Source organism: Euleptes europaea, chromosome 4, assembly GCF_029931775.1.
Source record: "Euleptes europaea isolate rEulEur1 chromosome 4, rEulEur1.hap1, whole genome shotgun sequence".
NCBI lineage: Eukaryota > Metazoa > Chordata > Lepidosauria > Squamata > Sphaerodactylidae > Euleptes > Euleptes europaea.
In genome coordinates, this window is record NC_079315.1 from 83,829,579 (window position 1) to 83,973,757 (window position 144,179).

The window sequence follows — 144,179 nt, forward strand, 5'->3', positions numbered from 1 at the left end:
AGATAAGCAACAAAATTTAGGAACTACAAAGTTAGTGTCGCTGACTGTATACATTCTTCACATTTATTGATATTAATTGTAGTACATTGTTTAAGCTGCCGGCAATGAGATGCAAAGCCTCATTTAGTTCTTGCCCAGAAAGAAAATATCATTGAAAGTAATTCATGCAAAAACTGAAGACAAACATATTAGTCAGCAAAATATTCAGAAACTCATCAGAACCAATTACAGAAATTGTAATGCTTTCTGTCTTGCTAACTAAACAAACTGCATAGGTCAGTGGTTTTTAGATGGCATACATTTTTTTCAGACATTGATAATTGGTGATATTATTGGATGCCCCAGCTCCCACTACAGTAGGAAGAAGGTTAGTACATGCAGCTGCTATTTCTTCTTGTCAGTTTCAACAATGAAGAATAAACTAGTCCATGACAAAGACACCACATATGTCTGTATTTGCATCAACAATATCTTCTTGTAGCATTGAGGGTCCAACTAATTTAGAAGACTACAATGGAAGCTTATGGTATAGAAGATGAGAGGAGCTTCTAAGCAAGGACAGTTTCTTCCTCCTCTACCATGTCCAGCTTTTTTGCCCATTAAATTGGAGGTGGCATGCCAGCAAGGCAGGTATGCTGCATTGTAATGCTGGCACAACACCATTAGAACATTGACATAAACTCTACGTCAGTGTATTTTTTTCTGTTCTCTGGCTCAAGGAGATTGAGGAGTACCTTGTCCATCCAGTTTGACACATGGGAGAAACGCACTGATGACTTTTTAGTTGTAATTGCCTGCTTACATCCCACCAATATGGATGGAGAAACCAGTGTGACTGAAGAGAGCATTTTCCTATAATGGAAAAATGTTACACAGGATCTATGGACAACTGTTAGTCAGCCTTATGATTTCATCTAATCTCAATCATTATCTAGTTTTTTCTAGAGGAGACTGAGCTCAGGTTTTGTTATATAGCTGAACCTTTTATTATAAAACTTGGAAACAAATATCGCTCAATAAATACAGGTATTCTTTTTTAACAGTCTTTTTCTTCTTAATGGCTATAGAATCATAGAGTTGGAAGGGACCACCAGGGTCATCTAGTCCAACCCTGTGCACAATGCAGGAAATTCACATCTATCTCCCACACACACACACACCAGTGACCCCTACTCCATGTCCAGAAGATGGCCAAGATGGCCTCCCTCTCATGAGCTGCCTAAAGTCATAAAATCATGAACGCCCTCTCATGAACTGCCTAAGGTCATAGAAGCAGCATTGCTGACAGATGGCTATCTAGCCTCTGCTTAAAAGCCTCCAGGGAAGGAGCACTAACTACCTTCCAAGGAAGCCTTTTCCACTGAGGAACTGCTCTGTTAGAAAAATGCTTTCCATGAAAATATGTCCTTGAGGTCTTCTGACCATTCCATCTTGCTCCGAGGGTCACAATCCTGTTCTAGATTTGCAATCAACTGATCACAAACATATAACTCCACAGGCTGTGCCTGGCAATGTGTAAGTAGGTAGTCCGGCTCCGGCTAGTAAGAAGGGCATTCTTCTTGCCATTGTAATATATTCCATTGTGACTATTGATCATGCTTTAGAAAACCTTGCATTTCTCATTCTTTCAGTGTGACTTTTACTCATCGTATTTTACACACTGTTATTAGAATTTAGAATGCTTTAATAAATTGTGTGATGAATATATGATTTTGATGCTTGCCATTAATTGAAATAACTGCACCATTGCAATGGGTGAGTAGGAGAACAAGCGCTTTCACACTGCCTGACAAGCCTGCAATACCATGTTGTACAGTCACAACTCATTACATCTCCATATTGGCAGAGGTGTTGCACATCAATGCCCATGTTTGGTACAGAAGATTAAGGGACGGATTAAACCTAGTCAGGAAAAAGTAGTGCCTCCATAAATCCAGTGCTCGGCCTGCTAGGAAGATTTACACTCAGTAATGTTTGGCCAGTGCAATTCTTTACACATTTTTTCAGAAGGAAGCGCCACTGTGTTACATGGGGCTTATTCCCAAATAAACATGGATGGGATTGCAATCTGGAAGAAGGCATTCATTCCATCACACTCTGCTTTTCATCATTTCAGCTCTGCTCTTCAGCTAAGTTCACAAAGAGAACTGAATCCAGTTTCTCCCTATAGTTGTTGAATCTGAAGGGAGGGGAAGCAGCCAGCTTCACAACGGGTACACAGCAAACACTTGTAGCCTTGAGTAGGTAGAAGCATGCCTAGAACAATTTATTTTAAAAGATTCAATAACAGGAAATCAAGCCTACGTAATCATGCCTCTTTTCTTGTAGCAAATTTGATGGTAATTTGAACAATGCAAGTAAATATTTAAATTAATAAACTGAAATTAATATATTCTTCAAATGGTCAAGGCCACATAATGTTGTTTTATGCATGGTTGTTCTGATTAGCATGAATGCTGACAAATAGAGGCTGATCAGGGACCTAACAAAGGGGTTTTAGTGGTCCTTAGAATCTCCTTCCAGCTTTGCGAATGTGACATTCATCTTTGTGTGTGTGTGTGGGGGGGGGGGTGTGTGTCACGTCATATGGTGACCCTGTAGGGTTTTCAAGGAAAGAGACGTTCGGAGGCGGTTTGCCATTGCCTGTCTCTGTGTGGGCTGAGAGAACTGACTGGTCCAAGATCACCCAGCAGGCTTCAGGTAGAGGAGTGAGGAATCGAATCCGGTCCTCCTGATTAGAGTCTGCCACTCTTTACCACTACATAATGCTGTCTCTCTCCAACAGAGAATGGGAAGGGGCAAAGAGAAAACTAGAAGGAGTGGCAATTTTAATTTGGACACCGAAATAGATGGAGATTAGAGTTTTTACCTGGAGATAGATGGACTAGAAGTAGCTGTTGGGTCTCGGGGTAGGAAGGGTTCCTACTGATGCCACCTGGGATTTCAATGCAGGATCTGCAATTTTGCAGCCTGAATTTAGGAATCTGCTTACTTCCTTATAAGCTATTATTAATATTTGTAACAATAGACACCATAAGTCTCCCCTGCGCAGGCATCCAAAGGAACGTAAACCTTGTGGCATTGACCCTGGGCTTCTCACCACTCTCAGGGAAGTGAGGAACACTTAACAGTATCTTCCATCCTGTTATTCCTCTTCTTTGTCCACAATCTCTTGAACAAAAACAATCTTATGTGTAGTTATACATTACGCAGGCGAGCGCAGGGGGAGAATCCTGTTGAGAAAACAAGTTGAGGACATAACCATGGCAACAACAACGGCACCAGCAAGGGCACCGTTACATGTGAATCTCATTGCAACGAAGGCTGGGGGGAAATGAACAGAGCTCTTTTCAGGAGAGCAAGGTTCTTCAGAATGGAGGAGTGGGGAAACGGTTATTGATAAGACAGCCAGTCTGGTTCTTGCTGAAGTGTTTTATACTAAATCTGGAAAAAAAGGGTGATTTGTTCATTCCTAATACGCACTAGGGGAATACTTTCATGCTAGTGACAGAATATTAAAGTGAAAACTTTAATTTGAAAAAGAAAAATACTGCTTATTGTGAAGCCTTTGCCTTCTAATGCATAGAGGTAAATGGGGGGAGGGCTAGCACAAATGTTGGCCTTATGTCAAGAGAGATAATTGGCAGCCCAGGGATTCAATCTAGCTTTCCACCTAGCCCCTCATTGTAGCCCCCCCCCCGTTTTAGAACAGCCCCATTTTCTAATGCACCCCTCAGCTACATTTTCTCTCTTTCACTTCTTCCCATCCCTAGTTGTGAAAAACACCAGAAGCTCTGAGAGAGGGATCCATCTGCATTTGTACCTCTCCATCAGATTTCATTTTAAGATATGTTGTGAAGGATGCTTTAGCCATATACATTGCCATTCCTGTGATTTGTGTTATTCAGGGCATGCACAAAATCCAAGTGGCATGAGCAATTTGCAGAGTTCTGACATGACTGCTGCGTCTTTTTTGTTCTTGTTTGTGAATCAAAACACCGGCAGTTGTTAGTGGGCAGCTCTGCTAGATGTGGGAAGAACGTTACTGACGCTACCGTTCATACTATGGAGGAGGGTGTTGAGCTCTTTTCCAGTGGTATGGCCTCACTGGCTGATTTGTATTACAAAGGGAGTTTTCTACCAAAGTCTCTAGCTGTATTTTCATGACTTTAGACTCTCCCCGTTTGCATTCTCAATTTTATTATTTTATCCACGTAGGGTATCTGTAGGCTGACCTTCAAAACTACATTTCCCATGAGGCTGCTGGGGTGGTAGTGGTAATGATAGGAGGAAAAGAGAAAAGGAGAAAAGAAAAGGCCTGGACTTTGACAAAAAGAAGCAACATAATGAAGCTTCCAGTTTATTTGTTATATGTTACCTAACGCAAGCACCTTGCAAAGTTGAAGACACTTAAGCTCCATTGTAATTACAGAGCAGTGGCAAAGCTAAAGAGTCCTTTGCTTCCGTGGGACGCTCAGGCATATAAAACAAGTAATCTGCCAAAACCTTTCACTACTGTTCACAGTGGGGAGAAGGTAGTGTTGACAACCTCCAGGTAGCACCTAGAGAGCGCCTGCTATTATAATGGGTCTCCAGATGACCAAGATCAGTTGACCTGGAGAAAACGGCTGCTTTCAATGGCGGACTCTATGGCATTATACCCGCTGAGGCTCCTCCCTCCTCAAACCCCACCCTCCCCAGGTCCCAGCCCCTCAATCTTCAGCTATTTCCCAATCAAGAGCTGGCAATCCTAGGAAACTGTGATTTCAAGGTGCCTTTGCCCATATCTCATTAGCTCTTGTCAGAGTTAGTCAATGGTCACAGTCATGGTGGTGCTCCTTCAGATTTTCTTCCATTCGCAACACCAGACCCTGTTGAAGCTTGTTGCTGGCATATAATGCAACATAGTCAAGTACAGCTTTTTTTTAAGCAACGCAAATATTTAAGATATTTATTGCCTTGCAATTTCATCACTAATACTCCCCTAGGTGATCAATGATCACTCAGTTAAAATAAATGATCGATAAAAACAGTGACGCCAACTTTAAGAGCTGTATTCAAGTCATACCATAACCAACAGCATCAATCTAAGACAAAAGCTGAAGCAGTGAAATAATAAACAGTGCAGAGGAGGGCAGAACAAGCAAATCCAGCAACACAATACTTCAGTGACAAAAAAATATGAGTGATTTTACCTGGCACCTAAACCTCATCAAGCTTGGCACCTCAGGTTGTCAACAGTCCTGGATAAAAATGACCCGTCCCTTTACTAAAGGCTGCATATGTAGAAAAGCTGAGGCTTTTAATGAGATGAAGATAAATTATGCCACCTGCTAAATAACATCCTATTAAGCCTCTATTAAAGGGAAATTACTTTTTTTCTCTAGGCACTTGGTACTCCTGTTGGCACCAAGCAAATTGCTGGAAGGCATGAGTTCCAAAATGGAGGTGCCACAACAGAAAAGACCCGATGTCTGGTAGTCATCCACATTTCCTCTGTGGTAGAGGCTAAGGGAGCAGGCCTTTAAAAGATCTAAACTGATTTTTCAAAAGTCTGTTAAGGAAATATTCTGGTCCCAGAGTGTTTAGGGCTTTAAAGATAAGAAATAGTATTTTGCATTGTGCCTGGAAACAAACAAACAAACAAAAACTCTTTCAGGTTTTGCAAGATACACTCTCCATAACTAGGGTTGCCAACCTCCAGGTACTAGCTGGAGATCTCCTGCTATTACAACTGATCTCCGGGCGATAGAGATCAGTTCTCCTGGAGAAAATGGCCGCTTTGTCAATTGGAATTTATGGCATCGAAGTCCCTCCCCTCTCCAAACTCCACCTTCCTCAGGCCCTGCCCCAAAATTCTCCAGGTATTTCCCAACCCAAAGCTGGCAACCCTATCCATACCTCAGGCCAGAAATTTTGTGCTTCTGCACAAACCTATCTTATGAAAACGAACCCTTGGAATTTTATGTATAGTGAGGACCTAGAGTGATATTTGATCACAATAGGACCTTGTATCTCCAGTATAAGATCAGTAATACCTAGATCTCCGTGCATTCTTGCAATTCTGACTAGGGTTGCCTGCTCCTAGTTGGGAAATACCTGGAGATTTTGGGGGTGGAGCCTGAGGAGGGCAGGGTTTGGAGAGGGGAGGGACTTCAATGCCATAGAGTCCAATTGCCAAAGCGGCCATTTTCTCCAGGGGAACTGATCTCTGTTGCCTGGGGATCAGTTGTAACAGTGGGAGATCTCCAGCCACCACCTGGAAGCTGGCAACCCAAATTCAGGCCCAATGTATAATTTGGTATTAGGAATGCCATTCAGGTTGCAAGCCTAAAAATACTTGCCTAGGAGTACATCCGTTAAATAAAACGGAGCCTACTTATGAGTCAATCTACTTAGAATTGCTTCCTCGGCATGCTAATAAGCTTGGTTAACTTCTGAAACCGAGGCACAAGGGGAGCTTGAAGGGTGAGATTTCACTGTACCACAAAGCTCCTTTCTCTTCCCCTAATTACCAAAAGCAAAAATGAGAAATTCCATGAAAACACTGTAGAATGAATGTTTGGCAGCAGGATCAAAGTTCTGAGTTACTGTGGCACAGAATTTTGACTTTCCTAAACTGTAGAGTACACAGGGTTGCCCACTCCAGTTTGGAAAATTCTTGGAGATTTGGGGGTAGACCCTGGGGAGGGCAGAGTTTCCGGAGGGAGCTCAGCAGGGATATGATGCTATAGAGTCCACTCTACAAAGCTGTCATTTCCTCCAGGAGAGCTGATCTCTAGTCCGGAGATCAGATGTAAAATTCCGGGATATCTCCAGGCCCCACCTGGAGGTTGGCAAATCTAAGAGTACATGCAGCAGAGACACTGAGGTGGCAGCAAAGTGTTTTGAGGGTGTTCCATGGCAGAACATGCCATCTGCATGCATTAAGTCCGAGGTTCAGTCCCTGGCGCCTCTGGTTTAAAGGTTCAGGAGATGGGAAAGACCTTTCTCTGGAGACAGGGGAGAGATACTGCCAGCCAAAGCAGACAACACTGAGGTATGCAGGATTGCCTCCACTAGCTTGGAAAATTCCTAAAAAATTACAGTTGGTGCCTAGGGAGGGAAAAGTTTGAGGAGGGGGTAGTGTTGCCACAGAATAGCCAAAGCTGCCATTCCTTCCAGAACTGATCTCTGTTGACTGGATATTCTGGGAGAACTTCAGGCCCCACCAGTGTGTATATTGGGAGTTATTTAAAATCAGCCACATTTACATGGGCAAATAATCCTGGACTATTTGAGGAAACATCTTGCACTGTGTGTGTGTGTGCTCTGAATTTGCTCTTTCATTGTGTCCATTCTTCACAAGTCACATGCATTCCAATCTAAGCTTCCTGTGATTTTTCTCACTCATTAGCAGATTAGATCAGATACAAATAATAGCAACGCAGGCTGTCCTGGATGAACAACCTGTTGGCAAAGCTCGGTCCATCACCGCAACACACCTTTCTCTGGAGGGGGGTTAGCGATGGCTTCTTCCTCTTCTGCTTTAGTAGCAAAGTATTCAATCAGGAATGTAGAAGTTCCTGTGTGTGTGTGTTTTAGAAAATAGCTTAGCCAAATTCTTATACTCTGTCAGATATTGAAATTACTCAGGTAGCACATTTTAAAGGCATAAGTAATTGGATAATTTTCATTATCTTCCAAGTTTGCTTTGTTGTTCCACTGTTCTCATAATTCTGGCCACATTTCCCAGCACATGCTATGCTTAATGGCAAAATAAAACATCTTCATAGACTAAGAACTTTTACACATGATTGGCCAGAGCAATTGATTAATAACTTTTACAGCTAGTTATGAAAATGAGATTACAATACTTGTAAAATTAACACTGCATTTCTAATTCTCCTGCCTGTGGACAATTTGCACAACAAGCAATTCAGCCGTTCATAATTAACTAGCACATTTCAGTTTCCAGTTTAATTTTCAGTGGCGCATCTTTCTGATTCATACATTAAAGCTGTACCATTAAAGCGAACAATGAAATTTTATTTATTTGAATTATTTTTTTCTTTAATAGTTTGGCTCAATTTTTAAAGTTAATTTTGCTGCTGCTTCTAAGAATAAGAACAGGATTCCAACTGGTTTTTACAGTCCCTTGACTGCACTTGAAATGTATGGTAATGAATTAAAATGCTGCTTTTAGAGGCACAAATCATAAGATGACCTGGCTCAGTGTTATGAATCTGCAACCTGTAAGTGTGTATCAGGTTGCATTACATGTTTGAGAAGCAACCCTATGCAATCAGTCCAATAACTGTTTCTGAGGGGTGGCTTTAGTGATTCAGTTAATCATCAGATCTACACTTTGGGGAAAAAATGGCTGCCAAAAGAACATTGTATTTCAAATGAGCTGGGAATTTCATGTCTTCCAGGTGCACACAGGGCCAATCCATATCAGGACTGCAGCACACATGGAGAAGGGGCTTGAATTTCCATCCTACACTGTTCCCCCAACTTGGAGTGACCCAGAGAGGCACTATTTACTCCACTGGGATCTTTATGTGTAGTGTTGGATAAATGAAAAGCAGCAAACAGCAGCTCCCCAGAGCCATTTTATTTCAGGGGAAATGGACAGGGAGGCTGCAGCTCTTTCTCCATGCTTGCTAAAGTTCTGATCCAAATTGGACCCCCCTCCATGTCTGGGAAGTATGGAACTCCCAGCTGCCCCAAGGAGAGCTATGATGATCTCCTTGGGTGTGATTAGAAAATATGATATCTGAACATATTCTTCAAAATGTCTATTAAATGTGATTATCTCCCCTAGTAGAATGCCCTCTTACATGAGGTGAGATTGTGTGTTGCCATCCCTGAAGGCCTACCTAAATAAACTAAAGATATGGCTTTTTTTGGAAACTCTTCAAATTGGATTGAAAAGGAAGATGGCACTTTTTTATACTCCAGTACTTTTTTGTTGTTGTTTAAAATACTGTATGATGGTTTATCTATATATTAACCTACTTTGAGAAGGCAAGTGGATTGAAAGACTAAAGTTGCCAACCTCCAGGTGGAACCGGGAGATCTCCCAGAATTACAACTGAGCTCCAGGTAACATAGATCAGCTCCCCTAGAGAAAACAGCTGCTTTGGAGAGTTGAATGTATGACACTGCACTCTGCTGGGCCCCCTCCCATTATCCTCCTGGCTCTACCCCCAAATATCCAGGACTTTCCCAACTTGGACCTGACAACCCTATGAAAGACATGGTATACAGGCCTTCTATCCCAAAGCAAGGGTTAAATTAGCTTGGTAAGGTTAACAGTACTGCATTATCCGTTTTTATCGCTGTTGTGAACTGACGCTGCACTTTACTGTGTTGCGGTAAATGAGGGTTCGGGGGGGGGGGAGAGAGAGAGACCCAAGACCATTGTTTCAAGAAACAGTTATTTATTTGGAGCAGCTGCGACCCAGAGGCCCTAATGGGCAGAAATCTCTGAGTCCCGATCATACTGAGGAAGGGATATTTATCCAAATTCAAGGTATGACAGCCCATCAACATTTAGGGCATATCTGATTGTATTACAGACAGAGAGGCGGCAGTATAGTAACAGTTTCACCCAGTTCTTGTTATGGTTCACTGTAACCCTCCGTGACTCTTGCCCCAATTACTAGCACACAGACACTAATCCTGCCCAGCTACAAGCTATTCCCTTGCTGTCCTAATACATTTCAATACATTTACAGAAAGGAAAAAAAGGTTATTACAAATTGCTAAATCAGTGGATCTTCCATAGTCAGGGGAAGTCTACCTTGCTGCCTCAACTGATATAAAAAGAGCTTTTCAGAGAATTGTCTGACATTTCCTTTTGCACTTCGTTGCATTTTGATGTTAGATTATACTTTTTTGCATTTCACACGGGACCGACATCATACATTGAGGATGCACTTCATGCATGAACATCACGGAGTGGAGGACCCTAGTCCATGAACACCTGAAATGCCACAATAACAGCGCAGTTCTATGGAGAATTTCTCCAGTCTAAGCCTATCGAAACCAAGGGACTTGGGAGTAACTCTGCATATGATTGTACTGCAAATCGGTTAGTCTTTAAGGGGCCATAGGACTAGGGTTGCCAACCTCCTGGTACTGGCTGGAGATCTCCTGCTATTACAACTGATCTCCAGACGATAGGGATCAGTTCCCCTGGAGAAAACGGCCGCTGTGGCCATTGGACTCTATGGCATTGAAGTCCCGCCCCTCCCCAAACCCCGCCCTCCTCTGGCTCCGCCCCAAAAACCTCCCGCCGGTGGCGAAGAGGGACCTGGCAACCCTACACAGGACTCCGTTTTGTCTTCTCACGCTACTTTATACTCCTCTTCTTGTAGTAATTGCACATCAATAACAGCCCCACGTGGGTCAAAAGGGTATTTTCTGTTTACAATTTTATTATTTTGTAATCCTGAATGTAACAATTAGATAATATATAATTATATAATAATAATTATATAATAATAATAATTACATAATTAGATGATGATAATTCGATAATAATAATTGATACCCTTTTGTATTTTCTTCTTATTTTCTTTTTAGTATTGCATTTGTTTGTTTTGTTTTATGTTATAAATGTTTAAAATAAAAAAATAAAAATAGCTCCACGTCGCAGGTCGCGTCTGTTTAGTGCAGCCACGTGCGGGTACATTTGAGGCAGGGCCCCAGGGGGGAGCGCGCGTGGTGACCGCCCTGATGCCCCCGCTCCGCGATTCGGCGGCTTCCGCTCGGGAGCCGGAAGTACAGAGCTGAGAGGAAAACTAGCATTTCCCGAACTCTTCCGACTTTGGTGACGTCTGCGAGGAAGAGCGGCGCCAGCCTCCACCGCGCATGCTCGGGTGGCGCCGCGCACGGCATGCTGGGACGGCGGAGCCGTCTGGCGGCCGACGCAGCGGCGGTTGTCATCAGTGCGGGACGAGGCGGCGCGTTGGAGCCGCCGGGATGTATCAGAGCAGCACGCAGAGGCGCCACTGGACCTTCCGCAGCGAGGAGGAGCTGAGTCGGCGCCGGGCCGACGCCAACCGCAGGTTCCGGTGCAGAGCGGTGGCCAATGGGAAGGTACCGGAGGGGCGCGAGAACGGAGGAGGGCGGGGAGGAGGGTGGGCGTCTGCCCTGCGCTCCCGCCTCCCTCCCATCGACTGCGTCAATGAATGAGCAACCGATAACCGTCGCTCCCTAAGTCCGTTTGTTCGGGAGCCGAGCGCACAGTAGACAGCGGCTAGAGAGTAAACCCCACTGAACTGAGTGGAACTTAACTTCGTGGCGCAGAGTGTTAAGCTGCAGTACTGCAGTCCAAAGCTCTGCTCACGACCTGAGTTTGATCCCAACGGAAGTCGGTTTCAGGTAGCCGGCTCAAGGTTGACTCAGCCTTCCATCCTTCCGAGGTCGGTGAAATGAGTACCCAACTTGCTGGGGGTAAAGGGAAGATGACTGGGGAAGGCACTGGCAAACCATCCCTAAAACAAAGTCTGCCTTGGAAACGTTGGGATGTGACGTCACCCCATGGGTCAGGAATGACCCGGTGTTTGCACAGGGGACCTTTACCTTTACCTTTAAATATGCTTGGGTTGCACTGCTCTCCATTCAGTGGACAAACATGTCAGTCTCTTAGACTAAAGATTAAATGGACCTAAGTCTGACATCAGAAACCACAATATTCAAAAACCAGTGGGAGGACATTTCAACCTTCCAGGACATTCTGTTGCAGATTTAAGAGTAGCAGTTCTCTTACAAAGGAATTTCACAGGGAGATTGGAAAGAGAAACTGCTGAATTACAGTTGATATTCAAACTAAAGACAATGTATTTACCTGGGCTGAATAAAGACCTTGCATTCATGGTTCATTACCAATGCTGATTTCTCCACACCCATCTCTCCCCTGGACATCACAGACACTTCTGCATACCACACCTAATCCCATCACGCCTGCTATTCACATGTACATACTGTTAATATTTACATAAGTCAAAAAGGGCAAGAGTCCAGTAGGACCTTAAAGACTAACAAAAATATTTTCTGGTAGGGTATGAGCTTTCGTGAGCCACAGCTCACTTCTTCAGATCCACTGTGAAATATTTACATACTAATGCTTGTCTGAATTCACTCTCCTCTACTTCAAGACAGATGGATTCACATTCTAGCTGTATCTGAAGAAGTGAGCTGTGGCTCACGAAAGCTCATACCCTGCCAGAAAATATTTTTGTTAGTCTTTAAGGTGCTACTGGACTCTGGCCCTTTCCATTAAATGTGTTTAACATTGCAGGCAAAATCGTTTCTTCCTGGCTGCGTTCTCTGTTGGGTTCAGTATACCGTACATATAGAATGGGGAGACAGCCAGTGCTTCGGACAGCATTAATTTCCCGTATCTTGACTCTGTAACAATGACATTAATACTTGGTGTTTATATGGGGGTTTTCAGTGCCCAGTTTTAATTGGTGGGGAAATGGAGATGCCAATGTAGTGCATTTTGAAAGCAACCTTGCAGACCCATACAAAGTGAATGGATTTAAACTGGAGTAAGCGCACAAAATGGTCAGTCAGTTATACTTACCCTTCATCTAGTGTTTCCTGATGTTCATAGTGCTTCCCATTCATTGTCTCAGTGTGCAATTATTGTATTCATATTTTTGGCTGGCTTTTAAACAGCCTTATCTCAGCACTGTGACAGGTCAGTGTTTTTATCCCCATATTAAAGTTGGCAGGCTGAGAGACTAGCTTGGCTAAGGCCATCTAGTGGATTTGTGAATTTGTGCAAGAGGTAAGGTTCAAATCTCACTGAATTCAGTGGGGCTTACTAAGAAGTGATTGGTTTTTATGCATTTTATGTGCTTCTGTTTTATGTATTTTATCTATATGGTAACTGTCTTGAGCTTTGTAAGGTAGAAAGGCTGCTAATAAATGTTTTCAATAAATTGCATATATAATTGCAGCCACTCTGCCACACTAGTTCCCTAGTGCTCAAAACCAAAGTTAATTATCAACATGTTTCTTATTAGTTTAATTTGGAGTTGCTGTGCACCTAAGATGCTGGAGAAAAAAGCTGCCCTTAAATATTAAGAACTGGTGGTCTGTGAAACAAATCCCTTTGCATCCCGTGTTCATTTCCTCTTCCCTTGTTTTTGTTTTGCCTGCTTTGTTCACTAGAAACTTGTTTTGTTGGGGCTCCTTAAATCTGTTTTTGTACGCGCATTTTTTTTGCGAACATTTGAACTTGCGTTTAAAGGATTTCACTTAAGAATTCCAGCTTGTGCTTAGTGAGTAATTCTGATTTAAGATACCTTTTGTCCTTCCAAAAGGTTCAACAGAATGACTCATTTATTCTTGAGCCACGTGAAGAGTTGACAATTTGTAAATATTATGAAAAAAGATTACTGGATTTCTGCTCTGTCTTCAAGCCAGTAATGCCCAGATCTGTTGTGGTAAGTTGCTTGTATTTGGTTCTCTTGCACATGTTTTAGAGGCAGTAGAAGAATGTTTTGTGTTTAGTAACATTCCTCTTACCCTTATAAACTCATCTCCCCCCGCCAATGAAAAATTTAAGTTCATTTTATTTCCAAAAAAGACACTATTTCTGTTTGCTGTAGTACTGGACATACTGCTGAGCATGTGCAAAGCACCTTTTCTCCACAAGCGAGCAACTGCTGCCTCTCTCTAGACCGGTACAGTTAAGGAGTCCAAAGATTCCAGAGTAGACTTGCACAACCTTTTTGAGCCAGGCTGAGCTCCACCAACTGATTGCTTTAAAGTGCACGGCCACTTCCCTTGTTTATGTTCTGCACAGTTGAAACACACTCCACTCCACTTCCTGTAACAGAAAGGCCAATCAATTCCCCCCTCCACTTCCCTGCCAGACAGTCTTCAAGTGGAAATGGCATCTTCCCATGCCTTGCTCCAGACACTTGTGCTTCCCTTGACATAATTTGTGACCAGGCTAAGTCTGGCACTTGTGATGCAACAGTAAAGAATACTGTCTGTGAACATGTGTAGAGTATCTTCATGACCCATCAGGGCTACTAGTGGTAAGGGCTCCCTGGGTAGAGGGTGTGACTCCTGTGAAAACTGAACCCACTGTCTCTGCCCCCCTCATTCTGGAACAAAGCCTGTTCCCTGCCACACAAGCTAACTCCTTACAGCAGACAAATGCCTTTTCATAACTTTCCTTCTCCACCCCTGTCAGGATATTCACAGAACTAAAATCTTTAAAATCTTAAATAAAATGAAGCATTCAGAGTTGCAGCATATCAGCTCAGTGGATGCCTGACACGCTGGGGGAGCAGGAGATACGATACTGCCCGATGAGATGGGAGCCAGACCATTGCCTAGGTAGTAGCAGCAAAGCTGAGTTTCCCAACTTGAGGCTTTAGCTTCCTTCAGACTTGATGAGTTACAGACTGTGGATAGCTATCTCTCCCTGGGTAGGGGCACCCCACAGGTTGAGAAATTAAGTTTCAGAAACAGCTCATTTGTCTTACTGGATTTAGTAACCTGACGACATTACGAGATATATAGGGTCACCCTTGGAATCCATGAGTCTTCACATTGGAAACAAATGCTGAGGGATTTGTATTGGAAACAAATAGGTCACTTTCATATCATTTGTATAATATGGGATTTGTGTGTCGAGGGGGTGGTCTCAGAACTTGTGTCTCTTGCTTGTAAGGAGATTTATACTGTGACATCCATATTGGAACTCTGGTGAGTTCTGATCTGTGGATGTGAGTTACTTGCATTATGTAGGAGTGTTGCCACATTTCCAAAATCCCGCAATAGATGTAGCCTCTGAACTACTCCTATACATACTTGCCAACTTAAACATGAAAGAAAGTTCTGTTTCATTTATTATCTATTAGTATGGATGTTTATGTGTTCATACAGCCTTTAATTTTTCGTGCCAACCTTCAACGTGTAAGTTTTCTATAAACATGAAAACTGCTTGGCACTATACTCTTTGAATGTACAGATGGGCATGTCTGAATTGAGCTGTAATATGGGGTATCATACTGTTCCATGGAAGACATACTGTTCCATGGAAGACATGTCCTGCTCAAAGCTCTGAGAGGCAGACTTGAGAGTCTTTCCCTTCAGCAGAAATAGCACGGCCTGAATTAGGTTGTTTTGTCATTCAGTTAAAATACACAAATACAAAAAAACCTAGTATAAGAGGAATCTGGGCACAAAAATCTTAGATATCTTTCATTTGCCTCCTCAGTGTAAAGTGTGCTGGGTTTGGACCATTGGCTTTGCAAGCTGTACCTCCTGAAAACCTCTATCTCAGTATGCCAAAAGCAACAGGAATTTTCTTAATGTACCATATGCCTCGTACTCACTAGTATTCCAAAAAGTGCAAACTTAATAAAAGGAAAATAAAAAAATGTGTCTAGCCAGAGCAGTTTATAGGAAAGGGCATCCTGGAATGGGAATACTGTGTGTGTGGAGTACAGTACTTGTCTGGAGAATGGAACAGAGATAGGGCAGTAACATTTATTAAAATTCTCTGAGAAAATGTCAAAAATAAGATTCTAATAGCAATTTTGCCCATGATAACTGCATCTGCATTCAAGGACCCATTAAATGATTTTCTAGGTCTGTATATTTATATACAGTAAGTAAGGAGCCCCAAGGTAAGCTGCAGTTTGGTTCATGACCTGAGTTTGATACTGATGGAAGTCGGTTTCAGGTAACTGGCTCAAGGTTGACTCAGCCTTCCATCCTTCCAAGGTCGATAATATGAGTACCCAGCTTGCTGGGGGCAAAGTGTAGACGACTGGGGAAAGCAATGGCAAACCACCCCGTAAACATAGTCTGTGTTGTAAGTGTCGTGATGTCAGTAATTACCTGGAGCTTGCACATGAGACTACATTTACCTTTATATTTATATTCTCTAAAATTACACTTAATAATTTTTAAAATATCTATGCCCATTTTGTAAACTAGCTCTTGTCAATAGTCTTCTAAAATGAAACCAAGTTATGGAGGCAATATGAATATATCATTGATGGCAATGAGGTGCCCTTATACTAAATTACTTCAGACTTGTACATAAGTTACATTGAGCAAACCTACAACCTGTGAACAGTATACACTTGATTTTTCTATGTGTGCATTGAGTAATTCACATGTCATATTCAATGCATGTACAGCTGAGTGTGTGATTGAAACCCCACATTTATCCAGGTATTGGTCCCTGGTTTCATTTGTAAAGTGAATATATGTTAGGACTTTATTACAAACACATGTATTCACGTACATCCAAGATGTGCATGCGTCCCTGTAATGTGTGAACAGCCCTTCTGTTTTTCATGTGTAGAACTGATAGTCCTACATTTTACTATGCCTTTATGTGTGTTCTGTATGCTAGCAAATAATTCCTCTTAAGCTATGGCTGGGCTTTCTGACCTGAGTTTCCTTCTAGGGATCAGCTTGCATGTACTTCAAACGTTTTTACCTCAACAACTCAGTGATGGAGTATCATCCTCGTGTGATTATGTGAGTAACTGATTCCCTTCGTTAGCTAATACTAATCTGCAAGTTTTAAAATCTGTCACATTTTAGCTTGGGTGATGTATGTGGCTCCTCCCACAACATTTTGTCCTCAACAAGCCTGTGAAGTTGGCTAGGCCGAGAGAAAGTGACTGGCATAAGGACGGTTTCTTTGCTTAACAAGGATTTGAGTCCAGCTTTCAAAACACTACAACAGAAAAGCTACAGGATGTTTAAAATGTATTTATTCATTTAAAATATTTTATGTCGCCTTTCCACACGATCAGGGTCCCCAAGGTGGTGCGCATAAAACATTAAAACACTTGAACAATTAAAAACATTTACAATTGTGAAATAATTCAATAAAAGCCCAACAATTAACAGATTATCTTTAGGTTAGATATTCTCCCCCCCCCCTTTCAGGATATATGTGAATGAGTTGTAAATGCTTTTTATTTTTGTCTGTGTGTATATAAATTGCTGTATAATAGACACAAGAATCAAGTGTGTGTGTGTGTGTGTGCTTTTTTTAAGGTTAACTTGTGCATTTTTGGCATGTAAAGTTGATGAGTTTAACGTGTCCAGTGCACAGTTTGTTGGTAACCTTCGTGAAAGCCCAATAGGCCAGGAAAAGGCCTTGGAACAGATCTTGGAATATGAATTGCTACTTATTCAGCAGCTGAATTTCCATCTTATAGTGCACAACCCTTACAGGCCATTTGAAGGCTTCTTGATTGATTTGAAGGTAACTTAAATTATCGTTGCTTAAGAAATGTATCTTTTTGATGCAAATTGAACTCTATGGCACTGAAGCCCCTCCCCAAACCACGCCCCCCTCAGGCTCCACCCCAAAAATCTCCCACCAGTGGCGAAGAGGGATCTGGCAACCCTAACCCCAATGTATAATTAGCTGTGCTGTGCTTTTGGGAGGGGAACTTCATGGGGCAAGAAGTTGCTGTAGCCCTTTGTTGGAATAACTCGCTGCCACCTCAGGGGGGTCTTGGCATGTTAAGCTCTGTGTACAGCAGGAGTTGTGGTGGCTTGGCACCAGATAGCATGTTAAATGTTTTAACTGATATTTTGAAAACATAAAAGTATGAAGGCTGGTTTTATTAATCTTGTCTCATCATCTTATGATGATGATTGTTTGGAACTGTTGTCTGACCAGTTCGTAAAACCTTGATGATGGGCATTCCAGATGTTGCTCATATTTATGTACCTTTTATATGCCGCCTTTCTGTTACTTCATTAAAGGCGGTTTACAATTCAAAATAATTGCCTATAGTATAGTAGACATAGTATAGAAAGAATCAAAAGAAAAGAAGAAAACAATCAGATTGGAATATCATGTTATAGATGATACAGATTGGACTTTCCGGGAATAGACAGATTATCTTTGGACTCCCATTTGTTACAAATAAGGAAGTTTGTTTTTCTTTTTTTCTTTTTAAAAAGTTAATATTCATTTGAATCTTATCCTGAACAGGGGAATTATGAAAGTTCTAGCAGCATCTGAAGCTCAAACCTTTTTTTCATTTTTTTCTAGACTCGTTATCCATTGCTTGAGAATCCTGAGACACTAAGGAAAACCGCTGATGACTTTCTTAATCGGGTAGCTTTGACAGATGCCTCCCTTCTATATACACCTTCTCAGATAGCTCTCACTGCTATTCTGTCTAGTGCGTCCAGGGCAGGGATCAGTATGGAAAGGTAGATAATATTTTGGATGCTTTAGTTAGTAGGGTTTTTGATCCTTGCATAATTATTCTATAAATGAAAAGAATATGGAAGGGTGCATATACTGCGCCAATAACACTTGGTTGCAGCACGGAGAACAGAATTGCTTATCACTAATTGTTCTTCAAGCACACAGATTCATACGTGGCTGGTCATTTTGGCTGACTGCTTAGGGCCTGTGTATGTGACTCTGTATGTGACTCTGTTCAGAAAAGAACAGTTGCATGTGTTGGAACTGAATGTCAGTTGCCTTTAAAATGATAGCCACACATATTTATTAATGTCTATCACAATCAGTTAATGTTTCTACATTACATTTTCCAGCCTCTGTACCAGAGGACTGGAGGATGGACAATGTAACGCCCATGTCTAAAAAAGGTTTGGGAGGGGGGGATCCAGGAAATTACAGGCCAGTTAGCTTAACGTCTGTTCCAGGTAAATTGATGGAAAGCATTATTAAAGATAGAATTGTCAAGCATATAGAAGGGCAAAGGCTGCTGAGCAAAACCCAACGTGGCTTCTGTAAAGGTAGGTCCTGCCTCACTAACCTATTAGAGTTTTTTGAAAGAATAAGCATGTGGACAGGAATGTGCCTGTGGATATTGTGTATTTGGATTTCCAAAAGGCTTTTGACAAAGTCCGCCACCAAAGACTGCTAAGCAAATTTCATAATCATGGGATAAGAGGACAAGTCCTCTTATGGATTGAGAGCTGGCTGAAAAATAGGAAGCAGAGAGTAGGAATCAGTGGTCAGTTCTCACAGTGGAGGGGTGTGAACAGTGGGGTTCTTAGGGATCTGTGTTGGGACTGGTGCTTTTCAACCTTTTCACCAATGACCTGGAGTTGAGGGTGAACAGCAAGGTGGCCAGGTTTGCAGATGACAACAAATTATTAAGGGTGGTGAAAGCAAAAACAGACTGAAGAGCTCCAAAAGCATCTCTTCAAACTGGAGGAATGGGCATTAAAATTGCAAATGAGTTTCAATGTGAGCAAGTAAAAAGTGATGCATATTGGAGCAAAAAATCCCAAGTTCACGTATACACTGATGGAATCTGTGCTGGCAGTGACAGACCAAGTGGTAGTGGATAGCTTGATGAAGACGTCCACGCAGTGGGCAGCTGCTGTGAAAAAGGCAAATTCCATGCTGGCCATAATTAGACAAGGAATCAAGAATACAACTGGTGCTATCATACTGCCCTTGCACAAATCTGTGGTGAGACCACACTTGGAATACTATATACAGTATTGCGGAGCTTGAGAAGGTGCAGAAAAGAGCAACCAAAATGATCAGGGGGCTAGAGCAACTGCCCTATGAGGAGCTGTTAAAACGTTTAGGAGTGTTTAGGCAGTTTAGGGTAGATATGATAGAGGTTATAAAATTATGCATGTTATGGAGAGAGTGGACAGGAAGAAGCGTTTCTCCCTCATAATATTAGAATGCGGGGTCATCTGCTGAAGCTGGAGGTGACAGATTCAAAACTGATAAAAGGAAGTACTTCTTCACACAACACATAGTTAAATCATGGAACTCCCTGCCCCAGGATGTGGTGATGGCTGCCAACTTGGAAGGCTTTAAGAGGGGAGTGGACATGTTCGTGGAGGAGAGGGCTATTCATGGCTACTAGTCAAAGTGGATACTAGTTATGATGCATGCCTATTCTCTCCAGGATCAGAGGAGTATACCTATTAGGTGCTGTGGAACACAGGCAGGATAATGCTGCTGCAGTTGTCTTGTTTGTGGGTTTCCTAGAGTCACCTGGCTGGCCACTGTGTGAACAGACAGCTGGACTTGATGTACCTTGGTCTGATCCAGCATGGCTTTTCTTATGTTCATATGTAATAATTCAATTGTTCTGCTTTTTGAACATTATCTTTCATGCCTGAGGGATGTCAATGTTTGAAAAGTCATTTCTGTAAAGGATGAAGTTCATGATTAGATTAGCTTTTAAATGCTATTATTGACTGAGTTTTGTTCTTCTTTCAAATACCACATTTGTTTTAAGATGCTGAAAACCTGCTTTCCGTCACATAACATGAAGCGTGAGCTAAAATGTAATTCTCTGTTTGGCGTGTGTGTTAATTTAAATGCTGCTTATAGCTGTTGTTGCATCCAAACAGTAGTCGTGGAATCTAATTTTCACAATCTTTTGACAGTTACTTGTCAGAATGTCTAATGCTGAAAGAGAACAAAGCTTCCCTCTCCCAGTTACTGGATGGCATGAAATGTAAGTAAAGCCACTTGAGAAGGAGACGGTGTGTACAGATTTAGTTTATACTGTGCTGCATATCACAGAAGGCTTTGCAAAGTCTTGATCGCCATTTGAAAGAAAACAGTGCCTCCCCTCCCAACGTATAGCTGCAGCATTACTCGTTTGTTTCCTAAGTGATTACTAGGACACCTGTAATAACAAACTTGTATCTGGTGGATGATAAAAGAATCCTGAACTGTTGTCTTGACTTGTTTTTGTCTTCTCTGCCCCACGTAGGACATAAAATGACAAGAGCACAGCACAATGTATAGTGCAGTGGTAGGCCTTTTTTGTAGTCAGCCAGGCTCTCCTCTCAAAACCTGGAAGGAACAAAAGAGTGTTTCACTGATTCTGACAGCTAATAAAAATAGTAGGAATGGGTTGCATCCAGGCAGGTTTCCTCCTGGTGATAAAGGAAGGAGTTTTCTTTGACCACCTAAACAGGTTATGCTGAGGATCCTGTGACCTGCATGGTCAAAAGCCATGTGGGCTGTAGGGAGGAGGTGAGGAGGGGAATTGGGCAAGACTGAGTGAAAGCTGTCTGGATCCAGCCCATTGATTTGCAGAAGCCAACAAGGATTATGTACACTTGTCCTGTGCAATACCAAGCTCAAGCGGAGAGCAGGTGTGTCTTACAAAAGGTACCTGCCGTGGAAAATTGAACTCTCAGCTAGAGGTTGCTTCTGTGATCTGTAGACACGTTTGTACCATTACTGTGATTCTTCAGTTTAGACCAGCAGAAAATGGTTGGCTGCTAATTTCTCCACAAAGGGGAACAATCTTTAAGTGACTGAAGTTACTAAAACAGAAAAGAGCAAGAGTCCAGTAGCACCTTAAAGACTAACAAAATTTCTGGCAGGGTATGAGCTTTCATGAGCCACAGCTCACCTCTTCAGTTCGGTAAAAGGTGTACAATTGTGTGTGCGTGTGTGTGTGCTGTATTAATTTTTTGTGAGACCTGATTGGTTTTTTAAAGGTATGTGTAGGTTGCCATCTTGGGTTGTGAATAGGGTTGTGCATATCGATAAACCCGAACTGAAAATAAACCCGAAATTAGCCATTTCGGTAATTTTGGGATTCGGGTTTACTGGGTACCAAAACCTGGGGATTATCTACCCAACTGCAAACTTTACTAAAGTGGGTGAAAAAAATAGCCGATTGCAGTGTGGTGTTGATGGAGGAGGGGGAACGGATTTTGGCTCCGCATTCTCTGAAACATTTTTGTGTCATCTTCAGAAAGTTTGATCAGTTCATGAATTCACCTGTTTTTCATTGTTGACCTGTGAGTCGATCTATTCCCTTTCCTCTCTGTGCCATGAAAAGAGTCATGAGAGCAGTCTTCTCTGCCTCTTTTAACGATGGTTGCTAAAAGACCATTAGGGGCAGCCCCATACTTCTTGTTTCCTTCACTGAAGTGTGTGTTGTTGGCCTAGATAGATCTTCTTCCTCGCTTTCTTTAGACCAGAGTTAATATTCATAGCACAACATTGTATCTCCTAGTTAACTCTTCGGGTGGGTATGAACGGTTCTTGACTGAGGGAGGCTTGCAACAAAGTTCAGGAAACTAGTTAAGACATTCCAGCAGGTATTCAGGACCACTGGATGCTTTTTCAAACTGATTTGGGCCTAAAACTGGTTTTGTTGAATCTTGCGCTGTTTGTCTCCATTTATCAATTTTATTCTGTTCCTTCCATGTCAACCTTTTATGTGGTTATCCTATGTACCCTCACACTAAGCTTTTGACTTCTTCAGAACTCATCATCAAGCTTGATGTACAGTAAAAAAAAAATGGAGGGACGAGAGCACTTGATGAGAGCATTTTAACTATATGAAGGGCATTAGAGGAGGGCAGGGAGCTGTTCCTGTTGGCAGCAGAAGATAGGACTCGCAATAATGGGTTTCAGTTGCAGGTGGAAAGGTACCAGCTGGATATTAGGAATTGTTTTTTTTTTACAGTAAGAGTTGTTTAACAGTGGAATCAGCTACTTAGGGAGGTGGTGAGCTCCCCCTCACTGGCAGTCTTTTAGCAGAGGCTGAACAAACACTCGTCAGGGATGCTGTAGGCTGATCTTACATTAAGCAGGAGGTTGGACTAGATGGCCTGTATGGCCCCTTCCAACTCTGTGATTCTATAATAGACAAGAATTTGGCCACTGATAGCATAACTGCAAGACTAACATCAACCAACAAAAAGGAAAGTACGTGATGCTCAATGCTAAGTTGGTACTGGCTCAAAATGGGGGAAATCCAAAGTTCTCACAATGAAGACCATTCGTCACTAAATAACAGAACATGATCAATGGCCTCAATCATAAAATACATAAGTATTTCACTACATAATGTTGTCAGCCACTCTTAGGGCATGGCTGAGCCAAGTGGTGGGGCAGCAGTTATAAAAATAGCCAGCAAACTGATACACAAAGGGAATGGGTGTGTGATTATTTTGTTCACTACGATTGCTATTCTCTTTCCAGCATTGTTGCTATCTTCCTGGGTAGGTGAGACCTGATTTCTCGATGATGCAAACATAGAAGTTCAAGAAAAAAATGTTTTTAGCACCATGAAGAAGTAAAAAGGAGATATGACTCTTCACCTCTCCCCTTATCCCTGTCCCCAGCCTCATAGCATTACTTCATAACCTTCAACCTGTAGGCCAGGACACATGCAAAAAATATCGAAACGATTACACCGTTTTGCAGTAGAATGCTATTTACTAGTCTGTCCCTGACACTGCTTTTGTACTTGCATCAAAGACAACACAGCCTTCAGTTGATTTATATTTTGATGGTTTGATATGCAAAATGTGCTCGTTGTGTCTTGACAGTTTCCCTGGGACAGCCTTGCTAACTCTGCATTCTCCGTTAGCCTCAAGGAAATCCAAAATCATAATGCGAACAATCAGTGTGGAAGAAGTTCTTTCACTTTGTGCTCACGCTTGTGTCTTGACACCGCTTAGAATAAATCCTCTGATGCAAGATGACAGCTAAGAGCCTTACACATGTAATCTTGGCCTCCGTGAAGGGCGAAGAAGAGTGTTATGTGGCAAATTTTAAGCCACATCTTTGTTTATGGAACCCTTTGAAAGCAGCCTGGAGATTCCCCGCCCCCTTAATTTGTCTGAGAAAAAGAATAGCTTAGCAGGAAATACCATGAAGATTTCCAAATAAAACTTAATTTCTTTAATGGCGCTAGAATTGCTGGGAAAGTTTTATCTAATTACATAGCCACTGCACTTCTTCAATAATATTTACAATTCCAAAGCTCATTTCTAAATGTCATCAGCTTTTGCAAGTTGGATAGCGAAACCTCCTTGGAGCAGCTAAGTAAATGGATGCCTGTGAGTTGTTTGTTTTATTTATTTAAAATATTTTAATGCTGCCTTTCCAACCAATCAGGGTCCATGAGGTGGTGAACAAAAAAAAACATTAAAACATTTAAACAATTAAAAATACAATTAGAATTGTAAAGTTCAACAAAAAATGCTTAAACAAACAAAAATTACAGGATATATGCCAAGCAAAACAAAAAAGTCTTCTCCTGCTGGTGAAAGACACCAATAGAGGGAGATAGACAAATTTCCCTGGGAAGAGAGTTCCTACATTTTGGTGCCACAACAGAGAAGGCCCTTTCTTGGGTTGCCACCTGTCTAGCTTCAGATTCCCGGAGCAACCGAAAAAGGGCCCTTGAGGATGACTAAAGTGAGTGGGTAGATTCGTATGGGAGAAGGTAGTCCTTCAACTATGTTGGTTCTAGGCTGTGCAGGGCTTTAAAGGTCAATACCAGCACCTTGAATTGATCCTGGAAACAAACTGAAAGCCAGTGTAGCTGGAACAAGACCGGAGTGATATTGTCCCTACAACCCACTCCAATCAACATTCTGGCTGCAGCATTCTGTACCAACTTCAGCATCAGGACAGTCTTCAAGGGCAGCCCCAAGTACAGTGCATTGCAGTAATCAAACCTAGATATCACTAGGGCATGCACCACAGTGGCAAGATCTTTTCTACCCAGGAATGGCTGCAACCGGCTCATCAACTGAAGCTGCTGAAAGGCACTCCTGGCTATTTCTGCCACTTGTTTATCCAACAGGAGGCCCAGGTCCAGGAGCACCCCCAAGCTATGAACCTGCTCCTTTAAGGGGAGTGCCACCCCCTCGAGAATAGGGGGTAATCCATTCCTTGGGTCTGACCTTCCCCCTACTAGTAGCATCTTCGTTTTGTCAGGATTAAGTTTTAGTTTGTTAGCCCTCATCCATTCCAAAACTGCCTCCAGATTCACTGGAGCCTCCATGGGATCTGCTGATAGTGTGAGATAGAGTGTCATTTGCATACTGGTGACAGCTCAGGCCAGCTTTCCAGATGACCTCTCCCAGCAGCTTTACATAGATGTTGAAAAGCATGGGGGACAAGATGGAATCTTGGAGAACCCTTTAGGCCAAGGGGCAGAGCAGCAATCCCCCAGCCCCACACTCTGAAACCTACTTTCAGGGTAGGACTGGAACCACCATCGAACAGTGCCTCCCTGTCCCAAAAGGCGATCCAGAAGGATACCATGATCAATTGTATCAAAAGCCACTGAGAGGCCCAGGAGAATTAACAGGATAGCACTCCCCCATCTATCTCCCAACGCATGTCATCCACCAGGGTGACCAAGACTGTTTCCATAACCAGGGCTGAAACCAGATTGGAATGGATCTTGGAAGGGATCTAAACAATCCACTTAATTCAGGATTCTCTGAAGTTGGCCAGCCACCACTTGCTTGAGAATGGTTCATTTGAGTCTGGACAGTAATTATTCAACTCTCCTTGGTCCAGAGTAGGTCTCTTTAGGAATGGACGCACCACTGCCCACTTCAAGGCAGGAGTGACCACCCCATCTCTCAGCGAGGTGTTTACCTTCTCCCAGACCCAGGCAGGTTAAACAGCCAGGAGGGGCACGGGTCATACAAACAGGTGGTAGGTCTCAAATCCTGTCCACATCCTCAGACTGCACAAGCTGAAATGTATTCCACGCAACTTGACAAATCAGCACCCTGGGACCATCCGATCCTGTTGCTGCTAATGTAGAGTCCAAGTCGGAATAGTGCGAGGGATTTTATCCCCAAAGTGCTTAGCAACTAGCAGAACAGACCACCTCCTGTTAAGCAGAACCCAGTAGGCCCCTGATTACACCTGAAAGAGTTCCGTAGGTTTATGGCAGGGCTTCTTAAACTTTTTACAATTGCGACCCCTTTTTGCCTTAGAAATTTTTACCCGACCCCGGGTATATAAAATAGGTATACAAATCAAACATTAACCTGTAATTAAAAGAAATGTGTGTGTATACACACACACACACACACACACACACACGAACTTGCAACAAATATTAAGCCCTCGACCAATAGCACTCTAATTGTTATTTTTGTTATTTTTCCTTTTTTGTGTTTTCTTTCTCTTTTTGTGGTAATTATTGTTTTGATGATGAAGTTTTCCCCCTCTTTTTTGTGTGTGTTCTTGTGTTGGTGATTGTGATTGTATTTATATCTGTTAATAAAATAATTAAAAAAACCAAATCAAACATTTACTGATAATAAATAAAAATTTTCACAACTCCTGCATTCAGTTACATGACCCCATATGGGGTTGCGACCCACAGTTTAAGAAGCTTTGGTCTATGGAACTGTGATATATTTGTACATCTCTATACCATTTTGTAAAGATCTTATTGTTTCTTGTCTGTAACATTTTTAAATTTCTTACAAACAGATGTTGTTACATATGTCTTTGATCTAATTGTATCTGTGCAATTGTGCCTTTTAGCATTTGTGGTTTCATGTAATTCTTAATTACCTGTGCACTGCTGTGGAGGATTAGGGGAGAGGTGGTCTTTAAATGTTTTAAACAAATAACCATTATTCTTCAGGCATGAAAAATCTGGTAAAGAAATATGAGCCGCCACATCCAGAAGAAGTTGCTGTTCTGAAGCAGAAGCTAGAGAAATGTCATAGCCCGGAACTTGCTCTCAACACAAACACGTAAGCATACCTTTAAAACTGTATGGTAGCTTCACAACATGATTTATGGCAAAAGACGTCTTGTGTAAGCGCCAGCAGTTATCTCTGAAGTCTTTAAATTTGACTTGTACATAGGTCTGATAAAAAACGCAGTGCAAAATTTTATGATTTAGTCTTTTTTTTATCAGAGGTTTGAGGCCAAGGTCTCTTTCAAGAACTAACATTATGGTATTGTCTGTACCTGAGAGGGTGCCTATGGAAACAGTGTACTGTAAACTACACGATCTGCTAGTGGAGATGAGTTCATCGAGTGGGATGTTCTTGCCCCTGCATCGTGCTGGTTCTCACTGAACTTTGTAAGGGAAATTATTTTTAAAAGCTAATTCGTTCTTGCCAGTAAATTATTAATTGTATCCCAAGATCAGGCTCCTGCCTTTGAGGGAACGGATTGTTGAAGCAGGAACCCAGAGATTGCAGCACTTTGCTAATTAGAGAAAAAAATTAAATCAGCAGGGTTACATCTTAAGCATCTTATTGCTAAGTTCCAGTGTGGTGTGGTCAGGAGCAGTGGACTCTAATCTAGAGAACCGGGTTTGATTCCCCACTCCTCCACATGAGCAGAGGACTCTAATCTGGTTTCCCCACTCCTGTAAAGTTTATTAATACGGTCGACTGACCAATCATGTGCCAACACATCAAAATTTCTAGACACAAGTTTTGCACCACAGAAACACTGTGCATGAAAAGGTGTAAGGTCAATAAAAACAACCCCTGGTTAAAATTATCATATTAAAATTGATAAAATTTTAAAATATTCTAACAATCATTCTCTAATAAAGCTCTGCGTATTTTAATAGCAACAGCACAGAACTTGGCAGTCTGGAGCGTATGCTGAGGGTCTTCTCCTAATAGGAGCTTCTTTGCCAAAAGCTTAACTGACTCATCAGGGGATTTACCAAGTAGGGGGGAAATAAGCTTTGATCTAACTTCGTGGTAGAATGGGCAACATATCAGTGCATGTTCGATGGTTTCAATGTCCCCTGTTCCACATGGACATAACCTCTCTGATCTAGGAATATAAGATTTCCCTTCTAAAACAGCCAATGGTAGGGCCTGGCATCTGGCAAGGGTAAAGGCCTTCCTATAATTAATAAACTCAAGATGATAAAAATAAGCTGCAGGTGAGACCAAGTATCTAGATTTATCAGCCCCACTCCTGTACATAAAGCTAGCTGGGTGACCTTGGGCTAGTCACAGTTCTCTTAGAGCTCTCTCAGCCTCACAAGGTGTCTGTTGTGGGGAGAGGAAGGGAAGGAGATTGATTGTGAGCCAGTTTGATTCTCCTGAAAAGGTAGAGAAAATCGGCATATAAAAACCAACTCTTCTTCCCATTCAGCAACACAAGCTCAGTTGGTCAGGTGGCCGAATCTGACTGGAAGCTGCTCCTTGTTATGAGGCGGGAGTTTTGATAATTGACTGTCGCCTCTGATCTTGCTGTTGGTCTCCTCCACTGATTTTTGGGGACTTGACTTTTATAGAAGTTTCCCTGGTGGTCATCTCTCACAAGCTTGCTTTGTCTCCATTTATGGCAGTTGACTGGTTTTTGCTTATTCTTGCAAAAGCCCCCAACCCTCAACAAACTCCTTTGTAAATCTTGAGGTTCAGTGAGACTAAAAATTGGCTGGTCAGCATTTCTGTTGTGGGAGCAGGCACCGGTTGGATCACAAACTGTTTCTCACGACCATCTTATTTTGGAAGCCAGAGGACCTCCTTGAGGGACAAACCCTCAAAATATCACAGGCTGTTTGTCAAGACCACCTGCAACTTAATGTCCAAATTTGAATTTGTCAATTTGTCACCCACATGAAGGTCCTCTTTCTTGATCTCTGTGTGACCTCCAAGCCATATGGACAGGGCAATGTGGGGGTCTGCAGAAAGTGGTGGAATTCACCTTTCCTATCTTTCGGTGATAGAAGAGCTCTTCTGTGATCAAAAACAGATGATAGGATATAAGCAGTTATTTCAAAGAATAATTCCAAGGGGACTGTAGAATTGAAATTAAAGCACTGTTCAGGAGTCATGAACAATCTGTAGTTTAGCTGTGATGAGCATGAAAATGGTTTATTGGCCAGCTTGCATATTCCTTCCCTTCCTGATCTCCTTATATGCAGAGCACTGATGACTGTGTAATTTCAGTTTGTGATCTCCGAATGTGGGAGCTTCAACAAATTGGAGTTTGCTTCTTTCCCAGGAACTGGTATTTTAAACCAGGATTAAAGTGTGGCTTAGAATCCAAACTCCTGGGAAAAAACAAGCTCTAGTTTGTTGAAACATCCTCATAAGATCTATAGTTTGGAATTACATTGGAATGGGAAGTAGTTAACTGAAGAAGGCGTGTAAGTACCCAATAATAAACCAGATTCATACTCATCGTGAACAGCCTCAGATTTATTATCTGAACACAGCTGCAGAGGCCATTAATTTCAAATGTAAGTGGAACTTCCTTTTTTTTCTTCATAGGATTTCTGTCACATTTTTATCCTGCCCTTCCTTCAACAAGTTCAGAGCAGCGTACATCGTCCTCCCCTCATTTTATCCCCATAATAACCCTGTGAGATAGGTTAGGCTGGAAGAGAAATGACAGGCACACAGTCAGCCAGTGAGCTTTCTGGTGGAATGGGATTTTTGAATCCAGGTCTCCGCAGTCCTTGTCTGGTTGTCAGTAGGCCTAAAGGGATTGTAGAACTGAAAGAAATGGAAGAAGAAACAGTGGCACTGAAGACTTAACATGTTCACTAACTATTTTGTGTTGGGGGGGTTGGTGTTAGGAAGAAGAGGAAGGGCTATGAAGAGGATGAATACTTTACAAAGAAATCGAAAATGGATGAGGTCAGTAGGTTTGAACACACTTTCCCTTGTCCGCCTAAGTTCACATCCCTTGACCAACTGTGCCGGCTACAGCAAATGAACCAAACTGCCTGGAATGGGTTCATCTCCATACAAGTTGTTTACTTTGCCTCTGTGTGTTTTTATAAAATACTGAAGTACCCTTTTTTTGTATTTAGGCTTGCTTTAATTAAAATTGATACTTTGGTTACATATGATTATACATTAAACTTTTAAAAATAGAACATCCTAACAGGCAGGTTTTGATTCTAGATACATCTAGAGTGTGGTTTGCCACACTCCCTCACCTTTTCTAGCAAATTATTTGGTAGCCTGCTAGAGAAACCCTACTTAATAAAAAGAAAAGGGTTACATCTTCAAAGTATCTTGGAAGAAGGCTCCTGAAGAAGGGACTCACTGGATCAAACCCAAGGGATATTGTGATTTTGAATACTTAAGATGAGAATAACCTTGTGTGTGCATCTGTTTGCTAACTTGATTCTTTCTCTAGGATGAATGGACAGATGATGACTTCATAGAATAACAGCAACTGTCCATGCAGATGAAATCTTGAACACTTTAGAGGAATTTAGATTCTTACAACTCATTGCACAGTTCTCCTATTGTTATTGTAATAAACAGCTTCTTTTATAAATTGACTAATTTATTTCAGTAGTATTGCTGCTTATTTGCCAGTGGCCATTGAGGTGTAGTGGTTAAGAGTCGGACTAGGATATGGGAGACCCTGGTTCAAATCCTCACTTGTGCCATGGGAGCTTGCTGGGTGACCTTGGGTCAGCCATACTCACTCAGCCTAACCTACCTTACAGGGTTGTGAGGATAAGGTGGACAAGAGGAGAATGATGTAAGCTGTTCTGGGTCCCCACTGGGGAGAAAGGCAAGGTATAAAATAAATAATTTGGATTTTAATTAGTAATAAAACGCTTTTTCTGTTAGCCTTCTGTAAAGGCCATATTAAGTCTAAAGCTAGATGTGGCTACATCTTATGTCTACCAAAATGGCCTGAACTAGTAATTTTACCCAAATCATTCTTGTGTCAAGTTTACCACATGTAGAGCATCCTACACATGGAGAATAAAGAACAAGAGTTCTGGGTCAAAATGGGATCTTTTAGTCTGTTGTATACATGGATTCCTATATGGCAAAACGGAGATTAGAAAAGAGAAAGATAAAAGGGAGACAAATACTTAACCAGCAAGGTTTATTGCCTTGTTCAAGATACAGAACAGGAGGAAGTGGAGAAAGACAAAAGCACAAGACAATGAGCAATTGCAATAGCATCATGGTAATTTATGACTCTCCAATTGCACAATCCTGGTATTTGGTTGTATTATTTAAGCAAAGTACCCAGTTAAAGTTACTCTTAGAGCAAACTATTCATTCCACATGGCTAGTCCAGAGAAAACTGACCCAGAGAGAACAGAGTTGATGGCCTGCCCCTAAGGCACCAGAAGATACGGTTAAACTAAGCCTTGGTTTATATGCTTCTGGAACATTCAGGCAGTCAGGCTACTTCTCTTTGAGAACATGTAGTGGAATTCCTGCCAAATTGAGAGTCCCTGCTTGAATATAAAACTGGATATAAAACACCTCTGACTCAGGGTACGCAAAGACAGGTGTTAGTGGGAAGGGGAGGCTTTCTAGCTTGCTTGGCAAGAATCTGATGCATGAAGTATAGAATACATGATCAAGCTCTAAGCATGGAAAGTGGCACTAATATCCTAGTTCACCTTCGTCACAAAAAAAGTGAAGGTTCCTAGCTAATGTTAGATAAAAAGGCCCATTCACTTTCAAGATGTGTGTCTTAACTAGTTGTGCGTTTAATTTTAGACTCTTCTGTCCTAAATGTATTTTTTTATGGGGAACTTGACATATAATCAACTTGTACCAAAAGATCATAAAGCATGTTCCCCATTTAATATTAAAGTACCACAGCACATTCTCTGTGAAGATGTTCTAGACATTTCTTACTATCCCCTCCCTATATGGGAAAAAGTAACTGAAATTTAGATGGCTTAAAGGAATAACCTGCATTGGAAGATAGTCATTGAGATATGTTTTATGAAACCATATCCTTAATAAATATGCAAATTTAAAAACCAAACAACTTTGGCTATGGTTCTCAACTAGATCAAACCAGCAGGGGCTCCTATATAAGCTCTTACGCCTCAGAATGAAGGCTGGATCCAATCATCATCCTATAAGAGAATCCTGTGAAAAGTATTGTAATTTTGATGTTTGAATCCAATAAGCAGCCCATTTTACAGTGTATTAAAACAATTGTCAATGTGTCTGCAAGTGTCTGGTGAATAATTGCATAGGTGAAGGCACTGTCATAAGTGATACCTTTGGTTTTTTTGTGGAATGGGAATCTAAAACTTATCTTTCTGATTGGTGTGTGCTAGGATCTTTGTCCTGCATGAGGGGCTTGGAAATATGTATTGGCACACATTGTTTTATGGAAACCATTGGACATGTAGTCTATTTGATGTCAGAATACTTGCAACTGTGAGTCACAGATTTCCCATTTTCTCAGTTAACCACCCACGTCAGAATCCTCACCCCTTGGTTTCTGCATAAGAGGCCATTAGTGCTAGCTGGCTTTTCTGCAGGGACACACTTCCCCTTTTCTATAAGAACTGAAATAAAAATTGGTCTATGCTAAGTGGCAGTTCTATTTCATATTTCTGTAGTTAGTTCTACCCTTATCCCTATTACTGGAAGATATAGGCTTCTCAGAGTGGTTATGGGTAGGGCTGTCAAAAAAAAAAATTCGGTACAGTTCGGATTCGTCCGAATTTGGCCCTTGTGGGTTCGGTACGTGCCGAAGTCCGAACTCCCCCACTTCGGATCCGTTCAATTCGGTGGGAATTCAAAGTTCGGAAAAAAAATTCGGCCGAATAAAGCCATTAAAAACACAACCGCGCCTTTCCGCGGCTCTGGGGGCGGCATTTTTGGGCTTAGAGGTCTCAAACTTTCAGCAGAGCTTCAAAGGACGTATATTGAAAGACTCCCCGAGTTTTGTAAAGATTGGGTCAGGGGGGGCTGAGATATGGGCCCTGAAAGGGGTCCCCCCCACCCTTAATGTGTATCTCTCAGCAGAGCTTGCCGCCCACGCACAAAGCTCCCAGCCCCGACAAACAGCTGATGAGAGCAAGGGTGGGGCAGGTGCTAAGAACTTTGCAAAGCAACACAACTGAAAAGCAACACCTTTGCAAACATGCAAAGGGCGGGGCAGGTGTGAAGAATTTTGCAAAACAATACAACTGCAAAGCAACACAAGCACGCAATGCAACACCTTTGCAACAGTGCAAAGCAACACCTGACACCTGGGAGTTTGCAAACCATGGAAAGGGACAGAGGCAGCTAGCTATGCATAATGAGCAGGAGGGGGTGGAATTTCTCCTTTTGCATTGGACTTGGGACCAGGCAGATGCATTCTTTAAGTCACCATTTGAAAACCAGTTTTGAGCAAGCATCAAAATAACCTAACTGATCTTATGAATGAGGAAAAACCTGAATAAAACTGAAGCCCCCCCTCAAACCAGGGAGAGAGAGACTGGAGGGGGAACACACACCCCAGGCAGAACCGGCAAAAGCCCCCTTTGGCTCCCCCCCCCACCCACAGAAACTGCTCCCTCCCCACACACACAGACTCTGCTTTCCCCCCCACACACACACAGAAAAGAAAAATTATAGATTAAAGCCCCCAAAGGGGTCTTACTGTGGCTGTCTTCTGTTCCAGCAGGAGGGGCTGGGAGGCTGGGTAATCCAATATGATTCCATTTGTATCCAATATAAGATCCATTCATCCCAATAGGGAAAAGGGGAAAGCCCATATCTCGAGGGGCCCTGACCCAATGTTTACAAAACTTGGGTGGTCTCTTAAAAAGCCTTGACTGAAGCTCCGCTGAAAGTCTGGGGTCGGCACACCCAAAAATGCGCCCCCTGCAGCCACGGAAAGAGAAAAGGGGGGGAGCCGATATTTCAGCCCCCACTGAACCCATCTTTACAAAACTTGGGTGGTCTCTTAAGAGGGATTCTCTGAAGCTATGATAAAAGTTTGGGGGCTGAACCCCCAAAAAAGCGCCCCCTGCAGCCACGAAAATGGAAAAGGGGGGAGAGGAAAAAGGGGCGGAGCCCATATCTCGGAACCCCCTGACCCAATGCTTACAAAACTTGGGGGGTATCTTAAGAAGCCTTGTCTGATGCTCCGCTGAAAGTTTGGGGTCGGCACACCCAAAAATGCGCCCTCTGCAGCCATGGAAAGAAAAAGGGGGGGAGCCCATATCTCGGGACCCCCTGACCCAATGTTTACAAAACTTGGGTGGTCTCTTAAGAAAAACTGTCTGAATATCCCCTGAAAGTTTGGGGTCTGTACCCCAAAAAATGCGCCCCCTGCAGCCACGGAAAGGAGCGAATGTGCACAAGCACCCCCTCACACACACATGAGGATTTCCCTCTCTCTCTCTCTTTCCCCGGCCGGCCGCACATCAGCTGATTCCTCCAGTACTCAATCCTGACTGATTGGCCAGAAGAAGACCCAGCTTGGCCACCGATTGGCCGGGGGAGGAGAATGCTGCTTACTGAAGGTTATGCTGCTTGCTGACGGCCCCGAATTGGCCGAATTTATTCGCGAACTCCCGAACTCGCTGAATTCGGCCCCCCCGGTTGCCCGCCAGTTTTGAGTTCGGTTCCTCCCGAACTAAAAACCGCCGAATCAAGGGAAATTCGGCTGATTTTCAGTTCGGGCCGAACCGAATTGACAGCCCTAGTTATGGGTACCACTGCTTTGTGGTGCCTGGATCAGGTAGGGATGTTTCAGGCCTTAATGGTATTCTGGATTAAGTCTGGCATTTGAAGAAAACCAGGCAGTGCACTTTCAAAGGCTATGCCAAAAGCATTTCTGTTTGGAGCAGAAAGTGGCTGACCATGGCGGGGCGGTCTTGCATACCTTTTACAAAACATTAGACCAAACTTTGCTCCAGCAGCTGCCTTAACCAGTAAAAAGAACTCTAGAAAGTACTGGAATACTTGCTCCATGCTCTTTTCCACTTATTGGTGGTCCACCAATTTTTATTCAACCCACTTAAAAAAAAAATCAAGTGACTGTTTTTGCCTGAAGGGATTTGATTAAGCAGTGTCTAGGATGCTCCAGTTTTATGTTAGTGTCTCCTGTGAAAGGAAAATGCTTGGTGGGTTAAAATGAAGCACAGAATGCTTATTTCTGCTGCTTGTTTTAGAAAGTGAAGTAGGCTGCATTGCTAGAAGTAGTAATAGTTCCTAAGAAACCAACGTGTTCAGGGAGAGGGAGACTGGGTGACTAAGGGGACTCATGGTGAGATTAAGTAATGCCAAAGATCAGTGCAGAGGAAGAAGACAGTAAGGATTTTTTCTGTTCGGCCTTTTTCTTCCAGCCACCAGATCCATGTGTGAAGGGTCACTTGTGCATTTCTTCAGCTACTTCATAATTTTAAGTCCGTTCCTCTCTTTAGAGCGCTGCAATCCAATCATTAATCCTGACTGAAGGCAATGCAACATGTATTAAGACCTGGATGAACTAAGTTGAGGTTTCCACCACAACTCAATTTTGTCCAAGATACTCAATATAGCATTGACTAACATGACGAAAGGGAGGAACGGTACTTAGCAATATTTAAGGAGAACAAGGATTTGACTTATATTACTAATGTCTTAGTGGATTATTCCTTATCCAGACTTCTTCCCCTATCAGCACACTTGTCTGGTGTGGTGGTTAGAGCAGACTAGGACCAGGGGCAAATGGGTTCAAATCCACGATCTGCCATGAAAGCTGGTCTAGTGATGCAGGACCTATGACAATTTCTCATCCTAAACTACCTCACACGGATGCTTTTGTGAAGATAAAGCAGAGGAGGGAGAGCCATATGATAAGCTGCTTTGGATCCTGATTAGACAGAAAAGCAGGATATAAATACAAAAATATACATATACATGGAGCTTTGCCTATAGATTTGTTGTATTAAAAATAAAGATGAGTCACTAATGCCAAAAAGCCAGGCCAATTTGTATGCTATAAAATTGTTTAATGAATGCATGCATGCCTGATACAATTATCAATAAACTTACTGAATTCAATTTATTTACTGTTGTAAACATTTTACAAAAAGCATTGTGATTTCTGGATATAGTCCTTGGTGGAACAAATTATTCAAAACAATCAGTGGCACATTAAAAAAAAAAACCCAAAGCTGACAAAAACCTAGTCTGCATCTTCTTTCAGTACAACTCTAAATAAGAGGAATAGCATGGTATAAAAAAGTATACAGCAAAGATTTTCCTATCAAACTCCAGAAGCTGTAAATACAAATTAAAGTGGTCAAACAGTCTCAATAGGTGTAACCAGTCAAATTACAGTAAGAAGTGTTTTCAATCCAGTTATATTTTGCTGTCAATATTTCCTTGGCAGTTGACAATAGTTTTGCTTTTCCCCCACAAGACAGCAAGACTTTGGCAATTGGAGGTGTTGACATAAAGTTCAAGAGACAGTCACAGCATTCTCTTTGTGGAAGGTGATCTGTACACCAAGGCTCAGAGGTTGTGAAAATTGGTTCCAAGTGGAAGAAAGTGCAAGTGTCCTGCACAGATAGCTTAAAGCTGCTGGTACAGTCTGTTACCAACAGGTTTTTATTTTGTTATTTTTTGCATAGTTCACACATCACTGGGTATGTGAAACGTGTGTGCTATTTTTGGCAAGAGCAAGAAGGAAGTGATATTGGTGGAAGTTATTGTATTGGACATGCTGGATCCATGCAGAGTTCAGTGAGGAAAGCTGCTACCTGATATTGTTGGACACGGAATACTGATTTTGCTTTTGTTGAAGCAGTTCTGTAATAGCCAGTAACTTCTTTAGCACATGCTGTTGAACAAATAGAACAGATAATTAATGCATTAGTAAAGTCATTCTAGACAGAAAATGCATAACACAGCCATTTCAACCAAAAGTATTTTGGGTCGCTTGGTTGGGAGAGCCCCATGTATACCACACCCAAGTTCCATAGAAGAAAAACAGGATATACATGTAGTAATACATTTTTCAATTTAATGAGGGTTTGAACTGTCCACAGATTCTGTTAAACCTTTAAATAGTTTCCAAAGTTTTCAGAACACGTTAAAAATGTGGATGTAGGAGAGGACCTATAACCCAACTAGTTTCTTAAATATCCCTGAATACACTCTGAAGCTTTAAGAATTTAAAAAATATTAGAAATTGCCATTTGTTAAATAAAAATAGGACACTGAAAAATTGTTTGGGGAGCACAACTCCTGCATAAAGGTGGCAAATTCAGAACAGCTACTATGTAGCAGTTTGGGGGAAAGAAGCTGTTCTACATTTGCCACTTTGCATGTCTTCAGTTTTATACATTCTTACTAGATATGCTACTTTCATTTTCTTTAGCTTGCAAACTAAGCTCTCAGATATGTAAAGAAATATATCAAGTAGTTTAAAAGAGGCAAGTTACAACTCTAAGATACACAATTTGTCCAGCCAAAGCGTGTGACCCTACTTGTGAAGTTTAGTTAAGAATTAATTTCCTTGCAAATATGAATGAATGGGTTAGAAGATGGTTTGGTGAAGACATCTTGGTTTTGAAAAAGTCTAAATATTCCTAATTCTTAAGTTAAAGTAGCTTACTGTCTGAGTAATTTATCGGTTGTCAAGCACCATATTGCTTTGCTATTTAGAGTGCACAAATACAGCACTTGGAAAAAACAACACAAATGGCAGGATTAAAATAGTAGAGTGTTCCAAGCGTTACTTTTCTTCAGCAAAAACTTAACTTCTGAATATTTGTTAAATCCTGTTCTGAACACGATGGTCTGGACAAGCTACAAATTCACATTTTACAGTCCACGTGGAGACAATTTACTGAAGGCTATGTTTTTCCTAATCAATTTAGTTCTCATTTTGTTTCGCTACAGTGTACTTTTTGTGTCTTGAGGTTATGATGTCTAAGGTAAAGCTTGAGTTTATAGTACGCCAGCATGTTTTCTCTAAAATGAGGGTGCAAGAGTTGGAGCTCATCTAACATTTTCTATAAAATAAATACAGCAACTGGCAGCAGCTTAATATAAAGAGAAAACTAAGTTTAAAAATCCCTCCTTTAACGTAGCTGTTACCTGCATTGCCCCACGCTCGTTGCTAAGTGTTCGAAGCTCATCTGAATGTGCCACACAGATTTCATGCAGGGCTGCTAGATCACGAGACAAGTCAGTTCTAGAAGGCTCTATAGTGTCTGGAAGTTCAGGTACATTCTTGAACAAGAATGATAAATACATATTTATAATAACCATCTACCATAAAAACTGCACAAAGAAACAGTACAAAGACATTTGCAAGGGGAATCTTCTATATAGGTAATGCAGTCGTACTGTTGCTGTTAGTATGTGGCCAAATGGGTTGCCAATCTCCCAGACTGGTCATGGCAACCCCCAGCAGACACGTGCCCACTCTGTTCCAGACGCGCGCCGAGCCCCAAACGCAATGGGGACGGTTCCTGCGCCACCTAGTGAAACTGACAAGGAGCCACGGGCGGAGAAGCCTCTAGGAAAGAACCAAAGGGAATCCATTTTCCTGTGTGCCCCGGTCCAGCGGAAGCCATCTCGCAGGGAGCTGCCAAGCACATAGTCTTCGCTGACACCCCCACCCCCAGCCTCATCAGCATGATTAATGACCCATCAAGGAACATCGAGATAGCAGCGAAACCCTGATCCTCCACCTATGCAAAGTGACGCCCCGGACACAGTTATGAGCGTCTTTGTGTAAGATCGTTAATCCAATCTACAATCAACTCCCAGTCCTCCCGGAATTGCACAAATCAATGGAATTAGAAGTTTGCTCAACTGCCCTCTTGCCTCACCCCGGCAGCCAACCATTAGGGTCTTTGTCACCTTTTGTCACACGAGAACCACGAAGGGGTAATCCAATCACCCCACCTCCAGAGAACAGTATGTCTGGGGTCCCCGCCATCCATTCTTTACCTTAGATCTTTCCATGGCTTACTTGCTGACACTCTGTTGGTTTGGGTTTTGCGCAGCCTGACCACGCTCCCCTCCCGCCTCGCTGGTCGAGTCCCCGGGAACCCCTCTTCCTCGCCTCTCTTTCCCAGTATTTTAGCCTACGGAACTCAGGACAACTCTGCTCCAGGACAGGTGCAGTATAACCCATCATCGTGGGCCTGCCACATTGGCAACTGTCTCTCTACTCCTCCCTTTTTTATTCTTAGACTCTGTATGTTGGTGTGTGTATGATATTTGAGTGCTTGTGCACACATTTTAATAAGTAAACTCTTGAAACTAAAATCCATTGACTCCGCTTTATTCATTGAATCACGGTTTGGACTCCCGTAGACATAGGTTAGATCCTGTGGGTTATGCCCTTAGCCAGTTATTGAATGCTAATTTCCCCATAAATATTCACAACTGAGCAATTTGGTTAACAAGTATGAACTAGTGATCAAGCACCCATTATGAAAGGTAGGGGTGTGTAAGGGTCATTCTTTGACACCTTAGCCAATTGGAAACCATTTTGTTTCTCCATATTCTGTCCTAACAGTGGCCTGTTGTGCATCAGAATAATCAAATGTTGTGGCAAACCCATTGCTTTTAAAATCAACCATAGTTTTTCATGATCCACACAGTCATAGCTTTTCTGTAATCTATTAAACACAAGCTTATTTTCTTCTCAAATTACCTCATGTGCTCCAGTAACCAACATAAATTTGCAATATGATTTCTAGTGCCTCTTTTCTGAATCCAGCTGAACATCTGGCATTTTTTGTAAGATTTTGAGTATCACTTTACTCGTGTGAGAAATAAATGTGATGGTCTGATAGCTGCTGCAGTCTTTGACATCCCCTTTTTTCAGAATTGGAATGTAGGTGGAGGGTGTCCAGTCTGTGGGCCGTTGTCTTGTTTTCCATATTTGTTGGCATATTCTTGTTAAGATTTTTTGTGTGTAAAGTGCCGTCAAGTCGCAGCTGACTTAAGGCGACCAGTTTTGGGGGTTTTCATGGCAAGAGACGAACAGAGGTGGTTTGCCAGTGCCTTCCTCTGCACAGCAAGCCTGGTATTCCTTGGTGGTCTCCCATCCAAATACTAACAGGGCTGACCCTGCTTAGCTTCTGAGATCTGACAAGATCAGGCTAGCCTGGGCCATCCAGGTCGGGGCTGTTAAGATTTTAATGGACTCGATTTCTGCGGCTTGAAATAACTACTGATATCCCATCTACTCCTGGTGATTTGTTTCTCCCAATTACTTTGAGTGCAGCTTTCACTTCACTTTCTAAAACTGCAGGTGGTTATTCAAAATATTCCTCTTTGAAGGAATCTGTCATCCTTTCATCTCTTCAGTATAGTTCTTCAATGTATTGTTCCCATCTTTTCTTTATTTTGTCCTGTTCAGTTAATGTTTTTCCATGTTGATCTTTCATCATGCCTAACCATGCTTTAAATTGATTTATTGGATCTTGTGGAACAGATCTCTTGTTCCTTTTTTCTCAATTTCTTTACACTGGTTATTAGAATAGTTCTCTTTGTCTGGACATGCCAGTTGCTGAAACACTGCATATAGATTTCTGATTCCGTTTCTGTCATCTTTTGCTTCTTGCCTCTTTAGCAATGGTAAGAGTTTCATCAGTCATCCATTGAGGCTTTACATTTCTTTGGGCTACAGCCAACCTACTTACTGCTAAACTGTAAGCAGTTTTATCTTTAAGATAGTATGCCTTTGGCCAGAAGTTCCTCATAGCTGCTTATGTTTTAAAATAAAATTTGACCCCTCTCCCCCAAAAAGTATTGTTGATACATTGGCTGACTTAGGCTCCAGAATTGTAGGGTTTCATTTGGGCTATTCACTCATCCAATCCACTCCTCAGGTTGTTGAGAATGTAAAATGAGGAACACGTATACCACCCTGAGTTCCTGATGTGTGGAATTGCACTTGGTCTACACTTTCAGATGAAGAGGAGCTAGCATGTTCCACTGCATCCCTGTCATCTTAGCAACATGTGAAGATCCTTGCTACTACTTTTGCAGTTTCATTGCTGTGGACATACTTTTGAAAGCACACAGTCAGTTGTGATGAGCAGGCAGTTGGGTACCTGGCTTGTAATTCGGTCTGATTGCAAGGAAAGAACACACTTTACTGTTTGTAAATGGTTAGGCATCTTCCCTGTAAGATCTGCTGGGGAAGTGATGAGTGGAAAAGGATGTATTTTATCTCCGTCTGTTTAATCTATATGGAAAGCTAAATTAGATTTAGATGAAGGTGGAGTGAAACTTAGTGGAAGGAACATTAACAATTTGAGATATGCTGAAGATACTACATTACTGGCAGAAAACAGCGAAGACTTCAAACGACTACTGGTGAAAGTTAAAGCAGAAAGTGCCAAAGAGGGACCACAGCTGAGCATGAAGATGACAAAAGTAATGACTACTGGGGAACTACCCAACTTTTAAGGTTGATAATGAGGAATTGAAAATTGTTCAAGACTTTATTTCTTGGCTCCATCATCAACCAAAAGGGAGACTGCAACCAAGAAATTAGAAGGAGATTGAGACTGGGAAGGGCAACCATGAAGAAGCTTTAAAAGATTCTTAAGTGTAAGGATGTGTCACTGGCAACCAAGGTCAAGTTAATTAATGCCACAGTATTCCCCATTACTACGTATGGGTGTGAAAGGTGGACATTGAAGAAAGCTGACAGGAAGAAAGTAGATTCCTTTGAAATGTGGTGTTCGAGGTGAGGTTTACAGATACCATGGACCGCCAAAAAGACAAATAAGTGGGTTCTAGATCAAATCAAGTCCAAACTATCCCTAGAAGCTAAAATGACTAAACTGAGGCCTGTCGAACTTTGGTCAAATTATGAGAAGACAAAGTGTCACTGGAAAAGACAATAATGCTAGGAAAAGTTGAAGGCTGTAGGAAAAGAGGAAGACCCAACAATAGATTGACTGACTCAATCAAGAAGGCCACAACCCTATGGTTTGCAAGACCGGAGCAAGACTGTTAACAACAGGACCTTCTGAAGGTCATTTATTCACAGGGTTGCCATAAATCAGAAGTGATTTGATGGAACTTACCACACAGAGATTAGCTGTGTCTCATAAATGTACCACAAAATGCTGAAAGTTACCAATACCTATCTGGATACAGAATCTACTGCTTTAGAAATTAATTTTAAAAGGGATTATCCCTGTAGCGTATATTTATAAAAGACACCAAAGAAATAAGAACTCTTACCCCAAGTTCATCCAAAAACATGATCATCCGATGTTTGTTACTCTTGATGAAAGGATTTACACCTTCCATATAGGGTTCCTAAAAATTGAAATAAGTAGAAATTATATTGGATTGTTCATCCTACAAGTATCTAGTGAAACATGTGTACATTACATGCCACAGCTGTTTACAGTAACAAAACAACAAACATGAAATGCCATGAAGCTGCATATTGAAGGGCACAGAGGCAAGAAATCTGATCATGGTCCTGTAGGCATCACCCAAAAACTCAACTCTGATCCCCTGGTAGTCCAAATGTCAGATCAGAATCCTTGTGACCGCTGACAGTGGAATCCAAGTGACACTCAAATGTGCCAGATGCCACAAGGCACTGCTTCTTCTAGACAAAAGAACCTACCAAGAGGATGTGAAGTTTGTCCTTAGCACACTATGGTTTACAAGATTCAAAAGTTAAAGCCTGAAGCCTAAACCTCTTATAATTATTTGAAAAAGGCTCACCACACTATACCCACCCACAGTAGAAAGGTGGTGAAACAATTAGCCTGGTGCATGCAAAAAATAATCAGTCTGTGTGCCAAAGAAATCCACGATCTCCAAAAATAAGTTACAAATATGTACTATCTCCATTTTGAGTCCAAAAGTGGCAAAAAGCCACTTGCCTAGTTTCCTGTCACCAGCAGGAATGGAAAAGCAGGCACAGAAACTTTTGCAGCCTTGCTCAGAATCGATTCCCCAAACAATTAACAGTTATGTGTCAATAGGTAACGTTTTGCGTGTACTTGTAACGGTAAGTGAGCCTCCACTAATTCAGAATTATTAGAGAGATGGACTAGAATGAGGTAAACAGAGTTGCACTTACCTGTAACTGCTGTTCATTGAGGTCTTCGGTGCAGACACACATGTGGGACTGCGCCTGCGCGCAGGCCTGCCGCCGGAAAAAACTCAATAGCCCTAGTCCTCAACTGGGGATGCCCCTCCCTCGCAGGGGGGGCCGGCTTTCGCGCCGTGCAGCCCGCATGCTCCTGGGCAGGGCATCCCCTTCCCTCCTCAGTTCCTTCTCCGCCGCCGACCAAGACAGCCAATAAATACAGATTATTACCTAGATTCTATACCAATAACTCTTTCCTTTCACTTTAGGTCGACAGCGGGGTGGGAAGGGAGGGATGTGTGTCTGCACCCAAGACCTCAATGAACAGCAGTTACAGGTAAGTGCAACTCTGTTTTCATTTTCTGTCTTCGGTGCAGCCCCACATGTGGGATAGTAGCAAGCTTATCCAAAAAGGTGGTGGGGTCGACTTAGGAAAAAAGGGTCTGAAGAACTGCTCTGCCCACTGCTGCATCCTTCCTGGCTTGCAGGTCCAGTGCGTAGTGTCTCACGAAGGTATCCTCTGAAGACCACGTCGCCGCTCTACAGATGTCTCCAACTGGAATCCTTCTGTGGAGAGCAGCAGAAGAGCCCTGCGCCCTAGTGGAGTGTGCCCTAATGCCTAAGGGGCATGCCAATTTTGCTTGTTTGTACGCTATTCTAATAGCTGAAACCACCCATCTAGCTATAGATTGGGCCGAAGCTGCTTTTCCCTTCTTGGGTCCCTGATAGCAAATGAATAAGGAATTAGACCTTCTAAACTGCTTGGTACGGTCAATGTAGTAAAGGAGAGCCCTCTTTACATCAAGTGAATGTAATGTCCGTTCCGCCTGAGAGGAAGGGTTAGGGAAAAACACTGGTAAAACTAAATCTTGGGCCAGGTGAAAAGAAGATATCACCTTGGGCTTAAATTTGAAACTAGGGTGAAGGACCACCCTTTCGTTATAAACCCTGAGAAAAGGACTATCGATACGAAGGGCTGCTAGCTCTCCCACCCTTCTAGTTGATGTCACGGCCACAAGGAAGGCTATTTTTGCTGACAAGAAGGACAGATGCACCTGAGCCAAAGGTTCGAAGGGTGCCAGCATCAGTTTTGCCAAGACTAGGGAGAGTGACCATTGGGGCGTTAGAATCGGGTTAGGAGGAAACAAATTATTAAGACCCTTTAAAAAACGTTTTGCAAGAGGATGGGAGAACACCGTATGTCCCTCCACCTTATCGTAGAAGGCTGAAATAGCTGCCAGATGAACCCTTATAGAGGAGACCGCCAGGCCCCTCTTGGTTAATTCCAGCAAGTAATCTAAAATCTTGGGAATAGGACAGTTGAATGGGGAATAGCCCTCCTGTTCCACCCAGGTTAGAAACCTATCCCATTTTCTATCATACGAGTAACGAGTAGAGGGTCTTCTAGCCTGTAAAAGGACTTCCTGAACCGGTTGTGAACAACCCACTAACGAGAGGGAAAAATTCTCCATGCCATGAGGTGTAGTCTCTGCACATCGTGGTGGGCTAGTTCCCCCCAGCGAAGTAGGTTCGGGTGATCGGGTAGAGGTTTGCAGTTCCCTCCCGCTAGTTGTGTAAGGAGGGTGAATCATATTTGTCTCGGCCACCTGGGAGCTATTAGAATGTAGTCGGTGTTGTCTGCAGCTATTTTCCCCAGTACTCGAGCTAGTAGGGGGAAAGGAGGGAAAGCGTAAAACAGATTGTTCGACCAGGTGAGTTGGAACGCATCCCCCAGGGAGGAAGGATCGCTCCCCGCCAGGGAGCAAAATTGCACTGCTTTCCTGTTGCCCCTGAAAAATGGGGAAGAGAAACTGATCTTGCAGTTCCCATTCGTGATTTGTGGTAAAAACTCTGCTCAGTGAGTCCGCCTGTGTGTTGTGGACCCCTGCTATATGAATGGCACGCAAATCTATGTTGTGTATCCCCGCTATTGCCCAAATCTTCTGGGCCTCTCTGCACAGGGGAATGGAACCTGTACCCCCTTGTTTGTTGACGTAGAACACTGTGCAGGAGTTGTCCGACTGTAGAAGTGTCCTCGAGTTCTGGAGGATATCTGAGAAGGAGGTAAGAACGTAACGTACGGCCTTCATCTCTAGAAAATTTATGTGCATCGATGACTCTCTAGGGGACCATCTACCCTGAATAGAGTGATTCCCACAATGACCACCCCAACCCTCCATGGAGGCGTCCGTGGTAACTGTAAAACTTGGAGTCCAAAACCCCAGGGGGACCCCTTTTAGAAGGTTGGGTTCGGAAAGCCACCATTGTAGCGACCGCAGGATAGGCCTGGGGATGGACAATCTGTACCACTTGGAGTGGCGAGAGGAGTCACTTTCATCCTTAGACTCTACCTCATCTACTTCTGACTCTCTTCTGGGAGTGCGCTGAGTCAGGGGGGTAAATGGAGAAGGCAGTTGAGGTGTGTGAAGGACCACCAGTTCGCCCCTAAAGGAGAGCTGTCTAAAGCGGCAAAATTCGATCCAGTCCTTGACCAGCTCTGGGGATATTGTAGGTACAGATGTGGAGGGAGCTGGTTGAAAGATCTGTTGTGGTACCGAGGGGGTCGGTACCATGGAAGCCGGGTCCAGTTGGTCCGGATCTGAGATTAATAGAGGACCTTCAAGCGGGTCTAGGTCGACCTCGGAGTAGGAATGGAACGGGGAGTCCAAGTGAGGCGAGGGTGTCTTCGGTATAGAGGGCGGTACCGAGGCGGTGCCGAGGTGGTAGCGTCCGGTGCCGAGGGTTTCGGTGCTGGTGCGGACTTCTTCTGCGTCGAGTGGCTGGAACCATGCTGCTTCTCGAGATGTTTCGTCTTGTGCTTGTGTTTCTTGTGGCCCTGTGGTGGATCCGAGGAGATCGGGTCCGAGAGTCTCGGTGTCGAGCTGGTACCGGGGGTCGGTACCGGTCTAGTCGACTGCGCATCTCCCGGGGTCCTGGAACCCGTCGAAGGGGAGGGGGCCGAGAGGGCTTTTTTCCAAAGTTCTGCACTCAGCCGGTGCGCGCGAGCATTGCGAGACCGGGTAGAGAAACCTTGGCAAATGGTGCATTTAGACACGTTGTGCCCTTCACCCAGGCAGGTTAGGCAAAATTCGTGCTGATCTGAGTGCGGTATCTTAGCCGGGCACGTCTTACAGATCTTAAAGGGGGCCTTAGAGGCCATCATAAGCTCTAGCACAAGACCAAGAGAAACAGTAATTGAATTTGTCTGTCGTTTTTGTCCTTTAGTTACTATAAATTATTTTTAAGTTTCTTCTTTCTTTTCTTTTCTTTTTTTTTTTTTTTGAAAGGAGGAGAGAAGGAGGACCGCGGGACGCGGCCCAAAGGACTTACGAACGCGTTGAGGTAAGGCAAGGAGCTCCAATCCAAGCGGCGGCAAGAAAGGAACTGAGGAGGGAAGGGGATGCCCCGCCCAGGAGCATGCGGGCTGCACGGCACGAAAGCCGGCCCCGCCTGCGAGGGAGGGGCATCCCCGGTTGAGGACTAGGGCTATTGAGTTTTTTCCGGCGGCAGGCCTGCACGCAGGCGCAGTCCCACATGTGGGGCTGCACCGAAGACAGAAAATGAATAACAGCTTACTATGATCTCTTCGTGAAGCCTGGTTCCTATTTTGAAAGCCCACCTGTCTTTTTTCCTCCCTGCCACCACAACAAAAAATCACAAAGTCAACCAAGTTGCAAATATTTACTATATTGCATCTATTGTCTCACCTATCTTAAATTAATGCCACTGGTGACTAGAATTGGGCCTGTTGTTGGAACACATTCTCCAACAACAGTCTAACCTGTCAGAAAGAAATAAAATCTATATTAAGTTCAATGCTAACTGAAATCTTGTCAGTTACTGTGCCAGTATTCTGATGCCCAAAATCCTCTTCCTTTTTTCTTATCGGCTCTTAGATTTTTTGTGCTAACCCAGTAATTTAAGGAAACTCTGCATCACAACATTGTCCATGGAAATTGTTTTTGCTTGCAATGAGACTTAATCATCTGTAGAAAGCTATTTATATTTTCCTGCAAAGCTGTAGCTGCCCAAAGAGAAAACTGTTTATATATTGAATCTGAGAACTGTGCAAAAGTGCTTGTGGTTTTTCAGTTTCAAAAGTGGCATTATTTAACCACCATCTATTAAGCAGTGTATTCTTGGGCTCAGCCCCAACAATAAAAATGTTCTGACCTGAGATCTAATGACCCCTGGCTCAAATTAAAGGAGGGGGGTGAGAAAAGAGGAAAAGGGATATATAACGAACGTTCACACAAAGCACTGCAGTTTTGTGAAAAGGATGCAAAATTTGGGCAAAGTAAAATTTATTTTGTCTCAAGGCAGTTAGAATTTCTTGATGGCAAACCATCAGTGAAAAGCCAACTGTGGCAATTGTTTTTTACGCATGTGCCTTGAAAAATTAAACCTTTAAACCTTTTATTAAGTAGATCTCCTGCTCACTATGCCCCCCACCCCGCTTCGGATGTCAGCACAGGGGGAGGTTTTGATTACACTTGTGACTCCTGGAGACAAACAAAAAAACTGTAAATCAGCCCCAGCTCAAACACACGTGGAAGAGATTTCACTTAATATGTTTAAATATTCATATTTACCTTTGCTCCAAACTCTACTAGATTAGCTAAATTCTGCACAGACTTGGCGACCAGCGTCAGTGTTCTTGCAGCAGTAGGAGAAGGAGAATCTGAGAGGAACAAATCTGAAAATTACAACTGACATTGCGGACTGCAATGACTGGATGGTCATGATGATTCCTACGACCCAACCCATTCGTTTTATATCAAAACTTTACATCCTACCATTTCTGCCGGGAGTTCGAGACAGCTAATAACCATGTCAGTACATGACATATAAGGCTTGTCATTGATCCTACAAGCCTCCAGAGGGAACTCATTCCACAGCAGTGGAGAGGCTATGAAAGGCACATGAACAGGTGGTATCACCACCACCAAAATCTGTTCTGCACAGCATAACTGTAACTGCCATGTAAGTTCATATAAGGAGACAGGATTCTTCAGATATGCAGATCCCAGGCTTTGAATGGTTTTAAAAGGTAAGAACTGGCACCTTGAATTGGACCCAGAAGTAAATATGCCTTTAAAAGCAGTAGTATAATATGATTGCAGCAGTTCTTTCCCGTTAATAAACAAGTAGAACTAGCTGAAGCTTCCTAGGACAGCCCCACATAGTTTTAAAGTAGTCCAGCCTAGATGTTACAGAAGCACAGCTCAACAGTTAAGTCAGCCTATCTGGGAGGGAGGCAGCTTTCCTAGCAACCCATTTTTTCTAGCTGCAAGGTGAGATAGGACAAGACACCTCAGCTCTTAAGAGAATCTGCTAGTGATATTGTCATATTAGCCAACAAAAGCAAACCAGTTTCCTCTAAGGCAGGGATGGGGAACGTCAGGCCCGCAGGCCGTTTATGGCCCCCGATGCCATTTTCAATGACCCCCGGGAGCTCCAGGGCCCTGCCACAGAAGCACAGCACAGCATGGTCTTCCCTGAAGCCGCAGAGTGCAGGAACGCTGCAGCCCATTTAAACCCCCTCTCGCCGACTGTCAGCTGTTAATCGGCGAGAGAAGGGGGGAGGGAGAAAGACGCTTCACCCAATCCGGGAAGGCGAAGCGTTCCTGTACGCGGCAGCACAACAGTTTAAACCTCTCCCACTGCTGAGGGAGGGGGGAAGAAGAGGAAAAAGCCAGCCACTCCCGGCGGTGGAGCATGCGTGTGGGAGCTGATCAGGTAGAGGACTTTTGTGGACTGGGGAGGGGGGGGGAAGGCTGAAGCCCGGTCGCATGGAGCCGGGTGTGTGTAGGCTTCTCTCTCTTTTCTTCCTTTTTCTGTCTCTCTCCTATTCTTTATCGCCTCTTTTTCTGTCTCTTTCTTTCTCCCCCCCCCTCTATTTTTTTTTCCTCCTTCCCTTTTCTTTCTTTACCTGCTTCCTTCTTTCCTTCCTTTCTTCTTTCCTTCCCTGCGGATCAAGTTGAAACTGAATCCTGACAAGAAGGAAAGCTGATATCTTGGAGGATACTCAGCTTCTCACATTTGATGGGGCCGAGCTGACACTTGCTGACTCGTCAAGAGCCCTAAGGGTTATACTGGACCCAGCATTACTACTGAAGAATCAAGTTACAGCAGCTGCAAAAAATGCTGTCTAAAGGGCTTACCTGAGATGATATTAAACATCCTTGGATTTAGAATGGCAGGACAAATTAGCCGAAGGAAAACAAAGCCACTGAAAGAAGAAAAACAGCAGCATGACTTTACTCAGTATCTGAACAACTATGCTGTACAGAAATCTAAGAGAGGTTCTTGAAAATATCTGCTTAGGATATCATTCTTGAATAACAATGCCTTTCTAATCACTTGGATTCTTATTGCAATGAAGACAGCCATGGAATCTCACTTTCACCACAAAGCAGGATAGATATAGATGACAATTTTGCCATACATCAGTACTCAACATTTGCGAAAAATTAACCTTACCACTTGGAAGAATGACTATATAGTTGAGGGCAGCAATGGTAATACAGGAAATCCATTGGCCCACCTGGACCTTCCCCCCACCACATTATGCATCAGGCACAGTTGCTTTCCAACACCATCTATTATACTGTTTTAATTTAGTTGTAATCTATGTTTCTATTTACTGTATTTTAAATTGTTGTTATCCATCCTGAGCCCTGCTATAAATATAAAATACAAAAACAAATTAACAGCCCACATGGATGTACTCAAGCTGAGCTTTTTCCATCAGGGTAGTTTGGAATTTGTAACTTTCTGCCAGGTAAAGTAAATGGCCAACATATCCGTTCAGCCAGTTTACAAAGCAGTTACAGACATACCATAAATTACCACTTGGTGAGTGGCCACATGAATCTGCAATTAGATAAAGCATGTAAATTTGTCCTTAGTTGTAAAAATTGTAGATAACAACATAACTGTATAACTCTAATCGCCCTGACCTGGATGGCCCAGGCTAGCCTGATCTCAGAAGCTAAGCAGGGTCAGCCCTGGTTAGTATTTGGATGGGAGACCACCAAGGAAGTCCAGGGTTGCTGTGCAGAGGAAGGGACTGGCAAACCACCTCTGTTAGTCTCTTGCCATGAAAACCCCCAAAAGGGGTCACCATAAGTCGGCTGCGACTTGACGGCACTTCACACACACACATAACTCTAATAATCTCTGCAACACTCACAACCCTTAAGCTGAGACACTGTGTTTAAACTAAATAACCACGCACCAAAAATTTCTTACCTAACCACTCTTGTTCTCATGGTGGTGTTAGCTGGCCACTTGTTCTGAACAGATTTTTGTAAACAACCATAAATATATCTTAATGTCCTGTCAAAATAATGCAGTTATAAGAGTTATTACATTATATTAGATAAATACAGTATATAGATGAAGCTATCCCACATCCAAGAGTTCAGACTAATACCCCACTCAGAATTGGGCTTTCATTCAAAGTACTGCTTTAATTTTAGAGATCAGATATGAAATCAGTTTCAACCACAAAGTAATGTAAATTAAAAAATGAAAGGATACATTTCACTTGATAAACATATTGCAAGCAAATGTGTTACATTTGTTTGATTTTGCAAGGACAAATTATCTATATTAATGTATTGTTGATAACATGCTTTTGATGGTTCATAATATTGAGATGACTTTTGTCATGCAATAAACCTTGATTTGACTGACATGAGTAATTTTATCAAAACAGAATGAGCAGAGAACTGAACTATGAGAACTGAATTATGAGAACCTAGAACTGAACTATGAACAAGCAGAAAGCTCCAAATACTTAAAAAAAAAAAAAAAACCTATTTATGAACTTACGGTGGTAGTATCTCTGCAGCCATGAATATTTTCTCCACTAACTCTGAAAGGATGCTCAGCAGATGTGTTAAATTAGTATTTACATCTTCATTTTTTTCTAACTTTGAAGGATTTAACTGGAAAATATTATAAACATTAGCAAGTTAAAATGAAGTTTAATGTTCAAAATATACTGTGAGTAACTAGCAAAGGTTTCTGAAAGTGAAAAAAGGCTCTTAGAATGACTGGCCCAGGATCATAGGCCCCAAAAGGCTTCTATATCACTGATCATTCTGACAACCTCAAAGGCTTGAGGTCTAGCAAGTAAACGTTATCTAGAAAGGCCTGACAACAACTACAAAATGCTTACTTTCCAACTTCATTCCAATAAAACTCTCAGTGAACTTCAGATTAAATATATACTCTTTTTATTATGACAATTACAAAAGAGCATTCCCAAAGCATATGTGTGTGACAAGAGACATAAATATTAATGTAACTACTCACTTAAGAGCAACACTGCTGTAATGGCTCAGGTATCAGATTTGTATTCATGAAGTTTACTGAGCAACTCCGGCTCAGTCAATCTCTCTTCGCCTACCCATTTATATGACTATTGAACAATTAAAGGGCTGATCTGAACTCTTTAAAAGGAGGCACAGGATTATAACAAACCTTTTTTTTATTCAACAAGATGAAATTTTCCATGATAAATTAAGATATAGTTTCTCACCTCACAAGACTGCTTGCTCTCCATTATCTTTAAAATTGAGTCTTTCAGAGCATGGTGAACAAAACACGTGGCTGTAGCTTTCATATACTGCTCCATAAGTGTACTTGCCAGTGTGGTGGCTCGGAATAAAGTTGTGGCTTCATCTAAACAAAAACATGGATTCATAAACTGGCATGTAAATATAAATGTACCATTATTTTTAATGTAAAGTTGATTAACAGGGCTTTCCAGAAGTGTGTATTTATGAGTAGCCAGGAAAATTACGTTCAACAATACAATGCAATTATTCATACTCTACCTTCCATATTTATTTCCCTGTCATTCAGCGTTCGCAACAATAATGCTTCCAGTTTTTCATGAAGAAAAATCTTCAGTAAAATGCCAGCCAGCAGTGTTCGATCCTGTCCACATACGTGTGATAATGCATAGACCACGTGTAGCTCTTTTTGAAGTACTAACTAAAAACAGATAGCAAAGCTTTAAGTTGACAATTATGCTGCAAGTACCCCCAGTATCTCACCACAAAACGAGGGTGCCATAGTTTCTTAAAATATCTTTGTTTTAATAAACATAATGAACGTAACTTGTTTTGTCACACAAATCCTCCTTGAATACCTCCTGTGAAAGCAACACCAAAAATGATGGAAGCTTCACAAGAGAAGGGCTGTATTGGAAGACCAAAAGTCACCAGCCTCCAGCCTTTCTGGGTCATTCTTTTAAGTATTAATATTTCAAATTAATGTATTTAAAATGAAGTTACTTAATACCTCTTTAAATTCACTGTACTCTTCTTCTGGCATTATTTTTTCCATGGAATACCTTGCTCGGACACGCAAAGAGCCTGGTTCGATACCTTTCAGAGGTATGTGCGAACTGAGCTGAAACCATTCATCCGTTGCCTGTCCTCTTTGTAGTCTGCTTAACTGGCATCTCATAAATACTTGAAATAAAATGGTGCAGAGATAAGCTAATCTTCTGACAAAATCACATCACAATTAAAAACCACCGCTATACTTTTCTATATTGCAGAGTACTGCACTTGAGTTCATCATGACACAGGGCTGAACTACATATTATGTGGTGGAATTGTGATCAGATCTCCCAGTGTATTTTTTAATGTACAAAGGCAGCTAGGGAGGAATAACAGAGGAAATCAATTTGGATTAGGACTGCCATGGGGGGGGGGGAGAGAGAGAAGGAAGGGGAGTAGCCTTCTTTTGAGACAGAAATCACGCCTATATGTGGCTACTGGCCCCTGTTGGTGAAACAAGGAACCTATGTTCTACTTGCATGCATCCCCCCCCCCCGCCCCGGGGCTGACAGAAGGGGCCAGTTTCTATTAGTTCTGTCAGGGTAAAAGGGCAAATATTTTCCCTCAGGGAAACAGATTTTTGAAACAAAATCATGCAAAGGAAAACATAATCTCTCCCTCCCTCAGCCTCAATCCTTATCAGGGCATCTTGCAGCTATTTTTGAAACATTATACAAGTGTAATACAACAGACCTCAAATGTCAACATACAGTTTAACGTTTAAGAAGAGTTTGAAATATCATGGATTAAAATATCAAGACTATTGGTTTTTTTTTTTTTTTTTTTTGCTAAAACACATTGTAAATTAACGAATATTATCATACATGTATTATCACCATTATGGCATCTTGCACACATTGGGGGTGGAGGTGGAGGGGCACAAAAGTGAAAGACCTTTGCATTATTCAGAAATTTTGCCGTCTAAACTATTATGTGTGCCATGAAAATATAATGTAATATAGTGGATGGTTTGGTCATCACTAGGTGAACCGATATAATGAAACCCATTACTGAATCTACTTACACACAGGAGGTAATGGGTGCAAATAAATCCTGAATAATTCCAATAAATATTTGACCATCAATAGTTGCTGCATTTCTACATGCTGCATTTCTGAAAGATTTTTAACTTTAAAATGAGGCTTTATGGACTTTGCTGACAGAGCAGCTTATTCTAGGGCAATCTGAATGAGCACATGGTTAACAAGAAATGTGACCTCAAACACATTTTCAGACAGTGTGGGACATGAACCCAGTTGTCAGAATTTTTAAAAATGTTGGCCATAGACCACAAAATTTCAGCGAAATCTATTACTTGATGCCCCCCTTTCGTTGATTTGGCATGGAAGTACCACCCCTCCTCCTCACATGACATGTTGTTCAGCTTCATAGTTTAAAAAAGCAATGAAGACATTAATTCATCCCCTTCTACCCACACACTACCCTAACAAGAAAGTTAAAGTGTATCTTAAATTCTGGGTATAGGGTTAAGTGATTTGAAACAATGGTGCAGCTTACACAAACATTATGTAATGAACAATTATCTAGTAAGATACACAGCGGAGAAGCAGTATGAAACATACTGTGGAGGATAGCAGCCATGTTAGGAGCCAATACTAATTACAGTTTGACAGTAGTGTCGCCTTTAGCAAATAATTCCACTATCCCTTTTTCTCACAAGATAGAGAAAACAAAGGGTTTGACCCAGAATGAAGCAAAACTGAAATCTGAGGAAGAATGACTCATAACACACAACTGAAGAAATCCAGGGGGAGCTTGATCCTTATCAGATCCCCTGTACTTCAATGATTAAAAATTTCACATTAACATGAACACAAGACAGAAAATGGAACAATCTTTCAAGAGAAAATTAATGTAATATACGTTTTAACTTTTATTTCAAAAAGTTATGTATATCTATACTTTCAGTATAAGAAACACTTTGCATATAAGTATACTCTTAAATCAGCATTTCATCACACTAAAGGCAGGCACCAAGAGGGCATATAGTTAAATGACCTGTTTTTAATAAGTTTATTTTAAGAATATACTGGCCTCCAAGAACTTCACATAAGAAATGCATCTGAATTATGTGCACGAATAAAACAATTCAGAAAGAAAAATATGCTTTACACATAAATCCAAGGGAATTCTGTGAAAGTCAGGAAAACCCAACTATATGAATGAGCTTCCAATCCAAGTAATTTGTTGAATATTAGGACTGACAATGCTGCACAAACTGCAAGGCACATGGAAAGGCCACCTCGGAAAGATTCTGAAGGACAACCATTAGTGTGCTGTGAACAATTTTCTTTAATTTAACACACAATATTGCTTTAACTCAAGGGAGAAAAACAATAAAGAGACAATTTGTGTGCACACAGAGAAATCACTATGACTGAGAGTGATTGAGGCACAGGCCAAAAGTTTCTTAGTGGAAGAGGAGCTCTTCACAGTAATGCTCAAAAGTAACAGCTGGCTGCTATAATGAAGAAGTCTAAGGTGAAACCAGTGAAAGGGGAGGGAAATTACTGCTGTGTATTGGGTTTTCTTGTTCCTTATCACTAGAAATAACATCACAACTCACACCCTTTGGAAAAACAAAACAGACTGAGGGGAAGTGAGTTAATGGTTGCAGAAATAGTGGCTACTTGTCTCCACTGCCCTAAATGAGCAACAACCATATCCACACCTTTTTAAAATGCAATGTGCATGTGGTAAAAAAGCAAAATAAGACCCTTGATTACTACAGGGAACACTGTATATGCAGCAGACAAATGTAGTCACATTAGGGCTGCCAGGTACTGATCAGCTGGCCCATGGGGGACTTACTGGCAGCAAAAGAAGGCCTAGCTAGGATTGCCGGCAATGGGGCGATGTCACTTCTGTTGAGCATCACATTGCCAGCAACTCTCTAGTATTTGGGCAAAAATTATATGGCAAAATGACTTCTACCACAGAATTTTGCCGCATTACCAGAGGATCCGTGTTGCTGGCGATGTAGATGCCAGAAGTAATGTTGCTGGCAACATTGGCCTAGGCTTCTCTTTGTTCCTGTGAGACCCCCCACCCCGGTTGCTGGGGGCACCTGATAACCCTAAATTACATTAATATGAAAACAGATTTTTTAAAAGTTAATATGAGTCAATAAGGCATATTAAAAAGATAAATACGTACATGGGACTTTCGTATTTTTCCCCTTATGACTCATCAAATATGAAACATGCAAAGAGGGAATACTACCCCTTTTGTAATACATTGCTTTCAAACAAGTATATGTACACTTACATATATCTGGATCTTTACTCTTCTTTGTTTTGTTACTAAGACTTATTTCAAATCTGTTGATATCAGATGAGAGATCACTATAAAACAAGAAAACGATTAGTTATATTATGCTCCTACTTAGACATTCTAGCACAATATAAGGTTTCTATTATTTTAATTTAATCTTGTAATCTAGAGCCAATTGCTATTAAATTGGCTAAATTTTTGAGTTAAGGTAACAGAAACTGAAAACACTAATTTAACAATTTTAAAGTTCAACAATTTAAATACCACACAAGACTTACTCAAAGACGAATTCCTCTGACCACACAGGGTTCTGTCCTTCTCGTACATGTGTTTTTGCTACCTGTACACTATTCAGGTAGATATTACAGTAAGGATTAGTAAAATGTTTTGCTGGAAGTGTATGGGCTTCTTCAACATGCAATATAAGGCTGCTGACCTAGAGAAATTATATAAAACATATCTTGTTATATACATTGAGACTTCTGTCCTGCTCCCAGTCTGAACAGAACTGGTTCTGTAAGCAAGTGAGATATTTATATAAACAACCACCATAGAAGGGCATTTAACTACTCTTTTACAATAAATTCCCTTACTGCTCACAGAAAAAGGGAGAATAGTATCTTGTTTAATTGTTAATGATGCCACAGCAAAACACAGAATACTTATTGAGGACTGATGGTCTTTTAGTAGTCATCACAGCAATTACACATATAAGGGAAGCAAGACTGCCTTATCTTGGCCTACAAAAAAATGTTGCCAGTGTTTGCTCTGTATGAGTGCAGACCCATTTGCGGGACTGCAAAAGAGACCACAAAAAGTATCAATCAGATTTAATTATAAAACTGAAGTGGACCCTTCCATTTCCTTGCAGAACAAAACCTGTACATTCGATGTGGGCAAAAAGTATTTGTAACAACAAATCTAGAACTAGCATCACCTATAAACTTGGGGGATGGCGTACAAAACCTGAATCCAGGTTCTTCTACTGGGTATTAAGGGTATAATTTCAATTTCAATTTCTATTTATTTGCTTTGTTTTATACCCTACCTTTTCCCTGATGGGGAGAAGTGGGCAGCTGTTATTAGTCAACCATCTTTTAAGAATTTGTGTATGTTGATTTTTTTCCAAGGGAGGTAGAAACATTGTACATACCTAGTCATAACCCAAACTAGTAGTACCATCGGAAAGGGTCAGTAAAACATTTCAGAAAGTAACATGGAATGGCAGTATTTCCAGCTGAAAACAAGGCCAATGCCCTATTTCTGCTGAACGTTTTAAAGAAAATACTTAATATATTCACTACAGTCAAATCTAATAATTCTGGCATCAACGAAATCCCCAGGTTGCAGGTTTAGCACAAAAATTTCACATCACCACAAATTTAAATAGTTTTGCCTGTCAGCTTCACAGTATGAAAGATAAAAGGCATTGACTTTTAGATTGGGAACTCATTTCCTTTCAGTTTCATTCTTGGAAAAGATATGGCTATTAGAAGTATTTCAGTGCCTCTTAACAATTAATTCCATCGTGAGGAGAGGAGATCACCCAACATCCGGACCACTGGAAAGTGACAAGTAGAGGGGGCAGATTTTCCCTGAATGCTTGTATTCCATGGCTGAATTCTTAGTAAAGTGGAAGCCTGTATCAAAGCTACATCCACACTGCAGGCAGGAGTTATACTTTGAAAACTCCTTCCACGTAAAAAAAAAGAGCTGTCAGGGACATTTTTTTTTGTATGGAGCAGCAATCAGTCATGTGAGCCATCCCCTCCCCCAATCTAAACTGGTACAGTTCAGACACAAGTTTGCCACCTCAGTCCAAATGAGACCTGCTTTGAAGCAATCTGTGCATATAAATAGCTCACATAATTACTTTGAATAATTCAGTGAAAAAGCAGAGCATTGTTTAACCAAGGGATGAGCAGATTTCTCCAGTTGCATCCCAATTAAGATTAGTACTATTTTTAATCCAGGGTTTTTGCTGCAATGATTTTCTGTTAAATTCAGTGGAATTTCAAGGACCAGAACCCAAGGATTAAAGACAGAATGACTCTCTGCATTTCTCTTATTATAATGGGGGGAGGTTTTTCCCCTCAAGTCCCACAGGTATTTCAGCAATCTTAAAAACTATGGATTCATGGGGACATGCAGCCAGACACTCTCTAAATTACCCCTTTGTATGCCAAAAAGCCCCCAAACCTAAAAATGTTTTTCAGCATGGAAATACGGTTTTGAAGGGGTTATTATTTTTGTTGATGTTTCTAATTTACAACATCTAGGTTTGCTTTCTCTGGGATGTCAGGATTGCAGATATATTCACTAATGAGAGCTCAACATTTTTTCCTACCCACTTCCACAGTCTAAATAGATGCTAGTGAAAAAATAAACATACTAAAAAATGTGAACTCTTTTCTGACTGCTCACTGACTGGGATTTGATTTAATGGGAACAGACTAAGACTACATTGTGAAATAAAGGATTAGTACAGCATAATGCAAGAGTTAAATTTGGGAAGAGCCAGTGTGGTATAGTGATTAAGATTAATCTGGAGAACCGGGTTTGATTCCCCACTCCTTCACATGAAGCCTGCTGGGTGACCTTGGGACAGTCACAGTTCTCTCAGAACTCTCTCAGCCCATGCAGAGGCAGACAATGGCAAACCACCTCTGAACATTTCTTGCCTTGTAATCCCTATGGGGTTGCCATAAATCAGCTGTGACAGCACACACACACACTGTGGGAGACCTAAATTAAAGTACCCAGTCAATCATAAAGCTTGCTGTGTGACTGAGCCAGCCACTTTCTCGTTGAAAATTCTGTGGTGTAGATTAGGCATGAGGAAAAAGGGGAAGTGGAGAAACCATGCACGCTACCATGAGTTCCTTAGAAGGGCAGGATAAAAATACCGTATATACTCGGGTATAAGCCGACCCGAGTATAAGCCGACCCCCCCAAACTTGAGGCCAGAAAAGGGAATTTCTTATTGACCCGCATATAAGCCGAGGGTCAATAAGAAATTCCCTTTTCTGGTAAAGCTGCGCTCTAAAATGGCGGCCGCAACCCACCCCGACCCCAGTGCCATTCAAGGGGGGGAGGGGGAAGAGCCCCTGAACCCCCCTACTCACCAGGAGAGGCGGCGGCGGCAGCAGCGGCGCAGCCTTCCCGGCCCTGCAGGAGGCCGCTGCCGGCCGGAAGAACCCTCGCGGGCCCGGCGGGGGCGGCGAAGCGGCCTTGCCGGCCCTGCAGGAGGCCCCTGCCGGCCGGAGGAACCCTCGCGGGCCCGGCGGTGGCGGGGGGGGCGGCGGCGAGGCCTGCCTGCTCCCAGGCAGGCCCTGCTGGCCGCTCCCAGGCCCCAGGAAGGCGAGCGGGGAGGCGGCGGGGAGCAGGCAGGCCCCACTGGCCGCTCCCAGGCGAGCGGGCCGGCGGCGGGGGCGGGGGGGCGGCGGCGGCGAGGCCTGCCTGCTCCCAGGCAGGCCCCGCTGGCCGCTCCCAGGCCCCAGGAAGGCGAGCGTGGAGGCGGCGGGGGCGGCGGCGAGGCCTGCCTGGGAGCAGGCAGGCCCCGCTGGCCGCTCCCAGGCGAGCAGGCCGGCGGCGGGGGGGGGGGGGCGGCGGGGGGGGGGCGGGGGCGGCAGCAAGGCCTGCCTGGGAGCAGGCAGGCCCCGCTGGCCGCTCCCAGGCCGCGGGAACGCGAGCGGGCCGGCAGCGAAGGATGGCGGCAATGGTAGGTTTTCCTCCTCCCTCCTCCCCTACCCTACCGTATTGACCCGCGTATAAGCCGAGTTGGCTTTTTTCAGCCCTTTTTTTGGGCTGAAAAACTCGGCTTATACGCGAGTATATACGGTAGATGGATAGACACAAATAAACCCTAACAGGATTTCAAAATCATCTCTATTTTGAACATGAGAAAGTTACACTGAAAGAACTGTCACACTAACCATTAAGCACTTTTTTTAAACCTCTCAATGTTCAAATGCCATATTTATCCAATCATCTGTAAATTTTCTTATTCACTAGTGTGACAGGTCTTTTCTACCAACGGAGGGGACACACATAGCCTCCTATGATTTGGGGGGAACTAGGTTTTAAGCTATAAACCTTCCCCTCAGTTACCAGGTGTACTAAAGTTAGAGTGTATAGGCTGTGGGTTTGCTGCCGTGAAGTAAGTTTCATGATGAGCAAGTAGATTATGGAGATCACTAAGGAAGGAATTGTGAACAAACAAAACAGAACATTTATTTATTTACAGGTTGGTTTCAAAAAACAGATCAGCAGCACATGTCTCCTGATAGTCTGAGGAGAAACCTGGTTGTGGTACATAAATTTAAGCTAGTTATGACAAGAGTGTGGTTTGGATCTCCTTTAACACCTCCAGGCACAAACAGGCTTTTACTGACCAGCCACTAGGTTAGATCCTCTCTCATACCCAGGATTCTACCCACACCAGCCTGCCCTTTCCCAAGTGTCAGTCAAAATGGCACAAGGTCTGCTCATTACTATAGACAGGCCTAACAATCAGGTACTCTGGTCTTTTCCAGAGGTACAGCTAAACCACTCTGCCACATTACCAGGCAGAGCTACCTTTCACCCTATCGCTGCACTTTCCCTGAGGAAGATTTCAACTCTTCCTTCTGTGCTCCCCTCCAGCATTCCATCTCCCTCCTGAAAGGTGATTGGATGAGGGAGCTGCACTCCCACATGCTCAGCTGAGTGTCTGTTTTTCCCCATCACAACTAGTACTGAGTTTGTTTAGCCATTATTATTGCTAAATAATTATTATTAATATATCCTCTTCAATTTCCTGTCTCTTATATACCAATTCTATATACTGTACTTGCACTAAAGTATGTTTGGGATTCTGGCATACATCATATTTAATGATACTGCAGCAGCACTTATTGCAAAACTAATCTCAGGACTCAGCCTTTAGCCAATATCTGATTCATGTTCCCGCACATATTCCTTAACTACATTAAGATGAAACAACACCGTGATGATACATTTGTAGAAAGTTACAGAAGTGTTAAGTGCACCTGGTATTAGATCACATCCCATTCATTTAATATTTTTAATATGTAACAAATTCTGAGATTCAAAAAAAGGAAAAAAAATTCTAAGACTCAAGCTGGAAGAGAAAAGATACTACAAGCAATACTTTGAAGCAAGTTCAATGAAGTACCACATTATCTCAGTCAACATGAAAATAAAAATATCACCATTTAAGAGAGAATGCATAACTTTACCTGACGGAGACGTTTATTAGATGTTCCTGGACTAGTTTTCCGTAAATTGCAGAATGTCTGCAAAGCTTTCATCCAGTCCTAAAAACGTAACAGAACCTTCAACAGAAATCCCTCCAACTTGCAATTACAAAATAGTTACACAAAATCTAACTATTTCAAGATGATTTACTTTGTTTTACATTCTTTCATTACCCACTTTCCTTCGCACAAACACACACCGTTTTTCATTCAGAAGAATCTTGAAAGGATAGGGGACAAATAAGAAAGTGGTCCTTTGACTATTATTGTCCTTAATACTTCATGTACTACTAAATATATACTACTATAAAATTGCTGTGACCATTACCAGTTTACTATTCTAGGCACACATGTAATGAAGATCTACATGTTGTTTCATATGAAATCAACAGACATGTATATACATTCTCTGAATACTATGCATCTATATACAGGTGTCATCTCATATCTAGAAAGTATGAAAACGTGTCCCAAGCAAAAGTAAGCTGCGGCCCAAAAAACTGGCGTTGGTGTTTCTATTTGTCAAGTTTGTGTAACATATCCCTACGTAGATTAATAGAAGACACACATTAGACCAGATCTTTTTACACATTATGTCAGCTACTCCGGAATAATCACTTTATACTAGTTCCATATTCACAATTCTCCAGTCATTAAAATCATGTTCCATCTATAACCATACACTTTCAGTGGAAAACACTACTTTATTAAACATCCTGATTAAGAATAGTTTGTGTACACTGAGAAAATCTACAATATCTGATATTTGTCCCCAGTGTGGATACAAATGCTATGCCTCTGATATCTGCATGTATTGTGGAGCTAAGTGGGGGGGACCCCCCATGATGCAGATGCTTTAGATGATGCTACTCAGAAGCATCATCAGTCAATTAATCCAACCAGATGACAATGCTTAAGGTTATCTTGGGGTATCCATGATCAATTTTCTTAGCTAAGTCTGTAGGGCACATTTAAAGCACACATGAATTCATTTGGCACAATTCAGACATAATACAAAACTGTGCTATATGTTAACTGTAGTTAGTTTGTGAAACCAGTACCCCACTCAAAGATCATCAATTCAATTCTGGTTTCAGCATATCAATTCAAAACCCTACTTGCAATCCCAGCCTGCCTTGCCACTTCAGCACAAGAGCCAGGCTTTCCTGCAGATAACACTGTGAAGACTGGGAAGTTAAAAACTGCTGGTCCAGAAAGTACCATCGCTTAACTGTAGCTATTCAGATTAACTCTCTTCTTACTCCAAACTGTAATACTGCAAACACTCTTTCACGCACCCTTTTCAAGTGTTCAACCCCCTGAAGTTCCCCAATGGGCCTCTGGAAGAGCCAGGTTTAACAGCCTTTTCTGAAGGCCAAGGTAGTCAGCATTTGGCACATTATTTCAGGAAGGCTGATCCATGAGGGGAGGAGCAGCCATCTACTCAAAAAGTCTAATCTCCCATAGAGACCACTTGGCCACGAGATATTCTGGGGCTGACCTAAGAATATATGGCTGTATTTTGGGAGAGGTGGGCCCAGATATAGATGCCCCAAATTACGAAGCACTTTGAAATAAACCCAGAAAACAAGACTGGAAATGCAAATAGTTCAAAATTGGGCTTGAATGCTCACATATACATGCTCCACATGAATATTTTGTGCTAGTTTTCCAAGTTGTTCAAATTGTCTTCAAAGACAGCTCTGTGATCTTAACAATGGTAAGATAAAGAGGGTCTTACCTGTGCTTGTTCTGGAGTTTCTCCTGCAAAGTAAAAGATGTAATGTTCTTCACTAAAGTGCTGAACTACTATCTGAAAACAGTTTGGCCTATTTAAAGAAAAAAAGAAGAGAACAATATTAGCAGATGGCAACAGTGCCTGAACATTTTACTGCATTAATGACATCAAACTTAAAGTATATCATAATTATAACATAGTTTATGTTTATAACATAGTTGCCATATACAATTGCACTATTTGTCATATTTATGAAGTCTAAAAGCATAACACTTAAAAGTATAAATGCCTTTGTTATCCCATGTAGCTTACTTTTTGCCAACTGAAAGGTAAGAAAAAAACACACAAATTTTGTAGTAAAAAGCAGGAATGTTATTTGGAGAGAAATAGTCATAACAAGACAAGCAACGTATTTGGATACACGTATATCATTGCACATAGTAAAGCATACTAAATTTGGACAAAATTAAACTTATACAGTACATGGTTTTTGAATATAGAGAATATCCCATTTCACACATCTTCCTGTTCAGTACACAAATTCTTAGAGGCTATGCCTTCCACTGGGTTGACCAAACAATGTACACAATTTCAACCTATGATGAACCCACTATTTATGTCTAGAGGATATGTCCAGAGTCCAATTTTTATTCATATTCCCAACTCAATTCATAATCCCATCATTTCATTCACGGTTATGAATACTGGTGCTGACTAAAAGGATGCCTACTGTGTACATATCACTATGAAGACTGATTTATGAAAACAAACAATAATAATGTGTACACTGCACAAACATATATGGGCAAGTTATTTCTTGGTAAGATCTTGAGAAGTACTAATGCTTTCAATGAAACTGAATGGCATATTGATATTTCAGAACTGATAATTAACATAAGGGATAGGAAGACATTCTGTCTGCTCAATTACCAAGGCATACACTTGGATGAATCATATGTCTGTCCTGGAAACTATTCATGTCGAATTAAGAACCTCTAGTAAAGACTAAGAACCTCCAGTACAGAAACTAAGAACATCTAGTACAGACTCAGAAAATGCATGTGATTCATGTCAAATAAGGAAGTCACACCTTCACCTTTCCCCCCGATAAATAATGTCCACAGTCAAGGTTGAAAGCTGCTGAAAGCCAGAAAGTGCCTTTGCAGACCAGGGTTCAAATTCCCTGCTCACCTTACTACATCTCTCAGCTTCACACACCTCACCACAGTACTATGAATGAGAGCATGCAACCATGAGCTCTTTGGAGAAAGGATGGGATAAGAGTGTAATAGATGGATAAATATAAAGTATATGCTTTGCCCACAGAAAGACTTTCAATTCGTTTAACTTACAACAAGCTTCTCTTTGCTAGCAGCTTAACACACGGCTCACAGAACTAGTTGACACACAGCTCACAGAACTAATGACCAGACTTTATCTAGAACCAGGGGAGAAACCAACTGTATTCTATAAAAATAGCTAATGATTCAATGGTGACAACGTAAAGCTAAATAAACTGAATAATCAACTAACTAAACTTCATCCTAAAAATGCATAAACTGGCTGTCCTGCCTTCACAAACAGAGTTCTGAGTAGGCACAACAGGTGAGTTGAGCAAGGCACTTCCTAGGATATGCAACACAGATTAAACAGTGATTTAACAGTCAAAACCTAAACTGATACCAGATATTATACATCTTCTACACAAAGAAAAATGTAGGCTGCTGTAGAATTTATGTACAATGGGTGGGTGTGTCTTTTTGACACAACACATTTAAGAAAGTATGAACAGTTTAATATAATTTATTTTAAACACACATCCAATTTCAGTAAACTTAAGGTTTATTATTTTTTAATATTACAGTACTTTCCCCTCAAAAACATCCCAAAATGTAACAGCAAATCTGATGAGCATACAAGTGAGAATAGGCAGTATTCTTTTAGCAATATTACTATGAATTAACAATATTACTATGAAAGGCTTTGCCCTTTTTTAAGGAGCTTTTCATTACCATAATTTGCAATTTAGAGTAAGATGGAAGGTACAAAATGATATAGATTCACCCAGAGAAATATATGTTGAATAGTAGGATCAGGAGTTTAGTGTTTAATTTAATGTATGGGAGAGGCTGTGGCTCAGTGGTAGAGCCTTTGCTTGTCATGCAGAAGGTCCCATGTTAAATCCCTGGCATCTCCAGTTAAAAGGACTAAGGCAAGTAGGTGATGTGAAAGCCCTCTGCCTGAGACCCTGAAGAGCCGCTGCCGGTGTGAGCAGACAATACTGACTCTGATGGACCAAGGGTCTGATTCAGTATAAGGCAGCTTCATGTGTTCACGTGTGTATTGTGTGTAGAGTGTACTGATTGTTATGTATTTTGTGTCTGATGTTTTTTGTGTTGTTTTGAAAATTAAAATTTATTTAAAAAACATTACTGTGGAGGGAAAAATATTTCTTCAAAGGGTGAGGCCAGCATTATCTTTGAGGGAGGGGGCAAACAGGGGAAAAGTGTGTTGTGCAGGAAGTGATATTACATGCCTTACATTGTTTGTGAAACTTTGTACTTAGAAACAGTACATATTGCCTTACCTGCCAAACAGACTATCATGAACACCATAAACAGAACATACACTAAGATCGATTAATCCTTTGGGTTTTGTGGCTCGCTTTTCACTTTCAAAATAAATAAGCTGGGCATCATTGCCCTCTAAAATAAAGTACAAATTCTTCCACCGCTTTCCTTTGCCTGCAAGCAAACAAACATTAAATGAGTATGAGAAAGACATTTCATGCTCTTGACTGTCCAAATCCGATTAGTAGAACTTTGGTTCTTTTTTATATATAGGTTGGATACTTCCAAAATTTTCTGTGTGCACAAGGAGGGGCCATTTTTGCTGATTTCCCCCCTTCCTACAGTGGACTTCCAGCTCCTTCCCCTGGATCAGCATATCATGGTGCATTCTAGGCAGCAGCAGGAAGGAGATGTAGGAAGTGGTGCTTTTATAGACAGGAATGCTTCTATCCATGGATTTTTTTTTAGGTAGGATCCAGCCCTTTAAATTAAGCACTACACCTGAATTACCTCAATGCAGGTGAATATAAGCAAAAGTTATCTAAGCATAGATAACCATGAACTGGATGAGTTTTTCCAATTGCAGCCCAAAGGGGGAATCCACAGAATCTTCCCTGCAACTTGCAAATGGTGGTGGAGGTTCCCTGTAGATGTCCCCCCTTCCAGCTTCATACCCCTTCTAATGCCACATCCCAGATTATTCCCAAGGGTCTGCTGACCCCTAGGATGCAATGAGCTGCAGAGGAAAGACGAAGACAGAAAAAACTCAGTTGACAGTTCTACAGAATCCAAACTACCAACTCAATACCAAATCTAATAGAAATGCTTGCATAATACAAGCATGGAATATAACCAGGTTTCAAACTTGGATCAATCATTTGGTAGCAAAATCAGGAGGTTTAAGAGAAAGAACTCCATCCAAAGCTTTGGAGATGCCTCAATATATTCCTGGAATTTCTGTAGTAATGAGACTTTGGATGTGTTAAGTATGACTTCAACTCCATATTGCACTAATCAGAGGAGGCTGAAAGTCAGGTGAACTGCAGAAGAAAGTTGGAATATTTGGTGATTTACAGGATGTGTTCACTGCTATTGGAGCTCCTTACTATAGGGCTTGAAAGCAGAACCTTTGAGGCTGTAAAAATCCATGGCTATTTTTTAGCATAAAGCTGTATGCCTTACTCACTTTTCTTCAGAAGGTATCCTTTTTTAACAATATTTTTGTAGAATGCATCCTTTGTTTTACGACGAATTGTATTGTAGATTTCTTTTCCATCCACTGTGTCATTAAGCACTTGTCCTTGATGCTGGAAAGGAAAAACACAACCATCAGTTTTTAATATCTGAAACATCAGAAGAATTCTGCAACTGAACTAGAACACTGAAAACAGAAAGGACATTTCTTAACACCTTATGTTGCTGTAAAACAATCACTGGAATTGTTACACCTTAGAGATTCTGGTAAAGCATTTTAAAAGGAATGCAGGGATGATCAGAATTGGGATAATCTGACAGATCTGTGAGTGCTGAAGCAGTTCTCCCATTACATTTTGATTAGGTCAACCAGGTTATTTCAGCTTCTTCCCTCTTTCACTCCCCAGCTGCTACTGCCATCAGATTAGAAGTAGAATTTCAAAAGAAACATCAAAATGGGATTGAATCATTTGAAAAAGGCCATAAAATCATTAGATGTAACCAAGTATTTAAATGCCACGAGAAGTAAGAATTTTTTTACACACACTGTCTCACCTGCATTGGGACGGGGTCTTTAAGATAGTAACCTTCAACAATTTGTTCTTTTCTATAGTGCTCAATGATGTCAGCAATACTGTTAAAAATGAACAAAATAAGTTTTAAATAAATATCATTTTACTATAGTTGAACAAGAAATAACCGTGATCTTCATACAATTTGGTTTGGATCATAAGCCTTGTTTTCATCTGTGCTGCACCCTTTCCTATTGGGGGATGGGGCTCTGCTGTGAAGTGTGGGGAACTTCTCATGCAAGACTAAAGTTTTTCACGAAGCTGACAAGCACCTTTCACCAGAGGAACATGCTCCACAATAGAGGACCAACCCCACCACAGATGGGACACAGTAAAAGCAAGGCTTAAGATGCCATTCATTTATTTGGGAGTATGTTCAGTTAAAAATGTGTGATTTGGACTGTGTTGAAAGCGAAGTGGAAAAGCCAGTCTAATTTTCACAAAGATAGGACTTTAAGGATCCAAACTTCAATAGCATGCCAACATAGATGAAAGTTCAAACAGAACATATTCAGCAATAAGGAAGATTTGAACTCCTGTCAAAAGACACAAATATTCAAAAGTGTCAGACCAACACCAAGTTTCCTCATGTTCAAGTAAGGGCAAAAACATTCCCACCTTTCCAGCAAGGCTGAAAATTGTAGTTTTATTAGAAATAATTTTCCAAGTTTCTCTGTAACTAAGGAAGAGGAATGAGAGTCACTTTAACATGCAAAGCAATTTATTTCTAGGGGAGTGGAAATTGAGAAGGACTTTAACACAGATTATGCAGACTACACTGTGAAATCACTAAACTATCATGTTAAATTAAGTATTCTATCAGCAAAGCTACTTTTCAGAGAAACCTGCATTCTAATTACCACATATGGCCAGGTTAAAATTACATCAGGAGGACACAGAATTAGAAGACTTACAGGGGAAGCCTAACATTCCACACATTTTGTTTATTTGTACGTCAGTCTTACTGAAACTTACTTGAACAACATTATAGTGAGAAAGGCAATCTAACATAAATGAAATGTACGTTGAACCGAAATGGATTTTGGTCAAAAAAAGGTACAATTTGATAAAACTTCTGGATCAAGCTACACTTTTCAAAACTGAGTTACCCTGATACTCAAAATAAATAAGGGGGAGATTATTTTAGCAAGGAAAAAGGTTCATTCAAAAGATTGCTTCCAATTCTTTGGCAGTTGTAGCCCAATAAAAGCTAACTGTATAACCTGTATAGAGGTTTATATTACACTCACCAGATATGAACTCTGTTCATTAGACAAATACTATTTTATAAAGAGAAAATAATAGGCTTGATATTGCAAGAGTCACACTACAAAGCAGCTGAGCATCTGGGAAAGCTTTCTGATTCCAAAATCTTTGATCAGATTCACTGATACATTTTCTAACTTGGCCTTCTCTTAATCAATATGGTTACACTTTACTGTTGAACAAATGATGAAGGCTGAAATTTCTGGATGTTTATTTGTAGGCATCATCCATCCAAGATTTAAGAGTGTTATTTCTGCCAACCGATACTTAACTTAGGAATGCTAACTACCAATAGCTTAACTGAAGTTTCATTTTCCCTACAGCTACTTGCAAAGGAATCACCACATCATCAAGATCATAAATACAAATACAGGAACATCTCCAAGAAAATTTCATCTGTCAAAGACAAATACAGAAACCTGAAAAAATAAGGTTTCTAACAAATAGCCAGCAAAAAAATAATCTTTATAAAACTTTGGGAGTTGCAGCTAATATGGGTCACACTCTACGAACGTTCGTGTGGTGTAGTGATTCGAGTATCAGACTAGGATGTGAGAGACCCAGGTATGAACCCCCACTTTAGCATGGCAACTTGCTGGTTTACTTTGTGCCAGTAACTCACCCCAGACCTAGCTTTCTTTGCAGGGTCGTTGTGAGGATAAAATGGAGGAGAATGCTGTAAACTGCTTTGAGTCCCACTGGGAAGACGTATGGCATTCAAATGGACAGATACTATATGCTAAAGCTGAGATAGATATGTATGTATTTCACCACATTATTTATACTATTAGACAGATATGAGGAATCATCATCGGTGCCAGAATATACTTACTGTGTGCATTTTCTGAGGTGGAAAGCTGAAGTATCCCACCATATACCTACTAAGGAACATGAACAGTGGTCTACGGTAACTAACATAGTGTTTCCCTTTCCTTTAAAATATAGTTCAGAGATATTTCCAGCCTTGCCTAACAAATCTGTTAGGTATTAAGAAGACTTCCTACTGTAAAAAAGAAAAGCACTACCATGTTAAAATTGATATAGATATATAGAGTCACAGAGAGAGAGACAGAAAAAATGCTATTCTATTAGCCATTAACGTTTATACATTATATAGTGATGGTGACATTTGACATTTAAAGACAAAATTTAATCTCAAATTTTCATTATGTGTTAAATAAAGGAGTGAAGGACAGTAAGGTGATTTGAATCTACTAAAAACTGATTTATAGTGTATAAATATAAGAATACATCTTAATTTAGTGAGCAGCTGATTTATAGGATGCAGAACAGAAAAGGAAATAATACAACTGGGATGCAAAGAGTTACTTCAGGCACAACATGCCACATCACAAATTCCTTCTGACAGTCTTCTATTTCAAAATCAGAATACCAGAAACACAAGTTCAATCCTTCCTAGTTACAGATTTGCTTGGATCATAGCCGGTTAAAAGAATTCCAACAAGGTGGTATCTGGATAAATGTCAATATTCACACATCTGTATGAATATTATTCCCTATTACATTAATAAAACTATCACCCTGGGGTTGCATGGTATCTCAGAAATGAAACAAAACAAAAAGTAAAATCCATTTTGGTATTTATTTTTCAAGGATTATATAAGATCAGCCTGCTGATCATTACACTAGTTTTATCTTTAAAAAATTAAAGTGCGAATTGGAGTGAATGGGGAAATGAAAGTAATATATGCCCAGTCTTACAGGGTCACAATAACAAAAATATTCCACAACTTTGTCTATCAATCTCTCATTTTCTATATATTCAGGGGGGAAATTACCAGAAGTACATTTGCTGTAAAATTTACCTCAAGGAGAATATATGGTTACCAACTTACAATTTGATTAAGCTTTATTTTTTACACACAGAAACTGATCCTTTCATTATGTGACACTTCAGCTCCTTTTTTTTTTAACCTACAAGGCTGGATTCAAAATATATCCAGGCAAAGGCATTCCACTAATGACAGCATTTTCACCTAACACAGGAGCCTTCCTTTACCACATGGATAGCCTCTTGCATCAAGTCAGAATTCCTTACCCTCCAGGAAAACACTGCTAGCAACACAACAGACCCATAGCACACAACCCATCCTATCCTATTTGGCTGAGGCAGTCATTTCAACGCCCACTCTCTATTAGTCATCATGACAGCTAGCTACTGAATGTGTTAAATTATTTGTACACTGAGTTAAGCCTTAACTCAATTCTTGTGAACTGAGCTGGCCTTGCAAAGGATTAAACTGCTAATGACCCTTACTCATCCTCACCTACAGCGCCTCCCCATCTCCAGACATTCCTCTTTCCCCAACAATGACAAGTACCGTTACAGCTAATGAATAACTAAATGGAATTACTAAGCCCAATCATTGTCATGCTGAACTTGTATTTCTGTCCAGGAAACACATTTTAAAGGTAACATGAAGTTGTTTTTCAAATCATGTTTGTCCCCAACTGTAACTTGACTGGCTACGCTAGAACTCAGTGGCTGATTAGTACAGTAGGTTTTTAAGATAAACAAGGTTAAACATATTCAATAGTAAAGAGAAATTAAAAGATGGTATTTTAGTACTGCAACAATTTAATTTTAGCATATTTTTAGCATAATACAATTCTTGTCAGTCGTATCTTAAACATTCCGGAACTAATTGCCCTGTGTAATATCAATTTATCATCTGATTTATCCTAGGTCTTCTACCTCATATTTTTAGTTTATTTTACTTTGATTATGAAATGTTCATTTTTCAAAAAATCTTGGGACAAGTTTATCATGATCAATAACAAAATTGTAAATATTTTCCCAATAAAAAACAATGATTTGTGAAAAAGGCAACAAAACCCCAAAAGTAATCAAGTTGTATTTTGAATCTTCTTGTCCCCAACCAGGGTCAAACAGAAGGTGATACATTTTAAAAACAGTCCATGAAATAGTTAAATTATTAATTCTAATATTTTTGGCAGGAAAAAACTTGGCAGGAGAAAGGAGAGGCATGGAGAGGGGAAAAAAGGTTTTCAGCTCTAATACCTAACCTATCATGACAGAATCTAGAAAGTTATACTTGAATGTTTCAGTCCAAAATAAACATTAAGCACACCTTCGGGTTCATCAATAATTGACTGAATCTATCAACCACACATTGTGATTCTAAATGGCTCCAACAGTAGGAGCATAGAGGTTGTTCTTTTTAACTGTTCACTCACTATGTAAATTACACCAATTCAATCCAATGGAAAAGGATTTCTGTTGCTGGATCAATAACAAAGATTTTGGAATTATGTCAAGGTTGTCAAATGGGAGGCTTCTACTGCCATACCCCTAATAAACTAGACAACTAGAGAATGGGCAAAAGACAATTTACCTTCACAAAGGCTGAAACTGCTGCTAGATGGATTTTCAATGAGGATGTCTGGGGACCAGACAGAATTAATGAAGAAGGTATTCAAGTAGCTTGTATTGGGATATGCAAAAGGATCCAATTGTTTAGCCTCATACCATCTTCCACTTGAGGTTCCTATGACAGTCCAATGAATTTTTTCAGCTAGGAGAACTTGATACTTTCTCAGTCACACCAGCTGCAGGATCTCTAACCACTCAGAAGCCAAGCTGGAAGCGAGAGAAATTCTCGGTTGGGATGGATAAAAATTCCCTGGTTCTGGACGATCAGGTATGACAAATTCCATCATCTGTGGGTTAGGCAACAGCCATCTCCTTAGAAAGAGGGAGCTAAACTCATCACTACTAGGAAGAGGTGTTCAAACAGATTATGCTCTAGTTCATCATGTATTTTAGTTAAAACTTGAAAATAAGATACATTTAAAGATCGGCATATATCAGTATATTCCTCATCTTAAGATTCCCCCATACATCTCACATAAAGAACTAAGTTCTACACAAAGTTACTGTATATCATAGAGAAAAAAAGTTACTTTTTAGACATATGGGGGGTATTTTTCCTAGCAAAGGACTGCTTCTGTTAGCAGGCTATGCCTTCTTTATAGTTCCCTACTGGGATCAGAAAGAACATTCACTCTATAGATCCAACTCCAATTTCACCAGCTCCAGACATGATGAATGCTGAACGTCTTGAATACATGATTAAGAATCATTTGCTTTTCACTGGTTGTAACACACCAAACAAAGTTAGAATGAATGTATACCAAGCCAACACAAATACTGGTACACAAAACAGTACTGAGCTTGCAGAAAGTTAAGGCTGATTTACAACTTACCTGTTATAGTACCTGCCCCCCATCATAAACTGGTTATTTGGTGTTGGACAAATTTTAAAACGCTGTATGTTTTCGCTTGTTCGAAAGTAGAGAGAGTAATCTCCAGGTGTGTTATCAGAAGGTCTCACAAGAAAACTGGACACCTGACCAACTGATTGGGAAAAACATAGGTACTTAGCTCATCATCAATAATTTGTTTTCTCAGTGTCAATATAATAGCTTGATTCAACTAAGGCGGAATTCGGCATGCACCCAAGGAAATTCAGTTACTTGTAAAACCCATTCCCCACATTATATGTCCCTATAAAGATAGCCAAGAGCCATTGTTGTTTTCAGAGTGTTCTTCTCCCTTAAAATTCTGAATGATATGAACTGTTTCTAAATTAACATAAGCCAAGGCCATGTGATGCATAAAATGAACTCTCTCATGTTGGTAAGCATAGTGTAACACAGAAGCCATACCTTTACCAAAACAATACACTTTACAGCAGACCATCTAGGAGTGTATTACATACATATTTACTTTTGTACAAGGCATTTACTATAGCCAGACTATGCCAATACCACTAATTGTTCTGCGATCTATTAATGTGGTCAACTGAAAAGTAGCACAACCATTTATACAGTACATTCTGAGCACAGTACAAGTACCTGTCATCAGCAAGCTGTAAGCCTCTTGTTTGGAGATCTTCCCATGGAACCATCTTTAAAAATTGGATACATTAGGAAATATTAGAAATATATTCCAGTTTATTTGGATGATAGTACTCTATTACCTAAGAATGAGTCAAATGACGTTATATTTCCAGTTCTTTTTAAAAAAAGATATTTTATTAACATTTTCGAAAGCAAAGGATAACAAACGAATATATACAAACACTTGCATTCATACATTTTGTGCTTACTTCAGGTTATCAGTTTACATGAACATAATTCTGTTGTTATTTACTAAAACATTGCTGAACTTTACTGTGTTTATACTAAAAAAATTATTTACTACTTATTCAGGATATGTGACTATTATTTTCTATCTCTATTAACAAAAAAATCCTAGTTTCCAATTAGCATATTCAAAATAACATTCCCATTTCTTCAATGAGTCTTCAATCATTCTTTCTTTCAAGATGTTAGTTAATATGGCCATCACCGCATATTATATATATTTCCAGTTCTGAAGATGGCCCTGAGGTGTGATCAAAAATTACACACAACAAAGCCATGCACAGATAGAAGGGATATGTATTTAACTAATTTGGGGAAACCTCCACCCTTGCAAAAAAATGCAAAATAAAAATTTAAGAATCAAAACTAGAGAAGCAGCGTCTGCTTCTCTATCACAAGGCATCACAACTAAAAAAAAAAAATGCCAAGATGTCATGAAATCACAATCAACATAATAACTGGGCATTTTAAAATTATCCATTTATTATTCAGAAAATGTTTATTCCACCTCTCTAAGGCACCTGCATAAGGCAGTTTACAAAAAAAAAACACACACCATTAAGATCAGCAGGAGGCAACACAGCAATCACAAGAGGATGAGGAGGGGAGGTGGTAATAGCAGCAGGGTGGGGGAAAGAGAAGACAGTGAAGACTGGAGGAAGGAGGGAAGAGAAGAGGTGGAGGAGACAGCAAAGGTATGGTGGGAATAATGGAATTTTCCCTTTCCTGTGACTCCCCGTGGGTCTACCCTTTGCAGCTACCTGCCAAGTGGCTACTGGCCGTGCCCCAACCAGCAGTGTTAAACCTTTGCAAGTCACTGCTGGGCAAACTGGGAGGGGAGGGACTCAACATTTTTTTGTGGATCCCCACTTTATCTCTTTAAGTGCCGAAGTGATCAGAAGTCTCATGTAGAAACATTTGCAAATAGCTATATCAACAGATCTAAAATTGATAATCTATTTGCATTAGTTAGTAAGTATTTTCTGACATTCTAGCAATACCTGGTAAGTAGAATTCAAAAGCTGAAGTTATTTTCCACATCAACTAGGTGTGAAATTCCTTTCAGTACTCAGGCAATTTGTTCACTAAACTTTTCATGGATGCTTGGGAAACACTTCAAGATTGCAGGTATATCCCTACTCCTCAACTCTTATACAACTAATATATCCTGTTCTTATCTTCATAGGATTTGCTTTCTAAAAGCCTTGTATGATCCTCACAGTTTTTACCATTATCTGTAAGACCGTCTATCCCTATGCTCCACCACAACGGCTTCACTCATCTGAACAAGGTGCCAACCTTCAAATGGGCCAAGTCCACAACTGGGCATACATATGTCTTCTCTGTTGTGGCCTCCACCTTGTGGAACCGCCTGCCTGAGGGGGTCAGGAAGGCTACCACTCTCCTGGCTTTCCGCAAAGTATGCAAAACTGAATTATTCAAGAGGGCTTTCCTACACAGGCAACAGGGTAGCACTGTTACAAAAGGCTTCACAAAGTTACTTGGATAAATTATTGGGGACCGTATATATAAGCTGGAGTGGGTTGGCTCCCGTTGTGTAATTTTGTATCATTTAATGAGTCATGTTAACACTTATGCATTGCTTCAGTTCTGTTTTTTAGACTTCTGGCTACATCTACTATCCAAATCCTATTTCATTGTTTATTGAATGTCTCATCTTGTTGATTGTACATTCACTGTGCATAATCTGCCTTGAGTCCCTGAGAAAGGTAGACTATAAATAACGTAAATAAAAAATAATTCGTCCATAACATTCTCTAAACTATCATGGCCAGAACTGAACAAAGCAATCCAGATATGGCTTCCCAATATGAATTAGATCAGTACGCTTTCTTCCAAAGTATTAGAGGTAGCAAGTGGGGGCCCCACAAGGACCTGTAGGGCGCACTTCATTTTCCCATTCCCCACACTATTTCCTTTCTCTCCTCCTGGCAGCCACCCTATGCTCTCACCTTTCCTGGCTTCATTTCATCTTTCCCATCCACCAACCATCTACCTATCTTCAAAAACATTTATTATTTATTTACTTGATTTATACCCTGCCTTTCTTCGCAATGGGGATCCAAAGCAGCTTACATCATTCTCCCCTCCCCCATTTTATCCTCCCAACAACCCTGTGAGATAGGTTAGCCTGAGAATATATGACTGGCCCAAGGTCACCCAGTGAGCTTCTATGGCAGCGCATACACTTGAACCTTGGTCTCCCAGATCCTAGCCTGAAATTCTAACTACACCCCACTAGCTTCCATGTGGTGGCTCCTGTTGAATGGTAGCGAGCAGCTGGGCCTGGTCAAGTCATCAAAGGTGCATGGTAGCAAGTTGCATGGATGCTGCCAGGCCTCACCCTATTGAGTTCTCAAAAGCCCAAAACAGCCCTGGAAAAGGCCCTGCACTCTCCCTGTCTTTTACTGACAAAACGCAGACTCGGATACTGTTGTGCATTGGCTTCTTAAAGCTACAGGAAGTACTTCTATTATTTGACAGTTAACCCCCGATGTATTTTTCTTTTATTTTAGATTATTCTGCAAACCTGGGGATTTTCCAGGTTTATAGAACTGCCTTGCCCATCCAGTGCCTCAATCTCCAAATTTTAAGTATCCACAGATGGACTTCGATATATTGATCACCCAGTTTGTTGCCTAAACGACAGTAGCCTTTTATGACTCAGCAACAAGCTGACTTGAGGCCCGTGTCATATTTACTAAGCACATCAACATTCCCATAGTATTATGCTCAAGTTGCACATTACTCTCTGGAATTCTACTCTTCATAAATTAAGAATTCTAAAAGCATACCTCTTCAAATATTAAGGTCTGTCATAGATTTGTACCACATGTTTTCATTTTAACAAAACACTTACATCTTTCCTTCATGTGGATCTTCCTCGCGTCCCTAATAAAAACATACCACACACTTTAAGAATAGAGCAAAGTAATAAAATAAATCATTTTCTGAAGTTCAGACTATGCTTTATTAAGCATTAAAATAATTTTGCAATTTGAGCAGTTTTAATATCTGATATTAGAACACTCAGCAATATTATTAGGTTTATTCAAGGAAACAAACATGTGATTGCTCTTGACTTCCAGAAACACCCTGAGTTAGAATGACAGACTGGAATAAAGTTTTCATATTTTTACTAACAGCATGCAAAAATGTAAACTGCAGCATGGTTTTACAAAAATTCCTCCACTGAAGAGTACAATTCATCTAGCTTAACCACAAATAAAGTTCTTATTTGAAAAATGACACTCAACACTTCCATTTTCATCCCCATCCACTATATCTGCTTCTATGCTTATGGCAGTTCTCGAATACTACCCTGTGGAAATTTTTATTACCCAGGTCTCCCTCCGTCTTGGATCCCAAACAATACTGATGTATACTTTCATTAAAGATAATGGACCTATGGAATATAAACCAGTGTCACATTTTCAACCTTTCTCCCCTCAGCGCTACATGACTTTACAGACAGAGCACAAGAAAGCGAGAAAATCTGGTCTGTAGATACTGGATTTTGTTAATTCTTTCCTCCCCCAGACAACTGACTCACCCCTTATGCTGTTCCTGGAAGCTGGATTTAGAATGTAGGTTTAAAATACTAGCATACATAACTAAACACAAGCATCAAAACAAAACCTATATGAAGTCCTTTGTGAGAGACAGGAGTAATGTAGAATTGAAAAGTCAGTTGAATTTGATTAGTATTTTAAAGTGTCAGGTACACAGAATGTTAGGTTCTTTTTTATTTAACTGAGTGATCAAGTACTGCTTGTATAAAGTGACTTACCACTTCCTCCACTAAATCTTCTACGATAAGCCCCTGCTCATCTGTACGTAGGTTTGTAACCCACATCCATCCATCTTCTAATTCATTGTGGACAATAAACATGTCTCCTTTAAGGAAGCTATAGGTGATTAAGACACAGATTCCAGTTAAACCAACACTTTGACAGACTAAATCAAACATCTTTGTGTAACGCTAGACATCAAATGCTCAGTTACAAAAGTGTCACTGAAGAGGTCTTCTAGAGAGAGGCAAGCAAAAGACTCTTTCCCCAAAATCCACTGGTGAAAACTGAGGAAAGCAGTTGAAGAGGTTCTATAGTTAATACTGTCTCATGCATTTACCTCAACGCTAAGTGTGATGGTCTCGTTCAGAAGAGAGTAGCTCACAATTTAAAGACTTTCATCACAATATTTCCTGTGCGTATTTATTTAGAAGTAAATTCCACTGTTTTAGATCTGACTCCCATGCAAGTTTAAGTATGATTGCAGCCTTATATTTTAAATGGTCAACTTTGCATGATTAGTTTTCCCAACCATACGTACTGTCAGTCTACGTACTTACAATGTAAGTAAGAATTTAAAAAAAAATAGAGACAGATTTTTGGTCAAAGCAAGGGTTCCAATCACACTGCTCCCTGGATTATTTTATCTATGAGCTTCATCTCAGCAAAAATAAAAATAAGGAATATTTATCCAGCTAGGTAAGACAACAAGCTATCAAATCCAACATTTATTTCCAGGCATCTTAAAGGCTAACTAATGTATTGAAGTATGGGTTATTACAGACTGGAGTCTTCTGCATTAAATATGTAAGTGTTATCCTCAAGTAGTAGAAACACACACAAGGTCACATGTATATATTATGCCTATTTGGTTTCTCTATCCATTCCTAATTTTACAAACTTTTATTATGCCTCAGTCAGTTTTTACTAAACCAAGAAGCTCTCTACAGTTTAATGGGTCATGTGTACATTACGCTGCTTTTCACATAGCTTTTTACACCAGTAACCAAAGCTGCTAGAATTCATTTCCTTATGCAGTAAGCCCATTCTTGAAATTTTAAGAAGAATAAAATGATGCCATTAACACTACTCCAGCAAAAGTCATGTACAAGCAGCAGGTGGAGTGAAGAAATAGAATAGACACACGAAAATGGAATAGCTGCATTGTAGTCAGCTATAGCTGCATCTGACAGCTTTCGTATTGTTAATATTTTGAAACGATGACCCAGTCTTTTAAAATATTTAACACTTGGGGGGCACATCTGGAAGCCCTCTCCTAAAAACAAATCTGCTTCTATAGTAATCTATTATTTTGGTAAAGCCCCTGAGACTGTATAATCTGCCTCTTTTTTCTTTCACTTACTTCTTCAGTAATCTATTATTTTGGTAAAGCCCCTGAGACTGTATAATCTGCCTCTTTTTTCTTTCACTTACCACGACTCACAAAATCTGCACTCCAGGAGCATATTCAGTTCCTAGTTCGAGCCCATTTGGGGCTTTTTCTTTCAGTTAATTTACAAATTCATGTTTCTCTGCATACCTGGACAGTACCCCAAATATGCAGTAACCTCCTAACTTGTCTGTGAATGGTTTGGTTTTGCTGCTTTCATGGGCAGCCACTTATTATTAGATACAGTGATGACTGAAAATGTAACTGGGTAGATCCTACGAATGGTTTATACTAGCATTGGAGCCTCCCACCAACACAAGGCTTCTTATACTGGAGCAAAGACCCTGTACTAATGGAACTATTTCACAGAAATGAATGCACCTTAATAGTTTTCATTTAATAATAAACTGTAGAGGGTAGTTTACTATGTTGTATATTATTATCATAGCACTGCTATGGTTGTTCCTTTCTTGTAATCTTTAATAATCGGCTTGGTCATGAACTTAATTTGTGCCCAGAAATCAATACTTCACTAAAACAGAAAACTATAATACTAAAGTAGCTGCCAAGATAATTTTAAATTATAAAGAAATTATTGTAGTGCTCATTGCCATCTTAACTGTTTTATAAATATTAATAAACCTTTCTTTAAACACAAACATGTTTAGAGTTGCACCCAGGTCACCATGTGCAGTATTTGTAAGTATTATCAACTATACCTTATTTCATCTGTTTCTGGCACTTTAGTATATGGCAGAATGGCTCGAACTCTCCTGCGGTCCTCTACTGGCTATAAAAAACACAAGTGTTTTTTAATGGATTAGGACAACAGATCTGGATTGCAATGCCAGCAATGTGGCTCCAAGACAAGATACAGGCGATCCAAAGTACTAGGTAGACACTGAATTTTTACTAACTGGTTTGTAGCAAGACAAGAACTCAAACTGATGATTGCTTTAGTAATGCCAACATCTTAATCAGGCCAGAGTCTAGTAGTGCAATCCTAAGTACTCTCTGCTAGGAATAAGCTAGGAATAAGCTTCATTGAATAGGCTAGAGCAGGATACTGAGTAGCCCTTTTTAGGACTGCACTGTTAATCTCTTCAATATCTCCATATGTAATCAAAATAATAAAAAGAGAGCTTCCAATTGCTTATTCCAATTGCAATTAGGGCAGAATTAAATAAAAGTCTATGCAGTTCAGGTTAAATTTTTTAAAAGTAGAAACTATTTTGCATTTTGGATAGACTAAGCAGCTTATTGGATTATGTCTCCAGTAGCAACACATGAAAAAATACCTTTAGACATTGGCATGAATTTGTTGTGTTATCCACTAGCAATAGGGCAAAACAGTTTTGCTATAAAAATAAGCACAGTACTATGTTTAGCCACCTTGCTGCATGCATATTTTTTTGTGGTTCAACAGAATATTACTGGAATAGTTCTAGTGTGGATTTTAAATTGCTGACATTTACAGTAACTGTAAGTGACATCTATCATGGCTCCACTTTACAATTTCTATCCAACCTTCATAGTTCTCTAAGTACTCAAAAAAACAAGAACAGAACAGAACACAAGGAATTTGGGCACTGCCTTCTTCTGTGATCCTGATGGAATCAAACTTGATAGGCATTCCACCATCACTCCATGTTTAATCCTTCCAGAAATAAGAGGCAGTAACAGAGAAAGACATGGGCTATAACTCTGCTGTGTGGGAGTAAGAAGGATGTAGTTCCCCTCTTCACAGCATCTGCCTTCTCAGGGGGAAGCAAGAATAAAGGGAGAAGTAATCCCCCATGATGCCTGGGGCCCAGCAGGATGGAGTCCTGTGCTACCTTGTTCCAAAGCTTTCGTAACCTGGAATTTAATCTCAAGTTTCCTTCCATGCAAAATACATCACAATACTCTCTGCCATTGCAAAATGTATGAAAAGAAATCACTTATATATAATCACTTACACAGGATACCTAGTTAATTTAATAGCATAAAATTAGTAACTAATAGACTTAACACTACTGCACATATCCAAATCGAATGGGTATTTTTAAAAGTAAAGATCTATTTTTACTAAAAGGCAGAAAACAATTTTAAAAAACATACCTCTGGAGGTGCTACTGGAAACAATAATTTTTCCCCCTTAAGCAAACAAGACACATGGCTGTAGTAACCTATCAGGTCAGAAAGTGAAGAAAACCGTCGTCCACCAATGTAATAATCACCACACATAGCAATAATCCTGTTGGGGAAGATAACCAAATATTAGAAAACATTTAACAAGATTATATAAATACATTCAAATAGATATATTTTAGTGCTAGTCCAATCTGCACATTCCTTTTCAAAACATGGGATAAATCTTACAGGAGCGGTATACACATTCATGTAGAACAGGGGTGTCCAAACTACAGCTCATGAGCCACTGCTAGTCCGCAGAACTTTCTCTTCCAGCACGTCATGCAGGGCTGGACCTGCCGGCCCAGTCTCTGAAGCAGCTCCAGTCTCACCTCTTATGGGTTCTGATACATGTGGGAGTTCCTGGATCCTGCATGCATCAAAAGCTCTAAGTGGCAGGGATGGAGTGCTGCTTAGAAGGCAGAGTGAGGGACTACACACAAGACCAGAGACAGGTACGGAAGAGATCATTGCATTTATTCTGGACAGATTCTGCATAGCTCACAACTGCACATTTCACACAAAAAATGCTTCATATTGCTCAGTAAAAACACAGAGTAGCACTTTGTTATAGTACTACAGCATGCCTGAGTTCAACTCAGGGTTTTTTTCTTAATAATTTGGTGGTTGTCATATATTTCATATGTCTTGCACAACTTCAGACCTTTTGGGGTAGTTGTTAAAAGCATTGGCATACTTAATTTTCATAAATATTGAGATAATGGCTCTTGTAAAAACAGGCAAGGCCCACCCCTGCCCTAACCCATCAAATGGTTTCAGTATTTCAATGAATTCTTGGTCCAAATTTTTTTTGGACGTTCCTAATGTAGGACCACCCATGGAGCCAGCATTATTGCTAGAGAAGCAAGTTAATTCAGTAGCAAAACATGTTTGCTACAATTTTCATTTAGCCTGGAAGATGCCTCCCTTCATTGACCAGGCTGATCTGTCCACATGCATCCATGCCACTGGACTATCTGCAATGCATTTTGAACGGATCTGCCCTCAAAGTAACGGATCCTTTAAAATGATATGAATGGATAGGACCCATTCTAAAAATATACTCACCTAAAGTGGTTAACGATATTTGTTTTACTAAGGAATGAAAGTACAAATGATCCAGGCCTTCGATCACTCTCTCGAATTAGGTAACTTCCAGGTTTCCCTGCTTGCCGAAGGCGTTCTTCTGCAATGGTTCTGTCAAGCTTTCCATGATACCATCTGGGGGGAAAAGTGTGAAGACAACAAATTAATTTCAATCACAATCATATAGCAATAGAGAGTTGGACTTGGGCCACAGAAATTGGGCTGACATTCATAGCCATGAAGGACAAGGACACAAAGTCTAAAACAGAGAAATAGCATTGTTAAGATTTGGGGCAGGGAGAGGGGACTGAAGATTTTGCAGAAGGCCCAAGGTAGCTGCTACACATAAGCTATTAAAAAGAACAGCAAATGAACTGGCATGGTATTCTGATTTGAGACGATTACCTGCCCTATATACTGTACCTATCATCTGAATCTCCTCTACCTCCTCACTTCCCTGCCCAGGTGTAAGTGTCCCACTGTACCAAGGAACATGAATCTTATTGGCTTACATAGGTAAGATTTATAACAATTCTACCACACACACATATACACACATATACCCAGGTATCTGAAGAAGTGAGCTGTGGCTCACGAAAGCTCATCCCTACCAGAAAATATTTTTGTTAGTCTTTAAGGTGCTACTGGACTCTTGCCCTTTTTGATATACCCTTGGGAAATGGATGGAAGAATGAAGTATGGGAACTGCATGGATAATATGCTTCAGTGAGCAAGTTCTGGAACTCAATTTGCTTCTAAACTGGGAAGTATGCTTCTGCAAGCTATTTAAAAGATGCTTTTGGTGAAAGTCACTATCCTCACCCATATCCTTAGGAATAAAGTCATGTTGTTTATTGTTTCATTAAACCCACCTTCTTTTCTAATTTCAATTACAAAAAGAGAGTCATGTGCCTTTTCTACTACCCATCCCTGCATTAAACGCTCTGTAGTATTTTTAAAAAGTTTTCTCATCAATCAAAAATGGTATAGAAACTTTAACAAGCAAACTTAAACCGCCTATAATTTTCTATTTATCATAATCCTCCCCCAAAGTAAAGATCTTATAGCCTGATTTTTGTTAGGTGTAGTTAAGTATTTTAATATGTAGACAACTCACATGTTGTTTTACAACCATTATTAGAAGCAAGCAATTATATTTTTGCCTATATGAGGTTACCAAGGTCATGGGCAAAGTAAAAAATGTTCCTAAACCAAAGAAAGATCCATCTTATGTCAGATCATATCCCCCAATATGTCAATTATTAATTAATAGAGTTAAAGGGAGACTGGGACAAACGTAAGAAAAAAATATTACCAGGCATATTGCCACTGGCATCTGCAGTAAGAGATTGAGATATCCTGGAGAAGTTTAAATTTAATGTCATAGCTAAATGGGAAATATACAATATAGATATATATATAATCACTTGATATCAGGTGATACTATCATTGACTTTCACAAAGTCTATCAAAAAGCACTAGTAATATTAAATGGTTTGAATATTTTCAACAGGAGCTCCCTGGTTAGATGCATGCATTCAGGCCCGGGGATAAGAAGCCTGACAAAATTTGAGGAAACTATAACTAAAAATCAGGAGAAGATACTTTCCAAAATTTTAGAGATTTTACACCAAACAGCCAGTGCATCTAAACATGAAATTTCTGAAGAAAAGTGGAAATATATTTATTTCCGTTTAACTATTTCCCTCAGATTCAGAGAAAATTTGATTAAAATGTTATATCAATGGAAAATGTTGCCACTTAAATTAGCTAAAAACTATAGGAATATGTAGGATACATATTGGTTCTATAAATTACCAAATGCAGATTATCTGCACATGTTGTAGAGCACAAACCTATTAGTCCTCTATTATAGCTCATCTAAAATAAAGGCTTTGATACAGATTTCCCCCTTTTCTGCCGAGGTCATGCTACTAAGCTACACAGGTTTTCCAAAAGACAATCAGAATTTAATTGCACCTGTTGACAGCTGCTAGCCTAGTAATTGCAAAATATTGGAAATCAGACCTAAGTCCTACCGTGACGAGTGGATTCTGAAATGTTAGGAAATCTTTCTCTTAATAAAACTGACAAATTTAAAGAAAAAATGTGATGTGTCACAACTGCAAAGAATTTGGGAAATATTTCTTGTAAAAATAGTGTGTCTATATGCCTATGGATTGTATCATACTATATCGTACTAATAAACTTTTTAGTGCAATGTATACATACACTGCATTCAGGTGCTGCAATAAACCAAAGTTTGCTTAAACTACAAAAAAATAAGAATAAATATGTTGACAACTCATGCCATCTATAATTTTGGTAAAAATTGACGGGAAAAATGGAACAAACCGTGGAAATAGATCACATGTAACGAATAGAGCAGTAACCTATTCTAGCAAATATCCTCAGGAAACTCTGGTAGATAACACACTTCTCTAGAAAACAGGATACACACTGAAATGTCAGCTTTTGAAACAGTACCGGGGGGAGCAAAGTTCTTTATTTTTTCTCTGTGTGGGTAGAGAAGAGTGAACTTCATTTCTAATCATAGAATTATGTATGAGTAGAGGAAGCAGTATCAAGAGTAAAACTAATACAACTTCAGTTCTTCATTAATCCCACACACTAATACCATACTTTTATTTCAAAACAAGCCCCACCAACTTCAATAGCACTTACTCCCAAGCAAGTACATACTGGATAGTAAACTAAGAACTCTGATTTTAAAAATAAACAGACTGAAACAAATCCTATAAAATGTTCAGGACTTGAACAAGTCTATCAAGTTTCACATACAGGAATTCACAAATCTGGTCAGCCATGACAACCACTGGAAATCCAGCATAAAGATTCATTGTGCTATTCAAGTGTCAAGGTCTTCCACTGAATCAGAGAGGGATACATACAAGACTAAGAGTCAAGCTACAAATCATATTCATCATTGGGTTAGTCAGATGTATTTTCAGTCAGGTGCTCCCCACTAGGGACACAACTCTGAGGCACATGGGGTCCAATTTGAATTAGGTCCATTAGGAAAGAGGAATTAAACTTACCCCACACCCTTTTTCCAACCTGAAATGGTCCCAGGGACTGCACGCACACCAATGGACTGCATGTGCACCTTCTGAAAGAGAAGGCAGCAAAAAAGTGGTGCAAGGGGAAGAGTAAGCTCCCTTTTCTTGCACGCTGTAGTCCCAATCCTAATCAGGCCCCACTTGCCTTGGAGCTATGTTCCCAACCAGGAACTCGTGAAACATCATCTGACCAAAAACCCGTGTGGCAGATCTGGGATGGGGGATATAATAGTAGTAATAGTAATAATACCCAAATGTTCTGACATAGACTAACTCAAAAGGAATTGAAGGTAGTGGTCAGCTTCTTATGCTGAGCTTTGGCAAAGCACTACTTATGGTGTGTCTGACTTCACAGAAGGAAAGGGGATGAGGTGAACCATTCCCTCCCAAGTAAGAAGAAGCAACCAAGTACCCTTACATAGCACCTGAAAAGCCAAATACACTACGAAGGGTATGGGCTCTCTGGAGAAAGTGCGAAGCACCCTAAGTCTCTAAAGCCCAATGTGATGTGAAAAATTAAACAACTCATCTATGTCCTAATCCTCCAGCCATACTTTTTTGTGTACTATATAGCAGTTGCCTATTTTGGATTCTCCTTTTTATTTTGGAGTGCTATGGGGAAGGAAGGAGTAGAAAAAACATAGGAGTGTCACATACAATTAAGGACATAAGATGTTCCACTGATGAAAGGAGGGGTACTCCTACCCAACTCTATAATTTTTTTTTTAATCTCACAACCTTACCGATGCCTTTTAGTGGATCATAAGGGGATGCTGGTGAAAGGGGAGATAAAGAAAGATCTGCTTCTGCCAACAAAATTGCAATACTAAAAAAAGAGAAACATTGTCTGCACAAACACAGAGAAAGTAAAAGAAAAAAATGTGTGATGCTTTGTAGGGCAGGTGGTTAATAAGGAATGACCAAAGCAGCAGGTAAGGAAGTGGCAGTGATGATCTGGGCAAAGGATCCGCTCTGCTAGGCAGGCAAGAGAGCAAACTGAGCAAGCAGCAGTAGAAGCAGCAAGGCTGGAAGCAGCAAAAATAAGCAAGTCAGGAGATGGACGTAGAGGCTGAGGGGAAAGACAGATGACAGGAAGAGTAAAAAAAGGTAGTGGAAGAGTGAGAAAGTTTTGTGTTGGTGGGGGGTCAGAAAACTGTAGGAGGAAGCAGGATGGCGGTGGGATTTCACTCTCACTGCGAGTTCCTTGATAGATCCCTTCTTGTAAACTCTGACTGGCTTTAGCTTTCTTGAAAAGGGTAGTTACATACCTAATAGAGAGTAAGCCAGAAGCAACTTTTGCTATCTCCCATCGCCCCCCCCCCACAAAACCCCCAAATATGTAGCCACATATAAATATACACAGGCTGAAAATAAATCAAACTAGTGGTGCAAACTGTTAACTCTACTGAATACACACTTTGCTTGATTAACTAGTGGATAACTTTTAATGAGCAGTCTCAATTTAAATGTTGCATCCCCCAAATCACTTAAAGATGCTTAGATCTGTTCTTCTGTTCTGTCTGGTGCTCTTTTGTTTGCTCTCTGGGCTGTCATCTCTTATCTGAATTCTTTGTACTCCATTGAAAACATCATCCCACCTACCTTCTAAAAGAGGAACTGAAAGTATGGGATACATCTGCAGTGACTAAGATCAAGCTGTTTCTGTCCCACTACTCCTACAGCAGTAGTTCATCTGAAATTGCTCTGACACAGAGTGGGCACATCGAAGAGGGGTTTATATTTTGTGGGAAAGAGCAGGAAAAGGATCTGACAACAAGTGACACTATAGAAACAACCCCAGTTTGAGATTCCTGAACTGAATTAGAGCACCGAACCCAGATATAGACATTTTTTGCTTTGCCCTACTCTTTCTATGCCAAAAGACATCTTCAATATTAAAAGATACGCTGCCCTTAGCTATATGCATATCATATCTATCAGTCAAGGATAGAGGCATGTTTAGGTAAAGTAATATAGGGATCAGAATACACTGTATACATCTTTTCAATAAGCCCCCTTCCTTGACACCCTATGGTTCTTAACAGGTTGACAGCAAAGACAGAGCAGATTTGCCCTCTAATCTTACCAGGTGCACAGAAGAAATTCCAGGAGAAAAACCCTCCTCAAAAATGCCCATTGAGGTAGAACTGCCCTCTACTAAATAATGCCAATGGTCAGCAAAGCCTGGAAAAACTGGAATTAGGGGTATATAATCTGACAAGGAGTCCAAGAGAAGTGTAAGTGGGTTCCTGGGTGATTTCTTCATTGTTCATCTAAACACAATAGCCAACCTTTGGTAAGATCTCTAAGTTCTGTGTTTGATGTAGGCATGAATGAGGTTCTAGAATAAAAATACCAGAAACTGACTGGCCTCTTGTGTACCTTCTGGCATGGCTGGATGTGCTCCAGGATAGTTCTATGTGGTTAGTTATTGTCTTGTGTATGTAATAAACCTTGTTGCCCTTTAAGACTTGTGTGGGCAACCTATCAGTTCTGCAAAAGGGAAAACAAGATCACGCTGCCTCAGCAGCTTGCAAGGCTGGTGAACAGGCAGGAGGCTTGAGTTAGCTGAAGCCGCCACTTAGAGAATCCCCATAACCTATTTATAACACACTCTTGTGTAGTTGTGTGTGTGTGTAAAGTGCCGTCAAGTCGCAGCCGACTTATGGCGACCTCTTATGGGGTTTTCATGGCAAGAGACTAACAGAGGTGGTTTGCCAGTGCCCTCCTCTGCACAGCAACCCTGGACTTTGGTCTCCCATCCAAATACTAACCAGGGCTGACCCTGCTTAGCTTCTGAGATCTAACGAGATCAGGCTAGCCTGGGCCATCCAGGTCAGGGCTCTTGTGTAGTTAGTTTACATCATTTATTTTATATATTAGTAGCAGTAGAAAAATATATCACCAATTGAAGATTACATTATTCTTGTCCACCATTTCTTTTCATACCTGACTGTGTGGAACCTATATGAGACAAGGGTCCTCACTGCACACTGACTGGTCAAAATTTTTTACCAACCACCAGTAAAGTAATTGTACTCACAGCTTTGCTTTATACCAAGTCAGACCATCTCTGACTGGCAGTAGAACTCCAGGATCTATAAAAATGTTTTCCCCAGAACAATATTTTACAGCAAGAAAAATGATGACATACTTCATGTTTACGAAATACAGCAAACATGTTAAATCAGATCCAAGTCAACTGTGGACACTAGACATTTTTCTCCCAGAAAGAAAAATGCAATAGATTTTCCACTTTACTAGCAGACATATATGTGTCCACTATTCTGTCTCTTCCTCAGCACAGTTAAGAAAGCCAGCACCTGCAGCAGAAAATGGTTTGTATGTTTGTTAAGCAAACTTATTAGTTCTGAAAGGGGTCTACTGAGTGCCTCATCAAGAAACAATTCCTCCTGTTATTCTCAATACACTTATGCCCACAAAACAAGGATATGCATAAGAAAGAAGAGAGTAACGGGCATACATGTCATGCCAGAAGGAGAAATTCTGATAGCCTGATATTTAAATCTGACTTACAACAATAAAACAAATTACAAATCTAACCAAAAGCATTCTGAATACTAAGACTGCATAGCAATTTTACATCAAAGACTTAAATGCTTAATCCTTATTTCTGCTTTGTCAAAGACTTACAGCTATTGAAATGTAACTAATTCACAAAAATAAATAGCATATACCGTATTTGAAAATCTCAATATCTTGCCGGGCAAGCTCTGTCCCTTCCTCATTAAATTACCTCTGAAGGATGTTAGGGCATGTCAGTGCTTGCTAGGAAAGTGAGGAAGGGCACTCAAACAAAGGAGTCAAAAGAATTCCTGAAATGGTAACGGCTCAGATATGGGGGCTCTGAAAATAGTATGTTTGCGTGTCACTATGGTGTTTTTTTAAGGAGAAATAAACTCTGGTTTTCTAAAGCATGGATGGCTCCATTGACCTACAGCCAGAGGATGCCTGTATAAAAAAAAAAATTTTGTCTAGCCTCCCAGCCTAACTTTTAACAAGAAATAGAGTTAATATTTTCCCCAGCTGCACAGGTTTTGAAAAGCTTATAGAGCTCAGGATAACAAAGTTGCATAGAGAGCTCTGACAAATATAATATCAATGCCCCAACTAATAATTATTCAGATAAGCAATATTTAACAATGTTTTGTATAAAGCTTCACTGCATCGGTGTCTCATGTATGTTCTAGAATGGCAAAGGACCCCTGCCAATGTATCTCCTGGTTGTTGTTTTTTTAAGATTCATTGCTGAGCCCCAACTGATGATTTCATCTTGGCTGAAGGCAAGGGCTTCTTGACTATGAGGGACATAACAGTGAGTGGCACCGAGAAGAAGCAACTAAACAGCCTCAAACTTGACTTATTCCTGATTCTGAGCAGGTAAAAAGTTTACCTAAAAACCCAGCCACCTATACCAGTTCATACCACAACAGAACATTTTCACAGTGGTTTTTTTTTCCATTCCTCCTTTGTTTACACTACCCATGTTTTCCATTTGTGGTAGGAATTCTGCCAGTGAAAAGGAAGGGGAATTATTTTGCCTCTTCTCACTGCGTACTACACTGTCACCCATTACACTGATCCCAGGGCTCCACCAACCATACAGGACATATGGTACAGTGGGAAGTTTCGTTCTGAAAAGGCTGCTCTACTCAAACTAGATAGGATCAAATCTCTTATTATTCAAATCTTTATAGTTGCTTTATCATCATTAAAACAATCTATTGGTCAACCTTTTAATATATCTAACGTTATAACCTAAAAGAGCACTTTGCAATGTTTAATATGCCTTTTCAATATCCAATACTCAGAGCTGGCAACCACACTCACAGACTGTTTCTATGCATTTCTCTTTACATTCAACAGGGTTTAACCTAGATTGAGGGCAGAGTGTTGCGGCTGCAGTGATAGCCCTGCACACTTTACTGCTCACTGCTTCAAGGAGCTTAAACACGATGCTTTCAAGAAGAAAAACTCCAAATGGGATGCAAGAATGTAATAAGAGGACAATATTTTCAGAATATACTGTCAAATACTATGCAAGATCAGGCTCATAGCCTCTTTCTTTAGGGAAAATAAATATAAGAGAGTTACTTTTGAGCAAAAAGAGGCCACCTGATATGTAACTACAGGGTCCATATTCTGCAACACACCCAGAAGTCATCTTTGCCCTGCATCCCTTAAAGCAATGCTATTACAGGATTACATGATTCACCTGTTCTTTCTCCAATATGATACATGCAGACATCTGTCAACAATGCCCCGATGCACAGTCAAGTCTCCACTAGAGATGCGAAGAGCTGGTAGAAAAACCAATAAAATCCAAAAAAGGGGGTTTCCCCCAAAAATTTGAGAGCTCTAAAAAAACTTTCTATGAAATATTCTCTATTTTGGGATGAGTACAATGCTTCTCAAGACAAGGTTTTACTCACTCAAAATGTACATCATGAATTTTTTGGAGTAACACAGACTACAACATTAGATAATGATAATTCCAATGTATATTGTAGACATATACTTTTCTCCTTATCAGCTGGACTCAGTTGTATAAGTATTTTAACTAAATACATGTGAACAATTTTGGCTAATAACACACACATTGTAGCATAACATTATTAAAGAGTTCCGTGTTTTCAATATTATAGTTTAGCGATATCCTATGACTATATGACACTGCTCTGTCCAGATATATAGTATATCTTTGCATACTTTACTATAAATTTATTTTCCGATTTCAATTTTCATTTGTCCTACCTCTTAGACAGCACAATTAAATTAACATAAAATAAGGTTCCATAAATTTATTTATTATTTTATTGGATTTTTAGGCTGCTCTTCCTGACTAGGCTGGGCTCAGAGTGGCTTACAACATTTGAACCATTAAAACAATCTTAGCATTTCAATAATCAAATCAAATAAAATAATCAATATTTGCCAGGGGAAAAAATTCCCAGTGGTTTACAATATAAATAAACGTTTCATTTGTAGTGTCTACAAAAGAAAACAAAGGGATCTCAGTATTCACAAACTAGCAGGAGAACACTTAAATGTGCCACGATACACTTTTGCTGACCTGAAAGTTATCATTCAACAAAGTAACTTCTGTGGGAAGCACCAGTATGAAACCGCTGAATACCTCACACTAAATAAACATGAAGCATCTCTCATTCACTACAGGTGGATATACACCAGGATCAGTGTTAAGACAAATTATTCCACACTTCTTTTTTGGAACATATACACCAATACAGTTTTGGAACAACATTAACAATTTAACATTCATCACCAACAAATCTGAAAATATTTGCTACAGGTACTTTATTAGTATCAGCATATATACAAAATCATGTATTTTGACAGCGCATTCCTGTGCTGCAAATGGCCGGGGACGGTGGGGAGGAACCACTGGGGCACCTCCTAAGCCGTTCCACGGCCACCAGCAGCTTGAAAAAAGCCTTTGAAATGCGTTTTTCTCTTAAAATGGGGCTTTTCACCCCATTGAGAAAAGCGAGGCTGCTTCTTGCTGCTGGCATACCTGAGGTGAAATGAGACAGGAGGCTGCCTAATGGCAGCTCCTCCCTCCGACCCACCCCAGGAACGCCTCCAAGGACGCTGGAACGCCCCCGGGAACACTAGCGGGAATACCAGCGGGACGCCAGCGGAAGCCCCCCGGTGTCCCTGCCAGCAGCGCCAAGAAACTGGTGTCCGGACCTCCCCGCCGACATTGGGGCCACTAATGCTGGCATAAGTAGCCTGGACACTGGCGTAGGGGGGCCCAACAAAGGCATGGCCCCTTCCTGGCCTCCTAAGGTCTTTCGCCCTCAAAGGTCAGGAATGCACTGTGAGTTACATTACTAACTCTATGTACACATCATATTCAGGTTGAGTACCCCTTATCCAAAATACTTGGGACCAGAAGTATTCCGTATTTTTCTGTATTTTGTAATATTACTATATACATAATGAGATATCATGGGGATGGGACCCAAGTCTAAACATGAAATTCATTTATGTTCTAGATACACCTTATACACATAGCCTGAAGGTAATTTTATACAATATTTTTAATCATTTTGTGCATGCGGGGCATCATGAGGAACCTGCCGTTGGCACAACCGGCCTTCACACGTGCCATTTCATTACCCTTTGTGTGCTCTCAAAATTTGGGATTTTTGAGCCTTTTGGATATCGGAATTCTGGATAAGGGATACTCAACCTGTAGTTTCATAAACACCTGTGGCAGTTTTTACTGTTCAATATAAAAGGAACTACAGAACTTTTACAAGAAAGAAGTTGTACAATACTTATTTTTGAATGTTAAAACAAATTAAGCTTAATAAAACGTTTGGGGAAAGAACTATCATATATTTGAGAACATTCTTCTCTGAAGTAATTTTTAAAAACCTATTTATATACCTCTGTATAACCTGACCAGGATGGCTCAGGCTAGCCTGATGTCATCAGCTCTCAGAAGCTAAACAGGTCAGACCTGGTTAGTATTTGGATGGGAGACCATCAAGGAAGTCCAAAGGTCACTATGCAGAGGCAGGCAATAGCAAACCATTTCTGAACATCTCATACCTGGAAAAACCTCCGCGGTCACTATAGGTCGGCTATGACTTGACAGCACTTTCCACCACCATGATCCTTTACACTACAAGCCTACAAACTTTACAGCTACTCACCCACAATCTTATTTTTTCCTACACAAAAGTGCTCCTTTCCCCCATTAATTTTACATGCTACAAGGAAACTGGAATCTTATTTACACCAAAGAAATACAATATGCTGGAATATTCCAGACTTTAAAAATCTTAGGATAGTAGAAGGTATATTGCTATTCTTTATTCAAAGCCACTTCCAATGAATTTTTCACAACATATGACGGTATTTTACTCCAAAGCCTTTGACCAAATAAACATTAAACATTTCCTGTTGCTTACAATCAAGTTCACTGATCCTGCCTGCTGGTTTACTGAACACCTGATATGGCAATTTATAACTTATGTATTTTAATCTGTGTTTTAATTGGACTATTACAATTTTATGGCCTTGCAACTTAGCTGCTGCATTGCCAATCGCATTCTTCACTGCCTTTGAGTATGAGGTGGGATACAAGTGTTTTAAATAAATAAAAATATTACCACACTGATTGCCAAGAATATTAGAAGTCCTTTCTGTAAACACAACAGATGTTAAGAAATTACTGTTACTTACACTAGAATATTAGAAGCCTTTTATTTAAACACAAAAGATGTTAAGAAATACCTGCATAACTTACACTACCATAAGGATTACCTCTAATGTTTTTTAAAAAATTATTATCATTATTCTATATCTGTTGCAGAGTGGATAAAAATCAATGATTTTTTTAAAAAGTAAAAAAAATCAATTTTTAAATTTAAATTGGATTTTTTTAGTAAAGTGCTTTTTGAGGAAAAATCTACCTAAAGATAGTTTATATTTAAGATTCGTTCAAAGGTTACTTGTCATAAAATAAGGATTAGTTTTTAATTATGTAGCATGAGGCTGATAGTCATGCAATGTTCATATTGTTTGGTAAATGAATTTAATCCCTTCACAATGGCATGCTCTTCCAGAGATTTCTGTAAGATTATTTTGGGCAATTTTTCTGTCTAAAAGTTATTATCACAGATGCTTAGTTTTGCAGTTCTCAAAACTGTGAATTTGTGTTGCTGAGATAACACACCTCTTCTTCACAGCAAAAATGTTATAAAATAAACACACACAGTTGAGAAAAAGACCTTAATCCCATTGTTCCTTTGCAAATCTATGTACACAGAATCAACCCCATACCTCTAAAGTGCTAAGTTTCAAGAAGTTAAATGAAAAGAAGATTGTTTGGAGTGGAATAGATCAGCACAAGGAGGTAAGTGTGAGGAGAGAGGGGCAAGCAATAAAAATGAAACCTTTTCAGCAGAATGCTCCACAAATCTTGGGATCTTTGTGTGTATAGCCTGAGGTTTATCATATTATTCTCTCCCTAGAGGAAAAAACCTATAATTGCAGCAGACCGTAAAAGAGTGTAGAAAACTATGGGCAAAAACCCATGGTCACTTTAGCCTCCTTTATTCCCTGTTTCAGCCAGGATCGAACACACATGTTTGATCATGGCTGAATCATGGCTGAATCAGGGAATAAAGGAGGCTAAAGCAACCATGCGTTTTTGCCCTATTATTTACATCTAGTCTTGTGTGTGTGTAAAGTGCCTTCAAGTCACAGCCGACTTATGGCGACCCCTTATGGGGTTTTCAAGGCAAGAGACTAACAGAGGTGGTTTGCCAGTGCCTTCCCCTGTATAGCAGCCCTGGACTTCCTTGGTGGTCTCCCATCCAAAAATACTAACCAGGGCTGACCCTGCTTAGCTTCTGAGATCTGAGGCGATCAGGCTAGCCCGGGCCATCCAGGTCAGGGTACATCTAGTCTTACTGATTAGTAATTCAAATCAAATCCACCCTGATCTGTTCTAATATCTCTGAAGTTTCTGTTCCTTTACTGTTTAAATCAGGATAACTTAAAATTCAAATCTGGATACAGCACTTAAAGACAAATTTACAAGAATGTGTTGCATACACACATAAACAAAATCCATTAATGCAGCATCCTCAGACTTATAGTAAACAGGCCATAGCAGAATGCTATTATAAGACATACAATATTGTCCAAGACCTTTAAATAATTAAGACTGCTGCTGCCACTTTCATTTTTACCCAGGAAAAGAGCATTGGAGGAAAACGTAGACTTTTTGGTTTTTTTTTAAAAAAGGACTATTTCCTAAACAGATCTGCACTCAGAGAGTCTATTCAAATTTTGTCTCCACCAAAGTATACCTATAAAATACTTCGTATCTGAAGAAGTGAGCTGTGGCTCACGAAAGCTCACACCCTGCCAGAAAATATCTGTGTTAGTCTTTAAGGTGCTACTGGACTCTTGCCCTTTTCTACTACTGCAGACAGACTCTTGCCCTTTTCTACTACTGCAGAGCCATCAAATAAAATATGAAACAAGCCATCTAGGAGTGACAGCATGAATGGCAGAGTCCCTGGCCCCAAGAACTCTTGCCTATCTTTGTCTGAACAACCTACTGGCATAAAATGTACTTTCATACAAACTCTCTAAAAACATAGAGGATATTTCCTCATGCTGTCGTAGAAAAGGGCAAGAGTCCAGTAGCCCCTTAAAGACTAACAAAAATATTTTCTGGCAGTGTGTGAGCTTTCGTGAGCCACAGCTGAAGAAGTGAGCTGTGGCTCACAAAAGCTCATACCCTACCAGAAAATAGTTTTGTTAGTCTTTCAGGTGCTACTGGACTCTTGCCCTTTCTGGTAGGGTATGAGCTACTGGACTCTTGCCCTTTTCTACGACTGCAGACAGACTAACACGGCTACCCACTGAATTATAAAATACTTATGATATTCTGATGGCATTTCTGGGGGTGGGGTGGGGGGGAGCGACGTTAACTTCAAATCCTCGGTTGCTTCCCCCCCTCCCCCCAAGCAGACACCTAACCAACCAAAGCTGCTTGAAACTGGATGCGGGAGGCGAAAGAGGCGGGCGCACACACACACACACAAAACTTTCAGGAGTTGCCCGGAGTTTGACACCCACACCCGCCATGCGCTGGCCGCTGGGCGCGGTGCCGGGGAGGGAAGCCTCGGCGCCGGAGCGGCCTCCGGGCCGAAAGCGGCCTCCCTTCGCCCCGATAGCCGGGGGAGGCTTCTGGGGGTGGGGGGGCGACACTCACTGGTTGGCCGGGGGCGCGTTCAGCGGGATGGCCACCTCCTCCTCTTCGTACTCGGGCCCGTCCAGCGAGTCGCCCTCGTCCACCGTGCTCAGCCCCCCGGCCGGAAGCGGCGGCTGCGGGGGCGGCGGCAGCGGGGGGAACCCGCCCGAGGCGGCGGCGGCGGGTCCGGAGCCGCCTTCAGGAAACGGCAGCGGCGAGCCCTTGGGCATCTCGGCGGCGGGCCTGCTGCAGCCCACCGGCGGCGACCCCGCCGCGGCAGGGGCGCTCCAGCTGCCCGCGCCGGAGCCCCCCGGCAAGGCGGCGCCGCTCTTGCTGCCGCTGCTCCGGGCGGCGGCGGCGGGAGGACCGCGGCCTCCCGGTTCCCCGGCCGCTCCCGAGCCGCCTTCCTCGCCTCCAGCTTCGGCCGCCGCCATCATGCTGCTCCGGCTCGCCCCGCCTCTTCCCCCGCCCCCACCGGGAGGAGGAGGAGGCGGCGGCGACCGAGGGACGGAGGGAGGGCCGAGCGAGACCTGAGGGAAACAATGGGAGGCAGAAGGCGAGCCGCCCGCCCTCAGTCAAGCCCCGTCTCCTGAGGTAACGCCGCGGCGGCGGGGGGGCGGGGCGCTCATCCCCTCCCCCTCCTCCTCCCCTCTCCTTGAGTCAGGTGGCGCCGCCGCCTCAGCCCTCGCTTGCCGGCAGCGCGACTCAGGTTAGCCGCCCAGGGCGGCGGCGGCAAGGCCTCTCTGGTTCGCGCTCCCCTCGCAACGGCGCATGCGCCCTTTCCGTCAGGCTGGTCCCGCCGCTTGCTGCAGCCGAACCTCTCTGAGGAGGGAAGCCTGGCTGCGCCCGGGGTAGAAGCCCCGCGTGGGACACGTGGCCGCTGAGGCCCGGGGGGGGGGAGGAAGGGTTGGCCTTGGGTTTGCCGCGTTTCCCCCACCCGAAGGCTCAGAAATAAGCCCCTCCCCCCCGTGCAGAGTTTTGAGAATTCAGAGGATTCGTTTTTACCCAACGAACCTTTTTGATTGATGGCGCCAAGGCTGCACGATTGATACATGCGGCGAGACGGAAGACGGTCGAGATACCAGACAAAAAAAAAGACTGGATAAAAAAAGAGGCTGGAATTGACTGAGATGGCGAAGCTTACAGCTTTGATAAACCAGAATGATAATGTACAACTTTTTTTTTTTTTGGCGGGGGGAATGGGAGGCTTGGAGAACTTTACTGTGCAAATCAATTTTCGATGGGATCATTGAAAGGATATTCTTTGATCTCATCCCTTATTTGTACTTTGCATTAATTTTATATTAGGTGTTGATTTAATAATGTTGGATAGGATAAGAACAGGTTAACAATAATATCGGGATTAGCTCCGTAAGCAAAAGTTTATACATGGAAGATACTGCAGACTGGGCCAACCTGAGAAATCAGCAGTGGCTGAACATGGACTGACCCAAACAGGACACAGGGTCTTGTTCCAAGACACTGAAATACTGGACAATTCTACCAACTATTTTGTCAGATTGCACAGAGAAGCCATTGAAATTCATAAACCTCAGCACAACTTTTAACAGAACATAAGAGAGTTTAAGAATGAATAAGGCTTGGCTTCCTGTCCTGAAAACCTCCAGACTAACAAAGACTACAGTCAACAATAGGCATGCGGATTAGCTTTGGATTTCACATGTTAACAGATCATTTCAGGATACAATGGTTCCATATTAACATACCACTCCCTCATTAGCACATTATCTTGATACTTACAGGACAATGATTAGCACATTACCTTTGATACTTTTTGCAGGACAATGATTCAGCTCAACCCAACCCCTTTCTGACTATATATTACTCTTCCTACACACTTGACACTGAGACACTGTCCTTCAGTGTTACTCCTCTGAAGATGCCTGCCACAGCAGCTGGTGAAACGTCAGGAAAGAAAATACCAAGACCACAGTTACACAGCCCGGATAACCTACAAGAACCAATGAACTCTGACCGTGAAAGCCTTCGACAATATTTTATACAACTTATTTCATGGGAGAGGGAGAGGGGGAAGTCATTTTACTGTTAAATTAGTGATATTATTTGTTTTTTATTTTTATTACTATTTAGTATTGGATGCTGTTTTTATGTTGATATATTAAATGAAGAAAATAAAAAAATTATTATTTTTTAAAAAAGAGAATTCAGACGGGGGGGAAATGTGCAACTAGCGAGCAGCAAATCCAAGGCAAAACCTCCCGTGCATAAATGGCCACAGCGGCACTGGCTTGCCAGTAAACGCGCCTGAAGGCATCCACCACGCCTTCTTAGTAGTCTGTGACAGCAAAACTAAAACAGTCTTCTTATGACACCTTACACGTGAATATATTTCTCATGACACATAACAGCGTTGAAAGCCTACTTGTAGGAGTGTATGTATGTTCCCTGGAGCTTACCTCCTTATATATAAGGATATATAGGACTAAGATTTTCGGGCACCCTTTTGTACAAGTAAGTGCCGCTGAAGTTTCGCTAGCAGCTATGGCAGGATTCTTCAGAGGAATAACACTGAAGGACAGTGTCACTCAGTAACACTGTCCTTCAATGTTAGGACACTGTCCTTCAGTGTTACTCCTCTGAAGATGCCTGCCACAGCTGCTGGCGAAACGTCAGGAAAGAAAATACCAAGACCACGGTCACACAGCCCAGATAACCTACAAGAACCAACATAGTCCCCTGGGTCATTCCTATCACAGAATCATAGAGTTGGAAGGGACCACCTAGGTCATCTAGTCCAACCCCCTGCACAATGCAGGAAATTCACAACTATCTCCCCCACACACACCCAGTGACCCCGAATCCATGCCCAGAAGATGGCCAAGATGCCCTCCCTCTCATGATCTGCCTGAGCCATGGGTGACGTAGCATCCTGACTTTTACTAGGCAAACTCTGTTGATGGGATGGTTTACTATTGCCTTCCCCAGTCATTTACACTTTAACCCCAGCAAGCTGGGTACTCGTTTTACCGACCTTGGAAGGATGGAAGGCTGAGTCAACCTTGAGCTGGCTACCTGAAACCGACTTCTGTTAGGATTAAACTGCGCCACGCTGCTCTTTTTGATACAGGGTAGAGAAATGTGTAAATACAAACACGCTGTTTTAGAAGAAGAAGAAGAGTTTGTTTTTATATGTCGACTTTCTCTACCACTTAAGAAAGAATCAAACCGGCTTACAATCACCTTACCTTCCCCTCCCTACAACAGACACCCTGTGAGTAGATGGGGCTGAGAGAGTGTGACTAGCCCAAGGTCACCCAGCTGGTTTCATGTGTAAGAGTGTGGAAACAAATCCAGTTCACCAGATTAGCCCTTGCCACTCGTGGAGGAGTGGGGAATCAAACCCAGATCTCCAGATCTAAACTTTAGGGATTTTCTGAAATTAGGAACTCCAGAGTGCTTCCCTGATATATGCCAGTTAACACACACTATTTGCTGCTGCACTGTGAGAAACAAAGAACTTCCAGTCTCAAACCACTTCTAGATTTTTGTACTTATGTCACTTATACCCCACCTTTCTCCCCAGTGCGAATATGAAGATGCTGACATCATTCTCCTCTCTTCCATTTTATCTTTGCAACAACCCTGTGAGGCAGGTTAGGCTGAGTGTGTGACTGGCCCAAGATCATCCAGCAAGCTTCTGTGGCAGAAAGGGGATTCCAAGCTGGGCCTTCCCAATCCCTGTCTGACACTCTAACCACTACACCATATAATAGTTCATCTGAAAATATTGGAAGATACAAAATGTGTGAACTCATAGCATAAATGATTGTGCTCCTGGATAGTATTTTTTCCTCTCCACCTTATGTTTTTCCCCTGTTGAGGCTTTCATAGTAATCCAAAGAAACATGGGATGTCCAGCCAGAATCCCTAGTCTAAGAAGTTCATGGTTTAGCAAGTTTAAGCAACAAATGCATGTTTTGGCCAAATTTCATGTCTTGTTCAATTATGTCATGAGAAACCTGAGGAGTGCTACCAAAAAAAGATTTATATAACATGGTCTCAGATTCAGAAGTTTAAGGATTTTGAGCAAAATCAATCACAGCCCGTTCGTGAAGGGGGAGTAGATCCCCAGCAGCAGCGCAGCAGCGCCACCTCCTCAAAGGCTTCCCAGCCGCCGAATATATATATATTTATATTTATATATATATATATATATTTATATATATATATATATATATATATATATATATATATATATATATATATATATATATATATATATATATATATATATATTACAGTAAAATAAAATGCCCCCATTGCAATCAACGGGGCTGCACCACCAAAAAAGATGGCATGGCACAGCAATGCCGCAGCGTGAGGAGGCATTCCCAACGCGAAAGAGGCTAGGAAGCTGCCTAAAGGCTGCTCCGCCCCCAGGAATGCCCCCCATGCTGGCGCAGGCTTTCCCTTCAGGTAATTTCCTGCTAGTGTTACTGCACTGGTGGCCGAGGTCAGCACAGCTTCATGGCTCCCCAACGCCAATGTGTTTGCTCCCAGGATGGTGTGCCCTTATCCTGGGTTAAAGGGGCACTTATACCAGCACAGGGTCATGCTGGCTCCTAAGGAGCTTTGTGCCCACCCCCTTTTAGGATTGCAGTTATGCTTTTGGTTTGTTTTATTATTTATTATGGGTGAATAATGTCCAGGACTTCACAAACACATGGGAGTAGGATAATTTCTGAGTTTCTCTTTTTCATCTCGATTGGGGAAAGAATAATGAAGATAATGAACTGCCTTCCTCTTTTCTACTACACATGCATTCTGAAGGCAGTCCTGAAAGTTAAATCGTTTGGGTAGAAGTAAAAGCTTCCATGATTTCTGATAGCTGTCAACTACTGAATATTTCCTTTTCCACCATTTTAGTCATCACACTAGGAAAAATATTTAATGGGAATAAATACTGGTATAAAGGAAAGCTAGAAACCATGATCACATATGCAGACAGGTGTTCAAAAATGCATTTTCGCTGAAGAATTTGGGCACAGTACACTCACATTCTTTCTTCGCTGCCTCATAATGGTTGGTGGACACTGATTGACACACTTAGTGTTAGATTGTATGACAGATGTCAGATTAGATTAGGTGGTATCCAGTTTAGTCAACAAAGTAGTTCTGCAATTTATAAGTGCAGATTTTTTAGAAGGAAAGATTCTACTGAAGAAAATTCAGAGGATACTTAACTGCAACTTATCTGGTGTCCTGGTTGCATTGAAGTAATCATACAACCAACGGAACCTTTATTAGATTTTTGAGTATTAATGTAGTTCATTAGTTACTGACAAGAACAGGAAATATTTACATATAGATTTTGCATAAGGTGTTTGTCCAGCCTCCTCTGAGAAGAGCTTTTGGAACATGAAACATTTCTATGAGTCACTTGATAAACCATGCCTTGATCTTTAACAATATAACCATTCTGATTTATAAAGATACATTATTTGCCTTTAGGCTTAATTTTCTTTTCTTCCATTGGTTTGATGTAAAATATTAATGCACATACCATTACATTTAATCATACCCCCATGGCACCATTAAACTTTTAAAAGCACTGAACACTTGTGAGATCTTATTAATTATGTTACAGTTAAGTTGTGGTCCATTTACTGTTCTCTGGAGATCCAATATGGCTGTTGTCACATGACTTCCAATAGATAATGTAGGTTGTCTGAATAGTCAGTTTGGGTAGTGTAAAAATACAGTGTAACAGGAAATGAATTCTTTATGAGAAGCTATTTTAAACTACAATATGCCACAGCCTTTTAAATCTGCAATGACAAAGTAAATGATAGTACGAAAGTATAACTATTGCAACAAAGTACAAATGAGATACTGGTAAGTGTGCAAGACTAGAATATCATTGTTTGAAAATCTAGATATTATAAAAGAACTTGCTGAATGATATCACAAGCACGCCTACATAATTTCTGGTTTTCTCGGAAGTGATGGGGACGCTTTCTCAATCTCGGCTGAAACTTTGGAAACCACAGAGTTTCGGCTGAATTTGCTAGAGCATCCACGTCGCTTCAGGGTAAACCCTGAATTGACATAGGTGCGTCACATGTGAACATGTGCACAGGGTGCCCGCCAGCCATCAGCTGGTCATCGGGCAGCCCAGTGGATTGGTGGTAGTTTACCCACCACCATCTGGCACTTGGCAACCCTACGGATCAGCCTCAAGGGTAGCCCTGCATAGAACGAGTTACAGTAGTCTAGTTTGCTACAAACTTCTTCCATGTGCAGAAGGGGCTCAGTTCCCTGACAGAAGCCCTCTTCCTTTTCACATATTGTACAACACACTGCTTTTAAAAGTGGGAAGAATTTCAAAAGCAGTTTATGATTAAGGTGGTTTAGGCTTCACAGAAAAAAAAGTTGTAGTACTGCTGGGTGTGTCAAAGCTCTTCTGTATGGATAAAGCACTCTTTAGGATCTCAGTCAGGCAAAATTACTTTTTTCATCAACATGCCTCTCACATTAGTTACATACAATACAGAATGAGTCCGCCATGTCATTGCAGTCTGCAAAAACCTTTCAGGCACTTTTTGTTATCCTTTCCAGGATGATGCAGTGTGATACAGATGAAGCAGATAGATTCCAAAGCGTTCCAAAAGTTTAATTACCAGACACAAAGGTGATATTCTTATCTCAGCATGCAGGCAAAAGGAGAATACTTCCTTTCAAATACCACTGCATGGCAGCTGTGACTATTCTTAATTAGTGTTTTACTTAAAATAGACAGAAACTGGGAAGGCTTCAGTGGGCATGATACCAAGGAAACAAACTATTGGGACAGATGGTGTATGTTTCCGAGAGGGGGAAAAATTCTGAGAAAGAGTCAAATAACAGCAATTAAGAGAAAATAAAGGGATAAAGTGGGAACATTTATACTTTTGCACACAAAAATTCCCACTCCTCTTGTTTTCCATCATCCTACATATATGAACAGTGAATAGTTTATTTGTATTTGTGTGTGGCCATAGGCTTCTTGGCCTTTTGGCTAAGATCAAGTGTAGTATCATCCTACATATATAAGCATACATATCTAATTATATCTGACAGACAAGTTGAGTATGTTGGTATGTAACAGCTACATTTGTGATTATTCACAACACTATTTCTGTTTCGTATGAGCTTGGTACTGATCTTCTCAAGTGAATATAATTCCTATGATGTAATTTTTAATAAAATTAATGTACATTTTGAGAACACCTCTTTATCACTGAACGAATAGTCTAATATTTATGTTTCTGAATATTTTTTAAATATAGCTCTGACCTGGCTTTCACATTTTGCTTCAGTAGAAAATATTTGTTCCTACATTCATGTTTCAACATGGTCTTGACATACCCTACCACTCCGCTCTTGTTTCCTTGGAGGATTTGTTTTTACTGCTCTACTAAGAAGGCAAAATATGGACCAGAGTGGCTGTGTGTGTGAAGTGCTGCCAAGTCGTTTCTGACGTATGGGGACCCTATGAATTAATGACCTCCAAAATGTTGTATCGTCTTGCTCAGGTCTAGCAAACTAAGGGCCATGGCCATGATTTCATTGATTGAGTCAATCCATCTCACAGTGGGTCTTCAGCTTTTCCTGGCATTATTGTCTTTTCCAGCAAGTCTTGCCTTCTCATAATATGACAAAAGTATCACAGCCTCAGTTTGGTCATTTTAGCTTCTAGGAAGAGTTCAGGCTTGATTTGATCTAGAACCCACTGATTTGTCTCTTTTGGCCGTATCTGTAAAACTCTCCTCCAACACCACATTTCAAAGGAATCTGCTTTCTTCCTGTCAGCTTTCTTCATTGTCCATCTTTCACACCCATACATAGTAATGGGGAATGCTGAGGTGTGATAGCTTGATCTTGGGAGCCAGTGACACATCCTTATACTTAAGAATCTTTTAAAGCTTCTTCATGGTTGCCCTTCCCAGACTCAGTCACCTGATTTCTTAGTTGCGGTCTCCTTTTTGGTAGATGATTAAACCAAGGAATAGAAAATCTTTAATAATTTCAATTTCTCCATCATCAGCCTTAAAGTTGTATAATTCCTCAGTAGTCATAACTTGTTTTCTTGATGTTCAGCACTCTCTAATTTAACCTTCATCAGTAGTTGTTTCTTCACTATTTTCTGCCACTAATGTGGAGTCGTCTGCATATTCCAAATTGTTAATGTTCCTCCACCAATTTTCACTTTACCTTCACCTAATCTAATCAAGCTTTCCTTATGATACGTTCTGTATATAGGCTGAAGAGTGGCTGTAGCCCTTTGCAGTGGTGTATATTGATCAGTTTAAAAAACAATCCTGGAGCCAAATCTGGAGAGGATGCAGAGATCTGTGGACAATCTCTTCCTGTGAGGAAGAAAGTAGTTGTAGAGACACTACAAGTTTCAAAAAAAGACAAGATAGTGTATTGACACTATCAGAATTTGTCTTGATAAAAATGCATCTGGAGGTGGAAATAAAAAAAGTAGCTGGGATCAATTTCAGGTGGAAAAAATTGACAAGGAAGCATCTCAGCCTCCCTTCATGATCCTCCATTCCAAATCACCCCCTCGTGCAGCTGCTTTTCATTTTTTTAAAAAAATGCCTAGGCGTTTTCATGTAGTCTGTTGCTTACTCCAATGGGTGGGATCTTTCAGAGCTTCCTAAGACAGACCAAGGTGAAATAGCATTGGATAACTGAGAAGGAAAATGGATCTTCCAAAACTGATCTCCTTTATAAAGCCAGGGAGGTCACTCAGAGCCAGTTCATATTTTATTAAACAAAAATACCCATGTTTAAATAGTAATCTAATAAAATCATCAGTTACTAATAGTGCAAACATATATACATGGCTGGAGTTTCCGTTCAATAAACACTGAAGCAGTGATCAGGAAAGAATACATGTCTCATAGAAACCTGTGTACCCACCTCAATTTTTGTATTCAAGTTTCCTTTTTAAAAGTTATGGTTGAATTTCAGTTAAGACTGGCTCTAGAGAAAGTAGCAGCATCTTTTTTTTGTTCAGCTCTTCCAACCCTCACTTGGAGGTAAGTGGAAGTGAAACTCAACCACCAAGTCATCATAAGGAAATTATATTGAGTGCAACTTCATACCACTCAACATCCTGTCTGTGGTTGGGATAGTCCTTCAAGGGGGAGCAAAATCATTACTCTTTGGAAGGTATGCAGCAACCTATCTTCTGACCTTTCTTGTAGAGGTTTATAAACCTGTGCATGGTATGGAGAAAATGGATTCAGAGAGAATCCATCCCTCCTGTAAGATTAAAAGTTGTGATCACTCTGAAAGCGTAATAGATTTGGGGCAGGTAAAATAAACTAATTATTTTCACAATGTGTCAATAAAGAAGTCACTGACACAAGATTAGGTGGCTTTAAAAAGAAGCCTAGATGAATTAATTGTAGATAGATCCACCAACAGCCATTAGGCATTATGAATAAATGGAAATTCCATATTCATAGATAATGTACCTTGGAATACCAGTTGGGGGTGGGGCCAAAGGGATTCCCAGAGGATTTCCCATAGACATCAAACTAGCTACTGGATAAAACAGGATGCTGGTCTTATCCAGCAAGGTTCTTATGTGTTACCCTGAAAACCTCAACTGAGGTATTGGAAGAAAAACCACACATTCATTATAGAGGTATGCAACTAGTTTTTAGATCCAGTACAGGGCTCTCTTTCTCTGTCTCCAAACAGAGAGAGAGAGAGAGAGAAAGAGAGAGAGAGAGAGAGAGAGAGAGAGAGAGTTCTGTGGAAACAGTTCCAGAAACTACCATTTCATTAATCTTGGCTTTCTCTACAACCCATATCACTTTTTGAAGATCTAGTAGAAATCTGGAATTGTGAAATGGGTGCCAGGGTTTATTTAAAATGCCAAATGATTCAGAAGTATCATCACCCAACATTCCTGCTGATTAAGGCAGAAGATATTCAAATGTTGTCTAATTCATGCCACCTTGTACAGGCTTTGCAGTCTTTTAATACTAATCAACTGTCTCACGTTTTAAAATAATGCTAATTATATCTGACATTTAAATTGTAATTCCAAAACACAGTTTGTATTTAATCTTAGATTACTGACTTTGCCATCTCTCATTTGTGTTCAGAATTCTGTTTCATCAAAAAAAATTTGCAGATGATAAACTCTTGAAATTATCAATGTTGCTGCTGAATAATATTTCATGTATCATGCATAAATTATGAAAATGGCATGGAATCATCTGAAGCACTTCACAACATTTACAGCTGTAATGAGTGCCAGCAGCAGCAGCATGGCATGATCTAGTTCCTGGAAAAGTGGGTAAATTACAGTGTAATCCAAACTAGAATCACTCCAGTCTAAGCCCACTGATTCACTTTTAGAGAACTCAGCTTCATTTCCTAGGCTAGAACAGTTATAACCTCCCATTATGCGACAGTATGTGCAGCTTGATTATGACTTATATGGCACTTATGGGGCAAGCATCTACTTCATGCTATCCTCTTGGGGCCAGTTGGCAGAAGGACCTACTAGGGAAGGAGGAGAGGAGAACAAAGGGAGAGATGCCATACATAGATGATCATGGATCAAAACATATTTATACTTGTTATCCAGTGTATTTGTATTCTCTGGAAACCCCAAGGAGCTATAGTGTATTGGATTAAAACCCATGTTCAAATCCTTATTGTGTCATGAAGCTCAGTGTGTGGTCTTGAACCTGTCACTGTCCCTTGACCCAATGTCACAAGAGTGCTGTGATGATAAAATGGGATATCTGTCTGTCTGCTTTATTTACATTTTTTGTGAAGACCAAACAACAAAAATCTATTCTAAGTCAAAAATACAAAGTAAAAACTACATCAAAATTAAAAGCTAAAGCAAAAAAAGAAGAAGCCAATAATACTGTAAAAGACAACTGACATGACTCAAAGCAGGCAGCACACAGTTGCAAAGTACAAACTAGTTACCCTTAAAATTCTCTGTTACAGAACTGCCTTGGCCAGATTCCTAAAAGATAAAGCCCGATTGCTCCATAACTATTTAATTGTGAATGAGCTTTCAAGAAAATAGTGTACTTCTCTTAGATGGAGATGTTAAAAACAATGTGCATGTATATATGTAGCCAGTGCAATGGAAAGCCATACCAAAGCAAAAGCACTTCTGTTAGGGTTGCCAGCTCTGGGTTGGGAAATACGTTTAGATTTTGGGGGTGGAGCCTGAGGAGGGCAGGGTTTGAGGAGGGGAGGGACTTCAATGCCATAGAGTCCAATTGCCAAAGCGGCCATTTTCTCCAGGTGAACTGATCTCTATCGGCTGGAAATGAGTTGTAATAGCGGGAGATCTCCCACTACTACCTGGAGGCTGGCAACCCTCACTTCTATTTCCACATATGTAAATAGCTTTATTATTAATTATTGGCACATTATTATATTTAATCTTAGGTCATGTTCCGCCTGATAAAATATCATTCTTCTAGTCTGTCTCCCCACCCCCAAAGTGTGTATCAGTCCAAGAGCAGTAATCATGAGGTTAGCATAAGTCATATGAGTATTCTGTTCAAGAAAATGAAAATGAAAGGAGCCTTGGGCATTTCATTCACAGCCTATGTTTCTCACTCTTTCCTTGACACAATGAGGTGACAATTGGTAATGTCATCATATGAGTATTTTTAACAGGGGTATATAGTTCTTGACAAGTTGCACTGTTTTAAATTTTACTGTCTGTAACTCAGCGGATTAAAAAATACATAAGAAATGAAAAGAGTAGACATTTCATGTTTTAAATCTTTATTGAGGGATACAGTAATATTGTGTGCAGGCTTGCTTCTGCTGGCATGAATGGAATCCGTGAAACGGATGCTGCATGAGAATTGTCAACGTATGTCATAAATATTTAGACTATGCAGGAATTACATAAAGATGAAGTGGGTCTTGTTCTTTAGCAGTTAAAAATAAAACCCAGGAAAATAAGAATTGAAGCACTCAGAAATTACCTACATGATATATAGCAGGTCAGGTTAAATGTTACTGGACCTGCTAATGTCTTCATGAGACTTGGTGAGCCTTTCTTTGACAAGCAGGTCTGGTGAGAAAGAAAGTAGTTTTGCTATTTCACATTCCTAACCCACAGAGTTTATCATTCTCTGTGGAACAGGTTACCTTGTGAGATGAGATGATAAATCCAAACTGGTTGTGTTTGTTTAATAAACACTAACCTTTTGGATACAAGGTGTTATGCCCTTGGCCAGCATGTTTCTCCTTGGTTTGTACGTGTGGACCCTAAGAATAGAATGTGCCATGCATACATATCTCATTCCCAACTGTGCCCCCTCTCTGCAGATACTTAAATCCACGGATAGGAGGCACACTTACCCCAGACGTTTCTTCAAATTTGGGGTACTCCCCATGTTTGCAGAAAAAAACTGAAAACTAAAAAAGAGGGGGGGGTTAAATTTCCCCCAAATAAAAAGCATTCTCTGCGCATGTGCAGATAGAATGCACCTACCTTTCGCAGCTGCTTCCACCCCCTGTCAGCCCAGCCGCACACAGAGAGACTACCTCTGACCCTCACCGGCCAAGCCTGGCATGGGGTGTGCAGCCACCGTGCCACTGTGGTGGCAGAGCCTGAGAGCCGCTCTGGGCTCATCCATGGCGGCAGAGCCCAGGGACCGCTGGCAGGCTTGTGAGCAGCGCCAGCACTCAGGTGCTGCTCTGGGCCCATCTGCAGTGGTGGCAGAGCCCGGGAGCCACTGGGAGGCCCATCCGCAGCAATGGTGGTGATCGGGGCCTCTCCAGGCTCATCTGAGGCAGCAGTGCCCTGCTACAGTTGGGCTAGAAGGTGGGGGGGGAGATGAGATCCCCCCATGAGTTTCACGGGTCCCCACTTATACAAGTATATTCAAGTCCCCTGAATAAGCAGTTCATAGTAAATCTTAAATTTAATTTTCATTAGCTGTATCCACTATCATTGGTATTTACAGTGTGTGAATAGATAGGGTTGCCAGCTCAGAACTGGGAAATGCCTGGAGGGTTTTGGGGTGGAGCCTGAGGAGGGCGGGGTTTGGGGAGGAGAGGGACTTCAATGCCATAGTGTCCAATTGCCAAAGCGGCCATTTTCTCCAGGTGAACTGATCTCTATCGGCTGGAGATCAGTTGTAATAGCAGGAGATCTCCAGCTAGTACCTGGAGGTTGGCAACCCTATGCATAGGGCAGGTTGAACAGTTTTCAGGAAACTGGGGAAAGAAGGAGAGATTTAAGGTCAAACTGAATTGTAATGGATATCAAAGGAATGAACCAATTAGGCGTCACTAGGAGAGCTATGATCCATAGCAATGCATTAATATCTGCCATCTAGTCCCAAGAAAGGAGACATCAAAGATTGCAACAACTATCGGACCATTGCATTAATTTCTCATGCAAGTAAAGTGATGCTCAAAATCTTACAGCAAAGGCTGCTACCATATATGGAACGAGAAATGCCTGATGTTCAAGCTGGTTTCAGAAAAGGAAGAGGCACTAGAGATCATATTGCAAATATACGCTGGTTACTGGAGCGTACGAGAGAATTTCAGAAGAAAATCAGCTTGTGTTTCATAGATTACAGCAAAGCTTTTGACTGTGTGGATCATGAAAAGCTATGGCTGGTTTTAAAGGAAATGGGTGTGCCACAACATCTGATCGTTTTGATGTGCAACCTGTACTCTGGACAAGAGGCCTCAGTTAGAACAGAATATGGAGAAACGGAATGGTTTCCAATTGGCAAAGGTGTCAGACAAGGATGTATTTTATCTCCCTATCTCTTCAATCTATATGCAGAACATATAATTAGGAAAGCAGGATTAGATTTAGATGAAGGTGGAGTGAAAATTGGAGGGAGGAACATTAATAATTTGAGATATGCTGATGACACTACATTATTGGCAGAAAATAGTGAAGATTTGAAACAACTATTGCTGAAAGTTAAAAGAGAAAGTGCCAAAGCAGGACTACAGCTGAACATCAAGAAAACAAAAGTAATGACTACAGGAGAATTACACAACTTTAAGGTTGACAATGAGGAAATTGAAATTGTTCAAGTCTTTCTATTCCTTGGCTCCACCATCAACCAAAAGGGAGACTGCAGCCAAGAAATTAGAAGGAGATTGAGACTGGGAAGGGCAGCCATGAAGGAGCTAGAAAATATTTTGAAGTGTAAGGATGTGACTCTGGCCACCAAGACTAGATTAATTCATGCCATCATATTCCCTATTACTATGTATGGGTGTGAAAGCTGGACAGTGAAGAAAGCTGATAGGAAGAAAATAGATTCCTTTGAAATGTGGTGTTGGAGGAGAGTGTTATGGATTCCGTGGACTGCCAAAAAAAACAAATCAGTGGGTTATAGATCAAATCAAGCCTGAACTGACCCTAGAAGCTAAAATGACTAAACTGAGGCTGTCGTATTTTGGTCACGTCATGAGACGACAAGAGTCACTGGAAAAGACCGTCATGTTAGGAAAAGTAGAGGGCAGCAGGAAAAGAGGAAGACCCAACAAGAGATGGATTGACTCAATAAAGGAAGCCACAGCCTTCAATTTGCAAGATCTAAGCAAGGCTGTCAAAGACAGGACATTTTGGAGGACTTTCATTCATAGGGTTGCCATGAGTCGGAAGCGACTTGACGGCACTTAACACACACACAGTCCTTGTTCCACTGGTCTATCCAATACATTTTATTTCAGCCTTCTGCCAAGCATCACAGCCTCCTGACAAGCTTTTCTTCCCCCGCTTTATCAGCACATTAACCCAGAGGTAGGTTAGGCTGGGAGAGTGTAAATGGCCCAGGGTTAGGGTTGCCAACCTCCAGGTAGTAGCTGGAGATCTCCTGCTATTACGACTGATCTCCTGCCGATAGAGATCAGTTCCCCTGGAAAAAATGGCCACCTTGGCAATTGGACTCTATGACATTGAAGTCCCTCCCCTCCCCAAACCCTGCCCTCCGCAGGCTCCGCCCCAAAAACCTCCTGCCGATAGCGAAGAGGGACCTGGCAACCCTACCCATCAAGTGAGCATTTGGACACTCCCTCAGAACCTAGTCTGACGCTCTAACAAGTACAACAGATTCGCCCCTTTCTCCACACACACATAGGGCACTTTCACACATGCCAAATAATGCACCTTCAATCCACTTTCAGTACACTTTAACGATCGTTTGCAAATGGATTTTGCCAGTTCACACAGTAAAATCCAGCTTCAAATGCATTGAAAGTGGATTGAACGTGCATTATTTGACATGTGTGAAAGTGCCCATACACACCCTTAACAATGGCAAGCCTTCTTTCTGCCGTGAGGCAGAGCAATGGCTGCAATTAAACAATTCATCAGTTAGGTTCTTCACAGTTACCCACCTATTAAGTGGCATCTTCCAATGCAAAATAGCCACGAGTCATCAACTTACACCTTTTCTTATGAGGCAAATGAATTTTACATTCTCTTTCACTTATCACCACTGCAAATATTGATGTTTGTACACTGCTTTTCTTTTCTGCAGAACAGAGAAATGCCAACTGAAACCTATTGTCTTACTGCAGATTCCTATCCATTTTTTCAGCTTGGTTTTATAATAAGTGTTTTCAATAAGCGGGCACTTTTGAGCCCTCTGGGATAGTATTCAGCATTTTAAATATTTAACCACATTCTCATTTCACATATTCAGTGCTTTTTGCCAATAATTAATAAAAAAAGAATTCCAGGAATAGCGGAAGGAAATTGATTCCCAGTTCAGTTTCCTCCCCCCGGCAGAATCCTATTGATTTAGTGCACAATATGTTGGCTCTCCTTCACAAGCCCTAGTGAAGTGGATAGGAGCTGTGTGAACAATGTTTCAGCCTGCCCAGGGATGAGAACATTTTAGATAGGGAAGTCGTACAGACACATGAACTGGTCTGTGAGTCATAATGAAAGATATATTGAGCATCATCTTTCTAAAGCACATTCTATTTAATCTACACTTCAGACCAAAAAGATAGCAGGAAAACTGGGGTCAGCTCCAGATAGGGTTACCAAGTCCCCCCCCCCACTCCGGCCACTGGTGGGGGATAGGGGGATGGTTGCCAGACTTGGGTTGGGAAACTCCTGGAGATTTGGGAATGGAGCCTGGGGAGGACAGGGACCTCAGTGGGGTACAATGCCATAGAGCAGGGGTGTCAAACATATGGCCTGCGGGCCGGATCCGGCCCCTTGAGAGCTCTTATTCTGCCTGCGAGCCAGCCAAGGTAGCCTCACACCCCAGTCCCAATCTCGGCTGGGGAGGCATGGCCCGGCCAAGTGACATTTATGTCATATCCAGCCCTCGTAACAAATAAGTTCGACACCCCTGCCATAGAGCCTATCCTCCAAAGCATCCCTTTTCCCCCCCAGAGGAACTTATCTCTATAGTCTGGAGAAGAACTGTAATTCCAGGGAATCCCCAGGTCCCACCTGGAGGTTGGCATCCCTAGCCCCAGACATACCAGTTCAAAAATTAGGCCCACATCCAAATTTCCAGAGAAATAAAGCTGGAGTGATACCGGGAGGAAGTTGACAAAAACTTGAAGAGGTGGATAGAGTAAGATGGTCCTTAAAAGAAAAACAGAAACATAGAGCTGGAAGAGACCTCAAGGGTCAACTAGTCCAACCCGCTGCACAATGCAGGAAATTTACAACTCCTGCTCAAAGCAAGATCAGCCTAGAGAGCATCCCAATAAATGTTTGTCCAGCTGCTGTTTAAAGACTGCCAGTGAGGGGGAGCTCACCACCTTCCTAGTCAGCCGATTCCACTGTTGAACAACTCTTACTGTAAATCCCCCCCCCCCAATATCCAGCCAGTACATTTCTGTTCATAATTCAAACTCATTATTGCGAGCCCTATCCTCTGCTGCCAACAGGAACAGCTGTCTGCCCTCCTCTAAGTGACAGCCCTTCAAAGACTTGAAAAGAGTAATCATGTCCCCCCTCAACAAGATTCCAGGTTCATCCTCTAGCATCTCCAGTTAAAGGATCTCAGGCAGCAGAACTGGGAGAGATACTGCATGAAACCTTCATATAACCTCTGCCAATAAGGGGTAAATGGAAGAATTATTGGATTCAGTATAAGGCATTTTCATATGTATAATAAGGCAGTTGATTGAAGGGTTTGTGTGTGTGTGTTTTGGTTGTAGTAGTAGTTGTTTTTGTTTTTTAGTTTCAAATAACTAGCTAAGAACAATGGGAAACCCAAAATAATTTTTTTAAGTATAACATAGAAACACTGGACTATCTGTTTGCCAGATCATAGAGAGAAAAGATACGTATACTTTTAGCTGAATCTGAGATTAGGTTCACGTGTAGAGGCTGTTATATGATTATGTAATTTTGCCATTACAATAATCCCTTGAAGCTTGAAACTTGCCATTTATATAATAAATATCACCTAAATTAACAAAGTACATGAGATTCATGCCTCATATGTTGAAGTACTACTATGAGATCAAAAAAATCTTAAAATTTGAGGCTGTAGTGATCAAAATAAGGAGGGGGGCAACCCCGGAGTCTACTATTGCAGCAACACTACAAAGACGAGGCAAAAGGCTACAGCTGCAAAGGTTTTTATTTGAGAAATAATAAAACCATGTGAGCTTTGGCCTATCATTCTGAAAACAACCTGAAAATACAACATATGCACATCAGAAGTATCTGTCAGAAACTATGGCCATGACCAAAGAGGGCTTCTGTGTATAGAGTTGGGGAGGGAACTGGAGCACTCACCAGCAGTTATAAGGCCTCCGAGCTGAGCCTCTGCCCCTCCCATTCATGGCAGGTAATCTTTTAAAGCCTAAACAAGCCCAAAGCTATAAGTCAACGGGTAGAGGCCAAATGGCTGTTCGCCTGGAACTGGGAGGAAGACATGCTGGCAGACAGAAAGTGAGAGACCTGCCTTGTACTTAGAAGCCTTTCTCTTCCCCTTCTCCTATTCGTTTGCTTACATGATATTGGTTTCACGTAGCCCGCTTAAGGTTGACTTGGGGGCCTAACACATTCAGTATATACCACGTTTTAAAAAACGTGTTATCCAGGTTAGATCGCACCTCAGACCTCCCATTTCGGCTTGGAAATGCTTTGGAAGCACCAGACATCTGTTTTTCCCCCCCAAACGCCTATACCACGATGTATTTCGTTATGTCGTTTCAAAACCGGCAATCCAAGGGGTGCGTTCAGTTACATATGCTATTCAGTTCTCCTCCCCTCTTTCTGCAACACCTTTCTCCTCCCATCCCACCTTCCCCCTCCCCTCCCGTTTGCATCCACTAATCATTATTGTTACTTAACCTTCCCCCCCCCCCGCACTAAGTGCTTGTGGTCTTACAAAGGAACACAGGAAAGTTGGAACATTATATCAACCATTTTTATTTGTGCAGGGTCCCAATCAAACATTTCCCTCATATGGAATGTCCTTGAAGTGGATTTTGTAAATGGTTCTTGGGCTTGAGGGGGAAGGAATGCAGAGGAGGAGGAAAGGAGAGAGAGAGAGACAGAGAGAGCGCCCCCGCGCGCGCGCACACACACACACAAGTCAGGGGCGGGCTCTCCTGCTGGCACAAAGTTAATCCCTGCCTGTTCTTCCTTTTCTCCCACTGCCGGAGTGCCTCCCTGCTCTCAAAAAATTTTTTTTAATGTGCTCATCCCAACGAAAAAATGCAAGATTGGTGGATTAACGCCCGAAAAGACTGCAGCTCTGTGATTAGCACTGTGCAAGGAACGGCTCATTTTGGGTTTTTTTTTGGGGGGGGGATGCCTGCATAGGTTGTAATTAAAGTTTCCCTGCCATGCAAATGAGACAATTCTTAATGGTGTACAGCGCTCCTTCGGATCAATGATATTGCGCATGCGTGAAAAAAAAGGGGAGGGGAGGCGGGGAAGCATCAGCGACTAGACATGACGCAGTGCTTCCCCACGCTCCTCCTTGCGATATGACGATAAACCGTCTTGGGAGCAGTCTTAACAGGCACGGTGCAATCGGAAATGAAGAATACGCATCCAAAACACACACACCGAGCATGATGATAATATGCTGTAAATTGTTGGTGCGATAAGCCTTTCAGCCTTCTAGCCTTCCAGCCTTCCGAGGTCGGTAAAATGAGCACCCAGCTTGCTGGGGGTAAAGTAGAGACGACTGGGGAAGGCAATGGTAAACCACCCTGTAAACATACTCTGCCTAGTAAAAGTCGGAATATGACATCATCCCATGGGTCAGTAATGACCTGGTGCTTGCACAGAGGACTGCCTTTACCTTTAAGCCACTTTGGGTTCCAGTTGAGCAGATAAGTGACATTTACACTCTTAAATAAATAAATATCTCAATTTTTATTTTCAGGGTACACCATGTGTTGGAAGCTCCTCCCAAGTTCTTCCAAGTTTTGGGAACAGCTTGTTGGACTTTGGGCAACATTTATGTTAAGAAAAGAACTCGGAAAGCTAGTTGTGTGTTTAGAAGCTCACCACAAACCCCACTTTTTCTTAGACATGATATTTGGGTTAGATGTGGGATGCCTCACTTTCACTTCCTCCTAGTTCAAGAGCTCAAGTTACAGCATCACACAAGAAGTTCTCCTATTTGTAAAACTGGAATACCGGTGACTACCACAAAAGCTGAATCATGCTGTTTATTAATAAGAACAATTCAAAACTACAGCAGGATGCTACGCTGAAAGTACAATCAAGAGTCATGTAATAGGATTAATATTCAGAATTCCCAAACTTTCAATGTGTGGAAGACTTTTCCCAGCCATGGCTTAAATAGGTTTCTTAGCCCTGGGTTAGAAAATACCAGGATATTTTGGGGGTGGAGTCTAGGGAGGGTAGGGTTTGGGGAGGGACCTCAGCATGGTACAATGCCTTAGAGGCCATCCTCCAAAGCAGCCATTTTCTCCAAGGGAACTGATCTCTGTCATCTGGAGATCAGTTGTAAAAGCGGGAGATCTCCAGGTCCCACCTGGAGGTTCAACCACTGGTGAAAAGAGGATGTGGGGTCTGCTTTGACCCCCAAAAAAGGTTACTCTGGAGATCATGGCACCTGCATGGACAAACACCATGTGGAACAGGGGCTGTGATAAGGAAGGGAACTGAGCATGATTGAGTGGAAAAACTGGCTGGATCCAACCCAGCCTCTGTAGTCGCATTTCTGAGGAGTGTGCTGTATGAATCCTATGCTAAAGAATGAGAACCATGAGGAGCAAAAAAGTGGCCAGAAAAGGCCATTATTGTCAAAGAGTACTCTAGGGAATTTCTTCTATTCTAAATTCATTGCATCTTTTTAACATGACCAGCAAACATTGCATGATAGACTTCAGTGACTTGGAATATTAAATAGAAACATCTATGTAAAGAATACCAGCGAATGTCAACCAGGAGAACTTTGCTGCATAAAAATGAAGTGTATTAAGGATAGAGATTTTTCTATTATTAATGAAATAGGTTGCTCAGAAGAAATGCAGGTTGACAAGAGTAATCACCAAGTCATGAATTAAACAGTGGCTTAAAAGCAGGAGTAACTCAGCCCTTCTATGCATGATGCCTTGCCACTGAAGTTTTATCTTTTGGGAGTTTTAAAACCATTATCACTGGCTTAGAAGAGAAAGACATCAGGAGAAAATTATTTAAATTTCCTAAGCATTATGGGGAGTGGCATTCAGATCATTGTGCCATCCACTGAAGAACTTGGAGCTGAGGTTTCTTCTCTTGACACAGTAATTTTCTTAAATTACTCTTACATTTTAATTCATAAAAGACTGTTGACCTCATTTCATCCAGATGACATTCCTCACTAAGTAATATTCATTCATAAAAAAATCCCCATTGCTTTTATTTAATATTGTACGAACAAGCAAAGAACAAGGGAGTCAATTTAACTCTTTCAATATACAGAGTCATGGTCCATTACCATATCTTTTGTTTGAAAAATAGGGGCTTTCTTGCCATATAAGTCTGTTTTACACATCACAGTTTTCTTCAATAATCTCTTTGACGGGGACAAAACCCCATGTTTTTACAGATGTTTAGAAAGACTGTTTCAGTACTAGTGATCTGTGGGCTGTGGGAAATGGGCAGCTAAGGCTTTTCATGGCAGAGAGGTAAGAAACAACACATGGTAAATAACATCTCATTAGGTCTCTGCTAAAGGGACCGAACATTTTTTGCACCAGGTTGTTAGCAACCCTAACTTTTGCAGGGTAGGGGTTGCTCTGAGTTTCACACATGGATGAGGCCACATCAACATTACCAGATTATTCTGTTTCCGTCTTTGAAATGATCGGATTCTTTTCCTTCTAAAGCAGTAACACCAGTCAATGAAAGATGTAACCCCAGGACCTGGGAACAATTTCAGTACTTGGAGTTAGTCTCTCCCCCATTCGCTGGGCCATGAGTTTGGTGGGGGGATCTGATTTTTGTGTCTTGTTTGACCTTCAAATTCAATCAACACATGTCTTATTAACACCTTTCCTCCTTTTGTCTCTCACATCCACAGTCACATAAATAGTTTGGCTGATAACGTAGCTCCAAATTAGGGCTACAGTATTTCCCCCTCTGATAGCAAAGAATACCTCCTGACTGAGATGAGGTACCTGGTAGGCATGGTGCCAGTTATTTTTTCAGAGTCCCCCTAACTTTAGCTCCAAAAACCATTAACTAGTTAACCAATTGGATCGGTCAAACCAATCTCTTTTTTTGGTGAAATAACCCTTTTCTTTCACACCTTTGTGAAAGTAATTCTTGATGCTGTCAGTATGTGCTCAACCTGTTTACTGTTTGAATCAAAACTCCACAGTTAAACAAAAATAATTTCTGAGTACAAGGGATTGTAATTCTTGAGGATGAACCTCATTGTAAGGTCTACTAAGACCTTTGCACGTGAGTACAGGACCCCTACATGTGGATAGTCAGCCCTAGTCCTGTTACAAAAGGCGGGCAAAGATTACACCACTGATAACCTACAGTGGAAATATCCTACAGTAGCATCTTCCAGAAACTGCATTTGTAGCAAAAAAGTATGTCAACTTCAAACATTATGGCATACCTCCACAAAAACAAAAAACCCGCAGGAGATTGGAGTTGTGCATTCTTCCCACCATGGAGATGCCACAAACAATGGCATCCATGTAGTGATTTCTCTTTCTTCCTGTCATAATGCTGGGAATAAGAACATAAGAACATAAGAAAGGCCCTGCTGGATCAGACCAAGACCCATCAAGTCTGTTCACACAGTGGCCAACCAGGTGCCTCTAGGAAGCCACAAACAAGACAAGAATATTTGCCAAGTCACAGAGAACAATCATGCTGTGAGTTATCCTACCTGTTCCACACTACTGCTGCTAGTATTTTGAGCAGAGAAACTCTCAACATGCTGCTGCTGTATTGTGTGGAATATAAAAGTAAAGGTCCTCTGTGCAAGCACCGGGTCATTCCTGACCCATGGGGCGACGTCACATCCCGACGTTTTCTAGGCAGACTTTGTTTGCGGGGTGGTTTGCCAGTGTCTTCCCCAGTCATCTTCCCTTTACCCCCAACGAGCTGGGTACTTATTTTACCAACCTCGGAAGAATGGAAGGCTGAGTCAACCTTGAGCCGGCTACCTGAAACCAACTTCCGTTGGGATCGAACTCAGGTTGTGAGCAGAGCTTCGACCACAGTACTGTAGCTTTACCACTCTGCGCCACGGTGTGGTATATACTCCTAGATATTATGACAGGAAGAAGGTGAAAGGACCACCGAGATGCCACTTTGGGTGGCATTCCCAGGGCAACCCACATGTAACCTTGATGTTATCTCTATGTAGACAAAACATCATCTGCAAGCTTGGCCTCACTGTCAAGAAAAAAGAAATCAGTATTTCCAGTTCATGTACCTGAAGTGTTTGGCTGAGAGAGATGAGAAGGATATGGTTACCTTCATAGTATGAAAAGACCATTATTCAGGATATAAGAACAAACCCTTGTATGGACTAATGCTTGTGTGTGTGTATGGCAAGTTACAGCTGATTTGTGGCAACCCCATATGGGGTTTTCAAGGCAAGAGACTAACAAAGGTGGTTTGCCATTGCCTTCCACTGCATAGCAATCCTTGGTGGTCTCCCATCCAAATACTAACCAGGGCTGACCCTGCTTAGCTTCCGAGATGTGACAAGATTGGGCTAGCCTGGGCCATCCAGGTCAGGGCAAACTAATTCTTGCATCCGAGAAAAAAAGAAACACACAAAGCCACCATATGCGTCACCCTCAGAGGAATACAATGCATTTCCTCTGACTTACACTCCTTTTCTAACAAGATAAAAAATGATTGCTGTTCTATTTGTCATATGAATGACATGCCACCTTGTCTTTTCAACTGTTCCGCTCATCTTCATCCCTCATAGTCAATGACATTTACAGTGTGGGCTTGTCATTTGAGTTCTTCGCTCATTTTGTATATTATATTTATTGAGGTTTAGTTCTGGATGTGTAATAATAACATAATTTGAAGGCAGTCTGATCCCACTGATTATTGTTGTTATCACTATTATTATTTTATTTTTATAACTCAATGAGTGTGTACAGTGCTTAACAGAATCATCATAATAAAAAGAACAGATCTCTGCTCTGAGGCAATCTAAAAATCCAACACAAGGGAAGCAACTGAAAGAGCGAAGGAAGATGAAGGGCAGGGTAAATGGGAAGAATATTGCTCAGTTCTGGTACATGTAGGCTACTGGTACATGTAGGCTTCGTTTTGGGCCAAAGGGTGGATTTTGAAAAGGTATTTGAGGAACAAATAGAGACAGCATCATACAGGTAATCTGAGAGAGAGTTTAAAGTGTAACTGACAATGGGGGAAAGGCAGAGACACTCAAAGAATTAGGAGAACTTCAGATGGCAGAGAAAGCTGCAGCTGGAGAAACAGCCAAAATGACATTGGCATGTGAAGATAAGGAAAGTGCAAAACTGTGTAGGGCTTGTAAGATGTGCATAAGGGGTAGGGTTGCCAGCTCCAGGTTGGGAAATACTTGGAGATTTTGAGGGCAGAGCCTGAGGAGGGCAGAGTTTGGGGAGGAGCAGGACTTCAATGCCAAAGAGTCCAATTGCCAAAGCAGCCATTTTCTCCAGGAGAACTGATTAGGGTATCCAACCTTCAGGTACTAGCTGGAGATCTCCTGCCATTACAATGGTTCTCCAGCCGATAGAGATCAGTTCCCCTGGAGAAAATGGCTGCTTTGGCCATTGGATTCTATGGCACTGTAGTCCCTCCCCAAACCCTGCCCTTTTCAGGCTCCGCCCCCAAAACCTCCCGCCGGTGGCGAAGAGGGACCTGGCAACCTTAGAACTGATCTCTATCGGCTGGAGATTAGTTGCAATGGGAGGAGATCTTCAACCACTACCTGGAGGTTGGCAGCCCTGATAAGGAGCTTCTGCTGGACCTCAAAATGGACAGGGTGGGGATTTAAGGAGGACTGTCACATGGTCTGAACAATGGGATAATATAAATGAATTTGGAGGCAGAAGGCTGGCTCGAGATGAGATATGAGTGCTGATGGAAGTGACAAGTGACTGCTCATTTCTAGTCTTTTTTTTTGCCATCAAGTCACTGCCTACTTATGTTAACCTTGTAGGGATTTCAAGGCAAGAGATGTTCAGAGGTGGTTTGCCATTGCCTGCCTCTGCATCACAACCCTGGATTTCCTTGGTGGTCTCCCATCCAAGTACCAAACAGGGCTCACCTTACTTAGCTTTTGAGATCTGTCAAGAATGGGCTAGCCCGAGATATCCAGGTCAGGATCACTTGCAGTCTTGGAGAAACTTACTCAGCAATGCTGGAAACTTCACTTGCTTTGAGGAGAATTGAAAAGGTAGCATCAATACAAATAAGGGTTTCAGGGGCACGCATGGGGTAAATAGCCTTAGTATGGAAAAGAATATAAACCCAAGCTAGAATTCAGTGAATAACAGTAGTATAAGATGTCTTTTCATTCCTGACAGTTGTATGGCAGCTGTTGATTTTTGTGTGAGATGCGCACGCACACGTTTATTTATGGTATCTCCACCTCTCAAGGGACATTTTTGCCCTTAATTCACAGTTTGTAGATGGAATCTAAATGAAAATATGCCAGAACAAGATGGGATTTATGTATCATACAGAAAATGAAAGCAGTTCTTGGAATTGTCTTCAGTGATTAACCAGGGGGGAGGGGGGGCTTTGTAAATGATATAGTTTCTTCAGAAGCTGTGGCCTTGGGGTTCGTGCCCCTGCCAGGAATACAAGAAGTGTTTCCGTTCCTTACCAATACCATACTATCTGAACCTGCATGAACTAAGAGAAGACTTCTTAAGATGCTTCCCCCCCCTCCTCGGGCAGCCGTGTAGATGCATAGTACGGGACAGATTGGGAGATATTGGGCTGGTTCCCATGATCTATCTTTTCAGACAAGGTTTGTGGATCTTTCCCTCTTTCTTTTACCCCAGCAGATCTTTCTGACCCTACAAAAATGATTCCTGGGGTCATGGAACCCACATGAAGTAGCAGAATCATAGAATCAGAGTTGGAAGGGACAACCAGAGTCATCTAGTCCAACCCCCTGCACAATGCAGGAAATTCACAATGACCCCCCCACCCCCCAAGTGACCCCTATTCCATGCCCAGAAGATGGGGAAAAAACCCTCCAGGATCCCTGGCCAATCTGGCCTGGAGGGAAATTGTTTCCTGACCCCAAAGTGGCGATTGTCATTACCCTGGGCATGCAAGAAAGAGGCACATGGGCCAAACACTGACACAACTCTTCCTTTCCTCCCTCTCAGGATCTCCCTAAATTCACAGAATCAGCATTGCTGACAGATGGCCATTTAGCCTCTGCTTAAAAACCTTCAAAGAAGAAAGGTAGTAGCCATGAATTGGTGTGCTGCCACAAGAAGGGGCAAAGTGTGAAATTGCCCCTCTCTTCCTGATCTCCACCAACAGAAGAAGCAAGAAGGACAGTTTTTGCCCTTCCTCCCCTCCTCACTGCAGCCTTCCAACCCATATGGCTGTTAGTCCATATGGATCCCATAACCCAGTGAATCAACTTGCTGGGATTGGAAAGGCCTGCTGGAAGGTAGGAGGAGAAAGTTGGGAAGATCCATGATCATCAATGCCTCCCACTGACAGATCATTACATCCAACCCAGATGTATACTGGCTAGAACGTGGAGTTTAGGAAAGCCAAGTTCAGATTCCAAATCAATGGTCACACTCAAGCCTGAGCAGGTCACTAACTATTGTGTGTGTGTGTGTTAGGGTTGCCAACCTCCAGGTAATAGCAGAAGATCTCCTGCTATTACAACGGATCTCCAGTCGATAGAGATTAGTTCACCTGGAGAAAATGGCCACTTTGGCCATTGGACTCTATGACATTGAAGTCCCTCCCCTCTCCAAACCCTGCCCTCCCCAGGCTCCGACCCCAAAACCTCCTGTCGATAGCGAAGAGGGACTTGGCAACCCTAGTGTGTGTTGAGGAAAGAGACAGTAGCAGAAAACTGGGCAAGAACATGCATGTGTACAATACAATTGAGAATAATGTATGGTGCTCAATAAAAATGTTTGAGGGTGCTGTTTCCAATTTATGACCAAGTTGTGATTTGAGAAGAAGAGTGTTTACAAACTTTACATATCACTGGCCCAGAAATTTATGTAAAAGTTCTAAATAGACAGTAAGCATTCTTCTTAACTAGGGGCTTTTCCAAGCTCTCATTTTCTTCATTTCTAAGTTGTTTCTTCAAGCCCCCCCCCCATTCTTCATGTATTCTGCTCTCTCTAGTAGTCAATTCGATATTACAATTTGATATTATGTCCAGCATATCTCCCTGCAGATTTAAACTGCAGGTTTTCAAGGCTCTCAGCCTTCCATCCCTCCGAGGTTATTAAAATGAATACCTAGCTTGCTGGGGGTAAAGTGCAGACGACTGGAGAAGGCAATGGCAAACCACCTCGTAAACATAGTCTCCCTAGTAAATGTTGTGATGTGACATCACTCCATGGGTCAGTTATGCCCCGGTGCTTGCACAGGGGACTATCTTTACCTTTACCTTTTATTCCAGACATAAACCAGTGTAATATCGAATGGACCACTAGAGAGAGCAAAACATGTTTGGAACAGAAAACACCCCTCTCCCCCACAAAAAAAAGAAGATCTTATGAGGAAAATGAAAATGAGGAAAAGCCTTAGTAAAACAGACCTCTGTTGGGGAACAGAGTGCTGATTACCATAACACTGACTAACCCCTATTCTCAAATTAGAACATTTCACTAACGTTGCTTCTTTATTAAGTACCTGACGTTTAGGGTGCTGTTCATGATATAAAATTATTACTTGTGCCATAAATCATAGATTACTAAAAGAATGGAACTATTCATATACAGATTAAAGTATTCCAAAAAGTGGTTTGCTATCACCTGAAAAAGATAGGGTTGCACTCCTATTAGTTATACTACTAACATCCCATTAATGAGTCAGTTTTCAGGACTGCGGCCAATTACAGGAAAAGCAGTCTTCTAAAATTATTCAGTTTAAAGCACCAAAGTAAGCTAGGAAAATGTGTAGAAATACTGAAGTTTCAGAATATTCCCCTATGAATTTAAATATTCATAGACTCACTCCTGCAATGAACTGCAATCATATGAAAGCAAATGTGATGTGTTTCTAAAGGATTTATGCATGGAGAGAGTTCATCCTATCACAATGCTAAAGTGCTGTCTTTAGGACAGATGAACACTTCAGAGCTAACCACAGTATAGAGAACTCTGAGGCTGTTTAGAAACTTTTAGCAGCTTTAGCCTTCACAGCAGGGGAGAGAGAGAAAATAGCATTCAGTCCATGCCTGTACTTAAAGAGGCGGAAATAATGTGATCTCTACTGCTAGATTGAGTGATAAAATTCAGCTTGAAGGTGGGAAATATTTTGGTTTTTTGGAGAAGTGCGGGCACTAGACTATGACATCAATCTAAAGATGTAAGGAAAGGTTAACTCTTAAGAGCTTTGAGGAAGAATGCATGGGATGAAGACAACTTGTTCTCTGTGGTATGCATCTGAAGTGGTATGTGCAGTCTTAGACAGAGCTACACTCTTCTAAACCCAGGGATTTCAAAGGGCATAACTCTATTTAGGATTGCACTACAGTTCTCCCAATTTAAGGGGGAAAAAATCCGGTCTGAAGGATGTTCCTCTCTTTCCAAGCTTTGAGCCATAATGCCCCGATTTCACCTTTAATGTGGTCAATTTCAGCTTCAGTTTCCTAAACAATGATATTGTCAGTTCAAGCTATCTAGGAGCTGAGCTTGCTAGAGAAAGACAAAACAAAATAAACTTGCAGCACAGCACCAGCGCTTTGCAAAATGATTTCCCTCTTACCACACGTTTTCTTTGTTAGCTTCTTGTGGTGCACGCTTCATTTCCCAAAGCACGTCCCAAAGTGCTCAGCACTGATTCAGAAAGCTGAAAGTGAGCCAGGGTGGTATAGTGCTTAAGAGCTGTGGACTCTAATCTGGTGAACTGGATTGGTTTCCCCACTTCTAATGACTGGATGCGTAAATGGTGTAGTCAAGAAAGGTTTGGATTTCTGGACCATGGCTTACGCTTTCGAGAAGAAGCTCTTCTATCGGGAGATGGTTTGCACCTCACAAGGTTAGGAAAAATGTGTTTGCTGAGAGCCTCGCAAACCTGATAAGGAGGGCTTTAAACTAAATCTTATGGGGGAGTGAGACAACAACTTAAAGCCTAGTATGATGACAATGGAGAAACGGAATGGTTTCCAATTGGCAAAGGTGTCAGACAAGGATGTATTTTATCTCCCTATTTCTTCAATCTATATGCAGAACATATAATTAGGAAAGCTGGATTAGATTTAGATGAAGGTGGAGTGAAAATTGGAGGGAGGAACATTAATAATTTGAGATATGCTGATGACACTACATTACTGGCAGAAAATAGTGAAGATTTGAAACAACTACTGCTGAAAGTTAAAAGAGAAAGTGCCAAAGCAGGACTACAGCTGAACATCAAGAAAACAAAAGTAATGACTACAGGAGAATTACACAACTTTAAGGTTGACAATGAGGAAATTGAAATTGTTCAAGACTTTCTATTCCTTGGCTCCACCATCAACCAAAAGGGAGACTGCAGCCAAGAAATTAGAAGGAGATTGAGACTGGGAAGGGCAGCCACGAAGGAGCTAGAAAAGATTTTGAAGTGTAAGGATGTGACTCTGGCCACCAAGACTAGATTAATTCATGCCATCATATTCCCTATTACTGTGTATGGGTGTGAAAGCTGGACAGTGAAGAAAGCCGATAGGAAGAAAATAGATTCCTTTGAAATGTGGTGTTGGAGGAGAGTGTTACGGATTCCGTGGACTGCCAAAAAAACAAATCAGTGGGTTATAGATCAAATCAGACCTGAACTGACCCTAGAAGCTAAAATGACTAAACTGAGGCTATCGTATTTTGGTCACGTCATGAGACGACAAGAGTCACTGGAAAAGACCATCATGATAGGAAAAGTTGAGGGCAGCAGGAAAAGAGGAAGACCCAACAAGAGATGGATTGACTCAATAAAGGAAGCCACAGCCTTCAATTTGCAAGATCTGAGCAAGGCTGTCAAAGATAGGACATTTTGGAGGACTTTCATTCATAGGGTCGCCATGAGTCGGAAGCAACTTGTCGGCACTTAACACACACACACACGCATGATGACAATAACTGGAGATGAGAACAATAAAGATTTGCAGGGAGTGGCATGTATGCGAGGAAACATACACTCACGGGTAAGTTTAGAAACAAAAACCTTGGGATACATAAACCATGGATTACGATGTCTGTACACTAATGGGCAAAGTATGGGAAACAAGTAGAAGGAACTCATAGCCCTAATACAGGAAGGGGATTTTGACCTAATAGGCATTACTGAAACTTGGTGGAATGTCACGCATGATTGGAATATTAAGATTGAGGGGTACAACTTGTTTAAAAGGGATAGACAGATAAGGAAGGGGGAGGAGTAGCATTGTATGGCAAAGATGTGTACACTTGTGAAGAAATACATGAATCTGAGAATGGAAGTCCAGTTGAGAGACTATGGGTAGAAATAAAAAGAGTAAGAAATAATCGTGATATAATGGTGGGGGTCTGCTATCGACTATCAAACCAGGCAGAGGACTTTGATGAGACTCTTCTAGACCAGATTACAAAGTTCTCAAAGAGACAGGAGACAGTGTTCATGGGAGATTTTAATTACCCAGATATCTGTTGGAAGTCCAACTCTGCTAAAAATGCAAGATCCAATAAATTCCTGACTTGTCCTGCTGACAACTTCATATTCTAGAAAGTGGACAGGGAAACAAGGGGATCTGCTATCTTAGACTTGATTCTCACCAACAGGGAAGAACTGGTTGATGAGGTTGAAGTAGTAAGCACCCTGGGTAGTAGTGACCATGTAATCTTGGAATTTACGATCTTGGGGAAAGGCAAAACTGTACAAAGCCAGACATATGGTTGGGCTTTAGCAAATTTTAGCAAATTTTAACAAACTTAAACTTATGCTGGGTAGAATCCCATGGTCAGAAATACTTAAGGAGAAGGGAGTTCAAGAAAACTGGGAATTTCTTAAACATGAAATACTGAAGGCGCAATCACAAACCATTCCTATGAGAAGGAAAAATTGTAGAAGCCTAAAGAGGCTAAGGTGGCTCCATAAACGGCTTTTTAAAGAACTGAGAAATAAAAAAGACTTATTTAGGAAGTAGAAGGAGGGCCTTATAACCAAAGAGGAATATAAACAAGTAACTAGTGCTTGTAGGGAGAGTGTTAGGAAAGCTAAAGCTCAGAGTGAGCTAGCGAGAGATGCTAAACTCAACAAAAAATGAAAAGTTTGTTTGGAGAAGGGAAAGGCGAGCTACAGCAAGAGAGGGGAGAGGAAAAGAGTGGCTGGAAGGAGAGCTGGAAAGCAAATGCAAAGTCTGTTTGGAGAAGGGAAAGGCAAGCTACAGCAAGAGAGGAGAGAAGAAAGGGGCGGCAGGAATGAGAGCTGGAAAGCAAATGCAAAGTCTGTTTGGAGAAGGGAAAGGCGAGCTACAGCAAGAGAGGGGAGAGAAAAGGGGTGCCCTGGAAAGGCAAGCTGGGAGGGGGAGGAAGGTTCAGGGTTGGCATGGCTGAGAGCCCGATGGCCAATGTGGGGAGGAGGGCAGGAGAGGCCCTCCAGGAGTGGGAGGTCAGAAGCTGCGGAGCATGGCATGCCACCCACTCTCCTGGAAACAGCTGGTGGGGTGCGGGCGAAGGGGAGGGGTGCCAAGCAAATAAAGTTGGGCTGCCGAGAGAGCCAGCCCAACCAGGCACATGTTTTGTCTCTCCAGGAACAGGAAGCAGGGAAAAACGCCCCCACAATCACCCAATCAGCCTTGAGTTTTGTGTGCATGCACTCCCACCTGCCAGCAAAGCCCAAAGTGCTGAGAGGAGGGCCTGACTAGCAACAGCTAGCTCCGTGAAGCTCCCGGCCTCGGCAGGCGAGCCATGGAGCTCCCAGCGTTGGCAGGCGGGCCGCAGGCCGGATAAAATGATCTCGCGGGCCGTTCCCGGCCCATGGGCCGGAGGTTCCCCACCCCTGGTCTAGACATTAGGAAGAATTTTCTAACAGAGCGATTCCTCAGTTGGACAGGCTTCCTCAGGAGGTGGTAAGTGCTCCTTCCCTGGAGGTTTTTAAGTAGAGGCTAGATAGCCATCTGTCAGCAATGCTGATTCTATGACCTGAGGCAGATCACGAGAGGGATCTGCCTAAGGTGATCATTTTAGCCATCTTCTGGACATGGATTATGGGTCACTGGGGGTGTTGGGAGGAGGTAGCTGGGAATTTCCTGCATTGTGCAGGGGTTGGACTAGATTGCCCTGGCGATCCCTTCCTTCTCTATGATTCTATGATTCTACACATGAAGCCAGCTGGGTGACCTTGGGCTAACCCAGTTCTTTTAGAGCTCTCTCAGCCCTACCTCCCTCTCAAGGTGTCTGTTGTGGGGAGAGAAAAGAAGGAAATTGTAAGCCAGTTTGATTCTCCTTAAAAGGTAGAGAAAGTTGGCATATGAAAACCGATAGTGTCATTTAGGTGCTGTGACTAATGTTCAGGATGTTAAATTTATAGTGCTAAAGGTGCTTATTTTACCAAAGGACAAGCCATTCTGTGTCAAATACTGCTTTTCCTGTTAAACAATAACAGCTCCAATGGTTGCTTGGTCATCTTGCGGGGGGGGGGGGGTAGTATTCCCATAGAGCTCCAATTATTTGCTTCTGGCTTTAAAGTTCCCATAACGCTTCTGATTCTTTAGTATATCCTTGAGTTATCACAATAGCACTCAGCAATAACAGACAGGATTTGCTTACAAAAGTACAACCTCCCCCGATGTTACGCATGCAGCAGAATATCAGGAGGAGGCTAGTCTCATAGTGGGATTGTATTATCACCCACCTCATCGTCGGCCATGAATTTATGAGAAGATGGTGGGGATATGATGGCTATCAGACCTGCACAATTTCTTCCAGGCCTTAGGACATCTGGCATCATTCAAGCTGTATATTGAGATGAATATATTCAGATGAATATTCAGATTCAGGATCATGGGAACTGATGAAAAAAAGTAGAACCACATTTCATCACACTCATCAGGTAGGTTGCTTACTTTAGTTGTTGCAACCTGTCCCCACCCCATGCTCTACAGTCCCAAGGCCTTTGGAGGTGGGACCATCCAGTAGCATGGTATAGTGGTTAAGAGTGGTGGTTTGGAGCGGTGGACTCTGATCTGGAGAACTGGGTTTGATTCCCCCACATGAGCAACGGAGGCTAATCTGGTGAACTGGATTTGTTTTCCCACTCCTACACATGAAGCCAGCTGGGTGACCTTGGGCAAGTTACAGCTCTGTTAGAGCTCTCTCAGCCTCACCTACCTCACAGGGTGTCTGTTGTGGAAGGGGAAGGGAAGGTGATTGTAAGCTGATTTCAGTCTCCATTAAGTGGTAGAGAAAGTCAGCATATAAAAACCAACTCTTCTTCTTTGACAGTAAGTACAACTGAGCACAGAGGATATTAATTCTAGGAAAAGGCCTTTGCAGATTGTGGGTAAAGTGCCGTCAAGTTGCAGCTGACTTATGGCGACCCCAGCAAGGGGCCTTCAAGGCAGCTGAGAAGCAGAGGTGGTTTGCCACTGCCTTCCTCTGCAGAGTCTTCCTTGGAGGCCTTCCTTCCAAGTACTGACCCTGCTTAGCTTCTGAGATCTGCTGAGATCGGGCTATACCAGGCCACCCTCCTTCCCCCCTTGCAGATTGGCATGCCCATTAAAAGTACTGTTACAAGCCTGTAAAGACATTGTGTTTATGTTACATACTTGTTAGAGGAGAAAGGAAACTTTCAAGTGTGCTTTGAATATACTGTAAGTGGTGCGGAACTACATATAGAGAAGGACTGAACAATCCCTGGTGTTTCCTGTTGCAGCGTGTTTCTAGGTGAAAGGTTCTGCGTTACTGTACTATGGAAGTGTGCACTGTTGTTTTTCATGATCCTTCCTGCTGAATAAATCTCTAAGGATTTGGGGTACAAAATAACAAATCAAATGTTTGAATGGCACAAGGAAGAAACCGATGGCAGGGTCTTGTTTGGTGCACAGAATATTTGAGGATTTTGCCTTCTCACTTAGAAGTACAAATTACGTAACCTTGATCAGTCATTTGAAGAAATGTTGATTTCTTGACTTTCAAGGACCCTAAGGGTTCATGCATTTCTGGTACAGATGCTAATTCTTGATTATTATTTTTTTATAGCAGTAGTATTCATTAATGGTGCTGTGGAATGATCATAGGTCAGCGGTCAAAACTTATGCAGGAACACTGACTGTTCAGTCCCAAGTAGAGTTACACTTTTTTAAGTCCACTGAAGTCAGTAGGCTTGGAAGGGTGAAACTCTGCTTATGATTGCTGTGATATAGACAGCTGAGAGGTCAGCCAGTTGCTGACCTGGCCTCATTGATTGCTTCACTCTATATATTGATGCTAAAGCCGGTAAACTGAACACATACCCTAACTGCATACTTAGAAAATGCTGAACTGACTGGCCTGTAAGTTCCTGAATCTCTTCTGGACCCCCTTTGAAACACTGGAGTGACATTTATCACTTTCCAGTCCTTTGGTATAGAGACCAACTTTAAATACAAATTATGGTGGCTCCTTGAGGCTATTCCAGGTCAGGAAAAATAATGCAGTCTCCTTATGGCCCTGATAGGAACTGAGTCATTGTGTACCTGATTTTTAAAGACCATTAGTGCTGGGAACTTTGTTAACAGAACACATAACATCTCAACTGGTTTGGCCCTCAGTTACATGTCAGGGGATACAACCATAGACAGGGATGCCGTTTGCCTGCTTCAGATGGGCATACTCCTATTGCTGGGCTCCCTCACCTGCTATCACCTGTGGGAGGCAGAAATTATGTTGCACTACATGCCAATGTGATGTCTGGTTGAAAACCCACATATGATGTCAATGCCATCATCTGATGCTGTAGAAACACTATGGCAGAACCCTCCCCCACATCAAGTCACAGCTGAGTTATGGCGACCCCTGGTTTTCGAGGCAAGAGGCATTCAGACATGGTTTGCCATTGCCTGTCTCCATGTCATGACCTTGGTATTCCTTGGTGGACTCCCATCCAAAAACTGACCAAGGCTGACCCCACTTTACTTCCGAGAACTGACGAGATCAGAATAGCCTGGACTATGGTACACTCTAGAAACTCTATGGTATTTCTAGAGCATTGGCTGATGCATTGATATCATATCCAGGTTTTCAATGTGATGACATCAATTTGTGGACATCATGTCTGCCTCTTGCCACACCCCCAAATCTCCTGGAGGTGTCAGAGAGTAGCCTGGCATCCTTAATCACAGATAATGAGCCTAACACATAGTTGGTAAATTCTAAACAGATTTAACACATACAAACATCGTTCATAATTCTGATAGCCTGTAAAGAACAAAAAAGCTAGACAAGCCCTGACAAGAACCACATTTGGCAAACATATTTATAAGAAATGTTACAAGATACTTTTGTTGAGATAGCTATTAATATCTCAAATTAAACTGCTATGGAGCAATTTCAAAGGGATATAATTTTATAAATATTTTACTTGCTGGTCTTAATAGACTGTTGTTGTTAGAAGTGTTGTCTAGGGGTGTGCACCAATTTTTTTCCAGTATTTTTGGGATTTGGGTTTAATAAACCCAGAAAGTTTTGAAAAATCCAGAAAACCCAGATTTTTTTAAAAAAAACATCAGATTAATAAATCCGAAAAATATCCAAACCCAAAAAACAGGATCTGCACCACCCCTTTCTTCGGACTCTGGAGAAAGGGGGAAGTGTGGATTTCTTTCAGATCCATGCCTCCTCCTCCTCTGTAGTCCGGAGAAGGTTGAGGGGACGGATCTGAAAGAAATCCACTCCGCCCCCTTCTCCGGACTCTAGAGAAGGGGGCCACAAGGATTTGTTTCATATCTGGGTTCCCTCCTCCTCCAGAGTTCGGAGAAGGGGGTGGTTTGGATCTGCAGCCTGCTGCTTGGAGCCTGTCTTCTGTGTCCTCAGGGTGCAGCCCAGTGCTTAGATCCCATCCCCTGCAGTTTCGGATCACGGAGGACGCAGGGGAGGGGGAGCTAAGCCCTGGACTACAGCCTGGCACCTGGATCCCCTCCCGTTCCCTGCTGCCCTGTTGTCAGTTTAGCTTAAGTGTGGCAGTGCAACTTCAGGAGGAATTGTGCTGCCATGCCAAAGAACTGAAGGCGGGACAGGCATAGAGCTCTCAGCCAACCCTGTCTGTTTGGCTCCTACACGGCAGCAGACTGCAGGCAAGCGAGGGGAGATGGAGGTGGAGGTTAAAAATGGTGGCGGGGCCATAGCAGTCCCAAATAAATTTGGCATTATTCAGGACCTGTTTTTTTGGCTCCTTTTTATTGCCACTATTTTTTCAGTAAAAAAACAACCCTGAAAAATACCAAAAAGGTATATTTCTAGTGTTTTTTTAAAAAAAGTTTGGCATATTGATATGCATACCACTAGTGTTGTCTGCCCTGAATTACCTATATGGGGATGTAGGGATAGACAATGGGGATGTAGGGATAGATAATGGCGGGGCCGGGGGAGGGGGGAGAAACCTACAACACTGTTAAACTGCACATGAAAGACTGGCCTGCCACAAATATTTTAAAATTTGGTTCCTCTCTAATTTCTATCTACATATAAATTTAGTTAAAGCAATATGTTCAATCAGGGTTTTTGCAGCCTTTGCACTTTTCAAAAAAAAAATCTACAATTTTATTTTATCTGACAAGCAATAACTCATTGATCATGTCAGCGTTTAAAAATAATGGAAATCCAATAAGTTTTAGTTAAACCTTACTTGTCATTAGTGCAGATCTATAGTTACCTATTTCTAGATCCTCACAATTAATGTTGCATTTGTCTCTACATTCTGACAGCTTGCTTATTGTATAAAATGTTACAGCAGTAAAATACATCAGTTTATCAATTCTTCACAAATAAATTACATGCCAAGCTGGTTAACAAGATGGGATAAGTGCCCTGATCCAACTAGGGTTGGGAAAGAAAGCTTCTGAGAAAGCTTCATGAGAAAGAAAGCTTCTGCACATCCATTCCCACCTGGAAAGAGAACCACCTGCACTAGGGGTATGTATATTGATATGCCAAATCTTAAAAAAAAAAAAAACTGAAAAATACCGTTTTGGTATTTTTCAGGGGGTGGGGTTACTGGCAAAAAAAAATATGGCGGCAATACATGGGAGCCAAAAAAGCAGACCTGAATAATGCCAAATTTATTCGTCATTATTCAGGGCCATTATGGCCTTGCCAGCGTTTTTTTCATTGGACTTCGGAGAAGGGAGGCAGGGATCTGACACACAACCACGCTGCCTGCCTTCCCTGGAGTATGACTTTTGTGGTTCCAATCTTTGCCATCAGCAGGGCCCGCATTCTAAATTTCCAAACAGTGGCTCAAGAAGTTGTTTAAAAGAGATTATGAGGAGGGATTGACATGGAGACATGAACATTTGCAATGAGTTACAGTGCAATCTCAAGTACAGTTAACACACCCTTCTAAATTCATTGAAGGCAATACGTTTAGAACTCTGCTTAGGGTTGTGCTGACTGAGAACTAAGGGCCCCCAAACAAACCCATATTGTTGTGTGTCATGTCGAACAAAGTATCTCTCACTTGGTTTAGAGCAACCTGGTTGTTGACACTGAAGGACAGTTTCAAGGGCAGCATTTAGAATAAGTGCCACACCCACTTGGCAGTGAAGGCTCAAACCAAAATGGCCTGGCTCATGTTCCTCAGGGTCATGGTCAAAAAATATCTGAATTGCCCTGCAAAGGGACCATTGAATTATTCTGCATTTCTTCTGTTAGAAAAAACAGAGTTCCACCAACCTAATGCAATCTTGTATAGCATTGTAACATGTTGCATGAGTCCCTTTGATTTGGAAGCTGTTCCCCAGAGAATGCTGCAGATCTGCTGGTAAAATCCCGAATGGGTAAGTGAGATCATCCCTGCAACCAATGCCTTATTGACACAAATGAGAAAAGATTAAAGATTGGCTCACAAAGCAGTCTTGGGACCAGAATACTGAAAGAAAATGACATTTCTAATTTTACTGCAAGTCTGCTTCACGTTGACAAGAAGCCAGTGGCTGAGAGTTGGACAGCACAGGTCAAGGTACAGACCAAGATGAGAGAAAATGCATTTCAGGAGCCTTCTGCAAGCTGACATTCACAGCCTTCCTTTGAGTATCTCCACTTCTTCTAGCAGTTTATAGTAGATTGATACAGAGAGACTGCAGAAACGAATGAAATTGCATGTCAGTTCTAATAACTCACTGCACAACACTAAAAGTTCAGAAATCACTGCCTGAACAAGGGCAAAAGAAGGGAAGCTAGAAGTTTATTTTAGAACAAAATTAAACTTCCTTGCACTGAGTTAGGCATTTAAATAATAAAATGTACCAGCAGGATCTGTAATTGAAAAAGGCTGTAATCTTTATCATGTGGCAAGGATATGTACCTGTAAATAAAAAGCCACCTACATCTTATAGCCAGGACCTAAACATTACTCTCCTATAGATTGCTTGTGGAAAGTCCAAAACATTTACATGGACAATGCAAAGTTCCCATTTCAGTTTGAAAGTAAAAATAAATAAATAAATAAATAAGGATTGAGGAAGCGATGAGTTCAAATTTAAGCTCAGCCATGAATCTGGACAAGTCACAATCTATTGAAATCAAATGTACTGCTAATTTTGGAGAGATGTCATTAGGATGAACATTTGATTCACATTTCTGAGAGTTTACAGGAGAATTTATAGACCCCATCTTAAAGAGAGCATTCCTTGAACAGGGGCTTACTGTCTCAGAAATGTCTTAGAGTCTAGAAAGCAAGGATGCCCCAGTGGTGATCAACAACTGATCTCAACAGTTCTTCCTTAGATTATCAGCTAAATGTTGATTTATTTCTAGTTGTTTCCTTAAACGCCATGTGACATAGGCCACACTAACTATATCCCTCCATGTTTCCAATCTCCTTGTTATAATCCACATCTGCTGTTCCAAGTATGTGGTATACTGAGGACTCCCTGTTTCTGATTCCCCCCATGGCATTAAGGTCCCCAAGAATATAATAGCCCTACTAGATTAAACCAAAATCCATCTATACCAGCATTCTGTTTCTACTACTGGCCCAGCCAACTGATTCTGGAAATTTTACAGATGGGCCATAAAGATAACAACTGCCTTGTAGCTGAGTTATCCTATGTAACCGTAAAACACTGTTTAGTTCATCCTTCAGATATGGGCTACTGGTTCCACTCAGAAGACACTCAGAAGACAGGGCATCAAGATCCCAATACTGAATCAAAGAGACTGTTTAATCTTTCCTACTGCAGCTGGCACTAAACACCAGACTTGTGTGCACGCTTTTTCCTCATTGGATCTGGCCCCATATTGCTTCAGTTTATCCCCTAATTTCTACACACCTTTTTGTACCTTTAATTTGTGCTTTTTCGTTGTTCTTTTCCCATTTCCCCCCAGATCTTTTGAGACCATTTACCCCAATCTTTTTCTGAAAGCTGAGTTTGAGTTGCCTTTTCCCTCATGTGTTGGTTATCTTTGTCCTGCCCACTCCCACCCACCTCCACTCCACTTTGCAATGATGGGACTGTTGTCATCATCAAACAATTCCCCCCCCCCCGAAGTGGTTTCATTTTCAATTAAAAAACAACAATCCTTATATTTATATATTAATATAAGCATGCATAAAAAGAAACCATTTAGATTTAGTGGGTTCTCTGAATTTCCATCTTTCATTTTTAATATACAAAAAAATTATCTAGCATCCTCCCTTGTGAATATACACCTTGTTCCTTATATTTCTGTGAGGGAAAGGGCTAGAGACTTTTTTTTTTAAAGAAAGCTGGGAATTCAGAGAACCTGTTTAACTTATAATTAAAATGGTATATTGCTATAATAATATGTTAGTGCTACCTGTGTATTCATTTTCTATTTATTTTTTGTGGTTTTTTGTGATTTTTTATTATTATTTTGTGTGTGTTCATTTTTTATTTTTTACAAATCAGCCATGATACTGATATATCGATATAACCATGCACAAAAATAAAATAAAAGGGTATATGTGTACTAAGACACTACCAATGCCAGCAGCACCCTCCCTTGAGAGAATCATGGTTATTTAAGGCACGTATAAAAGAAAATAAACGGACTCCACGTCTGTGAAAATGCAGCAGGAGTGCAGAGGTGCTAAAGAACCATGCTCAAACTGATTCCATTACTTGTGGGTTGACAGCCGAGAAAATCAGGAGTAAGTCAAGTGCATGGAAAAGCCCAAAGCTATCCCAGGAGCAACCAGGTTTTTCTGTTCCTCTTGCCAAATATTGTACTTCAGTTGTGATTAGGGCTGTCGATTGGGTTCGTCCCGAACCGAAAAACAGCCGAATTTCCCCCGATTCAGCGGTTTTTCGGTTCGGATTGAACCAAACTCAAAAAAGGCGGAAAAACGGGGAGCTGAATTTGGCGAGTTCGGGGTATTCGCGAATAAATTTGGCAAATTTGGGCCCTTTAAACATATCTGTGCCTTCCAGCTGGAAGGTGCAGATCTGTTCCTCTCCCCCGCGCGTGCCTTCAGGGGGCTTCCCTGAAGGCATGCGGGGGGCTCTTTAAAGAGATCTGCGGTGCAGATCTCTTTAAAGAGCCCCCCGCGCACCTTCATGGAAGCCCCGTGAAGGTGCACAGGGGGCTCTTTAAACAGATCTGTGCCTCCCGGCCGGGAGGCACATATCTGTTCCCCCCCCCTCGCGCGCGCCTTCAGGGGGCTTCCCTGAAGGCGCGCAGGGGGCCCTTTAAACAGATCTGCTCCTTCCAGCTGGAAGGCGCAGATCTGTTTAAAGGCCCCCCGCACGCCTTCATGGAATCCCTGTGAAGGCCCGCGGGGGGCCGAATTTTCCCCTGAACTCCGGATCTCGCACCGAAGTTCGCGGATCCGAAGCGGGGGAGTTCGGAATTCGGCACGTCCCGAATTTGAATGGGCTGAATTTTGCCGAAGCCGAACTTTTCCGAATTTTTTTTCAACAGCCCTAGTTTTAATGGCTCAGGTTGTTGCTACTGTAGTATATAAGCTAACCCAGAGGTTCCCAAACTGTGCTGCAAGAAGCACTTGGTGCTAGGGCTGTTGAATTAAAAAAAATTCGGTATCGTTCGGATTCGGCCGAATTCAGCCCGTTTAGATTCGGGTTATGCCGAAGTCTGAACTCCCCCACTTCGGATCCGTTCAATTCGGCGGGAATTCAAAGTTCGGAAAAAAATTCGGCCGAATAAAGCCATTAAAAACACAATCGCGCCTTTCCGTGGCTCTGGGGGGGCATTTTTGGGGTTAGAGGTCCCAAACTTTCGGCAGAGCTTCAAAGGACGTTTATTGAAAGACTCCCCAAGTTTTGTAAAGATTGGGTCAGGGGGGGCTGAGATATGGGCCCTGAAAGGGGTCCCCCCCACCCTTAATGTGCATCTCTCAGCAGAGCTTGCCGCCCACGCACAAAGCTCCCAGCCCCGACAACAGCTGAGAAAGCAACTGCAAAACAACTGCAAAACAACACAACCTTGTAAAACAACACCTTTGCAACACACAACTGAAACCTCCCCCCTCAAACCAGGGAGCGAGAGACTCGAGGGGGAATACACACCCCAGGCAGAACCGACGAAAGCCCCCTTTGGCTTCCCCCCCACCCACAGAAACTGCTCCCTCCCCACACACACACAGACTCTGCTTTCCCCCCCTCACACACACACATACACAGGAGAAAAATTATAGATTAAAGCCCCCAAAGGGGTCTTACTGTGGCTGTCTTCTGTTGCATCAGGACGGGCTGGGGAGGACTTGTAATCCAAGATGATTCCAATTAGGCACGGGAGGTTTTGCTCTGGAGAAGATGCACAGGATCGGCTGATCCATTCATCCCAATAGGGAAAAGGGGAAAGGGGAAAGGGGAAAGCCCATATCTCGGGACCCCCTGACCCAATGTTCACAAAACCTGGGGGGTATCTTAAGAACACTGGTCTGAAACTCCGCTCAAAGTTTGGGATCTGCACCCCCAAAAATGCGCCCCCTGCAGCCATGGAAAGAGAAAAGGGGTGGAGGCGATATTTCTGCCCCCACTGAACCCATCTTTACAAAACTTGGGTAGTATCTTAAGAATAATTGTCTGAAGCTATGCTAAAAGTTTGGGGGCTATATCCCCAAAAAAGCGCCCCCTGCAGCCACATAAATGGAAAAAGGGGGGAGGGAAAAGGGGGAGAGCCCATATCTCGAGACCCCCTGACCCAATGTTTACAAAACTTGGGGGGTATCTTAAGAAGCTTCATCTGAAGCTCCAGTGAAAGTTTTGTGTCTGTACCCCAAAAAATGCACCCCCTGCAGCCATGGAAAGAAAAAGGGGGAGCCCATATCTCGGGACCCCCTGACCCAATGTTTACAAAACTTGGGGGGTATCTTAAGAAGCTTCATCTGAAGCTCCAGTGGAAGTTTTGTGTCTGTACCCCAAAAAATACGCCCCCTGCAGCCACAGAAAGGAGCGAATGTGCACAAGCACCCCCCCACACACACACGAGGATTTCGCTCTCTCTCTCTCTCTCCCTGGCCGGGCCGCACATCAGCTGATTCCTCCAGTACTCAATCCTGACTGATTGGCCAGAAGAAGACCCAGCTTGGCCACCGATTGGCCGGGGGAGGAGAATGCTGCTTACTGACGGTTATGCTGCTTACTGATGGCCCCGAATTTGCCGAATTTAATTGCGAACTCCCAAACTCGCTGAATTCGGCCCCCCCCGGTTGCCCGCCAGTTTTGAGTTCGGTTCCTCCCGAACTAAAAACCACTGAATCAGGGGAAATTCAGCTGATTTTCAGTTCGGGACGAACCGAATCAACAGCCCTACTTGTGCTCCGCGAAACACTTCATAGTGTTCCATGAAGAGATTGGAATTAAAAATACTACTGTCATTCAGTTTAATATATAGGTGCTAGGTGAAAATTAGTGCTCCGTGATGAATTTATCTCCTAAAAAGTGCTCCATGACTCAAAAAGTTTGGGAAACTCTGAGCTAACCCATAAGACCAGACTGCAGATCTAATGAAATATTTGTACAATTTTTTAAAATGCACATTTTTACAGTAAGGGTTCGTTCTCTTACGTAGTCTGAAAGTGAAACTGGGAAGGCTGCTTTGACTCAGGAATGTCAGGGTATGAAGTATTTGTGTTTGTGGTTTTTCCCCCTCACAAAATCCTATGCCATCATCTGCTTCCTTAGTCTGTCACAAACCATGCTGATAATTCCTGATATTGACATTATGAGTCAGGACTGTAGAAATGACTATTGTAAATGAAACTGCCAAATCTGGAGCCTTAGTTTCACACAGAAGGGATAAATGAACTATGAATCAAAAATGTAGTTGTCACTTCAGATTTATTCTATTTCCCATACAGCTCATGAACACCTTTAGCTCCTTACATTTGCTAATATTTCCATGCAGCAGTAGCCATAATGGAAAGCATGGAATCCCTTTTTTTGAAATAAAATGTACCGGATACCCATGTTACTCAAATCAATAGTTCACACATGCATGTCATACTTGATAAATGTGCATCAAGTGATGGCTTGCATATCTCAACTGTTCAACACAGAATCACATACTATACATAGAACCTCCTACCACTTTACACTTCACATTACCTCAAGCATGGTGCTTTACAGTGTAATCATTCTACACATTCAGCTGTCAGTTTTCCAGTGTACATATACAGACACAGATAAATTGTGTAGAAACTAGCTCACAGATTTTAAGTATTTAAAGTCTAGTCAAGTAGCATGTTTAACACTGAAACAAATCCAGTTCACCAGATTAGCCTCCGCCTCTCACGTGGAGGAGTGGGGAATCAAACCCAGTTCTCCAGATAAGAGTCCACCGCTCCAAACCACAGCTCTTAACCACTATACCATGCTGGCTACAGAACAGTCCAATGACCAGTTTAATAACTGGTCCAATGACCAGTTTAAGTATCCTTGGGCCCCAAAGCCACCACACACTTTTTGTCATCTCATGATTCACACAGAAATCTGATCTTGCTGATATTGGAGGCTGTAACCGAACAGGTGCTCAAAGAGCTGATTTAGGAAGGGGCTGTGGCTCAGTGGTAGAGCATCTGCTTGGCATGCAGAAAGTCCCAGGTTGAATCCCCAGCATCTCCAGTTAAAAGGGACTAGGCATGTAGGTGATGCAAAAGACCCCTGCCTAAGACCCTGGAGAGCCGCTGCCGGTCTGAGTAGACAATACTGACTTTGATGGACCAGGGGTCTGGTTCAGTATAAGGAAGCTTCATGTGTTCATTACAATTCTAAATTTGTGCACTTAGTTTAAGTTTGTGTGTGTGTGTGTTAAGTGCTGTGAAGTCGCTTCCGACTCATGGCGACCCTATGAATCAATGTCCTCCAAAATGCCCTATCTTTGACAGTCTTGCAAATTGAGGGCTGTGGCTTCCTTTATTGAGTCAATCCACCTCTTGTTGGGTCTTCCTCTTTTCCTGCTGCCCTCAACGTTTCCTAGCATGACTGTCTTTTCTAGTGACTCTTGCCTTCTCATAATGTGACCAAAATAAGATAGCCTCAGTTTAGTCATTTTAACTTCTAGGGTCAGTTCAGGCTTGATTTGATCTATAACCCACTGATTTGTTTTTTGGGCAGTCCACGGTATCCGTAACACTCTCCTCCAACACCACATTTCAAAGGAATCTACTTTCTTCCTGTCAGCTTTCTTCATTCAGTTTAGGATGCTTTAATTTAGTGTGTTTCAGTGACTTTCTCATGAGTAAAATTACATGCTGGAAATATGACATTTTCTTCCAAATTACTGGCTATTTCTGCATAACAATAGTTTTAGCCCACTTCCTCCAATTCCTGCATCAATCATAGGCAGGAGATGCAGACTCGCACATGATACCCTCACTTGCCTCTCATTGGAGAATAGTTGGTAGCTTTCCTGCTGATAAATTCATACTCTTCCTTTTTCCTGTTTTGAATTTTCATTGTATTATGCAAAAAAAAGTGTCTTATACTTTATAGTTTCCCTCTGTGGCCTTATAGTAACACAATAAAACAGTACTGTTATTGCCAAGTCTTGGAAGGAGATACAAGAAATTATATCATTTCATCTCTAGAGGTTTGTTGTAAAAGTAAAATAGCCACTAGTTTGATAAAAGGAGCTACAGCTTTTCATAGCACCTCTTCTTTATGGTGGTGTCTTGTGTATTCTGAGCAACTTAGATCTTGTTTGCTCAACAAAGAATCAGAGGCTGTCAACTGCCTGCACAAACAGAGAATTCAAGGATGACTGAAATAACAATATTGTTATTATGTCCCTCCCTCCTATTCTCTATCCTCCAGACCCAAAGTAAGTTTTAAATCCATAAAACAAAGCCAAGATCATAACCACAATACCCTTAGTTCAAGCATATGAAAACAATGTTGATCATCCTACTTTATTGATCGTCTTTTATCCATTCCAGGGATGCAGAAAGCATAATTGTGTTGTATGCAAAATACTGAACTGACTCTAGATGCTAAAATGACTAAACTGAGGCTAACGTATTTTGGTTATATTATGAGAAGACAAGAGTCACTGACAAGAATCAAGCTAGGAAAAGTTGAAGGCAGCAGGAAAAGAGGAAGACCCAACAAGAGATGGATTGGCTCAATAAAGGAAGCCACAGCCCTCAATTTGCCAGATCTGAGCAAGGCTGTCAAAGATAGGACATTCTGGAGGACATTGATTCATAGGGTTGCCATGAGTCGGAAGCGACTTGACGGCACTTAACACACACACATGCAAAATACTACAGAATCCCACAGCATACGGGGATCTTGCATGGGATCAAGATGGGTGTAGGGTGCAAAGAAAACCTGTGCATATTGGTCAGGCAGATCTGTAGATCTGTTTCTACAAACACAACGTGTTTTGCAGTGATCAGTGATTAGCCGGTGAAGATGCAGCCATTCTGCCCTCCCAAATGGCATATCCAGACTTGGTGGTATTTTAGGTGGATCACCATTACTAACATTTATAATGCTCAGCCCTTTGTGTCCATATGTGAATTAGATTGTTGAGCAGCCTTTTGCTCATGAATACCTCTGGAGGGAGTCCAATGTAATTTTTTTAAAAAAAATACACATTATCCAGGTCAACCAACCCTACTTGTGAGTAACCACTGTTCAGTGCTTGATGGAAGACAATAGGATTTCCAGGTTTTCATTGGCTGCAGGCAGGTTGAGAACACTCCTTGGCCAGAATTAAATTGTATAAACATTCTGACCCGAAAGCTGAACTAAGAACAACATACACAGCAAGACTGTGCTGGAAGCTCCCATTGCTTCATAATACAACTTTGATTTCTACCACACCTGATTTGCAAGAGCAGGCCTTGGCATGACTATCAGCAATGGTGACATGACTCATGTTACAGGGCTTTGGAAAGCAGAAGGAATGTTTTGAAGTTCACATTATGTAGAGCTATAAAGAAACTTGGAAAGAAACTCCTCATGCTTTGGTTTCTATTCCTACTCAAGCCTCATGCATTTCAAAAGTTCATCAGGGCATAATTAAAGCATCAGATTGGCCCTAACAAGCCTTGGTGACCTCTGAATTGACCCATCACATCTGTTTTGACTTCCTGTTATTTATCTCAATGGAACTTTTTTTTTTTTTTTTTTAAATGAAAATAGTTTAGATTATGGTTGCCAAACATTGGAGCAAGAGAAAAAGTGATCAGCCCAAATCTCTTAAGGGACATGAGAATCTGGCAAACACTACATATTAAAGATCTTTAGTTATATACACATCTACCCTTGAATCAGAACTATTCCTCTTCTATCATGTCTGGATTAAGCTACAGGGTTTTTTGCCCTCCATCTACTACCCTCACAAGCCCTGACCTGGATAGCCCCAGGCTAGCCTGATCTCATCAGATCGCAAACCCCGCCAGGTCCCTCTTCACCACTGGCGGGAGGTTTTTGGGGCAGAGCCTGAGGAGGGTGGGGTTTGGGGAGGGGAGGGACTTCAATGCCATAGAGTCCAATTGCCAAAGCGTTCATTTTCTGCAGGTGAACTGATCTCTATTGACTGGAGATCAGTTGTAATGGCAGGAGATCTCCAGCTAGTACCTGGAGGTTGGCAACTCTAAACCAGCCACCACGCTGAAGGGCTGTGCAGATGTTAGCCAAAATGCGCTTTGATTGGGGAATTAGCGCGCCTATGGCAATTACAATATTTATATAGCGAGATGTATACCAGAGCCCGTATCTGTGACCTTAGAATAATGACAGAGGCAAAGGATTCCAAATTAAGAGAGTTTATGTAATTCAAGCATTCAATGTAGCAATACAAACATACAAAGAGTCTAGGAGCAAAAGGTGGTAGAAAGAGACATTTGCCAAGGTGGCAGGCTTACGATGGTGGGGAAATACTTCACCTGTCTTGGAGTGGAGATGACCTGAGTTCCGTAGGCTAAAGGAGGGATAAAAAGGGGGTGGGGGGGTCCCCTGCGTGTTCAAGCATGGCTGCCCATTGACAGAGTGACAGTCAGTATGAAAGGGGAAGACCTAAGGGAAGAGGTATGGACTTTCAAGGACTCCAGTTATACCTTTCTCTGGGGGTGGGGTAATGAGATTACCCTGGTGGTTCTCATTGTAAAAAAAGGTGACAAAACAACTAATGGTCGGTTCCGGGGTGTGGAGGTTGGGCAATTGAACAAACTTATTCTAATTCCAGTGATTTGTGCAATACTGAAATGGTCAAGGTTTGCTTGAAGATGGGATTATTTCTCATACACAAAGGCACTCTTAGCTGTCTCCGGGGCGCTTCACTTTGCATAGCCAGAGGAGCAATGTTTCGCTGTTATCTCAACGTTTGTCGATGGATCGTTGATCATGCTGATGATGCAAGGGGGGGGGTGTCGATGGGTGCTATGTTCATGACAGCTCCCTGCGATATGGCTGCCACTGAAACAGGACACACAGGAACATGGATGTCCTCTGGTTCTCTGGAGGGGCCATCCTGGCTGTTGTTCTTTGACTGCTGGTTTTGCGGGATGAAGAGGAGCCCTTTCCGCAGCGGTACAGCCTTGCCGCTTGGTCTGGAAAGGTTGCTGCACATGTCTGCTGGGGTTGCCATGACCAGTCCAGGAGATTGGCATCATGTATTCTAACACAGATGCAAAACTAAGTACTGCTCAGTTTATAGTACCAAGCAGAGTTACACTGATCTCACTTAGAATGGTATAATGTCACTTAGAATTGCACTGTTAAAATAGGAAGAAATCATCCAAGCATCTTATTAGCACAGATCCAATTTTTAATTGATACAATGGAGCCTTGAAGTCTCTCAAGGTCAAAGTCCACAAAGCAGAGCATTAACGTCCCAGCACTACTTTATAGAACTTACCTGCCAGAAAGGACACAAACTACTGTAATACCTCTCTATCAATGGGCTTGGAAGGGTGTAACTTTGCTTATGATTGCACTGTAAATATACTGATGTATTTTTAGGTGTTTTCCAAGATGTTGCTATGTATCTGAGCCTTCATAGAAGGCCCTTTTTTGTTGGTGGGGTTGATTTAATCTGCAGATTAGTCTTTCACTGTTCTTTGTCTTGCATGCCCTTTTCAATTTGGCATGTGTCCTAACTCCCTCCTTTTGTATAATTTTCTTTATTTTGCTGTATGGAGATTTTCCTCTTGCTCTTCTTCCTGGTAGGTGAGGGTACACATCTAAATACATAAACAACTTAATAAGCAGATCATCTATATTGGTTTTTCAAAGTATATGTGCAGAACTCCATAAACATCAAGAATATATTTAAAAAAAACATTCTTGGGGAAAAGGGAAATATCTTCTAGAAATTGGCCAGAAGATGGAAACAGAGGAAAACAACTGACACGTTCAATAGGATATTACTTAGATATAATTTTAAACAAATCCCACATCCTGCTATCTGACAGCCCGTTTTGAATGAATGTGGCAGGTGCTGCCTTTGTAGCTATTGTGAAACTACCTAGAAGCCACCCTGATTCTATGCAATTTATTTCTATTTGCAGTTTTCGATTATTCTCTACAGGTAGAGCAGTAGGAGAGAGCAGAACCTTCTTCTGGGCAATCCAAACCTATTA

At 41.6% G+C, this 144,179-nt stretch overlaps 2 protein-coding genes across 2 annotated transcripts; one reads left to right on the plus strand and one right to left on the minus strand.

Moving 5' to 3' along the window:
* The first annotated feature begins 10,971 nt into the window (after positions 1–10,971).
* On the plus strand, positions 10,972–30,008 carry CCNH (cyclin H). The gene is made up of 9 exons (XM_056848179.1): positions 10,972–11,088; positions 13,326–13,448; positions 16,442–16,515; positions 17,044–17,254; positions 18,056–18,219; positions 20,401–20,471; positions 26,400–26,511; positions 29,319–29,379; positions 29,888–30,008. Exons 1-9 carry the CDS (start codon positions 10,972–10,974, stop codon positions 29,918–29,920), a joined length of 966 nt encoding a protein of 321 aa, XP_056704157.1. The 3' UTR covers positions 29,921–30,008.
* A 5,664-nt stretch (positions 30,009–35,672) lies between these two features.
* RASA1 (RAS p21 protein activator 1) lies at positions 35,673–95,764 on the minus strand. The gene is made up of 25 exons (XM_056848352.1): positions 95,321–95,764; positions 81,437–81,589; positions 80,297–80,432; positions 78,916–78,986; positions 76,806–76,923; positions 75,876–75,907; positions 72,704–72,756; positions 72,053–72,203; positions 66,522–66,600; positions 65,959–66,079; positions 64,790–64,946; positions 62,206–62,293; positions 60,447–60,524; positions 55,485–55,642; positions 55,201–55,277; positions 51,869–52,041; positions 51,400–51,559; positions 51,102–51,244; positions 50,390–50,505; positions 49,805–49,891; positions 48,715–48,782; positions 47,143–47,231; positions 41,683–41,760; positions 37,558–37,692; positions 35,673–36,295 (listed from the first exon to the last, which is right to left on the minus strand). Exons 1-25 carry the CDS (start codon positions 95,734–95,736, stop codon positions 36,212–36,214), a joined length of 3,021 nt encoding a protein of 1,006 aa, XP_056704330.1. The 5' UTR covers positions 95,737–95,764; the 3' UTR covers positions 35,673–36,211.
* Between the last annotated feature and the right edge of the window lie 48,415 nt (positions 95,765–144,179).

Bases quoted from the DNA above. Each gene is read 5' to 3' on its own strand.
- CCNH (XM_056848179.1), top strand. From the start codon at position 10,972: ATGTATCAGAGCAGCACGCAGAGGCGCCACTGGACCTTCCGCAGCGAG. The intron at 11,089-13,325 runs GTACCGGAGGGG...TCCTTCCAAAAG, and splicing joins GAGCGGTGGCCAATGGGAAG to GTTCAACAGAATGACTCATT. The intron at 26,512-29,318 runs GTAAGCATACCT...GGTTGGTGTTAG, and splicing joins CTTGCTCTCAACACAAACAC to GAAGAAGAGGAAGGGCTATG.
- RASA1 (XM_056848352.1), bottom strand. From the start codon at position 95,736: ATGATGGCGGCGGCCGAAGCTGGAGGCGAGGAAGGCGGCTCGGGAGCG. The intron at 55,278-55,484 runs GTAAGTCTTGTG...CTTGTTTTATAG, and splicing joins TCAGAGGAATTCGTCTTTGA to TGATCTCTCATCTGATATCA. The intron at 36,296-37,557 runs GTAACAGCTACG...TTTGTTCAACAG, and splicing joins ACGAGCGTGGGGCAATGCAG to CATGTGCTAAAGAAGTTACT.